Source organism: Sinohyriopsis cumingii, chromosome 9, assembly GCF_028554795.1.
Source record: "Sinohyriopsis cumingii isolate HCF-2022 chromosome 9, ASM2855479v2, whole genome shotgun sequence".
NCBI lineage: Eukaryota > Metazoa > Mollusca > Bivalvia > Unionida > Unionidae > Sinohyriopsis > Sinohyriopsis cumingii.
In genome coordinates, this window is record NC_142969.1 from 96,694,621 (window position 1) to 96,834,504 (window position 139,884).

Here is a 139,884-nt window from a genome sequence, read left to right on the forward strand (position 1 = left end):
GAAAGCATGATTTCTCTCCAGCATTAATCATTCTCTTTTATGATTTAGATTGGTCCTTTGAAGCCAATTGAAAGCATGATTTCTCTCCTGCATTAATCATTCTCTTTTATGATTCAGATTGGTCCTTTGGAACCAATATTTCATACATTACTGACAAACAGCAGACATTACTTAACAATTAGTCAAAGATAGCTTCAGAACATTATTTCCCATACACCGGCCTAGGGCAAGTCGTTTTTGAAACATCACTTGCCCCAAGTGAACATACACTTTTTATGTGCTATCTCAATGAATCAGTAACCCCTAAGGCAAGTAAATCTACGATGGGGAGTCTGTGTAGAATTCAGACATGAACCAGATCTGGACTATCCAGGTTTTGGAGCACTAAAGAATTATGTCATAAACAGCAAATTACAAAATAAATATACTAAAAATCTTTCATCTGGTATATTTGATGATGTATTTAGTACTATTTGCCAAACTCACATTATATTACAGTGGAACCCCGCTATAACGCGCCCCACCATAATGCGAATTCGGATATAACGCGGTCGTAGCATGGCTCCCGAAATTTCGTATATTCATTCACACATGGAGAAAAAAAATTTGGAGAAAAGTAAAAAAAACAAAACAAGAAATTAACTTCATTTTGGGCATGAGATTAGTTGTGACTTTTAAAATAATATGATCGTGGCATGGTTCCTGAAATTTGAAATTCATTTACGTGTATTTTTATCGGACCGTGAAAATATTTGTTTAACGTACGAGAAATAGTGTGTAAAACGTTTATTATAATTTGGTGGAAGAATTCGCGTATGACTTTTAATAATAAACGATCGGAACTTAACAATTTATCCAGGTTCTTTAAGTGATTTTGGAGAAGTGATCGTGTATGAATTCTAAAATAATACGATATATATAACGTACGAGAAATAGTGTGTACAACGCTTGGCTTCTGAAATTTATCAATTTGAACAGGTTGTGGTGAAGCTCCGTATTCTACTCTAGAAGAGAAAACTGGTTTCATTAGGTTTTTGAATTGTTAAGCCGAAGTAAACATTATCGGAAATGTTACTTATTACGGATCCATGAGTAAAGCCAGTAAATCGTCTTTGTGATTGTCTTCCATGAAATCTGTATACAGTCGTTGCTCAAACAATAGCCGACATGGGCTTCTTATTTAACTGCAATCACAGCCAAGCAGCAGACAAAGCTGTGGTTGATACAAGAGTCGCACAATTTAATAAACATCAAAGGACGAAAGCCGCCAACATGTATGCTGTGCTTGGCGGTGTGATCAAACAACAAACAGTTGAAAGTAAATAATATCCACTTTATTATCTGTAAATTAAAAGGGTATGAAATTGTACATCCGTTCAGCTTAATTTTGTTTTATATAAAAAGTGATTCGTAACCATTGCAGGCCTTCATTACTTAGTTATCGAGCTTTATCTGTGTACGTTGTTTGCTTATATAAAAAAATATTTTACTGTTATGGAAAAGCAACTTTAAAAACGCAAGTCGTTTTCTGCTAAAGAGAAACTGTATGCCCTAGATCAACTAAAGAAGGGCAAACAACAAACTCAGCTTGCCAGAGATCTAGGAATCAGCGAGTCCACTTTGCGAGGATGGAAAACTGATGAAGGAAAGCTCCGTAGTCTACCCAACATTCTTGAAGAGGAAACTGGTTTACAGCGTAAAAGGGTTAAGTTAGCTAATAACAATGTCCTAGATTCAGCTTTGTACCAATGGTTTGTACAAGCTCGCTCAGAAGGTGTTCCAATTTCTGGCCCAATTCTGAAAGCCCAAGCAGAGAAATTTGATCGCCATATCAATGGAGATGATTCCAAATTTAAGGCGAGTAATGGCTGGCTAGACAGATTCAAGAAAAGGCACGCTATCAGCCAAGTTCTTGTGTCTGGGGAAATCCGCTCCGCTGACAAAGAGGCTGCCAATTCCTACCCAATTGGGCTTAAAAAGTTGCTGGAGGACGGTTGCTACACAGCCGACCAAGTTTACAACTGCGATGAGACTGGTTTATGTTATAAAATGTTACCCGATCGCACCCTTGCAACCAAGACTGACAGTCACAAACGAGAAGGTTTCAAGAAGAGGAAGGACAGAGTGACTCTCTTATTTTGTGTTAACAAGTCTGGCAGCCACAAAGTCAGACTTCTGATGATTGGAAAATCGAAAGCTCCCAGATGTTTTCATCATGTAAATATGAAGGCACTTCCATTTCAGTACACTAACAGCAAGAATGCTTGGATGAATAGCTCCATATTTGACGACTGGTTTCACAAAACAGATGTTCGGGCTCATTTACGAAAACTCAAGCTGGAGGAAAAAGCTCTCCTCCTGCTGGATAATTGCCCTGCCCACCCCCCAGCGGAAAATCTTGTCAGCAGTGATGGCAAGATCAAAGTTTCGTACCTCCCGAAAAACACTACGTCAGAAATCCAGCCACTTGACCAAGGCATAATTTCCGTATTTAAACAAAATTATCGCCGTGAAATGATAAAGGTAATGGTAGCAGATAATAACGCATCCGTCGACACATCATTGGCATTACTCAACTTAAAAGAAGTATGTCACCTTGGAGGTAAAGCCTGGGATGCTATCACTGCACGCTGCATTGAACGATGCTGGATAAAGGGTCTTGGGCCAGCTTTTACGCCCTCGACACAAAATGATAGTGACGATGAGCTTGAATTTACAGGATTCACTGAAGACGACGTACGTTTAGCAGAAGAAGCACTCAAAAAATACGAGCACAGTCATCATGATATCCTTAACTGGTATTCAGTAGATGACATCTGCCCTATATACAAACACATATCAGATGACGAAATTGTTACAGATGTCAGCAGGAAGAATGAAGCTGCACAATCAGAACCTGAAACCAGTGACGATAATGATAACGATGACGATGGCACCCCAACTCCCCCACCAAAAGTGTCTGAAGCAGTAGTACATTTAGAAGCAAGTTTAAGGTGGCTGGAAACACAAGATGTTGACAGCGTCAAAGTCCTTCAATTAAGAAACATTCTTGACTTTGCTAGAACCCAACAGTTCGCGGCAAAGAAGCAAACAACATTGGATATATTTTTCAAGAAATGATGAAATTTAAATTTGGAACCACACTGACTTTGCACTTTGCGCAACGATTAATTTAGCAGTTTTCACATGTTTCTTTTGATGTTCACAAAATCTGAAATAAAAGTTTTTTGCACGCTGAAATCATGCGTTGATTGTTAATTATTCTTGCAGTTGTCGCATATGATAAAATTTTAGCGGTATGAAATTTGTACAGACACCGTATGTAGACCCGGGAATAGCTGCATGCAATGACCGTACGATATCAGACGGCAAGTAAATGGTTTCAATATTTTGTTCATCCTATATTTTACACGACGAATTCAGATTATTACAAAATTATTGAATATTTTAAATCTGTACGATTTTCAATGAAATTACATCCATTATGGATGAACTGCATGCCACGACGGCACGGTAGCATACGGTGTTGATACACTTTTCATGATATAGCGATAGTCTGGTATTATCGGTCAATCTGTATTATCATTCAAACAAATAAAAATTAGTAAATGTTTTTAATGCACAGTAATAACCTATAAATATATTAGCCATCGATTATTTTGAATATATCTTAATTAATGCATTCCAGTTAATATTCATCTGATGATAAACCGACTTTTGATCATTGTACATGTATACACGTATATGTTCTCGGAAAAAAAGTTAAATATTGTAAAACCCCGCATTAACGCGACCCCGCTTTTAATGCGATCCGATTTTATGGACCCCGATCATCGCGTTATAGCGGGGTTCCACTGTATTGATCTAAATAATTAATGATAAAAACCATTACTTTTATCATCAGAAGAATGTGATTTTATTTGGGATCTAGAACTAATTATTTGGTGTTTTTTTACAAAAAGTACATAGCTCGGCAATTTATAAAAAGTCAATGCCTCAGAACAGTCAATCACTGAAAAGCTAAGGGCAGTAGCCCACTGTCTCCCTATTTAACACACATTCAAATATATGTATGCACAATCAAAGAAATCAAATTACATTTCTTGTAAACAGGTTTCCTCCAAAACCAGTATCTCTACATCAATACTTCTCTTCAAACAATACATCGTGCTGATCTGCTCAACAATAGCACACATGCAAAATATGAAACTGTCATTTTTTACACCTTTAAAGATGGTAAGAATGTAGCATGCAGTGACTATAATGTACATAATTTCTACATAACACCAGGGGACAATAAAAAAAGCCATCAAACTTCAAAATGGATCACAACATCTGCTTTCCCTGACTTTGATATTTTCTCCATTTAACTCGACCTCTCTGGTGGTTCTACAGTTGATTATCACCAACTATATCAGAAAGTATGCTCCAGGTTTCCGTGACAACTACATTCAAGATGAAAGGTCGGGCTTTCTCATGACCAGAGCACCAATGATTTCTGCATAATAACTGCCAAACACTGCCCTGTTGTGAGAGATGAGGCGAAGAAATGAACCACAAATCTGGGAAAGTTCTTTCTCAACCACAGACAATCCTGGGGGCACCTTCAGGGGCTCTGTGTGACGGGAGAATAGGGCTAGTGCAATGAACGTCAAAACTCTTTTTGCTATAAAACAGAAAAACAGAATGTACATTCACAGAAATTTGTCCAGAATATAATAAAGACTTAATGTACATGTTCCTTAAATTCATGGTTACAATTAGTATTTGAAACAAACAAAAACATAATGATGATATTGTTTTAGAACACAGTCAACATCTAAGACCTATCTTAATAATGGATGTGCTATACATATTACTGTTATACTTTTAAAGAAAACAAAAACACAAACTATGATTACAGTTTTTCTCTTAAATACATAAGAATATCATGATTTGGGCATTAAAAATTAATTTGTGAATTTGATGGTATATAGTAAATAAATAATTGTCACTGTCAGAGACATATAATGTGGTAATAATATTCAAATGTTGCAAACCAAATTTTTGGGGGGAAGGAATCTGAATAAACTATGTATTGATTTCTTTTCTAAATGCAAGCTGCACGACATTATATTGAAATTAGGGCCATGGCATTTTTCAAAAATGCCAAATAAATTCTGGAAAGTGGGTCAAAAAGACCCCGTTTGAGTGTGAAACTCACATTCATTTCTGGATTCCTTCTATAACACCTCTTTTGGTCCCAATAGGTGTTTAGAACTAAGATTAGCAATCTTCTGGACAGACTAATGGGTATAGTGAATCCTATATAATGCCTGCTACTTAAACAGGTGTGAACAAAACATTTTTTTTCTGAAACAACATCCTAGAGACATTATTTGATGAATTAATATCAAATGGAGGAACTACAAAGAGAAAAATTACTCACACATGACAGATAAGACAGGATTATCAGGTGTGGTCAGACCTTTAACCTGACCCAATAGGGTTCCCTTCTGTCCCTCATCTCTCTGTGTAAACCCATGTTCCTTCAGGTACATATTAACCTCCTTGTGAAGCTGCTCTCCAACATTCTCCAATGCACTACTGAGATCTCTGTCAGCAAATAAAAATGTCATTGCAAACATTCATATAAAAGACACTTGTTGATTGATTCATAAAGTTAACAAGAAAGTCAGTCCCTGCATTTTGAGCCCACATACAAAACTATAATGAAGGACTTTAACCAAAACCTTACTAAAATGCTAACATATGATGGTGGCTCCTGAAAAATGTATTACTATGTCCGACTTCCCATTAACATCTACTCAACAGTAAGTCATATTATAGCCAGTCTATAAAAGGTCTGTGAGTTGCAGAGTAAAAGTACTAGATGTAATGCAGTAGTAATGGAATTAATGTATGTAGTAATGATATAAAGTTCAATGTAGAAATGTCATGAGGTCATGGATACAAGCAATGAAAGTTATAGTATACAGAGTGTATCGACTATCTTTCCTTTCTATTGGTGTAGATCTAACCTAACCAAACCCCACTTCACAGTGTAACATCTAAGTGTTGCAGATGAAGTCAACCTCTGCTCCACTGTGATGTGGGTATTAAGCCCTGATAGATTTATGATAAGCTGGGTTATCTGTGATAGATTTATGATAGGCTGGGTTATATGCAATAGATTTATGATGAGCTGGGTTATCTGTGATAGATTTATGATAGGCTGGGTTATCTGTGATAGATTTATGATAGGCTGGGTTATATGTGATAGATTTATGATAGGCTGGGTCATCTGTGATTGATTTATAAGACAGGGTTATCTTTTATATTTTTTTATGATAAGCTGGATTATCTGTGATAGATTTATGATAAACAGGGTTATCTGTGATAGATTAATGATAGGCTGGGTTATCTGTGATAAATTTATGATAGACTGGGTTATAAACTTCTGTAAGACCTGGAAAGGAGACATAAAATACAAAAGGTAATCCACTAACTGGCCAAGTAAAACCCCTAATTGTGTCTGCAATGTTGAGTGGAATCAGCACCTGTTGCATTAAGTACAAGAACTGCCTGGATTACATTAATATGTCTGTAATGAACTCTGTTTGTAGCAGAATTTTGAATTCATATATACCCAAGAACAAGATGTCCTACCCAGGCATTAAGCAATCTTGAGCCACCAAGACTGCTTCAAAGGAACATAATCCTTTGATTGGTTTTGATTACTGCCATGGGCAAAGTTGGCCTCGTTTGCATATCCACACTACCCCACCCCACCCCCATGTTAAGTCTGAAAAGGTTAGCACTGAGTTAAATTCAAACAATGGGACTGGACCAATCAAATATAGTCAGCTAGAGGGTTCAAACTGAATTGGGGCAGGGTTTAAAATTTAAATGGGAAACATGCACCATTTGAAAGGAAAAACTTCACAAAATTTTCAGACTGCTGAGAATTCTGGAAGAGAGAGATGCATGTGTAGGAGTTAAATTACAGTGTTCTAGGAAAAGGAAACTGTGTAGTTGAAGTGAATTCCAAAGGAAGGCCACTCTGAGATTCACACTGACTTATCTAGCAAGAGGGAATTGCAACTGAAATTTAAAAGCATTGAAAGGTGAGACAATACCTTGGCCGGATTTTGTACTTGATTTGACTTAATTACTTGTAATTATCTTTTGAATTTGTATTTATCAGAATGTTTGAGTTAGGATGGGAATATGCATTTTTTAGAATGTAACAAGCATAGAATGATGGTTATGCAAAGCTCGACCCTGAGCTGGATATACATGTATATTTCTTAATTCTTATGATGCAAGGGGTATGAATGATTACTTCATTAATTATGTTGTAATTTACTGTATACGAAAACATTTAGATGGTGTGTGTGTTTTACCATAATGTTGTAATGTTGTTTGTACATAGTAGCAGAAGGCATGTACAAGTTATGCAAGTGGAGATTTGTCGTACATAAGACCTTGTAAGGTTGGTCACCCATTAATCAGATGGAAGGTCTGTGTGAGTAATGGATTTCCAGAAATACAGTAGGGATGCAAAAAAGTATTCCCCTTGTATTCCTACAGGAAGCTTCCAGGGTGTATGTACAAGGTGGCACAAGAGGAGAAAAGAGGAGGAAGGCAGAAGGAAAGGAAGAAGATGTGGAAGAAAAAGAAAGGAGGAGGAGAAAGATTGGAGCAGAGTAAAAGGAACAATACAAAGAATTGTCACTCTCTCCCAAACAGATCATGAAATGATGTACTAACATGTTAAATGGGAATTTGATTAAAGGGTCAATTACTATGTCAACTGCATTGAGCAGAAATTGAAATCTTTACTTGAATATTTTTATTAATTGGATTAGTTTTTGAAACTTGTATCTATGGAATCTTGAGTTATTACACTTATTTAGGGTGTCAGCTTTGCTGACTGAGGGCTCAAAATTCCTTAATGCACACCTTGTGCAGTACTGTTTTAATGTACCATATATGATCGCATATAAGCTGAATAATTTAGGGAAAAAATAAAGGCCTGGAAGAAGAGGGGTCAGCTTATCCGTGGGCCAATGTCTAAACTTGACAGTTTTTAGGTCTTTTTGTTGACTATTGTAATGGCTGTAAATCTTGGGACACGAAACAGTAACTTTCTCTGTGTCCTAAGACATAGGCATGTAAGAAAAAGTAACTTCTGGTGACCCAACAATTATTAAACTGTTATAAAGTACCATGATTGATTTTGTTATTATTTTGCACATGCATATTTTCTGATTTCTCCAACACAAAGTTAAATAAAGATAAATACAGACAATATAATTTGCGTATCATTTGAGTTTACCAGGGAGACGATGCTGAACTATAATGTACAGTTCTCACAAAGCATGCGTAGCGTCACTAACAGCATTACTAAACTTCTGATACCCATTTATGAAATGAATCACACTGATGTAAATACATCAAACTAAAATAAAAATTACCTGTCTGGAACACCTTCCAAGATGGTACATATCTGTGTCTTCAGCCTCTCTTTAAGACTCTGAACCCCAGATATTGGAGATCCGACTGTACTGTATGTCACCAGCAAGGCTGATGAGATCAGTGTCAGGCGACGAGTCTTGTCCCCGAGATCCATGAATCTTGTCTGGTCAATCAGGAGGGTCTGAAGTTGATACATCCCAGGAAAACTTAAATGTTTTTTTCAGTAACAGTGCTATACAAGTGAATGGGAAAAGTAAGAGATTCTATGCCATGCTGCATGAATGCCAACCAAACTTATACTGGCATTATACATATCTATTCTGGTTACTGCAAGCATTTGATGTTTATTTGGGATATAAGCTATAGATGATATTGTGGAGTTAATGTAGGTGACCGGCATTAGCCAAATTTAACTTTCAAGACCTTTAAAATTAAGTTCAATATAAATTTATCTTGAAGGTTGTTCGTTTGCTTTTGCCATTTAATAGAATGGCTGATATCCAGTTTAAGAGAAGATGTAACCAACTTATACATGTGGCATGTGAATGTAAACAATTCACATATAGTAACACAAGTGTTTTTACTGGAACATTAAAATCATATTCTGTTGACAGTGGCTGCCATTTTATTCATTAGTATCAAGTCACCATCTATTTAGTAGTTTGTTTATGATTCAGGAACAACCTACTTGCCACACATATAACTTGAGGTGACATGGAAAACAAAGGAAACAAGTGATATAGAAAGCCAAGAAAACAGATAATTTATACTGCATGTTAAGACTGCACATACAAGTCTAGGAAATTCATGTGAACGGTATGGAATAGGGAATTGATGTCAACAGTAAGGAATAGGAAATTGTCGTGAACAGTATGGAATAGGGAATAGACGTGAACAACAGGGAACAACTGAGCACATGCAGAGCATGATATCACTGGGAAAACAGTATACTGACTCAGTATTATTCCAAATCACACAATTAAACTTAAAACTGTCTATTGACTCAGTATTATTCCAAATCACACCATTACACTTAAAACAGTCTACTGACTCAGTATTATTCCAAATCACACCATTACACTTAAAACAGTCTACTGACTCAGTATTATTCCAAATCGCACCATTACATTTAAAACAGTCTACTGACTCAGTATTATTCCAAATCACACCATTACACTTAGAACTGTCTATTGACTCAGTATTATTCCAAATCACACCATTACACTTATAACTGTCTACTGACTCAGTATCATTCCAAACCACACTTTTACACTTAAAACAGTCTATTAACTCAGTATTATTCCAAATCACACCATTAAACTTAAAATAGTCTATTGACTCAGTATTCCAAATCACACCATTAAACTTAAAACTGTCTATTGCCTCAGTATTATTCCAAATCACACCATTACACTTAACACAGTCTATTGACTCAGTATTATTCCAAATCACATCATTACACTTAAAACAGTCTACTGACTCAGTATTATTCCAAATCACACCATTACACTTAGAACTGTCTATTGACTCAGTATTATTCCAAATCACACCATTACACTTAAAACTGTCTATTGACTCAGTATCATTCCAAACCACACTTTTACACTTAAAACAGTCTATTAACTCAGTATTATTCCAAATCACACCATTAAACTTAAAATAGTCTATTGACTCAGTATTCCAAATCACACCATTAAACTTAAAACTGTCTATTGACTCAGTATTATTCCAAATCACACCATTACACTTAAAACAGTCTATTGACTCAGTATTATTCCAAATCACACCATTACACTTAAAACAGTCTACTGACTCAGTATTATTCCAAATCGCACCATTACACTTAAAACAGTCTATTGACTCAGTAGTATTCCAAATCACACCATTACACTTAAAACAGTCTATTGACAGTATTATTCCAAATCACACCATTACACTTAAAACTGTCTACTGGGGTAATTATTTCATTTCAGTGAGCAAAACATTCTCACAAAATTTGATTATGTTTTATGCTACTATAATCATGCAATCTGCGGTACTGATTTTAGGTTGGCCGCATGGCAAAATCTGGATCAAAATAATTAGAACTATAGTGTTTAATAACATATACTATCGACACCCTCTAAAAGTCACTGTTTAAAGAATATATTTAAAACTTCAAAGGAGAACCAAAACAAATTTTTGGATAAACATGGGAGCATCTTATTTTCTTCCCAAGCATGACTAAAAACTGCAGGACTGATCAGTTATAGATTCCAAAGAAAAGAACAAATCCATTTTTAAATTTACCTCTGGATAAACATTGCTCTCATCCCAATTCAACAGCTCCATGTATGCCCCATTCATCACAGCTGCTGGGGTAACTGGAGCATTCTGTGTGGCACCCTCTAATGGAGTCTGGGCAGCTTCCTGCTGCAGCCGATCAAAACTCCTCTTCAGCCATTCCTTGGTAAACTCAAGGCCATCCACACCTGCTTCTGTAGAAGAAAAACTTAATTAGGCATCCATGTATTTATTCAACTGTCACACTGTTGTCAATTCAGTAGTATGGTGATACACCTCTTTCCTGTTCCTTGATCTTAGGTGCAGTCTTTTTAGTAATGGTGGCCATATTTGACTGGCATCATTTGCGAAAATTTTAAATCCTTCATGCCAGAATGGTTTTGGTAAAGTCTGGTCAAATTCTGCGTAGCATATTTTCACAATAAGTCATTTGAAGGTTTTTCTACTTTTAGTAATGGCACCCAAATTTAATGGTGGATCAGCATAATTTGTATACACTTCAATGGTTAATCAGCATAATTTGTATACACTTCAATGGTGGATCAGCATAATTTGTATACACTTCAATGGTGGATCAGCATAATTTGTATACACTTTAATGGTGGATCAGCATAATTTGTATACACTTCAAACAGTTCTACAAACTAGAAAGATGTCTATGCCAAGACACTTTCTGTCCTTGGTTTATTTCTGCTATGCAGGCTTTAAGAATTTATATAAAGGTTCAGCTTTTTTTTTATAATGGTGGCCAGATTTGAAGGCAGCTTGGCAACAGTTTCATGGAGATAAATCCTTGCTAAGATATGTTCTGTCAAATGTTGTCAATTTTTGTTTCACATTTTAAAGGCCTTGCAGCTTTAGAAATGACAGCCATAATGATGACAGATTGGAATCATTTGTACAAACTTAAAACCTTTTATCTCAGGATGCTTTCAATCAAGTTTGGCTGAATTCTATTCAGAGGCTTTGGAGTCACTTAATTTTACTTTTTAATAATGGTTGCCATATTTGCTTGTATCATTTGCAAAATGTTAAATGGGCCTTCATGCCAGGATGCTTTCTATCAAGTTTAGTCCAATTAAATTCATCAGCTCTGAAGGAATAATTTCAAGGCATTATTATTTTTAGTAATGTTGGCAGCATATGATGGTATATCAGAATCTGTTGTGTGAAATTAAAACCTTCCATGATATGATGCTATCGATCAAATTTCTGAGTTTTTGTGATAAAAAGTCGTTTTCAAAAATCTTCCTTTTAGTAACAGTGATCATATCTGGTGGTGGATCAGAATCATTTGTATAAAACTAAAAAGGTCTCCATACCAGGGTGCTTTGTCAGGCTTAGTCAAATTCTATTCAACAGTATAGGAAAAGAAGTTATTTAAAGGTTTTTCTATTTTTAGTAACAGTGGCCATATATGCATAATTAGTGTACATTTTAAATATCTCCATGCCAAGATGCTCTCTGTCAAACATGATCAAATTTGGTAAGGTAGAAAAAGTACTTGACTATGTTTTCTGTTTATGTAACCATGGCCATATTGGGCACTGAATCAGTATACTTTGTACAAACTTGAAATTAGTCTAGTGGATTCTGAGAGAGAGAGAGTTGTTGTCGTTGTTGTTGTTGTTGTTGTGGGGTTTAATGCCATTTTTTCAGCACACGATAGGCTATGCATGGTGGCCAGTATTAATGGTGGAGGAAGAACCCGGAAAATCCCCGGAATGAACCACCGACCCTCGAGAAGCTACTGGCAGAGAGAGAGAGTTGAAAATTGCAACTATGAAAAGAGGACAAAAGTGACTTTCTATTTTCTATGTCGGTGCCCATATCTGAGACTGATAACATCATTTTTAGAAATTTAAAAGGAACTCCCGCCCAAATTATTTCAGTCAAATTAAATCATTTTGTACAAATCTTAAATCCCTACATGTTGGGATGCTCTCTTGCCAAATCTGATAAAAGTTGGTCAAGGAGTTTTTGAGAAGTTTAAAATAATAACTGGTCTTACAACCATACACAATATATTTTGATGGAGACTGGTAACCAGACTCTTTTTTTCACTATTTTATTTTAAAAATATCAGACTCGATCAACCTGCAGAATCTGCTCTGCATGCATGGTTACAATACACAATACCAGTTGAGATCAATATCACATGGAAACCTTCTAGCACCAAAACCAAGAACAGAGCAATTTAAAAAGAGCTTCCAATACTCTGGTACAGTTCTGTAGAACAAGCGTCCACGACATGTAAAATCTGCTGAAAACATTAGAATATTTAAGAAGAGATATCACGAGCATGTACGTGTTTCTAATAGATAATGGAATTTAGTATTGTAATACTAAACATATTAAAATAAACAGTAATTATTGCTATCTTCATATAATGTGCATTGTTATACTCTCCTTAAGAGGGCCTCAAGGGAGAATAGTCCTTGATTAATGAGTCACCCTCTATAAATAAAGCATTATTTTTATTATTACTATTATTATATTATTATTACAATGGATTAAATAAAGGTCCTTATTATTTATCCCTGGTTATGTGATACCGTCGTTCATGGTGGTGGTGAAACACATATTCTGCTGCAAAATGATGGCCACTGTTAGCATGTGGTCTCTCACATCAGCGTAGTTATAATTAAAATAACACATGCATAACAATTTTGGTCATAAATGAAATATGACTGCTCATAGTAGAGTTCACTCAAATCAGGTTTGACTGTAGTTTCTATGAGTTATCATATCAGTGACATTTCACTAGGGGATATATTTCATTAATTCAGCTGGTAAATACACATATTCTTTCTTGTTATTGATGTTGTTTTGGGTTTTACACCATTTTTAAGCATCATGCTTTCTTAAAATACAGGATTTTTTGCTGCTGGATTAATTGATCTAAAATGTGTACAATAAAGTCATTTTACATACTTTATTTATTGCTGGTCTGTGTGGGGAAAGCCTCATACAGGCAGAGTTATGTAACTAAAAGAAAAGAGCCACTATTTTCATGCAATGGACATTTTCATGGGAGGACCAGAGCAAAAGCAAGTCAATGAGCCACTCAATATGTCTCTATGCTGGTGCAGATTTAATGACAACACAGAATGAAACTGGATCAAAATGGGCAACAATTTCTTTGTATTTGCCAATGACTTTCATCATAATATTAAATTTACACTGGAGTAATCAAACAAGTCAAATGTCATTTTGGATGCTCAATCTACCCTCATGGAAGGGTACAAAAACTGATGTATACTGCAAACCATGTGACCCTCACCAGTATCTGCCACTGACCTGCTGTCACCCCAAGCAAGCAACAGTGGACTGTGCATTCAGATCAAATGCATATGCTTTAATCTGGCTAACTTCAAAATGAGACTCACACAGCTCAAGAGGTGCCTTCAGAGGAGAGGAAAGAAAAGGAAATATATTCATCAGGTTATAAACAAAACAAGTCTCCTTAACAGAAGAGCCCTTTTGAAGTATAAAACCATTTGTAAGTACTAGCAGTAGATCAAATCTTCTCAATGCATAGACAGCATATTTCATGAAGTTCCTATCATTGTGAACTATAAACATATATATATAGATATATATATATATTGTAAGAAAGGTTAGTAAATAATATTGATTACAGCTATCCTGGGTGCAAACTAGGCTGCCAGGAAAATGCCCATGACAATCATAATAAGTCTTCTACTCCTGCTTAGCTGCAGTAATTATCTCCTAATTTTAGGTCCATTATGTATTTTGTTGTCTACTGTGTGTTTCACTTTTGGATGTACTTCTTTCATAAAACATTCTGAAAAACAACTGTTTCACAACTGACGTGGGATGCTATAAATAATCTCAAATCTGAAATTCAAAAGGCAGTAGTGAATAACACGAGGATAGACACTGCAGCCTGGGTTGCTAATAACCTTTCAAATATTTCTTTGCATCATAACTAAACTAGTTTCAGCCAGGAAACTGACTGCTCAAAAACACAATTTTTCTCAATGAAATACAGTGTGGTAGAGATTCAGGCAGAAAATGCATTTTAGTAATGCAGGTTTTTCCTCTGACCCACACTCCCAAGATCTGATGCACGGATTTCATATTTGACCTGAAACCAATGCTTGTGCATTCTGTCCTACTGCATCAGTTTAACTCTTGAAAATTTGCTTCAAGCATCAAACACTATAATCAGTATCAATTAATAACCTTTGAGCTTCTTGCTGTTTTAAATACCAAGCCTAAGCACCTGCATGACCTGCTAATTAATTAGCATTGTTCATCCGAGAAAATGTAAATCCTGTGTGGAACTGTCCAATAACTGACATAGCTGTTAATTTAATCCATAGTTTTGAGAAGATAACTGGTATTTAACACCTCTTAAATCAGCTGACTAGAAATTAAAAATGGTGGTTAGAATTCAAAGAGATTTGATTGTGATAAGTAACGTGTTTCTTTTGATGATACTATAATACCCATGAAAAATTTGTTGTAATTATTTATTCTCTGTATAATCAGTCTGTTTTCTGGTATTTCAATTCATTATTTCATATTTTATAATTTCTAACATGACTGTTACACCATGTACATTGTTCTATTATTGACTGTGTGACATCAAGTTATGCCAAATTTGATTTTCAAATTTAAGTATAGCATATAAATACATTGGTTCTACAGAATATTTTGATTTCTCCATGAAACATCAGTGTGAAACTGACATGAACTGTGAAAATGAACATGGCAGTTAAGGAACAGAAAAAACTTTTTAATGTACACGAAACTTTGAAGATGCATGTAAGAAAAAGCTTAATTGGACTGAGACATCTGTGAATGATGATGGACAGTAAACAATCATGTTTTACATGTGGTGCAGAAGATATGCACAAATGAAAAATCTGTTTGACATTGTGGGGAGTACAAATCTACAAAACGCTGCATTTGATAGTCCTTTAAATTACAACTCCAAACATTTGTGCATTATGCAAGGTAGAACCATGATGTTGTTGTTAGAGGGTTAAATGCCATTTTACAGCACAAGATAGGCTACTAAACTAATATAGAATATTCATCAAAAATACAAATTCAGTAACAAAAATAATAAAAAATATAATAACCTTTAAAAAATATTTTTCATAATACTGAACAAATGTTGAATTTGAATGAAAGCTGTTTAATCATCTTAACTGGCTAAGAAGTGATTAATCTTTTTATGGTGTTGGTGTTGTGTGGTTTAATGCCATTTTTCAGCACATAAAAGGCTATACATGGCGGCCAGTATTAATGGTGGAGGAAGAACCCAGGAAAACCCCGGAAAGAACCACCGACCCACAAGAAGCTACTGGCAAGCTTTCCCACATACCCACATTGGCCGAATCTGAGACTCGAACCCACGCAGACAGACGTGAGATGGCAATGATTTGGTGTGTTTCATATCGAAGATTCATATCGAAAACATCCTATCATGCATTGGCTTATTAAAGTAGGGGATTTCATTAATGTGGCAAATTTTTGTACAACAAAGTTAAAAATGTGTTATTTTGTGGGACATTTTAAATCTTAAACTGTAGTTTACCAATAAAATTATTTTAACTGAAGATTGGCATGCAGATCTTTATTTTAATTTAGAAAAAGGAAAGAATTCTCTATATTTTCACACAACTCTGACTATTCAACTTCTTCAAACTCCTGGACATACATTTTTACTTATATATACAACAAACATTATATAAAAATTCAACATGATAATTTTAAATTAGTTTGTTAATATGGATGGGAACTATATGCATGAGGTGAGATTACTGCAGTATTTTGATTGAACTGATTTCTATTTAGAATCAAAATACATACTTATTGAATGTCCCCTATTTGATTGTATAATTTCCAGCACTGTGTATATGTGTGTGTCCCCATTCTGATGGTAAAGATTATGATACGATGTTTCTTGGAAATCAACCACAAATCAATTACAAATGACATGTATGTATTGAATGCATATTAAAATAGATCTTTATCGCTCATAATTTGTTAAAATAAAAATGTCCCAGTTTTGATGGTAAAAGTCACATGTCCCCGTTTTGTAGGTTTTACAAAAACGTGTGTGTGAGTGTGTGTGTGTGCACACGCAGCGCGTGCGTGCGTGCGTGTGTGTGCTTTTAATGTAGTTTAAAATTTTTTCAGTCATATCGCTATGATATCTGCAGTGTAGCAGTTTATAGTGATGTCTAGCACTGGGGCATCATGCCATAGATATGTAGCATGATGTCCCACCCAGTCACATTATCCTGATACCAAGCTGACCAGTCCTAACACTAACTTCTTAATACTTATCACCAAGTGAGACAGCTGCTAGTACCATTTTTGTAAGTCTTTGGTATGACTCACACAGGGTTCAAACCCATGACCTCCTGCATCCAAGGCAGACACTCTAACTACTTAGCCCATCTAAGATGAAGGTGTAAAACTTTATGAAAATCATTGAAGTAGGCTAATACAGATCCACTGTGTTGCACACTGCCAAGCAATGCGTACCATAATTCTGCAGTGAGATACAATGAACGCCAAGAGACAAGATGAAAACCATTATATTGGTGAAAATGGTGACACTAGACATGTGACTCTTAAGGAACAAGCTAGCTTCTGTTGGCTATCTGGACAATGCAGTGCATTCAATTTTCAAAAACTGCATCTGGCATTGGTGTCCACAGCAAATGGTAACTTGGACATCCAAAGGTTAATGCATAAAGTCCATCATTTATCTTAAGGACTGTCTTCTTCACTGATGTGCTACCTGTTGCAAACAAACTGTGCAAGGGGTTCCAGAAAGATGAACTTCACACTGACATTGTAAATGCAATGGTCTATAGAAAAGCTAAGACAACTGAAAACTTTAAATCAATAACACTGCAAAGAGTATACAATTCATTTGAGTGAAACCAGTACCTGGGTGTGAAACTGACCACCAGTGAACAAATGTGTACTGTACTTCAAAATGCTTAAAAGGATTACCTTGACAACCTGAAAGAAAACTTGAGATTCAAGAAAGCATCCATGAGAAAACTGGACTATGCCAACAATGCCAGTGTCTTCTAGTGCAATTGATTCTGGTGAACTGAGCTGAAGAACATTTGTGGCTGGTTGGGTCAAAGCAGTGGAGTATCAGGGATTATTAACCCTGAAACCAGGAAGAAAGACTACATGCAGTTTAAGATGATTCTGAAAAACATGAGGTAAACCAGTCTTAAGTTGGTGTGTCAGGAACATATTGAGATCTGTGAAGATATGTTCCCATAATTTGCATTCTAGCAAAATACATGCTCACTGCTAGTTACCAGTGATGCTTCTGAATGGGGCTTAGCTAACCAAAATTGCCTTAAAAAACCCCAAAGCTAGATCACAAACAGATTATGCCAAATTATGCAAATTGATCAGACTGATGAAAGTAGGTCTAGATATCTATATAAAAGAAATTTCAATTTGAAGAAAGTTTTAAAACAATCTTATTTTATAGTTTTAAAACAATTTTATTTGTGTTACAAAGCTATGGTCTTCAATAAAGTTTCAGAAAAAAGCAAAAACCAACAAGTTTTGTAAAATACAACAAATAATTTACTTCCCCAGAATACAAAGTGAAAATTTAAAAAAAGAACTTAAAGTATTGTGAATTAAATCCCAAATAGTCCTAAAACTTCTATCAGAAGTCCAAATGTATGAAGTTCCAATTGAATTCAGGTGGTATTTCAAATAAATTCCAACACTGAATGCATTGATATGCATGTAGTCTCGAATATGCAAACGTGCCAATGGCCTAGAGTGTGGCAATATGCTAACAGTCTTTTGATGTATCACAATAATATAATCCCAAATGTTCTTGTCTGAATTCTCTGTAATTCGAAATTAAGGGTTTAGTCCATGAATATTACTGAGCACTTTGTAATTCAAGTGATTAATAATTTGAATAAATATCAAAATCCAAACAAACAAAAAAATTAACACAACAATAAGACTGATCCTGCTTCAAATGTTAATACAAGAATGACTATTTTTCAAGTAAAATATACAAAACAGACATGAATTTGGTCTTCCATAAAAAAAGCTGAACAAAATTTTATGGGGGGTTTGGTGGTCCTCCTCTAACATGGTCTTGAGGGGCAGTGTCCCCGATCTGGAGTCTAAAGGCCCATGACCAAAAACACATTTTAAACTCATAAAAACTGCTCCTAGTGCAACTTATGATCATAAAATAAACCAAAATAATCATTTGAAAAACTAATAAACTTACCAAAAACTTGACTTCAATAATTTGACAATATTTATAGTCACATGAATTTGTTCTCCAATTCTACTGATGCTGAAGTTATTTGATGTACATGACTTTGTTCACATTGTAATTAACTCACAATAATTTGTCAATTTTTGCAGCAAACATGTTATACTTCTCTCTTTTCATAACAAATCTGTAAAAAAAACATGCAAGTACATCAACTATATACAAATAATCCCATACATTCACTTGTCTTTTTCTCCAATGGACACAACCTGTTGATATGCCAGTCAAGCTCTTTTTGTGGCTTTGGCAAAGATTTCTTTAGCCTTTCTTTTAGTTTCCACCGACTTTTTTTGGCTCAATGTGCAATCGTTTCGTTTCCTTCTCAATAACAGCCTTTTTCCTTTCATGCTGGTATTGGCGACATGCAGTGTGCATATTCTTACAGAGGGCTACATCGGTTCTCTCATGCAAGAAATCTTTCTTCTTATAGTAATTAACTATACTTTTTCCAGATGCCTTCTGATTTTCAATTTTTACATAATTATGCAGCTTCTTTTGTAGGTGCTGTTCCAGACTCTTCCAACCGCAATTACCGTAATTCAGATCTTTCTTGCAGAGGTCACAAAATGCCAGTCCTCTAACGTTCAGTTTTTCTTATAAACTGACCAACTAAATTTCTGTCAACTTTTAGCTCTAGCTATTCCCATTTCCATACATTTTTTAAACCTTTATCTAAACTTTTCGTGTCATGGTCTCTCTCAACAGCTTGGGACACCATGTTTTGCAAGCATGCTTCTTCTTTCCTTTGCCATCAGTTTCCAGTACACAAAGATTCATTGGATGGATTTAAACCTTTGACCAATCAAAATACTCTTTACAAGAGTCATGTGCTAACTAATATATGGAACGAATAATTAATAAGGGTCGTTGTGGAATGGGACCAGAAAGACTGTTTTTAAAAAAACGGATTGGAGATGATATAAAAAACAGACTATATCAAGAAGATCTGATTCAAGTCAGGAGAAAAGCAGAATTCCACTTTGAAATGGAAAAAAATCATGTCTGATAAAAAGCTAATCAGTGTTACCCTTTACGCACATTTGTGCATCAGGGACACACGCTGGAGAAAACTGAATCACATGTTTTGTTGCCGCGTGTTTTTTGACACAAAGGATTACTTCGAGCATAGGCATAGACTGGTTCCCTGCTTTGTATCCTCCCCGTGTTGTACTCCGCTATTCATATAGCAGAATGCAATGCAGCAAGCATACGAAATGTGAACCAGAGTAGCATAGGCAATGTTATGATGGAGTAGCTTCCCCTAATATCGCAAGCTCTAATGCGATTTCCATTGAGCTCAGGAAGATGTCATCCAGATGTTTAACCTGAAAGCTTGTTGCACTAGAAAGTGATCTCCAGATTTAAAATGGTGTCCACAAGGAATCATTAGCAAAGAAAGTGAATGAAACTGAACGCAAAAAGAGTAACTGTGGATCTAACTTTAATGAAAAATGTGAGAAAATAATTTCCTTGACTGGAGTATGGCACATCCATTAGAATTACCATTGTGACTTCTGATTGCATGATTGCAAAGACTGCAAAAGTGAATAATCCTTTCATGACAGGGTTTTCGAAATTTAAAAACTCTACCCTTGTTCGCCACAAGATATCTGGAGAACACATTATCACCCAAGACATTCTTTCACAACAAAAGAAATCAGTAAACTTGCAGAGTCAAAAGCATTACTTGGATTACAAAGTCAGGGGTCATTGCAGATTTTGTTGGTTTATAACTCTGCTGCAAAGTGCAATAAAAGAAAGATCTTAAAGTTTAAGTGTAACTTATCAGAAAGAAGATGAATCATTAGTCTCTTTGATTTTTTAATACATGTATTCTTGGACAAAGTCCGATGAAACCGATGATAGTACACATTTTATGACTGTCAGTAAATTAACTGCCATTTGGTTAAAAAGATTTATTTGGCTTTTTGTTGTTGTTGTTGTTCTAGGGTTTAACACCATTTTTCAGCACAAGATAGGCTAAACATAGCGGCCAGTATAACTGGTGGAGGAAGAACCCTGGAAAACCCAGGGAAGAACCACCGACCCACGAGAAGCTACTGGCAAGCTTTCCCACGTACTCACGCTAGCCGAGCCTTGGACTCAAACCCACGCAGGCAGAGGAGAGATGGCAGTGATCCAGAAGGGTGAGCATTTTAGACCACTCAGCCACTCGGGGCCCCTTGGCTTTTTGTATTGGCTTATATGTGACGTGTTGGTCTATAATATTGCTACAAAAAGATTATAATGAGACTGTTAAAAATGACTTTAAACTAAAAGAAAAACGAACTAATACAATTATTCTGTGAATGAACAATGCATTTGTTTGTTATTTGTGCAGGTTGGTTTATATGTATTTTTAGAGAGAGAGAGAGAGTATGTTGTGCAAGTTGCAATATCCTATTTCAAGCTGAAAAAGTACGGGTCAGATGAAAAAAATTGTAAGTTCATTTTTGATCCCCACATTTTTTATCTGACCCCCAGTTCTGACACCAAGGGGTTTTTTTAACCCTGAATTTTACTCCCCTGGGGGATACACTGAGCTAATACATAATAATAGAGCCAGGATGTGGTTAGATCTCCTCTAAAACATTCAAATTGTCAACAAGTTTAGGAATTTTCAAGTGGAAACAGATGTCCTAGATTCAGATTGAAATAAACATGTTTACCTCACTAATAATGAACTGAATATTTAATCTACTCTTGTTGAGAAATATTAGCTATATATTATGTTGTTTATAAAATAAATGTCACTGGTCAGGTACACCATTTAACTTGATTCTGGAGGTCAAGTACAAACTATAGATGTACAACATTAAGAACAACCAACAACTAATACAAATTATATACACATAACAACTGCAAAAACAGAAAAGGAAGTGATTTATTTTATAGCTGTAAATATTTTTCAGTAGTGATTTATATTATTCATATTATTCTGCATTTCAATGTAATATGTGATATTCAAATTTCCTTTTGGTCTCCTCTTAATATTTTATGTTATAACTGTGTTGTTTGTGTATTAAAGACTCTCAATATTTATATTATATTTGTGATGTTTTTGTATTAAAGAGGACTCCCCATATTTTATATTATCACTGTATTGTTTGTGTATGAAAGAGAATTCCCCATATTTTATATTATGATTGTATTGTTTGTGTATTAAAGAGGACTCATGATATTTATGTTAAAATTGTGCTGTTTGTGTATTCAAGAATCTTCAGTGTTAGGTTACAACTGCGTTGTCTGTGTATTTGACATAATTCTTTAATGTTTTCTGTGCCTGACAATAAATGTAAATGAGTCTCAGGTTTAAGTTTTTGACTTAATCTTCCAATTTTAACAATTCAACTGAAGAGTAAATGACCCTTCTGTTTCAAGTCTTATGGGAAACCCTGAATAGGGCCCCATTTTCCCAATGTCACTTTTCTTCCAAAAATATATTATGTACCACATAACATTTCACATAATCCCTAAACAGGGCTGACAAGGGGGGGGGGGCAACTGGGGATATATCCCCAGGGCCTGGGCCCATAAGGTGGCCGAGGACAAACAACAATTTTTAATTTTATTAAAGAAAAATTTTTTTTGAAAAAGAACTAGGAGAGGCCCTGGTATTTCTTACTCCAGGGTCCATGATTGCTCTCTATGGTCCTGTCCCTAAATCCAGTTACATAATGTATCGTGTAACATTTCCCACAATCCCTAAATGCACAGTTTGCTTTTTTAAAAACTAGGAAAATAAAACTTGAAGAAAAACCTGCTTTATATGCTATGTGGAACAATTAAAAAGATGACTGTTAAATTAGCTATTTTTTGTCCCTTCAATAATGTAAACCAACATGCAAAATGGAACAGATGAATTCAACTTTCTTCTTCACTAAATTAATATATTCTTTCTGGAACAGAAAATTAACACAGCTACATTTTTCTTAATACAAAGATGAAGGGGGACAGACCTTTCTGTTTTTCCAGAAATTCCTGAAACTTCTTCCTCTCATACTCCACCGACTGCTGCTGGATGTATGGCCTCATCTGCTGTATTGTGAAGTTTGCCATGTCCATTTTCATCAGATCCAACACTTCAAATATTTCCCTGGTAAATAAAAACAATTATACATTAGGTTGACACAATATACAAATATGAAAAATATTAGCCTAAATATGGGAAGAGGTAATTAGGGATGGAGTTTAGAAGGTTCAGTTAAACCCATCTTCAGCTGGTGACAACTGTAAACATTAATGTAAACTTGGAGAACCCCTTTTTAACCTCAAAACTATAATAATTGTAGATAAAAATCCTGTATAATCCCATGTGTACAAAATGTTTATTTGTTTTTGTTGGTCTGAACTGCACTTTTAACATATTGTCAGCTATGTCATGCTACTGAAGTGGAGGTAGGTGCCTTTCCCAAGGACACATTAAGCTATATGACCCTACTGGCAAACTTTGGATTGTAAGTCCAATGCTCTGCCAACTCAGCAACTACACATTCCATGTACATGATGTAATATTGAAATGATTATGACTGCATAACCATGGAGAAGATTCTTATCAACATGACCCTTTGGAGATATAAAATCCACAGTAGTATCTATGGAGTTTATAATATTCCTCAGCACCATCCTTCCATTATAATTGTTTCCACTGGGTTCTGAGAATACACTTTTGGGTAGCATTTATATCACTTACAATATAATAACCTAGAAACAAAAGATTCAATGTTCTACAGAATACATTTGAATAAACTCTTTTGTTCCTTCACATTTCTGATGATTTTATTACTAAATAAATATATCACTTTTGTCGTAATAAGAATACAAATTGTCAAGTATCATTAACAATGGTTTGACAGTGATCTGAACCTCCCAGACACTGACTGGAAGATTCTTGGAATAGATGGCAATCAGAACCTCAGAGACATATAAACTATCACTGACTGTGGCTTATAGCAAACAGTAACATTTCCAACAAGAAATGAGTGGATCTCTTCTTCATCAATCAACCATCATTAATTAATACAATGTACAAGTTTACCCAGAATTGGGGACCATGACATTGTCTACATAGACTCACATATCAACACTTGAGAAATAAACCGGCCAGAAGGAAGATTTATTTAGACCAAAAAAGTATGTGTGGTTCAGGTTTGGATAACCAAAAAAACTAGGGTAGGTCGGTAGGCTTTTTTTTCATCCCACAAATACGGGTACATTGTATGTGTATTATAATTAAGGTTCACCACAAGTAAATGTTTCACCTTAAGTGCATCTTTACGTATTAATGTACCCTCAGCAGCAAGTTTTGTTGATGGAAGAAGACCCCAGGTGTTCTTCAGTCCATTTTCAAGTGTAGAATCAAGAACCTCTTGCAAACAAATGGCAATTTTCTCACAAACAGGACTTGGATTTAGACCTCTGGAGTTTATGGTGACAACTCACAAACACCACCATTATCTGTTTTATATGTTTTAATTTGCTGGCTATTTGTTTTAATGTACAAATTTAACATGGAAAAACAAATCTATATTTGCCATGGAATAACAAGAGAGCCGCCTAATGGGGCAATACATTCTCATCTATACATGTTATAATTAATGTTATAATTAATACAGACAGTGCTGTTGACTTCTGAATAAGAACTAGATTGTAATATATACCACTTTTTGAAGCTGAACTTCATAAAATAGCTAGGTTTGAAGATATTGTTTTACAAAAGGAATCACAAAAGATAATATTTATAAAAAATAGGTGATACAGAACAATCATTGTGGTATACTAAGTTCTATCAAGATAGCATTAGCATCTAGGTGAATAAGACAATTTAAAATTATATCCATATAGTCTATATACAACAAAAATGACTAACTGACTAACTCTTACAAAATTAATCTGACTCAGATCTCCTTGCCAAATGTCTACCAAGTTTGATCAGTATAGCATATATTGTCGTCTAGAAGGAGTAGGAGACACTTAATGATACCTTTATATCCATATTTAGTACAAAACCATACCTCTTGCAAAATTAGTTGTGAGCTAATACCTTTGCCATATGCATGCCTCCACTTTGTGGTTAACATGCAAACCAAGTTTGGCGAAGAAAGCATTTGTTGTCTAGGAGGAGGTGACACAAAAATGTTTATGGACAGACAATGTCAGGGCATAGTGCATACAGTCCTACACGAATGTATAAAATTTACATTATTTGTCTGGTTTTCCAAATGGTCTCTGAGTGATGGGAGCTTTATCAAGGATTTTGCATTCCAAACAGATTGGTAAAACTGTGTTGTATTTATTTCTTAGAGCATAATCCGTTTATGCATTTTCACAACCACAGAATGAACAAAGATCTTTTCAGCCTAGGTCTGCACCATAATAAAGGATTTCAATGGGTGCTGCAAATTGTAAATTTGGCCTTAATATTATGGAATTTCTGACAGATATAGGGACTGACAGGGAAAACAAGGCAGATCCACAAAAGTATTCATATTCACTAAGAGTGGTTGCCAACATAACTTCTCTCCTTTGACCTAACATGGATTTAGCATACACAACCCTGGGCTTCCTGCATTCAACACAGACAGCTGTAGCCCTTGCCATCTGAGCTAACAATGGTACAACATGAAGCAGTTACTTCATTTCCATGAATGCTGCTATCTCTGTATTTTCAACATTTACAGAAGTAATGTTATTGATGTTGGTGCTTGTACTTGTGCTGGGCTCAGGCTCAATTTCAGCAACATGACTAGACTTGCACGCCTTGACTGGCAGGGTGGTTTTGTGCACCTTAGTCGAAGGTCTGTCTGTGGTATCCTTATTCCTAAGGGTTTCATATGTCTGGTAATGCATTCTGCTTTCATCCAGCATTGGTTCAGACAACCAATGTAATTTCTCAGGCTCCTCAATTTGGGGTTTCAAGCAAAGTTTTCATCACTGCACTCCCATATTTGGAAAGCATATTGGGTTTCTTTACAGTGTATCTCCTTCCAATCATTGTACATCTGGCATTTCTTTGTATGTCCCTTCTGGAGACTGTCAAGAGCCAGCTCTGGAGAAAGCTCCCTTGGATGCCTCAACAGCAATTCAGTTTCCTCCTTTGTTACAATATCCATAGTGTTGAAGGGGGTTTCCTTTAATTTTAGCCACTGGAATCTATTTCTTATCATCGACTACACAGGTTTAATTGATTCAGTCCACTTATTTTCCAACCCTGGTTTTTTCTTAAACTTTTCTCATACTGCATTCATACTATTGCACTTTTTCAGGATAGTCTCTGTTACTTCATCAAGCTTATGTCTTTCTGTCGATACATTCTGCAACCCACAGTTCATAATGGACATAATTCTTTCAGCATGATTTACAAAACTCTGTCCTGGGGCACATCACACTATTATTAACATATCCAAGTCAAACTTTTTGAACAGGCATATGTTTGCACACTTTACTGGTTCTAATTTATTACATTGGTCAGTACCACCAGCAGTGTATTTGAGGAGAAGAGTAGGGACTAGATTATGTTGCACATGAATTTTTTTGAAGCTGTACAGCATGTCGGAAGGGAGAAGAGGTCTGAAACACTGAATCAATGACAACTGTAGCAACTTGACTTCTCACAAAGGATGCTTCGACAGAGTCTGGTATTTTGCATTTCAAAACAACACTTGGTGTGAGGAAGCATGCATTCATATCATGGTCCAAAGCAGAGAATTCTGAAGTAACAGGTGTGATGCTAAGACAACCTCGAACTCATGTTGATATTGGTTTATCTGGCTCCCCGACTGGCACCTTGGCTTTGTCGTCACAGACAAAGAGTACAGCATTCTTTTTAAGCTCGATAGCTTTGTATTTAAAGTATTTAAATAAGGCATCACAGTAGTGGTTATCAGGGTGGTCTGCTCTCAACTGCCTTCTCTGAACCTTCTACTGTACAGGCACTCTGGAAGTGAATGACTGAGCAAAGCATCAATAAGGATCACATGGAGCAAATTGTAGTCTCACAAGCTTTTGGATGGTATTGGTGTGCCCTCTATACAAGCCTTTGCTGCTCGCTCAATTGTGTCTCCCACAGAAATCCACTGGGACAAGTGGGCTACTCCATGGCGGCCTTCATCTGCTGTGGATATATCATCTACAAGTTCACAGAGTTTCTGGAAAAAACATTAAATCTGTTATTTGGTCTGCCTGGGTTAAGGCGATGCTGGTCCACTAACAGTCCTTTTTCTCCAAGCAAAATCAGCCTTTAGTAGCTGCTGCATATCAGGATGAGACATAGTTATGCATCAATTCAATAGATAACTCGGTGTAAATTATATTGCCTTTAACACTTTCATTTATGCTCTTATGTGGTATTCCTTTCACTCTGGTCGCATTTTCTGTACTAATCTTGTTCCATATGTAAGCATTTCTACCTCAGATTTATTTTCTTGAATCTTAAGTCATCAAAGAACCTAAACCTTTGAGTGCCTAGCAAGGCAGCTGTTAGTACCATTTTTTTAATGTCTTTGGTATGACTCAGCTGGGATTCAAACCCACAACCTCCCGCATCCAGGACAGACGTTCTAACCACATGACCACTGGAGCGGTCAAAACAAAATACCTTACAATCAACATCCATAAATCCCTAAGCTGGAAAGCACATATCAATAACACTGTCAAGACGGCCGATTCCACCCTTGCTTTTATACAGAGAAACATCTACCAATGTCCAGCCAAGACTAAAGAGCTATACTATAAGACACAGATCTATTCCATTATGGAATACTAAGGAGTAATCTGGGACCCACATGACTACATAAACAAACTGGAGATGGTCCAGCACAGAGTGGAACAGTTCATCACTGGAGATCAAACACAGAACTAACAATGTCACATCTAAGCCACAACAGCGACAGTTGCTCACCCTCCATAACAGAAGAGCGCAAACTAGCATCGTAATGATGTTCCAGATTGTCCATGAAATTGCTGATGTACCATTAGGATGACTAATACCAACACAATCTATGCACGGCTACAGCCAGAAATACTTGGTCCCATTCACTAATAGATACAAGCATTCCTTCTTCCCAGATGATATTCAAGTCTGGAATGCTCAGCCATATACAGCAATTGACTGCGCCTCCCATGATATCTTCAAATCACAGGTGCAGGCCATCCACACTACACTAAGCACTCAAGTACAGTTTTTAACTGCACTGTACATAGGTTCTTTACAGTACAGTACACAATGCTCTTGTTCTGCCCACACAATTTTACTTAGTACATAATACAGCAGAGTGTGGTATTGTACCTTATTGGAAGAAGATGTGATGGATATATTTTAAAATAAGTTTTGAACCACATGTGAGTGGGTGTACACTTATTAAGGCATGAAAGTGTATTATATTAAATGAGATATCTTGACTGCCTCCACTGAACAGTAACTTGTCTCCATGATATTCTGTATAGCTCTGAGTAGGATCATATGCATCAAATGTAGAACTTGGACTATCATATGCATCAAAAATAAAACATGGACTACATCCATTGAACAATGACCTGTCCAGAGATATTTTGTAAAGCATCATGTAAGACCATACGCATCAAATACAAACTCATTTTTGGTCATTTCGAATTGCAAGTTAGAGTAAATACTAAAGTAAGAGTAGATACTAAAAAGGTATCTAACAGTGACTTACTTGAATAACGGAACAACCTCCTTGGTTTCCCTAACGTGAGAGATCCTTTCATCACGAGCTGGGGCACACAGCTTACCCATGATTGTAACAACATAGTCTGAGTAGTAGAAAATGTCAAACGCATCATTGTCCATCTTCTGCTGAATCAAGTCTATGTCCAAAACCTCATCTATTTGGGCACGCAGTCGAGCATGTTGGGGCAGGAGGAGGGAAAACAGGTTCTGAAAATGCAGCTAACTCATGTACTCTATAATCTGTTATAGCTGTATTATTGAGGTTAATAATACAATTTTATCATGTCTTGCATCTCATGACAAAATCAACAGCAGAATTACTGAAAACTTTACCACATTCTTTGCACCTTGTGACATCGTAAAAATCAGCATTATTGAGGGTAATATTTTGTATCTCGTAACATTATGAACAGAAGTGATATTGAGGTTAATAAAACTTTATCATAATTTTTACATAGCAGAGTAAATGTAGATAAGATAACTGTACCATATTGTTTTGTATCTAATAAAATTATAAATAGCAGTTCTGCATCTCATGGCATCATAAATCACAAATAGAAGTATTATTGAGGTTAATACAACTGTATCACATTCGTGGCATCTCATGACATCATGAATAGCAGGGCAATTGAGGTTAATAAAACACCATGAGCTATGGTGGCTCAGTGGTTAGTGTGCCAGACTCTCAACTAAAAGGGTGTGGGTTCAAAACTACCATCAGACCAGTCAGAGTCAGCTACTGTGGTGTGTCCTTGGGCAAGGCAGTTTACTCCAATTGGCTTGACACTAATAATCTGCTTGTGTTGCTGTGCCATAAAGCACCAAACCTGGCAAAGCTGACAACTTTAATAGGTTAATACAACTTTATCACATTCATTGCATTTCTTGACTTCATCAACAGCAGTTATTGAGGTCAATAAAGCATTATATTTGTTGTTTTTTTTGCTTCTCATGACATTGCCACATCATAAAGACAGTCTGAGAGATGTAATATCCATGACATCAAAATGTTCTTCAAAGTAATTTTACAAAGGGATGTTTAAATTTTATTGAATTAAAAATTAGTATTCCTTATCAATAAAATCTTACAATTCTGTTCAATTCAACTAACATCTACCAAACTTAAAAATTTGACCCACAGAATGTTAGCCCTTATTTGAGTTATCTCCCTTTGCAAATGACTGCATAAATTTCAATTTTTCTTCAAACCTGGACTATCCAGACTATAAGCCAACTCGATTTCTAAGTTATTATATGACATACTCCTTAATTATTTTTCCAGATTTATTTTTATGCTCTTGATAAAATTATTGTCCTTTTCTTCAAAAGTTCACTAACAAACAATAGTTCACTAAAAAACACTTTGGGGAGGATCTAACAGCAAAAGGACACTAGTCGCAACATGTGATTGACTGGTATCGAAGGTTAAATCATTGTGTTCTATACAAGATAACAGTACTGGCCCAAGTCATTACTCCAATTCATCCAAATAAAGCACATGGTTACAATTATTAGATAGGTAGTCCTTTTTATTGGCTGTTCTCTCTACAGTTGTACCAGATGAGTAAAATAATGATAGTGTTATGTATAAATATGTTACTTGTTGGCTTTTCTTAATGATTATATGTTATATACATTTGTATTTTGTACCTGACCTTGTCGAAAATAGATGTTAGTCTTTAATTACAACAACTGCCTTGGTACTAAGTAACCTAGTTGTGTTGCTGTACTGTAAAGCACCAAACTACCACCGCCACAAAGTAATAACATACCTACTACTAGATGAACCCAAACCAGGGAATTTAGATTTAATCCCTAAAATATGCTACAAAGGGAACTTGGGGTGGCAAATCATTTCTGAAAACAAACCATCCACCTTTAAAAAAAATGTCTAAATTCATTGATTACCACCTTTGATCTTTCACAAAATAAATGCCTTTATATATCCAAGATAACATAGACTCTCCCAACAAGACACCAAACACTAACCTCCAAATAACAATCTCCTTATAACCATGGATGATCATTCCTTATACACAACATCCCACAAGAGAAGGTATCACAGCCACAAGGAAGTATGGGATACTCAAGCTGACCCTTCCCTTCCAAGGTTCTATTCTGTCAAACTTTAAACTCATGTTCTCCAATATAATAATTTTTGTATTCAACAATCAACACTTCCTATAAAGTAATGGAACTGTAATGGGAACTAAAATTACTACTTCATTTGCCAATTTTTTCATGGCAAGACTCAAGAAAAGCTTCTCAACAGACACCATATAGACCTCTACACTGATGCTGATCCATAGATTAGATCGAATCAAAATGGATCAAAACTGGCCACAATTTTGAAAACATCTTGTGAATTTGTCAATAACTTCTGTTCTATTATAAAATTTACATCAAGTTCATAGAACAGGTACAGTATCATTGTTGGATACTCAATGTACCCCCTGGAAGAAAACACAAAAACTTACCTGTATTCTAAACCTACTGACCTCACCAATAACCTCCTGACCAGTGGCCATGCCCAGCACATAATAAAAAAAATCTTACATGGTATGTCCATTCATACCAAATGCAAATATTTTAATACTGTTACATTTGAAAAGAGACCCTGAGAGCTCAAGGAGAAACCCTAGAATGAGCGATACAAATCAGAAGGAGCTACATTAAGGAGTCTATTAACAAAACTAGACTCCTGAAATATGAAACCAAGAAAAACAACTAAGTGTGTCCCCTTTGAGCTAACTTTCCACCCCAATGCCCCAAACCTACAACAGATCTTATGGAAGCAATGGCACCATACTGAATCATCAAAATCTCTGATGGATACATTCCATAAAGTTACTATGGTTGCATACTAAAAACCTACCGTATATACTCACGTATAAGCCCGTTCGCGTAGAAGCCGACCCCCCTAACAACTGAACTGGTATAAACACTAAAAAATGCATGACCCTTAAACATAATAAATAGATGTGTCTAAAATATAACATAAAAATTTTAAAATTAAATACATGAGTACTAAAACCATATGACCCTGTACTTTTATTGCATGTCACATGGTTCTAACATTTTAATGGACTTTTATTGCCTGTCGAATGGTTAAAATATTTTAATGGATTATTATTGCCAGTCATGTGGTTCAAACATTTTTAATCAACTTTCTTGCCAGTCATATGGTTCAAACTTTTTAATGGAATATTATTGCCTGTCATATGGTTCTAAATTTCTGATGGACCTTTATTGCCAGTCATATGGTTCAAACTTTTAAGTGGACTTTTATTGCCTGCCATATGGTTCAAATTTTCTAATGGACTTTTATTGAAAGTCATATGGTTCGAACTTTTTAATGGACTTTCATTACCTGTCATATGGTTCACACGTCTGAATGCTTTCTCATAAGATACAGGATCTTTTAAAGATATTTTCTGTAAGTTATCTAAATTTGGAATAACAACATTCACATTAAAAAGTTCATTTAAATTTATAGGATTTGCTTTCTTGTATTTATACATATGTTCTAAATATTGCAAAGTTTCTTATAAAATTTCATCTAAGTAAAACGTCTGTGACCCATCATCCTTTTTTAACATAGGCATCATTTTACTAACATAAATTTTCAAGGTTACAAATTCAATTCACTGTAACATTGTCTCCTGTATCAGCACATTTTGCCCTTGAACAGATCATAACTCCTTTCATTCTATTCTCCCATATTCCATCTACTCTTCTTTTTTAAGGTTTAAGAAAAAGGTCCAACAATTTCCAAATCTTTTAACTTCCTTTAATAATTGTGCTTCTTGTAAACAAAAAAAGGTAAAATGGACTATTCCATTTTTTTGGACAGTATATTGTTGTCTCGTAGCTTTTGCGTACCTGATTATCCCTCAATAGAAAATTATCAATGTTTTAGTTTTATCTAAGTTTACATCATTACAGCTCATAATATCATTAATCCAATATTATTAATTCTGTGTTTAAACTGTCAGGGAACTAAAAACTTTTGATGTAGGTTTTATGCTTAGACATAATACCACAAGCCAATATGGGGACCCCGAGTGGCCAAGTGGTCTAAAGTGCTCTCCGTTACGGATCACTGCCATCTCACCTGTGTCTGCGTGGGTTCGAGTCTCGGATTTGGCCAATGTGGGTATGTGAGAAAGCTTGCCAGTAGCTTCTCGTGGGTCGGTGGTTCTTTCCGGGGATTTCCCAGGTTCTTCCTCCACCATTAATACTGGCCGCCATGTATAGCCTATCGTGTGCTAAAAAAATGGTGTTAAAAACTACAACAACAACCACAACAAGCCAACATAGTATGCAACAACAATTGTGATCGGTTTCATGGTTTAAACTTGTCACATTCCTTTAGCTAAAGTTAGCCAAAGAAAACAACTGTCACATGCTCTACAGCAAGTGCCCATTTCTTCAACAGTCCAATCATAAAGCATTAAGCTTGGTCATAGGCATTCAGTGTGTCAAGCAGGAGATGACTGAACCCACTATCATATGTTAGTGTGTAACAAAATAACAACTCCTGTTTCTGAGGTGCTTGTAGTTGTTTGGTTGGTTTGGTGGTTTTCATGTCACATTTTACATGTTACTAGCTATTATCAAAGGACTGACAGTATGGCTTTTCATGACCTAATCAGAAAACATGACTTCTTGATGACAAGAATCACTCAACACTCGGCTACGGAATCATATAGATATAGCACAATGATGTAGGTACCCAATGGAACAAAGTAATGAACTAATGTTTGTCGAAGTAAAAATCCCATTATAATTTTTAACATCATGATTAATTTTTTAATAGCTGGGTTTTCTCAATGGGGTAAATGGTTGTCCAGCATTAATAGTTTTGTTGTCCTGAGCTCCAGATTAATGGATTTTTCTAACCTGTACAAAAAGTTGCAATCACCTTTACTATCAGGAAATCAGATCAGTGTCCAATCTGGATACTCTTTAAATGACCTTTTAAGCACTTCATTTCTACAAATGCAGAGGAAATTCTTTATTACAATCCCTTTTCTAATACAACAACAAGATTCTGAGTGAATTAGCCAGCAATACAAATATCATACTCCTGTTTGACACATGTACACACCTCTTTAACCTCCTGCAAAAATATCACACTACCCATATACCACATGTATACACCTCTTTAACCTCCAATAAAAAATATCACACTCCCCATACACCACATGTACACACCTTGTTAACCTCGAATAAAAATATCACACTCCCCATATACACACCTCTATAACCTCCAATAAAAATATCACACCCCCTGTATACCACATGTACACACCTCTATAACCTCCAATAAATATATCACACTCCTGTATACCACATGTACACACCTCTTTCACCTCTTGTATGAGTACAAGAGCATGCGTGAAGTCTGGAGGATCCTCACAAAGCTTGGTCTCTAATGCATCCCAGAATGCCTTGTGCATGATCTCCTTCACCTGTCTTTGTACACTGCAAATGTATTCAAATTTGCTTTATTTGCCATAACCTGATGCAGTCTGATCAGCAGGCATGGGGCTGATTATGACTGTAATTCTGATCTATTGTAACTGATTATATTGTGACCTGTAATCACAATCATTGATTTCAGGAGCTCAATGAGTTTAATCATAATTGTCCTTCACTGGTAATGTTATTGCATAGTGTAATCATGATTTCAAATGATTACAAACAATTCATTATTCATAATAACTGTAATAATAATAAAAGTTTCTATAAATAAAAGACCATGATGTTGACTATTACAAGAAGGGATGGGTAATTTAACATGGCCAACCTACAAGCTAATTTTTCTAAAATATACTGTGTCTTATAATTTTAGGTGACCATTTGTTAATTCAAAAGTTCATGTTCAATTAGCAACTCTTTCTTCAGCTATAAGTTAGCAATCATAATGCAATCACCCCCCCTGAAAACGTAATCATGGTTTAAAAATAAAGTGTAATGAAAATCACCAGTGCCAGACAACCTGTAATTGTAATTCGAGCACCTGTAATCAACCCCATGCCTGCTGATCAGTAATTATAAAAACTGAAGAGAAAATAAAAGCAGCTTTAATATGTCAACTTTATATCAAAAACAAGTCTGCTGATTCTCATTCAGGGTTGTTCCATTTAAACATACATGGTACCTAGGGAAGGCAGTTTTTTTTGTTTAAAAAATATATGCCAGGGTACTTTGATTTCACAGAGTTCATATTAAAATGATAAGAAAATTTTGAATCGCATCTATGGGTCAGTACCCCACTTTAAAAATGCCTTCCCTGGGTCCCATGTACGTTTTAATGGAACAGCCCTCACAAGTTATCGAAAACATTTTTACAAAATTAATGCATGAGTTGTTTTAAATTTGAAGTGTACATGATTTAGATATCTATATAAACTCATTAGGAGAGAAAAAACACTAATTATGTCTACCAGTTGACATGGAAAAGTCTTGTGTCAATCAGGATTTATTCAAAATCTGACCATGAATGGAAAAAAATACAAAATTTACATGTTAAAATACCTATTTGATCTGAAAGTATTTCTTTACTGACATTAAACTCACTATTACAGGATGCAATTAACACAAATGTGAACAAATTTCTGTTGATATTTTAGAAAAGGCTAGTGAATATGCTTCTGCCCAAAATCAATACAGTCACCAATATCTGATGATGATTATGGTCAAACACCATGGATGATCTGAAGTTTGTGGAAACAATGATAAAAGATCATCACAACGTGACACAGAATTAAACGTAGTTCAACAAAATTAATTCAGTGCCATCTATTTTTTCTCCAATAATGTATTAGATGTTTTTGGTAGCTATACACATAAATCTAGTAGCAAACCTAATGACCTTCAAAGATTCTGTTAACAACTGCTGTAATAAATGTTTTGGTGTGCTCAAGTCACACTGATTTACAACTTAAATTGAGTCAATTCTCTCTCTGGGGAAGCCAGTCCTACCTGTTAGCTGGTATTTCAAGCTTTTCCAGCTTGAAGTTGTTATCAACAGCAATCTCATGTGCCAGAGTCATGTTCTTCAAGCCATTAGCTGCTGTCATTAGATCCTCAAAACTTACGAATTTGGGTGGCGAAGCTACAAATTATATATAACAAAAAGTTTTTTAAAAATTGAACAGCACCATCAGTTCTCCTATACTCTTTTGCACATTATATTTTAACTTTATATACAAGAAAAGATAAAAGGTTCTTATTTTCACACAAATTTGCCATAAATATTATCCCTAAAAACACTGCACCAAATTTATGATTTGTCCCAAACTTTATTATATTTTTCTGAGCAGTATTTCTCCTAAAACATAAATGTAGTACAATATTCCAAAGCACACTTTTATTAGAAGTATCATGTGCCAGGCAGAATTTATCAGAAATTATGCTTACAAGAAAATTGTCTTTTAGCTTTTATTTCATAAAGTCAATATAGTGATATTACCAGTAACCATGAAACTAGGAGGTACTGGGCGGGGACTTGGGGTCCTTGTCCTATGTTTCTTGTGCTGAAGCTCACCCTCACTCTCCGAGGAGGACCCCGAACCATTCTCAGCTCCCTCAGAATGAAGTTCTTCATCCATACACTTTTCTGGGCTGCTCTTATTGTGTTCATCTGACATCGTTTCAGCTGCCAATAAGTGAAATGTACAAGACTCAGGTTAAATAGGATTTTTTTACCACTGGTGCCTAAGCAGTCAGGTTGTAAGGGATCATTTTCAGTGTGTGTGTGACTCAAATTTTTTAACGTAGCTTTTAAAAAAAAATCAGTCATATCACTACGATGTCTGCAATGTGGCAGTTGATAGTCATGTCTAGCACTGGGGCATCATGCTGCAGACATGCAGCATGCTGTCACACCCAGTCACATTATCCTGACACCAGGCTGACCAGTCCTAACACTAACCTCTTAATGCTGAGCGCCAAGTACCATTTTTGTAAGTTTTTGGTATGACTCATTTTCAGTAATTCATAACAGAAATCAATTACAATTTATCAGTATCTTCTTTTCTCCAAGAGCTGCAGCATCTAATAGTAAAACATTCCAGACTTGTAACAGAAAGAGTGTGGGTTCCAATCCTTGGTCTCAGACAAAGAGGTATGCCTTCAGCAAGACACCATAGTGAAACTGCCTCTGAACTAAATAACCTACTTGTGTTAGTGTGCCATATAACACCAAAAGAATTGGCACTATAACTACAATGCAGTTACAGTTCTTGGACTTTTTTCTCTAAAATGCTGGTACACATATCTTTGTCAATGTGTTTATCACTTCTAATTAGTCAATTCTCCGCTTCTCCATCTCTAAATCAAAATCTTTCCTTTTTCCTTTTCTAAATAAACCAAGATAAAAACATTGCCCAAATAAAATTCACAATTAAATTGTCCAGACTATATAAGTTTCTCAAATGTCATCTTCTTTAAACACATTTCCATACAGAATTTTTTAATTCAAAGTTAGGTACATATGTTGTCAATGACTACACTAATATTGAAATATTTTATTGCTATATTGTAATTCTACAGCTATTTGCACAATTATACTTTAAATATCTCAAATTTGTTATACAAAGTAAGCCAAAATAGTATGAGTTTAACTGCAGGATATATTTTGAGGTAATCACGTCAACAACTGTTACTGAGCCATGACAAAGGGTCAACTGAGTATGACGATTAATTTCATGTGAAAACATGCTTTATGACCATCAGCTGAGGTATTTAAATTGGCATTTCTCCAGCATTGTTGTGAAGAATTAAACACACCCAGCCCTACACAAGGAAGTTTCTGAAATGACTGATATCAATATTTCTAATTTTTTTTAAATAATAAAATAAGAACAAAAATCACTTTTTTATATAATGTAAGCTGTGTTTAAGTTAATTCACGTGGCGTGTGTATTGTCGTGATGTTTACTGTCCGTACATAGTAAAGACTGCATTTGCCATAAGTTTTAAAATCAGCACAATGAAATGAGAAAGATATGAGTGAATGCAGTCTATTAAAGGTATGTGACGATGGTTTCACAAAGATGACAAGTCTATAATATTAATCAACAGAAAGAGGTTTAAATCAGCTGATTATTTGTAAACATATACTGACCTAATTCCCATCTTGGTTTTTAAGTTATGTGACCTTGTTTCATAACCTTGGAAACCTAAACAATACCTTATACACATAAAATATACCTGTTTCAAAACAAAGTGAGCAGATTTGTACTAAATTTCACTCTCTAAGTCCTGGAATATTTCTAGCATGGGTAGACGCAACTTATCTGTGCTGGGTACGCTGTCTTTGTTTACGGAAATGATATCACAGAGATTTATGGGTAATATTTATAAATATTCATGACTTGACCAAGTATGGTTATTGTCGTCTGCTGTTAGAATCATTGATTTGAGCAGTAGACACAAAACTAAACCTACCCATAAAAATGTATATTTCTACAATACGGTTCTTGTTTACTTACTCTGATAGCCGATACATTTTATGAGACAGACTATTTTGTCAACTTTTGAAAACAAATTATACTTTGTAAAATATCTTATCAAAGACATCGATATCTTTCATTTATGTCACTGTTCTTATAATTTTAATCTTGTATCATCTATGATGTATCATATTTATGAGATAAGTTATGCAAATTTTAAATATCTTAACTAACTATACATGTTTAAAAGATTTACAACACGCAGACCGGATTAAATCCTGTGGAGGCCCTTAGGCAGTCGAAATCTTACCCCCACCCCACCCCCACCCCCTCGCGCATATTATCTCTTAATACGTTTTATCAATATTATTTTGATCCGTTGTCGCGGGGCCCCTAGACCGGTACCTACTCTGCCTATTTGTTAATCCGGCACTGATATCATGGCCATTGTGTTATTTACGTTAAGATACCCATATAATAAATGTTATATGTATGTAAGACGTGTAATAACTTACGAATTATTGACGTGAAAAGAGACGTCATGCTTTCCTTTGATATTTTATAAAATAAATGAGATATAAAGGGTTTTATATAACTGATCATTTCAAATACAATTTATGAAGCGAGTCGAATAATTTCTGCCAGATTGAAATGATTCGATAGTGTTCATAAATTTCACTTGCAATGCGCACAATGTACGATTCTATTTACTGCAGAACGTGACATAAGAGCTTTATAGTAGGCTACGCCAAAAGAGTCCGTGGGAGACGAGCTCGTAAACACGCCATACCCTGTTTATAATAGTACTGTTAATTTCTTGCGAATATCTTTTACAAGCCTTCTACGCCTAACATTGTGTTTGGTTTGGTTGTTGTTTTTTAACATATTATTGCCTATATTATGCTTGGATATGGGAACTCGGCGCGTTTCCCGAAGACATACCAAGGCACTGGGCACGGGCTGGGCGAATATCGAACCCGCGACCCTTAAATTACTAGTCTTACGCTCTACCAAACAATGTACTGCGGCTAATTTTTAGAGGAAAAAAGTAAATTGTGCTCGGCTATGCTCAGCTTTTTTAATAATTTAATTTATGACGGTGCATGAAAATGTCAGGCGAGATATATGACGTTATAACGTCGCACATTGACGATGTATGTTGCTTGACGACAACGTGAAGGAGAAAATAATGTCAAATACCATCCAAATGTTAAGTCTATGAACGAGATTAAAATATATAATACGTATAAGATTTGTATGCAAAAAGAGATATTGTGTGGACGATTTCCATAAGCAGTCAGCAGTAGTTAAGATCTTGAGAGAATGAATGAATTATATATATATATATATATATATATATATATATATATATATATATATATAGAACACGCCCCGGTCCTCGCTGGTTCTTCTGATCTTTGTAACACATAGGTGGGAAGTCGCTCGATCTAACGCCTGTGCCGATTCAAGATGCCGAGTCGTCTCTCTGGTCACGGTAACCTTGAGTAAGATATCAACTCTAGCCTGCACACACACACACACACACATACACACACACACACATATGTGTGTGTGTGTGTGTGTGTGTGTGTGTGTGTGTGTGTGTGTGTGTGTGTCTGGTTCATCATAATATCTGCTCCAGAAACTTCAAAAGGTTCAAAATACAGCTGCTCTGATCTTACTTAGAGTTCCACGATCAGAGCACACCTCCCCGCTGGTCTTTACCCTACACTGGCTATCCATTCGATCCAGAATGAAAGACAAAATTTGTTCTCTGTGCTACGTTTCACTGTCGGACTCTAGTCCAACATACCTATCCGACATCACCCATGTGTACACACCAGCAAGATACTTACGCTCCTCTTCTGACAATCGTATACTCATTATTCCCACTATGAAAACAAAGTCATATGGACGGCGTTCTTTTGCATACCGGGGCCCAGCAACGTGGAATGAATTGCCCACTAAACTTAGACACAAAGACACAGTGATCCCATTCAAGAGTGCTCTCAAAACTCACTTATTTCGACTGCAAGAACAAACTTAAAGACCTAATAATGTTTCTTACCTTAAATATTCTCAGCATGCTTTTTTATGTTTTCTAATTTCATGGTTTTTGTTTTTTTAATCATATCATTATGCTTTTTTCAATATCTTATAGGTGTTGTCTAATGTTGTAAAGCGTTTAGAGCTTCTAAAGATTAGGCGTTATACAAAGTCTTCATTATTATTATTATTATTATTATTATATAACGTGTTTATTATAAACTCTAATTTGTCATTAGCACCATTTACCATATCTTATAACATTTTTTTTTTCTAAAAGAAATTACAAATATTTAACTAAATTAATGATGTTTGTATCCTTTACACAACTTCACGCCCCATATGAATATATCGGGTAAGTTGAATGATATTACGAGCCAAACGTTTTGGTATGTCATAATTTCTTGTATACTGCTTGGCGACGAAGTATATAAGGAAAGATATTGTTCTGTTATCTACTATTTAAAGCCTTGGGACAGAATCATACTATATAATAAAAATAGAGAAAATAAGATCTCCGTTTTTAATAATAAAGCAAACTTTGATAGTTGATCACAATCATTCGCTTAAGAAAGGTCGCTTGTGAAATGTTGAAATACGAACTTCATGACAAATTTATAAATTTACAGAGCAAAGGATCCAAGCAATTCCCTACCACCCACCCACCCCGACTGAATGTAGAGAATATGAAAAGCTTTTTTATGATAAAAATCTTGTTCTAATGCGTCCCTTTTTCACGTAAAAATAGTTTCATTACGAACTTTTGCTTGTTTGTTCAAACACATTTTTAATGAAGGTTACAAGATTTTCAAGAAAAATCAACTTTTCTTGAAACTTTTGTATCGACTGGCGCTTAGTTTGGTAATAATTATTTGTATTCTCAGTGAATATTATTACATCGTTTCCTAAGAAATTATATATATATATATATATATATATATATATATATATATATATATATATATATATATATATATATATATATATATATATATATATATATATAATAGTGTAATGTAACTTTATTTACTGGATTTGACATTTTCCAGAAATTCAGTTCAGTTCTATTTGACTTGACTGTTTTTCGTAAACAATTAATAATAGAAACTTTGTATCTAATGCTGACCTAGTTCTTGACCTTGGTTTAGAATCAGTAAGAGTTGAAATGAACAACATTTAAAAAAAAATATAAATTCTTTCTCAGAGTGAGATTCGTAAAGTGATATCGAGGCCATACTTGGAGTACATGATAATAACAAGTATCATTTAGGTTTTTCCAGAGGATTGACCCACGTCCGGGCATCTGTTTTGCGCCTCAGCTAGATTTATTATTGATGTTTTGAGAAAGAATAGTCATTATTTGCCTTAATACTGGAGAAGTCTAGGTGTTTCATGTTCTGACCGGGGGGGGGGGGGGGCTAATTATTTTGTTTTCTTCAAATTATTTAGTTTACGAGAGATTATTTTTCCCTGGAAATACTTGTGCTCTAAATTAACTCTTGGACGAGGACAGTTATCGAAATTTATGCAAATTTTAAACACTGGAATATTATTTTCTGTGATTCAACGAAGAACTGTTGACACATCAGTGCGACGCTGACCACATCATGTGTCATCGCTTTCCGTTTTGGATTTCATCAGGATTCGAACTCAGTTTCATTAGGACTTTTTATTACTAGGACTTCTATTTTTTAATTCTTGGATTATTTTTGGATTTGATTTGTAAAAAAACCGTAAGTTCTTTTTCTCATTTTTACCTTTTTTTTCTCGGGAAATAAATTATTTGTTAAATTTTACAAAGCTTGTTGTCATCACTCTTTTCTTGTTACCGTTTGGAAGAGAATAAACACGTAACAATATATATATATAGAGAGAGAGAGAGATGAAAAAGATACGTTTTGGGGAGTGAAAGTGTCCATTTGAGAGTACATGCACTTTTTTCCGTGACAACAGCAATAACAGTCACGATCATTTCAAAAAGTTATATTTCTCTTCAAAAGAATTAAATGCTCATGAAAATGTTTTCATGGATAAAGTGCATGTACACGTAGATGTAATTGTTACAATACAAAGTGTAACTATTCGTGAGACAGGAGGTGCAATCTTGATGAGGAATTACACGTTTTTCACGAATAACGGTCGTTACACGTTATTTCATGAAGTCTTCATAAAAATGTGCATTCTTTTATGAAAAGACAAGAATCGTTATGAACATTAGTTATTTTTTTTATGAAAGATAGCTCATCAAAACAAGTTTCTTTATAACAAATCTTAAATTGTTACAGGTTAGGCCATTGTACAGCCCTTTTAAACGAAAAGGCGATTACAGTATTAGCAAGACAACCTTGATGAAAAAAGATTGTTATATATATAAAATGTCTCATGTATGAAGTACAGAAAATAAATGTCACTTGCAAATGTAAATGAATATTTTCTGGGTCGTATTCGTCATCATTATCGAAATCAACGTCTAGTATAAACACATCCTCGCAACAGTCGCGTTCTACTAGCGGATTATGTAGAAAGGAGAATGAACCCAGTCGAAGGTATAGCAGGAGAATGGTTTCCAAATGTTTTGTACTGCCTGAATGCATTCTGGGAAAATGGTACCAAATTCAAAACAAAAAACATGGCGACGATAGCAGGGACAGACCTGTCGCTAGGAAGTCCCTTTCTTTTTAAACGCTCTGCTCCTCTCAGAGAATCAAAACATAATAACGGTATATTATACTTACATTAATGCATAAGCTTAAGAACTAATTATGCATTTATTCAGGAGATCTGAACCGTTAAAATGACTATTAATAAAGGGGGTAAGGTGTTTGTCTTGCTGCATGTAACGGTCACTCATCCATGTAATAAAAATATACAAAGAAAAATAAATTGTACTCATAAATGTTTGAATGTTAAGTAATTATAGTTCTTCTCCTAGGTATCGGTCCATACTTGGTGTTAAGTTTGTTAACTTGGGACATTTTATTCCATTCATTTCAAGTTTCTTTGGCCCTCTTAAACTTATTGAATTATGCTGAATTCAGATTATACATTGGGAATGTGTCCACAATTTTAAAACGGGGGTAGCCAATATTGATATAATTTTTGTTTTTTTTTAAAAAGGGATCGGGGTAAGATTGCAGAGTAGACTGCAAACAGGGTCAGCGCGTGGCAATATGGCGCCCAGTGCGAAACGGACATTTGCCCCCCACCCGATTTATATTTTTATATTAAAATTTGGGGACATAGAATATTTACTAATATTAAAAAAAAAATGATGCACGTTATGACCAGATAAAAAGATTTTCATATGAAGAAAACAAATGTTTTGTTCATTTAGCTCCCTGTGCAAGCGTACTGCTTACAAATTGCTTGCTCTTAGTTTAAACCATATTTATTTGATAAACTTTGTCAAATACAATTACAAACATATGATTTGGGGGGATTCAGTAGAAAGCATAAGCTTATTAGCACTGTCTCTCAAACTGTAACAAGAAAGAAAATATAATGTCAAGGATCTCAATGCCGGTATGAATACAGAAAATATGAGGGGCTGAGTGGTCTAAAGCGCTCTCCATTACGGATCACTGCAGTCTCACCTCTGTCAGTGTGGGTTTGAGTCTCGGATTCAGCCAACGTGGGTATGTGAGAAAGTTTGCCAGTAGCTTCTCGTGTGTCAGTGGTTCTTTCTGGGAGTTTTCCTGGGTTCTTCCTCCACCATTAATACTGGCCACCATGTATAGCCTATCGTGTGCTGAAAAATGGCGTTAAACCCTACAACAAACAACAGAAAATATGCAGACACTTACATGCAAGGCATAATATTGAAAACTAATTAATTGCGATTCACATGGTTGTGAGTTCAGTCAATTAAATAAATTTCTTAGTCATCATAATATAATGTTGGACAGATTTGTGTTGTTTTCTACAGTTAACAGGGTTTCCAAATAATGTTTCAATCGTACAAGCAAAATATATTGTATATAGGATTTGATCTCTAAGATTTGAATATTTGGAAAAAAGTGTTTTACATCAATTTCACCGCAGGAGCAATACGTATTATTATATACACGAGTTATATATGGCATAATTTAAATTACTACAGTTTGTTCTTACCCTAGCATGCATCATCTGAGACATTCTATCACCAGTGTAGTAGTAACATGGCGTGGTTTCTTTATCGCAATTCAAATAGGCTTTAAAATTATGTATTGAAGGGTTGTTTCTCATTTCAACAGGTAACAAGTTCCATATTTGACTCATAGAAGGTAATAATGAATTGTAGAAAAATAGTTTTCTCTTGCCCTAACTAATTATCTCCAGTGTTAAAAAAACCTACTATATAGTCACTAATGCAATATGTGGTGTTACAGCTGTACAAATGTATTTTTTTCTACCAGTAAAATAATTATTGCAGCACCGGTTACATAGATTTTCTCGTATATGTGCACTTTTAGTAAAATAAGAAAAAGGATAAATACAAAATATGATAGTGTTAAAGGTAAAAAAAAAATAAGTAACTATAACAAAAAAATATTTTCTCAGGGTGTAGAATGAAAAAGCATGAACATCTAATTTAACGGTAACTCATACAAATGGCTATTTTCATGATTCATATCTAGTCTACTGGTTGATATCAATGTAATAATTTTACAGTTGAATTATATTATTAGGTAGGAGTGACATTTTAGCTAATTATTTATTTTGTTTGTTTCATTTTGTAATTAAAATCTGGAATGTATTAGAATTTCTTTATTTTGCCCCTTTGCAAAGAAAAAAAACCCAGCTGATGAGTTGATCATTTTGGATAGACAGGTGTCTTCTTTCTTACTTACTGTTCAGGCGAATTAGTGGTAAGAAAGTAAGTGATCCAGTTCAAGAACATAAGTCAAATGGGCTCTCAGCAAGCAAAACCTGAACCTTGTTCTAAAGTCTATACATTGTTAGAAATGGAAGCAGTAAGCCCCATACTATTGGAAATTTTTTATTGTTTAATTCCTCAATTTCCTCACTGTTGTTCATTTTCTTTTGATATGTTGTAAATTTGTTTGAAAAGGTCTTAAATGACAATTAACTCAGTTTTCTCTTGGTTCACTGATTACAGCAGTGTATACCTCAGGGATGTTAATTAACACCTGTGGTAATTGTCTTCACAGTTGAATGGGCATGCCTGATTGACTTAACAGTTCTCAAAGCTGCCAGTAAGCTTGTTATTGAGTAAGTGTTCCAGACCTAGATTATAATCAAAGTCATCACCATACAAGAGCTCTTACTCTGTCTGCCAAGTTCAAAGGACTGATTGGTTTATTCTTATCAACAGTCAGGAGAGTATTTAAAGTCTGCCTTCATTTCTATGTCACCTGTAGTGCATATGACTTTGGTGATATATGTTTATAGATTCTACTCTGCAAACAGGATTTTCTTAGACCTCACTACTCCTGCTACAATGTTGGGACACAGAAATAACAGTATGCCATTTTTCTATCTTTCTTTCTGACAAAATTTTCTAATTTCTTTTTCCTTCTAAATTTCAAGCTAAATCCATGATCGATTGCCATCCTAATTTTCATTGTCATTTTTCATAAAGATGATGATTACATGTTTGTATTATACTGGTATGTCCCATGCTAGATATAGTGTTATGCAGTGTTAGTCTTTGGTAGGGGCTAATACTGGTATTCATCCACTTGTCCATCCATCCTATTATCTATATATTCATGCTGTTTAATGTTCATGTAGGTTTTCAGACCAGCAAGATATGCTTGTTTCATTTGGAAGTTAAGTTATTTATTACTGATTTTCAATAAGAAGTGTCCAGTGTTTTTTAAAATTAATATGCAAAGACCCCCCCCCCCCCAAGTTGTATAGCACTAAATATTTATGGATACCAGGTTGTTTGGTCTAGGTTACTTTGTGCCTGCTTTGTTTCAAAAACATATGCAGTCCATTCACTGGATGGGTATTCATATTGTAGTTTGTTTGTTAATACTTTATTTTATGGATTAGGGAAAGAATCTTATCGTTTCCGTGAAAGAATTATTTTTATTTATTGGGTCTTTTAGTTCATGGTTTGTAATTATACATGACAATACCTTTTCAAAATGAATATGCTATGAAAATTGTGAATCAACAGTTACACAAATTTCGGAATCAAGTAGACTAATTATGAATGATTTATAAGAAGAAAAAATGGAAGTCTTACAGGAAATAGTTGCATTTTTTTTATGCCTTTATCTGGCTCCCAAAATTGAAAGCAGGGCTATCAAGTTCTTTTGCCAGATGACAAAATTTTGAGTTTGTAATTTGTCAAATCTTACATATTGCTGACAGTTTTTTCATGGTAGACTGCAACAAGTAAGTAAGCTTTTACCTGTTTACTTGAAGGTCCATTTCGTGCTACACAAATCTGGAATGAAGTCATCCAGCACCTGAAGTCCAATGTGGAGATCAAACGAAGACGCCAAAAGATGCGATTGCACAAGAACTGCTTCACAGGGGCTGATGCAGTGGACGTTGTGCTTCATTATTTACTGAAGGACTCGGATATGTTATGTGCTGACCCATCCAGGGACAAGGCAATCAGGGTACCCATCATTTTCAATAAGATGAAAGAATAATCCATTTTATTTTTCAAACTACACCATTCCTCCAATAACTTGTGAATCTGCTTATAATGCTGGGTTAAGTGTAGATCCCATGAAAATACAAAAAAAAATTACATTTACCTTATTTTGTTGAATGTGAAGAAAATTACAATCAAACTTGGTAACTGAAACCTTGAATCCCAATATATCACTTGTTTCATCATCAGAAATAGTAGATAGTACATGGAAATTTGAATCAACATTTTTAAATTTGTAACTTTTAATAAGACAAGTGTTATATTTTGTTAAATTTTTGTTCCAAACAGTATTATTAGTTCACAATAAATAACAATATTCAACAAAAAAAATTATCAATACAAATGTCATTTACACCTACTGGAGGCAGCACTTTGATAAACAGATACCAATTAAATAAGTTTCTTCAGGTCTTTTAGTTCAGCTTAAGTGTAATCATTATTAGTGCAATGTGCCCTGATTCAACATGAAGTATATCAGTCTACCATAACTGTGAGAAACTAATTATGTGCCAACTGTGTTTTGATATCTGACCTGCAGAAGTATTTGTTGTATTTTTGCACTGACTTAAAAGAATATGTCCTTTGTATTATCAGATTAATTCCATTTTTGTATCCAAGGAAATAAAGGGGATTACATAAATGTTCAAATGCATGCAAATCCTACCAGCATAATAGCTAATTGCGCCGATCATGTGTCGGGTCAACTCATTTAAATTGATCGATCGAACACGTAAATATTTTTTTTGTAATATAATCAGACCAACTTAAACTTGCCTGCTTATTCGCAAATGTGATAAAAGATAGCAACGCAAACAAGCGAAATGAGTACTTGGTGGAAAAAAGGCTTTGGTTCAGAAATGCTGTTCATTGTAGAGAAGTGACTTCAGAGTTTGTAGTTAACTTAAAATTCCAGAATTGGCACTCAGAGATTTGCTCAAGGATGAGAAAAAGTTTAACTATTACTTGCATTGAAATCACTGCATCAGTACTAACGGAACAATTAAAAAAATATTCAGTTTTGATTTTGACAATTTTTCTTGGATTAAATGTTCTCAGTTTTTGAAAGAAAGAATCTTTTAACATAATATTCAGTCTTTTCACTTGCACATGACGGTTGCTGAAACCAGTTGTAATAATGTTAACAATCTTTTACAGCAGTGCTTTGATTGTGGGCTTGACCTTTTTCTAATTTTTATGCTTTACCGCTGAAATTTGCAGGATGTTTGCCATCATTGATCTGTTTGGGCAGATGTCAGTTTCAGTTGCATATCTTTAGTTTTAGTAAACAAAACTCAAGGCAACTTGGTACACATGTACCCTTTAGCCCAAGAAAGAACCTTATTGATGTTTGGATCAGTAGCTCCAATGTCAAGGTCACTGGTGCTAACAAAATATAGATTTTGCTAATGTATTTTATTTCCTGGTGTCAAATTAAGTTCTGGTGAACAGATTTCAGTGTAACATGGTTCATACGTTTCCTTCAGATTTTAGATAAAGCCATTCTTGAGCCAATATTTCTAAAAAAATTAGGTAATTGTTGCTAAAGATAGATTTTGCCTTTGGATTTCATCTTCCAGTGATAACTTAATTTTTTAAGAAACAGATGCTTTTAACTTTTAGTATCGATGACTTTGATCATAACTACGTGGTTTATCAGGTTACAGTAACCTTAATCTTCTATCCATCTCACCATTACAAGGAGTTTACAACTACACTTTTAAACATGTTAACTCAGACATTTATTATGCTGGAGTTTCTCAAAATATCATTGACGAGTTTCATTAGTTAGTAGTTTTAAAACATAAAAGCAAACAGACTTTTAGTGAATTCCTGCAAATTGTTATTTTGGCCAGCAGAGTGCCAGTTCCTTTGATGGATTGCTGTTTTGTGGTTAAGTAAGTGTTAGTGGGAAAAGTGAGACATCAAAGTAACTTCCTGATTGTTTCTCGTTGTCCTAATTTTGAATTAATAAGATGCTAGGACAGTTCATTCAGTGACGTACTTGTTAGACCTTTGAGTTAGCGGCCATGCTCGCATTGAGAAACTTTCTGTTAAAGTTGTAGTTGAGATTTTTTCAGTTGCGTATATTTCCTAAATTTCATGCTGAATTTTTTTCATACTTGGGATGAATCGCTTTGAAGCTGGGACAAAACCATTCTGAGATATGCTTATTCTTCCCATAGACCTTGCAGTTGAGGTTAGTCATTTAAAATATGTAGAGGCTTTATTTTTAATTTTGCTGATCTTTCCTTTGATCAATTTTGTTCATATTTAGGGAGACTCATTAAGACAATTTATTCCCTGACATGCTCACTCAACCTTTTGACCTTGAGGTTGGTGTCAGACATTTTACAGCAAAACCTATGGACTTGTCATAGATGTTGTTTTTTCTTTAAATTACAAAATTACAAATGTGGAGAAATAGCTTATTTCTGTTTATTTTTATCCTTTGAATTTTTCAGCTTTGCCAAACCTTGATGGATAAGAACGTGTTTGAGTCTGTTATTGCTAAAGTTGGTGACGGAAAGAAGGTGTTTGACGATAGTCACAGTAAGTTGTACAGATTCATTCAGACTCAACAGGATAACTCTGAGAATGTCACACCAAAGACCTCGGATGAGGAGAATGATACAAGCGGAGGATCGGAGGAAATTTCTGAGGATGAAGAATTGCAGGTCACAAATTCAGAGGAGGTTGATGTTACTAAACAACGCATTGAGGATATGAGGTAAAGCTATCAAAATTGTTGGAAACTTATTCCTGGTACCTGTCAATCCTAATGATTCATTACACAAGTTTTGATCAAAGGGAGATTATATTAATGTGAACAAGAACTGCTTTGTTTTATTTTTATACTTGCCAACCCCCAGAGAGGTATACGTATAATTATTACTAGTATAAGTGGCAAAAAAATGTAATCTGAGCATGAAATAAGTAATATATATTACATGCCATAATTACAGAAAACCACAGGAAAAATTTGCATTTAGTTTTGCTGCTTACCTGGATCTATAGTTAGTTAGAATTCTTGTCACAAATTGGCAAAATCAATGTGGATTAGTACAAGAATACAGTTACAAAACAAAATAATAAATTATTTTCCACAGCATTCACTTTAACCAGTTTAAATGTCTAATGTTTACTGAATGGTCATATAGTCCACCAATTCTAAATGTTGTATCACATCACTGTCGAATACCTCTGTCAAAATTTGTAAAGCGTTATTGAAGTGTCCTTTTCCTGATGCAACATGTTCTTCAGTTCACAGAATCCCTCTCCTCCAACATTTTTCAGTCATATAACATCCAGAAGTCACATAGATTCAGCCTGTTTTTCTTAATACTTGGCACCATGTTTTTTTTCTCTTCAATATTGACTGGTCTGCTTGTCAAAATATAATGAATCTGTGAAACATGGTTTCAGATTCAAGAAACCCATCTGTTTCCTTGGAAACATCATGTACAGTTACTGTAAATATCAAATAAGGAAAATATTCAACTTACTTGGCCATATGGTTGCACTTCAAAATTATAAGATCATTAGACAGATGTACGATGGATAAATGCACAGCAGCCGATAGTCACATGACACAAACCTCAAACTGTACTCATTATTCTGTGTCGCCCCATTAGACTGTCAAATATAATCTTTGATGTGAATTTGGAAACATGGATTTCTTTTTTTTACATGCATTAATGGGTACCTAATGGCTTGTTTTTTTACCTGGGTAAATATGAGTAGGCAAGTACCCTGGTACCCATTGACATCTTTAATATGAAGTTATACCGACATGATTTAGTACATCTTCAAACATCATTTGAATGCGCTGTTCATTGACATTGATTTTGCTTGGTGGAATGTCAGACTTGTAATTTTTTTAATCTATAACTCATTGGATTTAAGTTAAAGACATGTTTTAAGGTTTACTTAACACCCAGTGTTTTATCTACCCACTCGTCATGCGTCAAATATGCAGACTTTTCCAATTTGATGCACAATTGTAAAGGATTACTTGTCTGCTAGAACAAACAATTCAGTAATAAAATTGCACAGCTTTAGATTATTAATGAAAGATGATACATTGAAATCGATAATGATTGGGAAAAAAACAAGGTGTGGATAATGCTGTTCTAAACAGCCTGTATCTGAGAGTGTATTTAACAGGGTGCCTGTTCAGAAGGTGCAAGAATGCAATACATGTTAAATAATTAAGTAAGTTACTGTCCTACTCTACTGATGATTGTAGATGTAAATAATAAGATGCTTTAAAGTTTTACAAATGAGTATATACTGAAAATCAGTATATTTGTCATAAGCAGTCAATATTTTCGTAATAAGGGTTGGCAGTTGTGGTTTAAAATGAAAGCCAAATTCTTAAATGTTCTTCTCCTTTCCGTTTGTGTTGAACAGGATGTGTATGGTGATCATGATCTATCTACTGAAAGTCAATTGATGCCTAAACTTTATTTTGTGATAATTGTTTTATTCAGATACCACAGGTATCTTACTACTTTGACTTTTTATATGACTTTGTGGGTTTTTTAGATGCTATTGTTTTTATAAATAAATATTATAAACAAAATGTTTAAATCAATGGCCATAAGAGGTGATGAGGAAATAAATGAAAATATCCGAGATTTATATTTCAGTCAATTAATTACTTATTCGTCTTTTGGGGGGATTTATGTGCATATGTCAGAATTTGTCTTCTGTATTTACCCGTTGAACAATAAAACATGCTAATGATAAGACTGCTTAATTTTCCATTTTTTGTTTTCAGAATTGACCCTTCTGTAGAACCAGACCTAATTGGAGAGGGAATTATTTGTAACCCTGTTGCCAGCAGGAAATCTTTGTTCCTACAGGAGATAACACAGCTACACAAGTCAATAAAGCGGAAAAACAGCAACATTTCAGAAAGGAATTTCTCCTCCAAGCGACAAAAACTTTCAGATTCCTGGCAAGAGGGGAACAAGGATTTATCTTTTGAAGGTGTGTTTGTAGTGGTCTTAGGATTAGGAATAAAGATTGCATACAAGTTAGTCATATGTGTCATCATACGACACTAAATTCTACGGGTTTACTGTCACGGGTTATACAATTTTGTCTAGATTGCAAGGCACTTCTGGGTTGATAATGTCTGTCCATCTATTTAGATTTCATGTGAAGTAGGTCACTGTGACTAATTTTTCACATTCTCTGGCATTATTTGATGTGAAGTCACGTAACTTGATATATAATTGTATCACGAGTATTATTACAACCATCAGTGGGGCCCCAAGTAGCTGAGCGGTCTAAAGCACTCACCATTACGGATCATTGCCATCTCATCTCTGTCAGAGTGGGTTCGAGTCTCGGGGTTTGGCCAATGTGGGTATGTGAGAAAGCTTGCCAGTAACTTCTTGTGGATTGGTGGTTCTCTCTCGGGTTTTCCAGGGTTCTTCCTCCATCATTTATACTGGCCGCCATGTATAGCCTCTCTTGTGCTGAAATATGGCGTTAAACACTACAACAACAACCATCAGTAAAAGAAATTGGTTGCTGTGTCCTTATTTAATGGTTCATTGATTTTAGCTTTGCATTGCGCTCATTTTATGTAGATTAAGGTTTGTGTTTAGGTCATTTTTCTGATTTTGTTGCTCATAAGTCACATAAGTTGGTATGAAGAAGTTTTATTCCATTGTTCAAAGGAAGAACAAAATCTTCAAAGTTTGACATCCTTTGAATAAAAACGAATCTGGGGGTTGAAATCCAGCCACACAAATATGGCAGTTTTCTTGTATTGATAATGCTTATCTGAAGTCTTAAAATTTCATTTCTTACACTTGTACAGAAGTAAACGAGAATGCTGATATATTTATCCAGCACTCTTGCTCTTGTCTCTGAACTTTTATATAAATAAATCAGTAATAATTGACAATATTGTGCAGCACTTAGGAATGAACAAGCCAATAAATGCACATCATAATTAGTGTGAAATAGTCATTGTAATATCATCTTGAGTTAGTCTTAGATTGAGTGTTTTTTTTGTTCCATCACGATGTGCATGTCATTGTTTGGAATGTATATAAATATATTTGGAGATAGTGTGAATTCCATATTTTTGGGTAATTGTTTTGTTTTAATTCATTGAGATGACTCTTACCAAATCTTTCAGAGATCGAAGACATTTGGAGAGAAGTGGCCTTGCGACAACTCTTGACAATTGTGGATCTTCCATTTCTGGACAGCATTCTAAATGAGGATAAACAAAAGAGACATTCCCGTCAGTTTTCATCTAATGTTATTTCAAATGATTTTGCTAAACACTGTTCATTGCCCTGCATTGGTGCTAAAGATATCTCAGACCCCTATATGAGGACTGCAGTGGACTGTATGGGACATTTTTCCAGATCTTCCGGATTACAGGAGGAGGTTCAAGATTTTTCAAGGTACTCAGATTGTAGATCAAAGCTTGAAGCTTTTTCTGTGATATGTGAATATTACAGCCAGCAGTCAGAACCATTGTTACAAGAACGCTATTTGGACTTGATGATTGCAATATTAAATCTGGTGCTACAGGAGAAGAATGAAGCTGCTGTGAAGGCTTTACAGCTGTCAGTTGTGCTATTGTCCCATAACACTAAAGTGGAACTTCATTGTCTTCTAAAATATATGGCCACAGCAGCTGAGGATAATGAACTACAGCTGGATACTGAGGTAAGGAGGAGAGTGTGAAGGACATAAAATGTATGCATCATTCAGTATTGTTTTTATGTGGGTTTTAATAGCACTTTTAACACATTATTGCTTTCTCTTGTTAAGGAAATGGAGATAAGTGCCTTTTCCAAGGACACATTGAGGCAGCTGACCCTTGGAATATGAGTCGGACACTGGGCCACCATGGCCCCTTGCATAACTCAGAAACTCCTAACAGCTGTATAATTAGTATCTTTAAGATAATCTGATCTGTAATTGACATAATCCATATGATTCATTAATATGCAAGAAACTTTCATACATTGATATCCTGTGTGTGAGAAATGTTCATACATTGATATCCTGTTTGTGATCATACATTGGTAACCTGTGTGTGAGAAACGTTCATACATTGATATCCTGTGTGTGAGAAACGTTCATACATTGATATCCTGTGTGTGAGAAACGTTCATACATTGATATCCTGTGTGTAATCATACATTGATATCCTGTGTGCGATCATACATTGATATCCTGTGTATGAGAAACGTTCATATATTGATATCCTATTTGTGATCATACATTGATATCTCGTGTATGCAAATCTTTTGTCCATTTTAACCTGTGAAATCGTTTTTTTAAAATATTTTTATTGGATTCATGACTGCTTCAAAAATTGTATGAAGAGTGATTCATCTGAAACATCACAGCAAGTGCTCATGAATATTTTAATATCCATAGGGCAGTCTGCTTGGTATCCGTAGGGCATTCTGCTTAAAAACTACAGTATCCATGGGGCAGTCTGCTTGAAAACTTTAATATCCATAGGGCAGTCTGTTTGAAAACTTGTTTGGTCATTAAATTTTGGGGTTCTCAAGCCATTTTAATTGGAGAAATAATTGCAAAAGGTGAAAATTTGAATTAATGCAATTAATGAGTAACTCAAATTTTTCATATTTCTAGATCTTTCTGCTATGACTTTTAACATGTGTCAGTTGCTTTAACCTCAGGACAGCAGTTGAATTTCATGATATGGAGTCCTCTAAACCATATCTCTACTGCCTGGCCTTATACTGTCGTTTTCTTCCAGTAATAGAGCTAAAAGATCAAACTTATTTGGCCCCTCTAATTTCAGATTGGGTCTCTTTTAAGTGAAGTGCCCATTGGGCTTGTTGAGGAAAAATAAATAAATTTGCTTGAGAAAAGTACCGAACACACTGATGAAATTCCGAAATGTTATTTTCGGGATGTTGAAAGACTTGTAAATTATTAATATTTATTACCATATATGTCTCTTATCCTTATAAAGATCGTCTACTTATACTTCTATCGAAAAGTGTACACTTTGCATACAAAATGAAGCATGTGAGCTGGGAACAGATTGCCTGGGTTACTTTAACTAGTTCTCACATAGCTTTAACCTAGATTTGATTCTAGAATACCATTCTGGATACATATGTGCAGTACAGAAACCAGCCAGAAGCAGTCTAGTGGGTATCAGAACTGTTCTACCAATGGTTGCAACTGGTGCAATAATGCATGGGATTATGGCTATTGTGCGTACGTTGTTGTAGTCTGTAGAGTTTAGGCCAAATGCAGAAATGTGTTTTTGGGGTATAGTAAGTAATACAGAAATCAAATGTGGTCATATTGGCTTTTGAGTCTTTGATTAAAAATTGAACATCCATTGGTAAAGTTGAGAGAAAAAGGAAAAATAATTATTTAAAATGATTTCGGCAATTTTTTAAAAGTATTTTGATTTTTTTATTGTCTTGTTTAATTGTTATTGCATTGTTCAAGGTGTTTCAAGTTAAAGTTTAATGGATAGTAATTCAGCTGTCCCTTGCTCATGCTTACACTAATGTAATTAAACACTGGTTAAACATATTCAGCATCACCTATGAACATCAAAAGTGTAAACAGCAACTTATAAATCAAGACACACTTCAGATGCTAATGAGCATAAACACTCTTTATGACAAGAATGTTGTTAGAGCGGTTAAACAATGGATGATCTCGGGGCCTGGAGGAAAACATTGCTTTACCTGACATTGTATGTGCTCTAAATAAACATACAAATCAGTTTAATATGATTCTGCTTTTATCTTTTCATATTTTATGTGTAGCAATTGCAACATTGTGTGATAAATAATGTTAAAATGGGGCAAATTTGGGCATATGAAAATTGAAGTTACAGCTTCTGGGATTTTGTTTTTTTCAAGCCTTGCTGGTTTATGTTAATAATGCCTTAGCTGTATCTGTATTATGGAGAGTAATTTTACTGCTGGCTAATTTTACATTTGTTTCCATGTCTACATTTTACTACATCCATGCAGTCAGCTGCACTTGATTGCTTACATCATATATTAGACTGGTTGCTTGTAGGCTGTGAACTAAGCTTGTAACATATGGCTGTTTAATATGGCAACCAGCAGTCTCGTGCTAAGTTTATGTGGTATGTATTTGTAATTATCAAGTGCAGATGTCATTTTCTCAATGCTGCAGTATGATTGATTCTTGAGGTCAGCAGAAGATTAATATTTCAATAATTTTCACTTGCTAATATTAATTTCCACCAAACAAATCCTCCAAAGTTAAATAAAGTTTTACTCATCCAAATATTTACCTGACAAACAGAAACAGTACAACGTTTTAAAGGACTCGGAATATTAAAAATGCATTTTTGTTTTGCACATGCCAGTCATTTGAATACAGCTTGACTTCTCCTAACCCAATCCATTTTAGACTAGGTTAGTGCCAGTTTTATTTCCTGTGAATAGAGAAAAAAGATGTATAGTGATGGCTATATTTTAATGCAAAATAGATCAGACCAACACTTTTCCTTTCATAACCATATATTGTAAGTGGCATGAACATAAACACCTATATTTACCTGTTAAGTGAGTGATGATCACCTACTTTGTAGTCAGTTATTTCTTTCTAACAAATGTAGTATATGTTTATTCAGTTCAAATGTCTTTCACCTTTTTTAGTGAACACCATAAGTTTATATTTTTTTGGTCTCATTCCACTGTACACTAATTTTGAAGTCTTGCCTATCATACAACACAATACTCAAGTACAATCTGTACTTTCATGTTATCTCAGGTGGGTTACTTTAATAGTTGTATAAGGCAGTTGGTTTATATACACGCATATTTATATATGTTACAGGGGACTCAGTGTGATGGTCACTCAAAGTTATCTTTATTTCCAGAGCTAGCATTTGCATGATAGGGTTTGGCCATTATAATTGAATTTCTTTCAAGTCAATGACCACATTTCATGGAATCCTGACTTAACCATTAAAATTTTTTTTGCAGAGTTTGATTATTGTATGCAGTTGGGTGAACTAGATTCACTAGAATTCATATTAATCATGAGAAAGGAGAACATTTCATCTTTGAGACCTCATCCTCTGCAGACATTAGAGCCTTTTGTTTATGTAGTTGTATATGCATGATTTTTTTATATAAAGATTATTCAATATTTTTTGCCACAGGAAGACAATGAGACAGTTTTGCTCCTGACCTTCACAGACAAGATCCTGAAGCACAAAATAATTGCTCATAGCTTGGCTTCTGTACTAATTGCCTTCCTAATGCATCATGTGGACGAGGTATTCACTGTTCCCCATCAGCTAAGAGAGGCAGTCAATATACATATTCAGCAAGACAAGGAAGGAGATATTTCTCTGGTTCAGGGTTGGTATTTTTCTCCTAACACAATATTGTTTGTTTTAGTGGTCATTATTTCTCGATGTTGTTGTTAAATCATGAACGGGCTTCATTGAGGGTCAGCTTATTTGCTTTGCACCTCTTGGACTCAGTCTTGATTTCCACTATTGTCACAGAAATATTACATTTTGATCCATGATAACTCTTTTCTCATGGCATCCTGATTTATCATGCTTACAGCACCTCTTTATAATAGGAACTGTGCTTACATGGCCTTTGTAAATGGTTAGAAATCAAAAGAAATCAGATATATTTTTTTAAAATTGAAAATAAATTTGTCTTGCAATCCGTAGAATGGATGTGACATGATTGTTATTCATTTCAGGAGCATTGTTGGCATTAACTTTAGTTTAAGTTTTCTTGCGTGGTCAAAGGTCCCAAACCCTGGAAGTGATAGCTAGCAAACATGAACTGTTGAGTCAGTAAGCACTTTCCTTTTGACATTCATGCATCCCAACTCTCCCTTTGGTCAAGGACTGGCATCTTAAAATATTGGTTAAGTTTTCAGCTCCATGGTCACAAGTGCCAAGCTCAAAGATTAATAACTATCATAATGGACTGTAGAGTCATTAAGCATTTTCTTACACAAACACCCCAACTATCTCTCAGTCCATCATGCTGTTTCAGTGCAGGCGTTGGCAGAGATTAAAAAACATTGGTATTTCTGTTATGGTGGTAAGAAATGTATACTAATAACTTGATATGTAATAATTGCACCAACACTAGTTACCAGATGTGTGCACCTTGGGTATTTTTTACACTGTGAATCTCTTTCAATTTGTAGGTGTGAAATTTTGGAGTTTTCATGAAGAAAAGACACATTAAGCACCGTGACACACCTGTTTAAGCAAACTGGCTGTATTTTGGTGCTGCAGTTAAGACAACAAATAAATTTATTATTGTCTTTAAGGATTACTGTCATTGCACAAAGCTCAGTGCTCTAATCATTCTGAATTATCTCACCAGCAGCGTGGTTAAATATTTTTCAATCCTACTAGGCAGACTTATTTCTTATTCACATTACCCCAATCATAAAACCTAATAACAGTGGTTCTTAACCTTTTGGGATGGTGACACAGGTTCCAGATTAATAGTGTTGGCCTCACTACACATCAAATGTTAAAAAACCATTTGGGTAGGAAATTTCAAATTATTTTGGTTCATCTTGGCAACCTGTTAAAAATAACATGGTGACCCAATGTTTGGATGAAGATATGCAGTCAAATACAACGGCTGTTTTCCATCTTTCTTGACCATGAGCATCCTGTAGTCATTAATTCATCATTGTTAAAATTCTACCAGGCATGCATCAGATTACTGATAGAAACTGAAGCCATCACAAATAAATTGCCATCACTCTGTTTATCTCCATTCCTTGGTCTAGAGAGTTACATCAAGGATGTGAAACCAATTGCTGTCCTTTACTCACCCTAATCAAACATCATACCAAACTTAATCATCATCACTCTGTCAATATAGATGAATTAGGCCAAACTTTAAAAAAAAATGTGTCTGGTCAGCCGCCCATCCCTGTTTCCCATTGCCAACCCAAGCACTTTTCCCTCATGATACAAAAAATAAAATAATCACAGAAAAATTCAACCTGCCCTAATTTTAAAACCAGTCAAATAGGAAACATTATATTGACCTTATATCTGGAAAAGTGGGGATATAACAACCTACTCAAAACCAACCAAACTGTTTTGACCAAAAATTTGACAGATTATTTTGGCATAAAGATTTATAAACTTTGTTAAGTAAACTTTGAAATAGTTTTAAATTTAATGGTACAATGTCATATCACCTTGACCATTTACTCCCACCAAATTTATTGATGAGGTTAGTGTTTCCGTTTGTCAGTTGCAATTTACTCTATGCCTCTGGTGTTTTTGTTTTCAAACTCCTTAGACTTACTGAAGATATTTAATTTCAGAAACAACATTCTGCAGTCAGATCTCGCAAACAGAGTATCAGCGTCAGAGCCAGGAGTGTACTCAGAAAGGTCTTGTCTTGATGATGAATTACATACTGGATGCCACAAATATCAGTCTGAAAGAGAAGAAACAAAGGCTGCGACATTTTCAGAAATACCATCCCCACCTCTACTCTAAACACTTCTCAGGAATGGTATGACAGGATGGTGTCAAATCGAATACAACCGATAGTGCAATATGAGGATTTATATATAAATTGTTTGCATGCAAGAAAAGCAAAATCACTGGGAAAATGGTTGCTTTACTATTTATAAAGAAAACTCTAATCTGAAGGAAGGATTTCAGACCAATGTATTAGGATAAAATTACACATCATGAGTCACCATTACCAGTGTCTTGATTCCTTGATATTGTTAGGGTATGCTAATTATTTGCATTGGTAAAGAAACTTGTCTAAAGTGAATAACCCTGCTAAACCTCATAAATTTATTTCCCTTGGTCTTGCAAATTGTCTATCAATGTATTCATAAAGTGTCTTTCAATTTATTCATAAATACAAAATATTCTACAATCCGTTGATTTTTTTGAAGCATATTTGAGAAGTCTATTCCTGTATAGGACCTTCGTTATTGCTATAAATTGATTCATTTTTAAAAAGAGGTTTTATAGAAAGAATAGAAACTAAATCATTGATCCAAGTACAGGTTTTCTACTGAATTTATTGCTATTTTGAAATATTTCATTGTGTTCAATGAAAACCATTATACGTGGATTTGAATACCATATCTGCTTAATTTTCCTATTGATTCAGATGTGATAGTAGAATAATGTTGCGTTTGTTGGTGCTATTAACTAGACAGTAGAAGGAAAGGCAAGAAACTAGCTGGAGTTTCTCTGGGTTGGTTTTTATTACCATGAAATACATGATCTCATGCATTTTGTTACATGTTTAATTACTTGTTATGTCAGTTGCAATAGTATTATATCCATTTTTTGTATTGCTTAATTAGTTTTATGTATTTTCTCAAATATCAACGTCCAATTTGTAAAATGTTTATATCAAACTTAAATGATAATTCTCTCAAAATGACTATTTTCATGAGTCTGTTTAACACTTAACATCTTAAACCTGTATTTTTCTTTTAAAAATCTGTCTCAAACTCAATAATGATCTCATTTACATTGTGAATGCTAGAAGAAAGCATTTTTGCAACATTCTTTAAAGACAAATCTTACATTTTTTTTATTATGTGTTTAAATTTTTTCAGCCAAAATGTTTAGTAGCTACATTAAGTATTTTCATAGAAATATCTGCTTATTTTAAAAATCCTATACAGACATTGATAAATTTATTTTATAATTTAAATTCTGTTTTCGCTGCTAAGTTATCAGTAACAATGTCTGTTCTAATTCCCTGGGAATAGACTCAGCATTTTCATGTGACAGTTGTTAGAAAAAAGAGAAAAGATTTTTGTAACTTGGCAGTTAAGGTGATAATTTGAAAATTTATTTCTATAATAGGGTACAGAAATATTTTCTTACTAAACTCAGAAATTTTGATAAATTGTGATGTATTTTAAGTATGAAAAAAAGTTACATTGGTATGAGTTTGGTGTTGCAATAAAGCGTAAAATTAAATGAACAAATTTGAGTCAGCTTTCATTTTACTAAGCAGACATTAAATCCAATACTCTACAAAGTAATTTTTCTGGATATCATTCATAATTTTATGCATCTTTTCTGTTTGCTTTCTCAGCAAGTTTTTTTTTATTCAAAGTTGGTTTTTCACGTCTCGCACCTTTCCAGCAAGTGTGCAGAAATAATCAAATTATTTAACATTGTTTATTGTGAAGAGTGTAATCTTCCTTCTTGATATTATATAATCCATGTGTTTAACAGTTCCACAAAACATGTAAATAGAGGATGTGTACTTTTCCTATCAGCATTGATGAGAAGCATTTAAATATAAAGAAGACCTGATTACATTACAAATAATATGTAGAGAAATTGGCTTCCTGCATCTTGTAGTTGAATATTGGTATTGGTGGCCATCAAAGTTTTGTTTATAACTAAAGCATATATTTTAGTTTAAAACTTTTACATTGATGCTTAACACTTATAAGAGGCCAGTTTCTACAACTCTTATGAAAAATGCTGCATGCTCAGTCACTACATGTACAGTTCTGTGTAAAATAAATTATTATATACTTAAATAACCTTGATCTCACTCTCTGTCCATCTTTCTTTTCCTTTTCTGTTCTAGCTTTCATTTTTTCCTGAAGAAAAAATTGTATATAGCAGTATACATATTGTACATTGAATGCTGATATCTTTATTAAATACCTTACAAGATATATTGAATTATGATTTTATTGAAAAACAGACTTTTTGACAAATAATAGCAAAAATTCCTCTTGAATTGAATGGAAAATGTTTTAAAAAAAGTAAATATAAGTTAATCTTCAAGTATCAACAGCAAAGAGGATTTAGATCTATTTATAGATGTGTGTGAACAATTTTTATTATTGTTGATCATGTTTAACACAGACTACTAGCCAGCACAACAAAGTTTTTTAAAATCTTTTTTTCTGTATGCAATGCAGCACTGTTTCTAGCTGCATTTGCATGAATTACCTCATCATTTGATCTTACTGGCTGCATTAATAGTTCTTTTAGAAATTTGGGTTAGCAAATCCTTTATGAACACTGCACCATTTCCCACAAAGTTAGTTGTTTCAAATATTGTCATACTTATTAAATTTTAAATTTGTCAAAGAACTTAGTGTTGTCATGATTAAATCTGTACTAGTTATGAAACTTGGTGAAGTAATGCATTAAAAAAAACAAGAAGTCACTCACAATATTATTCTTTCCGATAATGATTAAATTTAATAATTTTCATTTAATTTTAGCTGCTGCTGTATTTATGAACTAAAACACCAGAACTAACTTGTCTATGGCACTGTTTTCTGTGGAAATTTAATCCTTGATGAAGTATGAATACTTCAGAAAGGTAATAATAAAAGCAACACACCGTAAAATACATCGCTTATAAAATCTACAGTTTATGTTTGTAAGGGAGGAAGACAACTCTTATACTGGTAAAATTTTGAATCATGGTAACAATACGTGACTAATTAAAAATATGACTTATTAAAAGTAGGTTAATATGAACTATTAGGTTCGAGAACATTTGTAAACTTTTAATGTTAGAATTTTAAAACTCAAAGTAAGGACTGGAATATTTGTTTTTAAAAAAAAAACAATATTAATCCCGTAGCAAGTCGTTGCAGTATGACCTGAGTTTCATATGGAATTTAATTGAAAGCTCAAATATCTTGAAGATGTGAAACTAAATGCTTTGTAGCAAAAACAGTATACATGTTCAATCTGCTCATGTCATGTAACTTAAATACTTAGTCCTGACATTATTATTCACACATCAGATGACATGCATTTGGATTGGTTAGCATGTCACCAGAATTGGTTGATGGTTGACATGCACAATGAGGATGTTATTTGTCACAAGAATGAACATTTGCATACCATTTTTGTGCGGTATTGGGAATACATCTGAGTCTTTCATCAGATGGAAGGTATGATCCTCAGCCTGAATGGTATAAACCCTTGCATTCTCTGTTACCTTAAAGTTGTTTTTTTTTCTTCTTTATAGTCGATTTCATTGTTAAATTTACTGCTTTGGCCTTGTATTAAAAGTTATTAAAAGAAAAGAAGAAAAAATGAAAACAAAAGCAAAAATTGTTGAGTTTTAAACACATCTGTTGTCGAAAATGAAGGTAAGATTATGTACCCTGGTATCCTCTCCGTCATCACTGGAATTCGCTGCAGCATTTTTAACACATTATACATGTTCATCCTTTTAAAATCAGGAAACTCATGTACATGTAATGCAGTTTTGGGATCCTTGCATCAAAGGTCATAGTGATCTATTTGAAAGCTGAGTGACTTGATTGATTGGCAAGAAGTTTTGCACTCTTCAGCAAAAGGACACGTCTTGTTGGCCTGTGTGGTCATTAGCCTGTAGACAATTTTGATTTGACTTGGTGATTGTCTTCATGCTTTTTACATTACCATGTTTGAGAATACCTCATACTAAACATTTGATTAGTAGCAGAGATAGTGAGGTTTAAAAATTAGAAATACCATATACGCTTACTTGTAAGTCCAACTGCAATGTGTATAGACCCAGATCTGCCATCACATAATGTACCAGCAGATCTAAGTCTATGCAGCTTGTTAGGATTAGTCAGTATAACAAATAACATAGACCCTGATCTTCAGGCATATTATGTGAGACAGATCAGGGTCTGTGTTGTTTTAAGTGGCCCTTAACCTATACGCACATATATTCAGCACTTATTCTTCTCATTCTGGTATGTCACGTCTTGTGTTATAAATTGTGCCATATCTTCATGATTAATTTTGTTTACACGTTTTTTGAGTCTGCACTAATTGTTGCACTGAATCAGTTACTGCACAAATGTGATAACTGATTTATTTGGGATTCAGTAGAGGTTTCTTGTTACTTATAAAAGAGAAAAATCTGTTTTCATTAAAGTGTTATTTTCTTTCTTAGTTCAGAAATACCGCACAGTGAAGAATACATAACAATCATGAGATAACTGGTTCTGTGGAAACCCCTACATGTATTTGATAGCTACTGTATCATTTTGTGTTATAATTTGTATATTATGTATATATTATATCTCACATATTTATTATCAGTGGTGACATTAACAGTGAGCCAGTTATTTTCCCCATTTTATATATATTTTTATATACATGTACATATTTATATTTAATGCACCATATTTTATAGAATTTTTTTTAAATATTTGTCGAAAGATAGTGTATGATGCATCAGAGATGTTGGTAATAAAGATAGAAGTTATTTCATTTTGTTTATATTTATTTTTGCCCATATTAGTGTTTTTGAAATATCTTTGAATGCCCAGTATCAAATGTTGAAGTTGAGCCTTAGGTTGCTGAGTGGTCTAAAGCTCCCACCTTTACCAATCACTGCAATTTCACCTGTCTACATGGGTTTGAGCCTCTGGCTCAGTGTGGGTGTGTGAGAAATTTTGTAATTAACTTCCTGTGGGTCGGTGGTTCTTACTGGGTTTTTTCCTGCACCAGACAGAATGGCCACCATGCAAAGCCTATCTTGCACTGAAAAATGTGTTAAATCCCAAAACAACACAAAAATAGCGTGTTGAAGCAGCATGTATATTGTTACACTATTTTGTCTGTTCTTTCTTCCTTACATCACCATATTAAGTTCTGCATTTGCATCACTTTCTTGTGCAGTGTTGGTTACAGGTTTATAATCTTTGTGAATACCTGTTGGTAAGTACAGCGACTTTTAAGTGATTTTTTTTTGTAGTTTCTTGTGCACAATTTGCAGGATTATACAGTTTTATGCATAGATACTGTGTCACTAGGTACCCACCAGATATAGATCAGTCTAACCCACAATTCATGCTCAAGTAACTTTGCTTAAATCAAGGAAAAAAGAAGCAAATTGGATGCCTGTTCTATAAATGTGTTTCTGACTTTTCATGTCCATATTAATTTGGTCCTGTCTGTCCACTCATCCAAATAACAGTTCATCGATTCTGGGGAAGGTGTATGGACTAAGTGGATAGCATGCCAGGATGGCTACCATGGTGTGTCCTTGAGCAAGACACTTTACTGCCGATACAATTAAGTATGTTCACAGTTATACTGATTTCAATCATACTGTATTAATTGGCATGTTCTATACACTTGGCCAAATATGTGGAAGGAAAGCTCCACAAGCAAACAGAGCATCAAACCCAACATTGGAGAGTTGTTGTTTTAGGGTTTAACGCCATTTTTCAGCACAAGATAGGCTATACATGGCAGCCAGTATTAATGGTGGAGGAAGAACCCAGGGAAGAACCACCGACCCACAAGAAGCTACTGGGAAGATTTCTCACGTACCCACGTTGGCCGAGCCTGAGACTCGAACCCATGCAGACAGAGGTGAGATGGCAGTGATCCTGGAACAGTGAGATCTTTAGACCACTCGGCCACTCGGGGCCCCACACTGGAGAGTGACATCCCTCATAAGGTAAAGAAAAACACCGAGATGAACTGGTTGTGTATAGGACTTGTGCATGCCTCCCAATGAGTAGACTGTGACCAGAGTGAATACCCTGCCATTGTCCACTGACAGTGAAACATTTTTATTGTGTGCATTGCCTTCCACTTGGTGACACACAAAAAATTTAAATGTCAACTTAGATATAATGATGTACTGCCTGCGAAAAGCTGGAACTTTTTGAGGAAATGTGATTTACATTTTTAAAAATTGACCTATATTTGAAGAATTTTATATTTTGTTACCTTTATTTTATGTACATTGTACAGAATTTTAACATCTTTAATCTTTTATCTTTATTTTGGAAGGTTTTATATTAACCTTTTTTGCAATTATGTATATTTATTGTACCTTTTATATTGTAGTACTTTATATTTACATTTATTTGGAAGGATTTTTTTTATAGGGTTTGTGTGCAATTCTTTACCTTTACATTTCTAGAACATTATCTTTAGTCTGCATGATATAACCATTATTGTGATTATGTGCCATTAAACCCTAATATGTTTATGAAAACATGCAGGACCATTCTGGTGGCCTAGTGGTTAGAATGTCTGCCTCAGATGCTTATGATGTGGTCCTTTATTCATCATATCTTGTCCTTCTGGAATCTGAGCATTTCTACTTTTGACTTTCCAAAAGCCACTAAACCATTTTCAACCAAACTTTGCAGAGTGCATTGTGGCATAAAGGCCATTCACTTTGTACAAATCATCATGGCACAAAGGCTATTCACTGTATACAAATCAATGTGACACAAAGACTATTAACTTTGTGCAAATCATCGTGGCACAAAGGCTATTCACTTTGTACAAATCATCATGGCACAAAGGCTATTCACTTTGTACAAACCATTATGGCTCAAAAGGCTATTCACATTGTACAAATCATCGTGGCACAAAGGCCATTCACTTTGTACAAATCATATTTATCTGATAACATGTGTGGCTGTCTAGAAAAACCTCTGAATAGTTTTTCAAAACTGCTGAACAGAACTTATTAAATTTTTAAAAGCACCTTGGTATGAAGACTTTAAATTTGTAGAAATTATTGTCATCCACCATTATATATGACTACAGATGCAAAAATGGAAACCTTTCAATGACTTGTCCAGAACTACTAAATTGTAAAATTGACAAAATTTAATAGAAAGTATACTGGCATGGAGACCTTTCAAGTTTATACAAATCATGGCAGGTGTTGTTAAAAATATAAAATCTATCCATTGTCTATCAACACTTCCTGTGTTTTGCTCATGTCAGTATCCACATTGATAAAAGCATATACATGTACGTACATTATCATTGAATCTCAGCCATTTTTTCCCTAGGTCCTAAGCAAAAGTTTGGAGTGGTTTTCATAGTCTCTGTTGTTACCAGGATCTGTCAGAAGGGACCTGTAGGGAAAAAAAGGGAAAGTCAGAACTGCTAACTTGTGGAGCAGTCACCTTGAGTATGTATTGTCCAAAGTCAACACAGTGCACATGAACATAGGAACACGTTAGCATGAAGTGATATTTAGATGCGTTAGCTGGCAGCACAAAACATGAATAATTAACCATGCTTTCCAATCTGACTCATTATACAAAGACCTTAATCATGGATGTACTTGAAACCTTGGCTTGTTACATGTACACACAAATAAACTGATACAGGCTTTTAAGTCGTAACTAAATTGAATTGCAGCATGATATGGACTAATACATTAGATAAGTGATCAATTCCTGAAAGACCTAAACATGCAATCGAACCACTTGTCTCTAGAGTACATAATAAATTCATACAAAATTTGCAAATGTGCACATTCAGTTTACAAATGAAATGTTCAATAACACCCAAAATCTTAAGAGTCATTATCAGTACATCTGATTCAAAAGAAAAAACACTTAAATCTCACCAGCAAAACATTTCACATATCAATCATCTAGTTCTATCAATAACCTTCTCAACTAAATGGCAAACCAAGTGTAGTATTCTGCTACTAATATATTCTGGTGTGAAACCTTGACACCACTGTGGGTGTTACAATATACCTATCACACATGACCATGATTCCTACTATATTATGAAATTACAATAATACCTACATCTCATTCATCAGGTAATGTGACAAGGAGATCTACACACATTTAAAATCATGACTGATTATAAGTTATATTCTAGAAGACCATACACAGATGGTAGCACACTTGTACATCATGATGATTGCCACTGAAATATTGAGTTCACGCTCAAATTTCATACAAAAGCACTCGACAGAAATATGTTAAAAATATGAATCTTACCAATGCATCAATTTATATTTACACTGAAGAATATGTGTACAGAAACACAGCATTATCCTTACCTACAGCGAAAAAGAGGAAAGTCAGAACTGCCAACTCGTGTAGTGTTATCTTAACCACTATATTGTTCTAAGTACTCATCTAATGATCTCTCTGTCGGACTTTGACTTGAGTGCATCACTGTGACATGAATTTACCTCGGCTAAATAATATAAAGGAAATGCATGATGGATAGAAAGAAAAAAATGAGGGGTCTCACAAAACATGGACAACTCATCACACTATCGCCTAGAGAGGTGGTTGAGTGGGCTAACTTTGTACATTCATGTCGTAAGTTTTATATTATTGGTCAAGCTTTAGCATTAACTCGGTTTTCTTGTAAACCATATAAAATACTGTTATACCTGAAATCAAGAAACTTGATGATAGGGTGTAAACTGGTCAGTGTTATCTTCATTTCACACTTCCCTGACATACATACATACATGCATACATACATACATACATACATACATACATACATACATATATACATACATACATACATACATACATAGTACGTAATACGAACCTTTGCTATGTCATTTTACTTTTAAAAGCTGAGATGAGTGATAAGAACATTTTTTATGTGGCCACCATGTCAGAAATCTAAATGGCACCATTCTACTGAATGTGTGTACCCGAGTACCAATTTTACATACATACATACATGCATGCATGCATACATACATACATACATACATACATACATACATATATAGTCTTGTATGATGAAAGTATTTTATTAATCCATATACATGTAATAGCAAAGATAGTTTTATCTTTACTGTCTCTTGGCACTTGGTTCAATTTAATATTTTTATTGTTCATGCATTAATCGGATAAATGCATGAATCTCTTGGTACTACAACCATACCAAAGTAGGTCATTGTGACCTATTTTAAAATTTTACTTCCTTTCATTCAAGTTTTGCATTTAGCTCATGACTACACAGGTTTGGGGCATGCTATTAATAATACGTAATATCCTATCCCAAAACTGGGGGACGTATCTTGAAGAGTAGTCAGTAATTATGGCTTATATCTATGTTTTGTTGATTACATGTTATGACTGTTATTTACAGTCATTGTTCATGCTAGAATCATTAAATTAATGATGATATACAGCAAAAGTGGCTCATGTTTATATTTCGTATTTTATTGACATTGGTTACATTTTTGTATTTAGTTTAAGGTCAAATGAATTTGTGGTGTGCTTATATGAATATTAGTATTTGTGAGGGTGTGATTTGGATTTGTAACTTAGCTTGAACAATTTTTCAGTCATATCGCTAAGATGTCTGCAGTTTGACAGTTTATAGTGATGTCTAGCACTGGGGAATCATGCTGCAGACATGTAGCATGATGTCCCACCTAGTCACATTATCCTGACAACAGGCCGACCAGTCCTAACACTAACCTCTTAATGCTGAGTGCCAAGCGAGGCAGCTGTTAGTACCATTTTTGTAAGTCTTTGGTATGACTCGGTCGGGGATTGAATATGAATATTATTCTGCTTAAAATCATGAAAGTTTGCTACAGTCATGAAACTTTATAATTGGATATATCTCTGTTACTTCTACATCGTTAAAACTAAAGAAAGTCACTGTGATCTACATTTTATCCATTACTAACATGGATTAAGTATTTGTCTTATGATCAGATAGATATATTCCTGCTAGACCTATCAACATTATACTGACCTAGATTTCATGTCCAACTGCTCTCACATGGGACTGTTAAGCAGATATCAGACAGGTAAGATAGGGAGATTTACAAATCCACTTTCCTGTCCTAGGGGAACTGAAATTCGGTTTGGCAAGCTCATTATTGTAATACATCAGCCCGCGGGCAAGTCCAAACCCTTTAGAGAATTGTACAAGATACAAAAAAAAATTATTTCATGTCCGTGCTTTACTTAACATTACATAATACACCAGCTCCGTGTGAGCTGCTTTATCGACAGTTTCTTTCATCTAATGTACGTGTCATTTCCATCTTGAGACAATGTCAGTGTCGGTCTCACATTTTCTCGTTAAAATGTGAATATTTACTATTTAAAGCGTGTTTTGACAAATAATAAATCTTGATATTTTAATTAATCGGTTGCATTTTAATCGTAATATTTGTACTTATCCGGGATTCGCCGACTTTTTAGGTCCTTTGTTAGCCTCTGCCAGTTTGTCAAATTGCCGACCATTGGTTTTTCAAATACAGTTTAATGTATATCGAGGTCTTCATGGCGAGTATGTGTTTATAATACAACTCATGAGATTTCTCCGGCAGGTGTGTTTGGAAATAAAAGACTCTCCTGACCCTGCTGAGAGGATTTCGTTCAAAGAGTAATCGATGTTACGAAAATGTAGCACCCGTAAGCGGTATTTATGGTCTTTTTACGTGATAATTACAAGACACTGATACATCCTTACTGCTTGACAAACAACAAAATGGACAAAACTAAGTGTTCTCCAACCATTAACAACAGTAGGATTGTCAAATATTTGGATACATGTCGCTGATTTAAAGGCGACTAGATGATAATTATTAAGCAAACGGATAAAATAAGTGTTCACAAGTCATTTAGTTGCGGGTATATATGAATCATTACAAACACATGCTCTCTCTCTCTCTCTCTCTCTCTCTCTCAATTCTATTTCCAAACCTTTTCTAACTATTTATTTACCTATGTATATGTTTATTGTTGCTCTTGAAACCATATAAAACGCATGTAACACACACACATACACGTGTATATATAACGTATAAGAAAACAAACGTTGAAATAATTATAACTCGATTTCCTTAAAAAGCATCACACTTTATTTTGTCATATCCTGTTATATTTCTTTAAAAGCTTCATACAGACTCCGATTTTATGGCTAACTGTTCTTGCGTTTGGCTATTAGGCAGATGTTACCAAGGCCCGAGTTTCATTTTCATCCTTAAATATAGATTTTCCAGTATTTTATTGCTTTGGATGGGAACCATTATTATTGGACAGAACATTCAGTATGTTTACTCTTTAATCGCTTGATTGATTCTGTTAATAATATGAAGCAAAGACTATTCATTAGGGAACATTGGTATACTGTTATGTACATTAAACAATAACAAAGTCTGGGACTCTCATTTTAATCGGGACAAGTTTATCCAATGTAGAAAGAAATTATTTCACCAGTCCATCAATCCATCTATCTATTAGAAAAAGGTCATCATTTGTCACATATTTCATCGAAATGTAAAAAATATACTGCAAAAAAATCATGAATGAGTATTCATACAAAAATTTCGGCAACTGGTTTCAGCGACAATCTCTCTATGTATTTATCGATCTAGCCATCAACTCAAAGGAAGGATAACGAGTAGATACTTTATCTGTATTATGTTCGACATTGATAGTTCAATTATTTTTTTTTTTTAAATTGTGTGGCGGTAAATATTTGGGGCAATATACCTTTTCATGTGCTATTCCATGCATTGTGTTCCATTCTATTTTCATATCAACTGAATTTGATAAAGCTAAAATTCTGGGGCGAACTCTTGCACACACACCCCACCCACAAACAAAAACAACCTTGTTTGTCATGTGTTATACATTTGTCTTGTCATCGGTGTGTATGTATTTTACTGTTTTTAAAAAAATCAAATCACATACAGTGTGTATTGCTGAAGCAAATAGAATGATGTCAACACTCCAAAATAGTAGGAATACTACACATTTATGTTTAACTCCCATAAAGACAAAGTGAAAAACATATTTTACTGTCAGTCATTAAATATTGTACATTTATTCAATAGTATTAATGTATATAACAGAATTGCTAGTCACTAGTACTATTGTAAACAGTTGTTAATCACTAGTACCAGAGGCGTAGCTGGGGGGGGGGGGGGGCAGGGGGGTACATATGTCCCCGGGCGCCAAGGTACAGGGGCGCCAAAATGAGGCTTACAACGTTACATTATAATAAGTAAACAAGGGTAATGTTAAAAAATGTGATTAAACGGGGAAGGGGCTGGGGCGCCAATTTTATAGTTCGTCCCCGGGCGCAAAATATCATAGCTACGCCTCTGACTAGTACTGCTGTATATAACGGAATTGATAATCACTAGTACTTTTGTCAACGGAATTGTTACCAACTAGTACTACTGCATATAACGGAATTATTCACTACTACTACTGTTTATAACAATTATTCACAGTGACAAGTACATGCATAGACGTAAACATGTAGAACACATATAATGTAGCATACAGGGATAAGCCCTTGCCTCTGCTAAATATATTAGTGTAAATTTATAAATATATATATTTTTTTAATAACTTGCATATCTAATTATATATCCACTGAGTTTAAAATATGTGATTGGGATCCAGGGATAAGCGCTTCCCTTTTTTGACATTTTTCAATGTACAATTATATTTTAATATTTATAAAACCTTGTATTCTGACTGTAAATCCAGTAGGTTTGGGCAAATTCCGATTGCCAAGCGAGTTTTCGTGTACATTAAGTCTTTACTTTTGACCATGTTAATCGTTTGGTTTGGGACGATCATGTTGATTACGTAAGAACTAGAAGATAGTTATATAATTTAAATAGCCCCCCCCCCCCCCTCCTCCGCAAAATGATTAGCTTGAAACAACAAGCTTTCTTGACAGATGACTCCAATTATACCTTGGGAACGCAGGCTTCCATTTGACGTTATGTCATGCAAGCCCTTGCCTGCATGTTAACGTCACTCTCCCACACCTCCCCTGGGATATTTTTGGACCCGTCACTGTTGAGGCATGGAATTAATTCCTACTTAGAACGAATGATAACTCTTTAACCTGTTTGATTATATTGGTGTCGTAGATGCTGTATGCAAATGACACAACTGTAGCCAGTCAATCCAGGAAGCAAAGCAAAAGGCTTTCTTTTTATCCAGATTCAATTAACAATTTCAAATAAAATATTTTTTTAACTGGATTTAATTAACACAGTCACACGAGGCAGACCATCAAAATACAGTAGGAGACTATACATGCCCATAATTCCAACAGACTATTATTTAAACTGACAATTTAAATAAATAATACTAAATAAATAAATAAACAAATAAACAAGTGAGTGGAAAATAGAATGAATACGTTCCATTTAGTTCTCCAGCTAAAATGGACATATCTCTTTATATACTCATCAAATTCGAAAAATCCAAGAAAGTTTATTACTTTTTTTTTTTTTTGCCCTGTGGAAAAAAAGAGAGGATAAAAGTGAAGACACTGTGCACATATTTTCATATGACATTGATATATCACGCAACCATAAAAAAGTGTTACGATATAAATAGCGGTGGTACAGAATATCTGCCATCAGGGCCGGCGCTACCATATAGGCAAACTAGGCAGCCGCCTAGGGCGCTGATTTCAGGGGTCTTATTTTAATTATTTTTTATTGTTTATAAATTTTGAAATTGATATTTTCCGGGGGGGGGGGGAGAGGGGGGAAGGCGCCAGAATCTAACCTTGCCTAGGGCGCCAGATAGTCTGTCCAGGTCTGGCGCCGGCCCTGCCTGCCATTGTTCCATTTGGATGTCAACGAGACTTTTTGGGCACTATAACTATTCAAGTAGCGTTTTATATGTTAGAAAAGTTTCTCTATTTGGTATTCGATTAAAGACCGTAAGCTCGAGATACGTGTGTAAAATTGGTACTCAGGTTAGACCAATAAGTTGTTCTTTTTTTTTTTTTTTTGACTTGCCGCCAGGTATGCTCATTCAGTGGAATGGTGCCAGTTAGATTTCTGACGTGGGTCCACATTAAAAATGTTCTTATCACTTATCTCAGCCTTCAAAAGTAAAATGACGTAGTGACAATTCAGGAGCCCCTCCACACACATGGGCACACACGGCTGTTGGGGTTGCTTGGGCGGTTGCTACGCCACAGAAAATTATCAAGGAGGAACTCATGGTCTCGCATTTATAATGAAATTCGAAAACTAAGAAACAAATAGTTAACAAAGAGTGTAGGAAAATCCCATAGAAGTGAAATGTTAGGATCGAACAACAGGACTTGTTCGCTACATTTACAAACTGGGTTATGATTGATCAGTTACAATTTTTACAAGGTGATATTATTATATAGTTTTACAAAACAGCTTGATTTTGAAGGCAACATTAAAACTTTTAAACTCAACAACGTATGATATACAAATTACTACTTTTGAACTGCCTTTTTATAGCTTGTATGTTTAACATGCTGCATTTTTTTTCCCATCCTTTTATTTCATATTTCAACGAAATAAATGTTATTGATGTATCAAGGGCTTATACGCATCATCTCTTGTAAATTTTCGTTATCACTTTAAATAATAAGTAGAATTATGCCTAACATAAAGTATAATTCATAGGTGATGTATTGGCTAGAATACATTATCATAGATTAATATATTCTGCACCACATCTCACCAAGCTTGATGTATGATAATACATTTCCACTACCACGATCACCGCCATTACGATGATATTTTTGTTGCTCTTGGCCTTGCGTTATTATTATTATTATTATTAATATTAATATTACTGACTGTTCGTAATCCGCAAATCAGCCTTTACTGGTATTAGTAAAATTAAGTTTTTAATTCTTGTAATCCAAAGTTTGCATACAATCACATGCGAGTTGTTGTATGCATAAATTGAAATGACCACACGCGTGTTGTTGTAAGCATAATTGAATTGATATTAGGTTTCGAGTAAGTTCCCTTGTAACTAAGGGTTACAATGGCAACGCATGCAACGAACCTCGCCATTGCTATTGGTCAAAACTGTTCACATGATCACACGTCGTGACGTCTCCGTGTTTGTCTGGCAACCTATTTCTTCAGCCACCTTGATAAGAGAGTGCTGGGTTTTAACTTTTCTGCCGACTAGTGAAACCATCTCAGTATATATTATTAGGTAAGTATCTCTTTTACTTAGTACGTCTGTCATTTTCTAAAATATTTAATTTATAAATGTTGAATTTCATCACTTAAAATCTTGAGTTAATAAAAGGAGCTGTCGTCCACGATACTTTTTATTGTACAGCAATGTCACCGATATGGACTTGCCCAAATGCGCTACATTTAGCTAAACAAATATTATTGTTAATTTTCTTTTTGTCGAGTATGGTCATTTAAATTGTTGTCAGTATATTTATCTTATACTTGCTGGACGCTGTTTACAGTTGCCACATTAAGTGCTGTGATCATTTCTACTCCTGGTTGGGAGTAGCAGTTTGCAATATTTATAGCCTGCTAAAAGTCACTTGAGCACTGGAGAAGTGAGACCATAAATCAAGAGGAATAACAAATAGGAGTGTTGGCCGATTCGGACCAGTGTTGTGATTTTAGCCAAATTACGGATATATTTGATAAATATGAACTATTATATAATTAACACCCCCCCCCCAAAAAAAAAAAAACCAACAAAAAAACAACGAAACACACAATACATACCACTTTTTTTATTGTAGTGGATAGTCTTGTTTTTGCAAACATAGTAAGAGAGTTTTAAAAGTTGCTTTTTCTGCTCTTAAATTTACAGGACTTATTTAAGATTTATGTCAATTCGTTCTAATTCACCCACCCCTCCAAGTCCCACATTATGCATACCTTGTCCAAATGAATTTGGATTTGTGAGCATGGTTTGTAAAATGTGTCTGCACTTCTGGGAGTTGTAAGATGGTTTCAGGCAGGCTTTCTCTCAGTGCCAGGGATGGATCCAATGAGGGTGGAGTTGGTGCATACCATTGCTCTTCTATAATGAATGTGAAACAGCTGCAGCAGTTCTTAGAATTAGTGTTCTCTATGGTTAAATATTTAAAATTATGCCCAGAAAATACTTGCAGTGCAGCTTTCAGGGGCTTTGCCCCCTGGCCTCTCACTAGGGATTCCACAAAAAATATCCCATGCCTACTCATTTATGCCCCTCCCTAAACAATATTCCTGGATCTGACCCTGAATGCATACCTGCCAGGACATGAAATGTCATGCAAAATCAATGTATTTGACTCCCAACCCAACCCCTGACAGGATCGTGTTTTAAAAAAACATAATTTTCAGTAAATCTAGGAAATGACACTTACCATATTAAACAGTAACCAGTCATATTTAATACTCATGGAAAACTATGTATTCTTAGCAGTTTATACAGTTGATTATTTGAGAGGTGATTAAGCAGTAAGGCAGTCAGATTTTAAGAACCACCATTGCATAAAATACTTAATTGACCCGATGTTGTGTCAAGCATCCTTTAAACACTTTTATGGGAGAGTCCATTTAAGTAATTTTCTAAGGTAAAGACTGAACAGATAGTTATCAGGAAGGGGTTAGAATTTTCTGAAAAATATTTTGATCCCTGCATAACTTGAACATTTCTTTTGCTCTGATGTGTAGGAAAAAGGACTAATTATATTCGTTGTATTACTTAAATAAATTTTGATGAGACAAAAGGGAAAAAAAGATCTTGGTTTGAAAGAAAATCCAATATCCACCTACCCCATAAAAGGAAATGAGTGGGCCCTAAGTGCATAAAGTAGAACAACCCAATTCATTTGAAGTTATGTAAATAAAAAGAGATGCTGAAGAAACAAAAGCTACACTCTTCATTGCTTTGAATGATAATGCTTAAACCATCTCTATTATATATTAATGAATGATTAATGATCAGCAAATGGGTGTTCCTGCCAGATTTTATTCCATATATAACATGCAAAACATGAAATAGTTTTGAAGTGTGATTCATTTTTTAAGAAAAAATGTCAAAATAGCTGTGATTTAGAGAATTCTGAGCCATCAGTGAAGTGAGCAAAGTCTAGCAAAACTAAATTTTTGAATTTGTGGTTGACAAAATATGACTTTGTAATGTGAACTTGTAAAATGGAGCATTTCTTTCTTCACACAGTGCAAAAATCATATTAACATTTGTTAGAGTGTACAAGGGTACATGGCCACAAAATAGCTTGAAAATGTAAATGTATTCTTGTTATGAATAAAAAGAACCAATTATATTCATTTTATTAGTTGAGACAAATAAATAATCTTGTGCTAAGGAAAAAATATGCCCTAGTTACTAAGAAATCCCAGCCTCGTCCCACCTCCAGTGCCCAGGAGAAATCAAATTGTTGGTCCCTAACAAGCTTATACTTTCTACTGTGGCCATTGCTTGTTTGACACTACCTCACATCAATGCAACCATCTTTTTATATAATAATAATAATAATAATAATAATGAGGACTTTGTATAGTGCCTAATCTTTAGAAGCTCTAAGCGCTTTACAACATTACACAACACATACAAGATAAAAAACATATAATGATATGATTACAAAAACAAACACCATGAAATTAGAAAACACAAAAAACATGCTGAGAATATTTAAGGTAGGAAACATTATTACGTCTTTAAGTTTGTTCTTGTAGTCGAAATAAGCAAGTTTTGAGAGCGCTCTTGAATGGGATCATTGATGCTGAGAAGAATATTACAAGATGTTCAGTGATGTTTGCAGAACAGTACTATCCAGTCCCTGATGATTACAAAAGTGAACCCTAATGACACTTTTATCACCTTTAAATGCCCACCAAACTACTGAGAGTGGCAAACATTCTAACTAGTCTTGACAGCATTCCACTTTTTTTTGTTTATTTTTATTTAATGTTTGTGTAGTTGTGATTATATGAGTGTATGTGTGAGTGTGGTGATGATATTTGAGAATTTTTAGTCAACCGACATTTTTTAGTTAGAAAGTGAATTGCCCCAGTAAATGCTTCAAATGAAATATATTTTATTTATTTTATTTAAATTGGAATTTTCAGTCACATTTTACATTGCCTGATATGAGTTGATAACTTATTTTCAATTGGGTTGTATGCAGTACACCACCCCTCACCCTCCCTACCTTGGGACCTCAAAACACTTTTTGAGTCTCAACACCATAATGTTCTATAACTACTACACCATCATTTTCTATAAATTAATTACAGGATAATATTCCATTATAAGACAGTGTATGAACAAAATAATATATAATACAAAAAGATTAACTGTTTCGCATCACCAATTCATATTTTAGTAACTAGAAGTCTCCCAACTGTATTAAGATTTATTTTGGACTGGGTGTTGTTTATTAATATTATGTATACAAACAGATAATCTCATGAAGTACAAATTTTGGGGGGTCAGTCTGAACAATGAAGCCATAAATCTGCCAGTTTGCACCCAGTCATTGTTTCTAGTGTTTTAGAAATACTGGCAAAAATAAAGGTTATTTGGAGAATCTTTTCCACGATGAAGGTCTTTCTGACATTTACTAATAGGGCTTCAATATCAGCCTAATTTGTGCAAAAATGGCATTTTTGTCATTGCTTAACTTTTGATACATGTATCTACAAAATTCCAGCATAAGAGTTATGAGAGAGTGTATTTATATATAGGCAGGTTGGAGCTCCTTTGTATTTTTTATTTTTAATTTTGTAAAGATTTGAGGCAGTACATAGGTCTTGTTTAATATATCCAACAATGTATTAGATTTATAGGATTTCAAGGCTAGCTTTCCCTGGTAAACAAAACCCGACACATCCCATCATTGATTTTACATGAATTCCACTATGTCCTGAAGAGCAAGATAGACTGTGATATGTTAGAACGATTTCAGGATTTTAAGGCTGGCTTTCTCTGGCAAAAAAACCCCACCAAACAAAAATAACATCCCATCATTGATTTTACATGAATTCCTGAAGAGTGAGATAGAACTTTGTGATATATTGGGTGATTTGTTGATAGGATAACAAATGCATTCAGCGGTAAAGTCTGGGTGCTAAAGCAGTTCAAGTCTTCCTTAACAATTATCATAAAGCAGTCTTGTATTATCCATCCCAGAAAACCTTTGATGGATTGTTAGTATGGATATAACGACTTCTTGAGAAACAGGGTGCAGAACCAATTCTATTCTAATGCACCTGCCTATTACTGCGGTTCTTTAAATTAGTCATGGTGGTATATTTTGATTTAGGTCTGGTTACATGAAATCTTGATCAAGTGATTGAAAAGGTTAATATTTTTTAAGTTGAAAAAATTAGTCCCCCATACTTAAAAAAATTAAAACAAAAACAACAACAATTATATAGGGAGATCTGTTTAGTGACACTGTAACATATTCTGTAATATGGAAGTAGATGAACATATGAAGTACGTAGATACTATTTGATTTTGAACTAGAATGTGAGTACCTTATTATTCAGGCTTGAAAAAGGACCTCAGGGTGCCTTATTGTTCAGGCTTGAATAAGGACCTGAGTGCCACCTTATTCAGGCTTGAAATAGGACATTGAGTGCCTTATTATTCAGGCTTGAAAAAGGCCCTGAGTGCATTATTATTCAGGCTTGAATAAGGACCTGAGTGCCACCTTATTCAGGCTTGAAATAGGACATTGAGTGCCTTATTATTCAGGCTTGAAAAAGGCCCTGAGTGCATTATTATTCAGGCTTGAAAAAGGCCCTGAGTGCATTATTATTCAGGCTTGAATAAGGACTTGAGTGCTTTATTATTCAGCTTGAAATAGGACATTGAGTGCATTATTATTCAGGCTTGAAAAACTACCTGAGTGCCTTATTATTCAGGCTTGAATAAGGACTTGAGTGCCCTGTTATTCAGGCTTGAAAAAGGACCTGAGTGCCTTATTACTCAGGCTTGAATAAGGACCTGAGTGCCTTTTTATTCAGGCTTGAAAAAGGACCAGAGTGCTATATCATTCAGGCTTGAATAAGGACTTGATTGCCTTATTATTCAGGCTTGAAAAAGGACCTGAGTGCCTTATTACTCAGGCTTGAATAAGGACCTGAGTGCCTTATTATTCAGGCTTGAAAAAGGACACTGAGTGCCTTATTACTCAGGCTTGAAAAAGGACCTGAGTGCCTTATTACTCAGGCTTGAATAAGGACCTGAGTGCCTTATTACTCAGGCTTGAATAAGGACCTGAGTGCCCTGTTATTCAGGCTTGAAAAAGGACCTGAGTGCCTTATTATTCAGGCTTGAATAAGGACTTGAGTGCCCTGTTATTCAGGCTTGAAAAAGGACCTGAGTGCCTTATTACTCAGGCTTGAATAAGGACCTGAGTGCCTTTTTATTCAGGCTTGAAAAAGGACATTGAGTGCCTTATTACTCAGGCTTGAAAAAGGACCTGAGTGCCTTATTATTCAGGCTTGAATAAGGACTTGAGTGCCCTGTTATTCAGGCTTGAAAAAGGACCTGAGTGCCTTATTATTCAGGCTTGAATAAAGACCTGAGTGCCTTATTATTCAGGCTTGAATAAGGACATTGAGTGCCTTATTACTCAGGCTTGAAAAAGGACCTGAGTGCCTTATTACTTAGGCTTGAAAAAGGACCTGAGTGCCTTATTTATATGTTTCTATGGTGATGGAAAGTTCTGCCTATGTACATCTGTGAGCATGAGTCAACAATTTCACCTATCTGAGTATTATAGGAGAACACAAAACTGTTTGATTTTCATGGGGGACAAAGAAAACTGACCTTCCCGGAGGGGGGGGGGACAAAGAAAACCGACCTTTTTGGGGCAGTGTGGGGTTGGTTGGGTTAAAGGATTAATATTATGTTTAATGTACATATAAATCTAGTTTCCATTCAATACAAGGTCCATGCAGATTGTTAATGTTCTTCTTAATACTCTCTTTATAACTGGAGAAAAAAAAATTCTACCGTAAATCTTCTGCATATAAGAGATGGGTTATGAGGGTAACATCGAAGATAGGAGAGCAATGCTACTTCATTTGGCGATAGCATCAGACTCATAGTCCTTGTGGTCTCGAGTTTGATACCTGCACTGGTCAGTCCAGGTCAGCTGCTTCATTGTGTCCTTAGAAAAGGCACTTATCTCCCATTTCCTTGATATGACATAGCAATAAATTTTGAAGTGCCATTAAAACCAACAAAAATAAATTATCTCTCTTAGATAGGAGGTACGGTATTTTACATTAATTAGATAAGTCATTTAAGAAATGATTGACAAAACTCTTTAACTAAATGAATGCAGATCAATTGGTATTTATTTTAAACAAAGTGTACTTTCATTGCCTGCACTGAGTCAGTTTTCGATATTTAAAAAATCATTAAAAAGACCTAACAAATGTTTGAAAATCATCAAAAAAATCTAACAAATTTGTCAGATACATACCAAAATATGTAACAAATTTGTGAAAATCATGTTGAAAAATCAAACAAATGTATAAAAATTGTGCTGAAAAATCAAACAAATGTGTGAAAATCAGGCAACAAAATCGAACAAATGTGTGAAAATCATGCAAAAATTCTAACAAAAGTGTGAAAATCATGCTATATAATTGTAAACCCTACTATTATTTCATTTTTTTTTAAATTTTAAGTTTTAGAATTTATCCTGATTATGAGTAGAGCAAAGCTCTAGACACTGAATACCCTAAAATCATTTTACGAAATTTAAATGGTGACACTTTTGTTATATCTGTTTAGTTCTGTTCTACTACTATCAAGTTGTCTATGTATATGTGTATACTTACCAGTAGTGTACTAAAGGGGGGTGGGTGGGTATGGACAGTCATTTATCATCACCCTGGGCACCATTTGCCCTTAGTATGTTACTGATACTTACAGGTATAACAAGTCCGAGGATTGCATAGTCAGGGACGTAACTGATGCAAACATCAAATGTTTAAGTAGCATGATTTCTGATTGATACTTAATTTATTCAAGCTTTTGAAAAGGTAACTTTAATGCCCAAACTCCTTTAAGCTTCATAATTGCTGAGAAAGAAAAGTTGGTGTTCAAACACATTCAAACAAATCTATGTGTTTGAGAGAAAAAAAATTGAGACAGGAAAAATATTTTTTAATAAAATTTTATCAGTTAATCAAGGAATATTTTTATTATAAGCATAAGCATTTAAAAAATATATCAGCATATTTCTTCTTTGCATTAACTAAATTAACATGTATCAAAATTCTTTTACTGGAGGTAAAATCTGACTAAAATTTCAATTAAGTACACTATGAACCCTATAAGTGGGGTGCCTGCCTTTCAGAGGCGGCGTTAGGAGTACGCGGGGCCTAGGGCTGACCATGACTGCGTGGGGCCAGAGTATCAATATCTTGATTGATATGCTACTGCAAACTCATAAGGATGACCTTAGGCCTGAAGTGTGGGGCCCCCTCAAGAGCGGGGCCTGTGGCAGTCGTCCTACTTGCCACCCCCAAGTCACCAGCATAATTATCGGTACACTTGGATTAAGTAAATGATCCCATTTCAAATGGCATGCTTCAATGTAATAGAGATATTCAGTCATTTTATGACAATAGTGCTAATAGTGACAAAGTGATCATCGATGCACAATATACAGATTCTACATAATACATTCCAACTGTACAGAATATTTGCCTTGATACGTCCAGGGAGCCTGTGTGATAAATTTGTCTAAAATTAGGTGTCGCTTTAATACCACACAAACGTATCTCTATGCTAATAATAAATATTGAGCAAAATTTGGGTTTTATCAGCAGTTCAGTAGTTATTTTGTTTTTCGGTGAATTTTTTATATTTTTCTGAGTATCAGTATTGCGTGGTTTTTGTGGGTACATCATTTGTAGATTGTGAAATGGGTCTCAGACTGAACTTCGCAGAAGCCTCATTGTTTACTAATATTCATGGTTTGTACAAAACTTGGAATCCACAATAGTGGTGCCATATGATACTTAGTATGATATGAAAATTGGTACTCACCAAAAAGTAGTGAATTCATGATATAAACAAGAACAAACAAACAGCAATACTCTGAAAGGGCACAGTATGTGTAGGGATGTTTTAAAGTATTTACTATGCTAATGTCTTTGTAACTAACTTATCTAGGTTTTTGTAAGGATTAATACTAATTTGGTTTTAACAGATGTAGTAGGAAACTGGAATCTACAGTGTTTCAACATTATTTTGGAATGTAGAATAATATTGATTAAAATTGTAACAGTTTTATAAAAGTATACATACATACATGTAACTTCAAGAGACAAGACATTCTTTAGCTTCATATTGCTTGAAATGTTTGTATGTCAAGGTTACAAGGTTTGTATGCCAAGGTTACACCCCTCAATTCATTACTTCTTATTTTTAAAATGGTTCTGTCTTTGCCTCCATTTTCTTCAAAACATCATATCAAATATAACATCCCAAGCATTACTGTAAAATCTAAACTGTCTTTTAAATTTGCAAAGTTATTTTTGGAACTTCAGAAAATGTCATACAGACCATTTATTAATTGCACCATAACGGTTATTAGCTGTTTGATAAGATTTCAAATGACAACACACTGAGTTTTAAGACATTAAATTTATAAGCTCAATACATACTGTACATGCCAATGTGGCCTGTAAAGAATTATTTTTATATCCATCCTTGAGGAATGTTCTTTTGCTTTATTCCAATGTATATCAGAAGAGCATTTGATCATGGATTTAAAAAAATCTTTACAAAAAAAAAAAGTTAGGGTTGGGGTATGATGGCATTTTGTGAACTCATCTATGATTAATTAATTGCTGGCAGTAGATACATAATCGTTCCTTATTCATTAGCATAGCACATCATATAAATTCTAAGTGCCTGCTCACAATTTCATGAAAAATGATTGAACAAATTTAAAAGTATGACAGTTTGAATTTGTATGTAATGCAGTTGGATTGATAATGGATATTAGAATTAAAAGTCCAACAAGCTGCCTTAGTGTCTGTGCATCATGTAATGCTAGTAATGATATTGGTTGGTATTCCATAGGTATTGGCACATGACAAGGTTTGACTGACATATTAATTTCAAAAAAATCCTCTTTATGCTGATGATTCTACTCTATGGGTGGATAGAATGTGTTATAGGGGTATTTTATATCTCTATTAACAAGTACAATTCCCTCCCCTCACAGTGAACCTGATGCTTTTTCTAATTCATTTGTGATTTATAATACCCTAGTGTTCAATGTTAAAATCAGTTTTACAGTCAACAGTTAGTACTTGTGGGTGTGCTGTGTCACATTTCAGTTTGGTAGGAGTTAATACACAGTTGTGTTTTGACCTGTTCAGTAGCACAACAGTTCAACATATTATCATGTATAACAACAGTCCAATTTGGTATCATGTTTAAACATTGGACCAATTCAAACACTGAATAGGGCAAACCAGTTTCACATGACCTTCATGAGGCTACACTTTAATATTGTATAGACCCATTTGTGAGACATTCCCTGTTTTGAATGAGGGGGACATAATCCTTTTTGGGGGAGTTATAGTACTGAAAGGCTTTCTTAGATACAAGAGTAAATTAAAATCTCATAATACCATGGTACCTTTGGTTTATTTTTGTAAAACTTTCAGTGGTTAATTTACACTTAGAATTATGCAAAAAGGTTTCTCTATGTTGGTTTAAAAATCATATTTTTCTAAAATGATAAATCAATATTTTATCCTTTTTCTTAAAACCCCTATTCAATCTAGCTTCCTTTTAGATATGTATGTAATCTTACACAGTGAGCATATCTTCCTTACAAAAGCTGCACTTCAGCACTATACATACAGGTCTATATTGGACCCTACAATCTGTTGACTGTAGATCTAGATTAACTCATACCCGAATGCTATGTCAGGCTTTATATATATATATATATATATATATATATATATATATATATATATATATATATATATATATATATATATATATATATATATATATATATATATATATATAGTTAGTTAGTTAGTTATTTATTTATTTATACAAGGTCTACAGAGTATTGATTGTAGACCCAGACTTACTGGTACACTACATGTATGTTCATTCATTGTCAGTACTAGGTGCATTGTACAATCTAGATAAATGGTCAATAGATTATTCCTTATTTACAACACCTTATCACTTAGGCAGCAATTTCATTTATACAGACATGGTGGTGAATAGTTTTATGTATGGTCGATTGTCAATGGCCGTTGCTTAGAACCAGCACCAAACAAAACCCTGCACAACAGCTTTGTACAGCTAGGTTGCCAACTCAGATCCATATTCAACACACAAGAGCCGGGAATAAGTAAACCTCCTTTACTAGGTGGATCAATTTTTGATAAAGTAAGTTATTTAAAAAAACATTTGTATGTACCTTAATCATCTGTCATTTGTGTTAGTAATATAATAATTTATATTAGAGGCAATGATACTGATGATAAATGGCTGATATAGAGGGAGTTGTTGGTTGTAAAACCTAATGAGCTGTACTGACGTGTTTTTTCTTCATAGTCTTTTATTTCAAATACAGTATTTTAATGGCAGATCCTACGAATCACTGATGAAAACATTTGTTTGATTTATAGCATCTTGACTTGATATATCATTAAGTATGTGTAATTTTGTTTGAATTTTAAATGATAAAATAGTTTTAAGTAACAGAAATTAAATGTTTAAAGTTTGATTGATTTTACTACATAGGTCCATATTTTAAATATTTTTTTTCAGTCCCTTTAGGTCAAGCCTCTTTAATTTCCTATGACAGCCTTTTCTCTTTTATTGTTGATAACAGCAGAAATTGCTATTAGTTGTAAAATAAAAGTATAATCTAGAAAAATGGTGTCAAAGTTTGAAAGCAGTTGTTTTTTTACTACATGATTCTATCATTCATTTTGCTTATTTGATCAGGGTATTTTATCTTTATTAATAATAACACTGATTTCATACAATCTGTAGATTGCTTCATGTATAACAAAATTCAGATTTGTTTGTTCAAATAGATTCTTCAAAAGCCAGACTATGTTAGTCTTTTATGTCTTTTTAAATAATATTTAGCAACTGGGATCATTTTATCTTATGCACATGAAGTAAACACCATGTCAGCATTAAGTACCAACTGTTTAATTCTCTGGCGATTCTTGGAATTTAAAAAAAAAAGTTCTGACTAGCAAGTAGCTTGAATAAAATATTCTTGTTCTGATTTTTAGAATAAAAACTCAACTACACCCTATACTTTAGGCAAAAGAACAAAATATCCTTGTTCTGAAAAAAAAAATTCCATCCCCTTACCCCAACCCCTAAATGGTTGGTTTGCTTAGTCATTATGGTGTGTACATTGTACATCAAAGCAGTAACACCAACCAGCATTGGGATAGTGCACAACTGCATGTAGAACTCAAGCCTTAAAGTAATTAACAAACTTGGTGTATTGGTTTTATTTACTGTATGTGTGGTTGTGATGTCTGAGTGTGTGCACATGTGTGTGTGTCAATGATATTTGACGATTCTAAGTACCAACTATTTTCTGTTTGAAAGTCTATTTCAAAGAAAACATTGTATTTTCTTTTATTCAGTTTTAATTTTAAGTGGTTTTCAACAGTTTTATCTGAGGAGATAATATTAATTATTCTTAGTTATACAATATCATTTTTGGGGTCATGTTCACTGACCACCCTTGGGACCTAAAACCCCACTTTTTGAGTGGCCTAAAAGTCCAAACACTTTCTGGAGGTTGGCAATTATGAAATAGATGCATTTTTGGAAGCACTGTAAAATTCAGTCAAAGTTGACTCATAGTAGATCTAATTATAGCATGACATCACATCATTAAATACCATTTTTGTGTATTCTGTCACGACATATACTTGCTTGTTGGAACATCCTTCTGATTCAAACTCCCTTACTTATAATGCAAATCCCATGACTCCCATGAAAAGTGTTGTACGGAGGGAGACTATGCATAATGGCACTCTTCTGGTGTGGATAGACAGACTGTACGTGTGTAACAGCACACTTCTGGTCTGGTTGGACAGAATGTATATTCATAATGGCACTATTCTGGTCTGGTTGGACAGAATGTATATGCATAATGGCATTCTACTAGTGTGGTTGGCTAGAAATTTATATGCATTATGGCACTCTCCTGGTCTGGTTGAATATAATGTATATGTGTTATGGCACTCTAATGGTCTGGTTGGACAGACATGTTTATAATACCGTCAACAGGCATTTATAAATAACTATAGAATGGTTTATAGTTATTTTCTTTTGAGACCTGAGAACTGTTATCATCGAGATGGTAGCTATAAGGTCATCATATTAGGACAATATTGCCAGTAAAATATTGTGTGATAATGGGTCTTATAGATATGAGCAGTAACTTATTACTACTTGTTGGATGGCGATATGGGGGCTAATTCCTTGGGATTGAAATTTTATTGATTTTCTGTCACCCAAGTATGTCATGTTTACAATTTATGATGTGCATTATCTTTTAAATATCAGTATCATAACTTTACCTCAGTGACAGCTTTATTAGAATTTACTGCATCCATATCAACTGTGGGATAGTTCATCAAGAATTAACTATCTTTTTATTTTTAATTCTGATTTTAAAAAGACAAGAATTTTTTTGTCTCCAGTAAACTCTTCAGGTTTATGATATGTGTGGATCTGTTAACATTATATGTGAGATTTGTAATGGAATTCTTGTATACAATATATGAATAAATAATGTAAAGCGCCAATTTTTATTTTAATAGAAACGGTTAAAGTGACAATTTTGTTTGTATTCCTTTATCCACTGGTAACTTTCTTTTCAAATTACATCTAGTATTTAAGAATAATTGAAGGCAGGATGGTGAATGACTGAAAATGTGAGAAAAAAACAATGGACACATTTATATGTTATTCTGATCTTCCCATTTCTTAACTGATTTCTTTCCACTGTGCAATTATTCCTTTACTATGATCAAAAGTACAAATATTTTCGCAAAATCATTGTGGTCATGTTGTTTTATCATCTGAAATCAAGCATGGAGGGATCATTTATTGGTTACAAGATGATACTGTACCAGGGTGTATTTGAATGAGAAAAAAACTTAAATAATGTAATAAAATGTATTAGAAGTGATTGATTTGTTTTAAAATCTATTTCATACTATTGGCAAATTGTGAAACTCCTGCATGAACTGTAATTTTGTTTTATTTACTGCAATTATATTGTGTAATCAGATGATATTGATAATATGTGATAAGTTATTTGTTATCTTAATTTTGTTAACCTTATTTAATTTCATTATGTTATTTAGTTATACTGCTCAGTTTGAACTAGTAACATTTTGATATGAAACCTTGGAGCAGTTGATATTGATCAAAAAGATGCCTTTCCAGAGAAATTCATTAATTCTCCATAATTTTGGGGCTGCCATTTCTCTTCAGAAGGTGGTTTGGGTAGCGTGACCTTGTTAGAGTTGGTCATGTGGTTTTAGTATTCCCATCAGAAAGTGTTTGGAGAAGCATGACCTTGTTGGAGTTATTCATGTGGTCTTGGTCTTAGATAATTGCAATTTTCAAAATACGACTTGTATATTTTTCAGGGTCCTCCAGGGACATTAAAGATTCAAAATGGTTTACAATTACACTAAACCTCGTGGCCCCATTGCGGCAATGTACAGTAGCCCTGGCCCATGCTATGCCCTTCCTGGTTTAGTGGGTCAGAAAACACACGACCCTCGCAGTGTACATACAAAGCAACCAGCATTTCCATTTGGTATTCGTCATGGAAAATTTGCAGATGACTGCAGCCCAGGGCCCCAATATTTACCTGACTCTAAAATTTATAGGGATGGTAAAGATGGTACCCCCCATTACTCCTTATATTCCCGACCCAAGGATGGTACTCAGTTCAAGACGCCTGGTCCAGGTTCCTACAGCCCTGAGCATTCTGGACCCACTGCACAGTTTAGACATCCACAATACAGCTTTGGCATCCGGCACCGAAACAGGAGAACTGACAACACACCAGGTGGGTTTGTACAGCTATGGTGATGGAAAAAAATTTCATTTCTAAATGCACTCTATTTTTGTGTGTATAACATGCCTACTGTAAAAAGCATAGCTGCTGTCCCATAAGGTATACTGGAGAACATTTTATGCTTTTGGTTCTGCTATAGATTTCAGACAAACAACATGGACCCATATCTATTGGTACAGCATGCAGTGGTAGATATTGGTCAATGCTTTTTACAGTTGGTGTGCCATACATGAGCAATGTATATATATGCAATGTATATATAAAGTTTTTTATTAAGATATTAATCAATGTAGTGCAGTTTGTAAACTCAGATTATCTTATTTTAAAGTAGTTGAAATGTGTATGATCAAAAAAAAAATCCAGATAACCAATGCAGAGTCTGTTACTGTTAAGTAGATTAACAAAAACTCAATTGTTCTTTATGAATTGAATGTACACATTCATCATTAATGATTAAGGAGTGAAATTTGCAACAGAAAACTTGGTTGAACAGTGACAAAATTCACATTGTAAATTATGCACGTGTCTAGTCATGTTTAAGTATTTGGCCATATTTTTTTGGCAGTTATCCAACTAGTGTTCTAAGCATTGAAGGAGTGGCAATAGTTGATGTATGGGTTAATTACAACTGCCAGCAAATGTAAATGTTAAAATTACTATGGAGTTGACAAGATCTTCAAGTCAGTCACTTTAGAATTTGACCTCATGAAACACTTAATTATAATTTTATTATTTTTTTTTTATAGGAAAATGACAAAAGATAGTATATGTTGGCATTGTAGTACAGCACTCCCTCATTATAATACTGTCCTTGATTATACCAGAGTGAGGCTACCTTGAAATAATGTACATGTTATATTTTTGTGGCTTAATGAAGTGGGATCCATAAGCACACCTTATAACTGGAACTGTGTTTTAATGAAGTGTAATTGATAACCATACCTTATAACAGGAACTGTGTTATAATGAAAAGCATCATAGTGAGGGAATGCTGTATCCATTGCCTTATTTCAATGTTATACTTTCAAAATTGTTACAATTCATATTTTGTTATATTTCGCCATTGTTAATGAATATTGAGTGAGAAAATTAGTATTAATACAACTATTACTGCATCATTATTTCAGTTGTATTTTCAGTGTTACTCTATTCTATCATGTTTTGCATTGTACATCACTTCATTTCTCACATATTTCTTGCTAATAAATGTAGCATTAGGGACTGACCATTTCGTATTTGGGGTTGGGTGTGTGGGCAGTTTTTTCTTATAAAAATATTACTGACTTACAGATGGATTGAAAAAACATGGAGCCGATTTACAGAAAAAAATAACCTACTTTATCAACTATATTAGTTGGAAAAAAATTATCCTGAGATTATAAAAAAATATTCTGGCTTGAAAGAAAATATCATCTCCCCGCCCCCTTGAAAAGTAAGTGGTTGGTACCTAATAAAATATTTTAGTATTGGCCTTAGAGAGTATGCATATGTTTGGTTATTTTATCACATTGGTTGCACTCATTTTTCTTGAAATACCTGAAAATTAAAAATAGATATTGAAAAATACCCAAGAAAATGCATGCTTTTTGTAATGACTGTTCATAATTGATGGGTAACAAAGCTTTTGCTGGCTGAATATTTTTGAAAGCTGAGTTTATACTGCACAAATGCCTTTACAGTTTTAAGGATGAGAATATCTTATCCAAAGTGTACATAACACAATGCTTATAAGTTGAGTCCAATTTCAAACAACATCGACCCTGATCTGCTGTTGTATAATACTGTGGCAGATCAGGGTCTGTATTGTTTCTTCTATTGATTACCTGTAACAAATGGCATAAACTCAGATCTGCTGGTGCATTATGTAATAGCAAATCCGGGTCTGTGCAGTTTGAATTAGAACTCAACTTATAAGTAAGTACATATGGTCTGTATTGCATCTGAGACAAATTAACCCATTACATAGAAAACTCCAGCGTTGTTTTAGAAGGAAGACAAGTTTTTAAAAAAAATCTTGCTGTATTGTATTTTGGGCCGGGTTCAAAATATTGCAGACCATTCAGGCCTAATATGTTAATATACAATAGTCATGTCATTAGTTATTAATGCAGAATAAATATGCTGGAATATGTAACTGCTAGTGCTTTCTATTACTAATTCTTCGTTTTCTCTTTAGTTGAATCTGAAACTTCACCTTTAATGCGTGATAAAAGTTATATTCAATGTATCAGATTGAATTTATCCAACTCTGTTAGAACATGAAACAGTTTGTATCCGGATTCAATTCTTTGCATGCATGCATACATGTGGTTTTCTTTATAAAAGCATCAGGCAAGCACTTACGATCAAAGAAAAGTGTATCTTAAGCCAAGTTAAAAAATAACTTTTATTTTAAATTTGCAAACAAGAGAATAAAACATGTCTTAACTTGTAAGAAAAGATATAATCTTGCTGTGGTGAACTTCTAGAAATGAGTTTGCATTTTTCTGAAATGCTGATAATCGTGTGGCTGATAGAGATGGTACCAGTACTCAAGAATGGAATATAAATCATTGATTATAAAATAATGTATGCACAATATTTGCATAATAAATAATGCTCACACAATATTAACATAACAAATTATGTATACACTATATTTTGCATAACAAATTATGTATACAGCATATTTATATGACAAATTATGTATGCACTATATTTGCAAAACAACTTATGTATACCCTATATTTGCATAACAAATTATGTATACTGAAAATAGATAAAGATAATAGGCTGGATTATAAAGCAGTAAAATATGTTTTCAGAATTCAACTGGTGACCTTGCCATCAGATCATATTTGCATTGAATTTTGTCTTGTTATTTTTTTATTCATAGTTTGTGGTTAGTGCTGAAAATGACATGGCTGTATAAGGTGACAAATATTAGAGTCATTGAAAGGTTTGGGATTTTGCCTGAAGTTTTACAGGCCCAATTTGTGCCTTTTATAATATGTCATGGCCTCACCAAAAATGTCATGACATCTAAGAATATGAAACTTGAATGTGTTGGTACATTGGAATCAATACATGATCATCTTGGCCAGCCACTGATTGAGCTACATTTTTAAGACAGTTTCTCAAGTAATCTTACTGGTAGGTTATGTAAAATTTTGTGGATACCTCATGGTATAGATAACACCATCATTCCAGAAATAGGTCACTATGAGCTATATTTTTGGAGATCATTGTTTTTTATACATCATTTTCTTGATCACGGTGAGTAGTAATCAGGTAAATCTCCAGTTAGAGATTGTTTTTTTTAAACGACTTCATTTTCTTGATTCTGCTATTTGACAAAATTTCAATCCAAAATGCTTAGTTAATTGTACCCCCAAAAAGTTAAAAACTAATTGACTTTTAGGCTAGGATTTCCTTGGTCATCATGAAATGCTACTGGCTGGTTTTGTGTACATACAAGTTATGCTGTCTTCTCACAGTTGTCCCCAGCCTGTTTGGAAGAAAGGTGGAAATGAAATATCCATATTTCTTTCCATCAACACACTGGTCAAACTTTTGTTTCCACTCTGAAACTTGAAAACCATCTGAGATTACAGAAGAAACTAATACAGTATGCTTGTGTATCATCATTAGAATATGTGTCACATACCACATTGATGGTCATATCTTTAAGGTCAAGGTCATGACTCAGTATTTTCAGTTTTCTATCATCTTTTCTTTTTCTACTCTATAACTTTAAAGCTGGTCGAAATTAAGTGACAAAACTTGGTATACATATATGTCATCACTAGAAGGTTCGCTGCTTACCACAATAGGTGTGCTTTCTTTAAAGTTAATTGGATGCTTAATATTTTAATTTTCCGTCACAATTTTTCTTCTGCTCAATAACTTTGAAGCCATTTAGATTACAGCATGCAGTGAAATTTGATATACTTGTACACCATCAACAGAAGGTGTGAAGGTCATAACTCAGTATCTTCCATTTTCTATCATGCTTTCCCTTCTGCTAGATAACTTTAAAGTCGTTTGAGTTTTAGGGATGAAACATGGTATGCTTATACATCGACACTAAAAGATATGCTGTTTATCAATTGGGTATCCTATTTTTAAGGGCAAGGTCATTGTGGAGTATTTTATATCTTCCATCTTTGTTTTTCTTATGTTATAAAACTTTAAAACCGTATGAGGCTAATGGATAAAGTTAGGTTTACTTGTACACCATCATGATTAGGTACACCACATACCACATTGGGGTAGCTATCTTGAATGTGAGGGTCATGGTTGAGTATTTTATGTCTTTCACCACAATTTTCCTTTTGGTCTGTTCATTATGTTTAAAGACTTTTGAGAGTAAGGTACAAAATTAAGTTTTCTTGTGCATTATCATAAGTAGGTATGTCACATGCAGCATTGGAGTAACTATCATATAGGTCAAGGTCATGGTCCACTATTTTAAATACTGTCTTAATTCCCTCCCTTTCATTAAGTAAATAGTGATTTGACATCAGGGGATGATGACCTCACCATGGTTGGCAGCAACCAAAAATTTACTGAATTTGCTTGTTAGTTCTGCAATGATTTAAATATTTGATACAACTTAAATCACATTTTTTAAGAACAAAATTGCTAAACTTTACATCTGTGAAAAATACTCAATTTCAAAGAGCCATTGTATGGGGATGTAGCACTACTGAGATAAAAATAACATGCATGTAAAGAAAGATGGATTACATAATTCAACATGATTAGTTTCATGAAAGTGGAATGGGGATAATCAATGGTGTCCAAACATACATTACAAAGTTTTTGTTCATGTTTCAAATAACATTTGTTAATCATTTCTTGGCATCAAATTTCTACTGCTATTGAGAAAAAATATGTGAATTCACTAATGTTTTTGAAATGACTCATGACATCGTGCTTTTTTGTTTTGTTGATTAAGTTTCTCGTTATTTGTAATATTTCAGTACTTTGGAATCTGACATTGTGTGAACAAGAGAAAATGTGATATTCATTTGTACAGCAACATTTTGAACTCGTATCACATGTCAACATTGTCACTGTAATAATGTCATTAATTTAAACAGAATATTTAGACCTCTTTGAATTGGTAAGATAGGCCATGATCATAGAAATTACAAAATAATTCTTAAATTGGTTTCGGTATTTGGTACAAATCATGTTTGGTTTTGAATGCACAGTGTTAAAACTTGTATTACCAAAACTGAATGTTTAAATTGTTTTGTTGTCCAGTCAGAAATTATGAGAGATATAACATTTCCAAATTAAATTTATGTGGGATCACTAGAAAAAGTGAAAAATATAAGATATAAAAATAAAAATATGCTTTTCTTATCTTACATGACAATGTGGACATTATGTGGCACAGTTATAAATATATATTATCCTAGTCACTTGGACACCTTTGGTTTCTATGGTTGTCTATCTTCAGCTGCCAATTCCTACAGTTTGCCATTCATGATCGGCAAAACTGTGCAAAGCAGTAAGTGGCAGGCCCCATGCTACTCACTGATTGGACGATCTAAAGTGGGTAGCTTCCATGAAGATATGGCCAAGGTAAGATTCTTCACTCTACTGGAAACCATCATAAGTGAGTCACCTGGCCTAATCAGACAGTATGGACTTAGATTTTCAAGCTGACTGGTACACCTGAATCTATACTGTTTATAATGCAGTATGGGTCCAGTCTGTTGGAATGATTGATGTTGGTAGATTAAGGTCAGCATTGCGCTTTTCGTCTACAATATCCATCATTAAGTGTGATCATTTGCATACATAATTGATATTATGTAAACAAATGAAACATTTGACTTATTCCACCATCATTCAGAATGTCACAGGTTTGCAAATTTGTTTTGCACCAATCTGTAAATTTGCAAAGAAACTGGATGTAGGGTTCCAAGTGTCAACTTTTCTAGAATGAGTTGCTGATATTTGTGTCACCTGCTTACTGTAGCATACATCAACAAACTGCTTTGTCAGCTGTCTTTTTCTCATGTCCAACTTTTCTTTTCATCACTTTTGACTTCAGTACAAGTCAAAGCTATGATTTGTGTAACTTTATACTTCAAACACTAGCATTCGGATCTTCAAAATACTACACAGTACTCCCTCACTATAAAGTTTTTAGTGGAAACATACAGGTGGGGAGCCTCATAAGTGAGGTTACCTTATACCGAGGTATTGTACACATAGTATTATTATGAAAAAATGAAGTAGCATCCATGACCATAACCACCTTAAATGAATTCCTTTACACTGAAGTGCATTACAGTGACCATGTACCAAATAATAAAACATACTAACATCATAGAATCAGATTTTCTGTTGACTAAGTAACCGTCCGCATTGTTTTGATGAAATACTTTTACATTGTAATAAACACAATACTGTGACCTATTGGTATTCAATACAATGGCAGATCTGGGTAAACACTATACTCAAACCTTTTGGAATTCGATATATTGGCAGATCTGGGTAAACACTATACTCAAAACCTATTGGTATTCAGTACAATGGCAGATCTGGGTAAACACTGTACTTAAACCTATTGGTATTCAATACAATGGCAGGTCTGGATAAACACTATACTCAGACCTTTTGGAATTTGATACAATGGCAGATCTGGGTAAACACTATACTCAAAACCTATTGGTATTCAATACAATGGCAGATCTGGATAAACACTATACTCAGACCTTTTGGAATTCGATACAATGGCAGATCTGGGTAAACACTATGCTCAAAACCTATTGGTATTCAGTACAATGGCAGATCTGGGTAAACACTATACTTAAACCTATTGGTATTCAATACAATGGCAGATCTGGATAAACACTATACTCAGACCTTTTGGAATTCGATACAATGGCAGATCTGGGTAAACACTATGCTCAAAACCTATTGGTATTCAGTACAATGGCAGATCTGGGTAAACACTATACTCAAACCTATTGGTGTTCAATACAATGGCAGATCTGGATAAACACTATACTCAAGCCTATTGGTATTCAGTACAATGGCAGATCTGGGTAAACACTATACGTAAACCTGTTGGTATTCAGTACAATGGCAGATCTGGATAAACACTATACTCAAACCTATTGGTATTCAATACAATGGCAGATCTGGGTAAACACTATACTCAAAACCTATTGGTATTCAGTACAATGGCAGATCTGGGTAAACACTATACTCAGACATATTGGTATTCAATACAATGGCAGGTCTGGGTAAACATTATACTCAAACCTATTGGTATTCAATACAATGGCAGATCTGGGTAAACACTATACTCAAACCTATTGGTATTCAATACAATGGCAGATCTGGGTAAACACTACTTGACATTGTACATATGTTGTACATTTTACCTCTTTTAAACACACATACCTTTACTGCATCGCACTTAGGAGTCCACCTCACTCCATGAGAGGACAAAAAGCTGCAGGTATTCAGGTGACAAGAGATGTTCAAGGAAAATCAATTTTTAAAGATATGGGGTTAAGTTAGCTTCTGTAAGCAATACCCAGTTGGAGACTTACAATTTGCCTTGTTGAAATTGATTGCCTTCTCTTATTTTTGAGATTAGCAAATATATTTCTTTGCAAATTTACAAACGCAAACAGGGTTAATCTCAATTTTAACTCTGCATAAGATTTGCTCATAAAGCATAAAAGTAACAAACCTCTTAATCTCTTCTTTTTGAATTTCTTTCTTCATAGCCCCTAATAGCTATTCACTCCCAAATATGGTCGGCAAAACAACTCAAAGTAATAAGAGACAAGCACCATGCTATTCTCTGACAGGGAGATCAAAAGTTGGTAGTTTCCATGAGGACTTGTCCAAGGTAATTTTAACTTGAAAATGAATTGCTTTTTATGCATTCATATATAAAATATATATCACTTTGTTCACTTAGGCTTCCTGGGAGACTTGAAAAATTAATGATAAATGATTATACGGTTATACAACAGGATATATTCTAGAACTAAAAATAATATAGGACAGATTGAATGATACAAACAAAGGTAGGACTGCATCCAAAATTACTTCAATATATTGCACAATCCATTAAGTATCCAATGTGCTATATATTTAATGTTTCCTTACAAACTTTAGTGTGTACTGATCATTGGAAATTAGCAAATGTAGCTCCTTTGCATAAGAAATTTGCAAAACCCACTGACGGTCAACTTGTTATCCTTTATCTCAGCGTTGCACATTATCAAAATTTTTAAGAAGTGTGAATATAAGTATTTACCTGAATATATTGTGTATATTTGTCATAATTAGTCAGGTTTGTCTCTTGTTGTTTTAACAACACATCAGTTGACAGACAATATAAATATAATTTATTTACACTAGACCAAGTCAGAAGGTTTGGATCATCTTTGATATTTTTTAGTCTTAATTGTTGTGACATATGTAATAAATATTTCTTCCAATTTTAGACCACCTTTTTCCATTTACATTTATGCAAGGTATATTTGTTACAAAAAGTGCAAAACATATGCAAAAAATTCTGAGCAAATAGATTAGCTGTAATTTTAAAAAATGTAAATCTAAATGAAAAAGTTTAGTATATGGTACTATTGGATCTTAGATAATCTTTGTTGTAATCAGTTCATATAATTTTTTTCCTGTGATATTATTATTTTTATTATTCTTATTATTATTCTTATCATTATTCTAATTATTATTATTATTATGCATGTTTTTTTATAGGTCTGCCAAAGATAAAAATCAGTCTCTCTTATGAAAGTTGCAAACTTGGAAGGAAGTTTAAAATGTGTATTAGGTACTCAGACCAGTGGATGTCATGTGACCATTTATGTAGCTTCAACAAGGCATATACATCAACTCAACAAAGTGTTCAGTCCATGAAATATCAGGGTCCGGAGATACGTCATAGTCACGTTTAGAAATTGGTGTAATTATGTTGAGTGCATACAATCCTGGCCATTCTTTTAAAAAAGTAAATTTTGAATTCTTGCCATTCTTTATTTGATGACATTTTGACATCTTTTCCAACTATTTCATTGGCTGTATCTTTCTTTTCTGTACAGACACCAGGTCCTGGAACCTACAACACCACAGATCCTGGTGTATTCAAGGACAAGGCACCACACTACAGTATGACAAGCAGGAATGTCATGCCAGGTGACAACACCAAGAAACCTGGACCTGGCGCTCACTCCCCAGAAAATGTACGATTATATGCCAAGTTTTCAAACCATAATCATCACATACACAAACACACATGGATCTCTTTTGAGTATTGTACTTCAGACAGGTTTTATTTTGACTACTAATTTTTATAGATTCTATAGTTACTGTGACCATTGACTTTAAAGATCCTGACAGAAGTCTGTGCCATATTAATGGCATTCAAAGTAAACAGGCAAAAGTAAATTATAACCAATGTTGGAATTGAGGTATTGACTTCTTTTGAATTGAAAAATATTCAAACTTCAGACATTAGCTTTATTCATGTTTGTTAGTTTTAATGTACTTTTAACATGTTATTGGCTCTATCATGCTGAGTAAATGGCAGCTAAGTGCCTTTGCCAAGAACACGCCAAGGCAGCCGATCAATGCTGGCCTGGCAGACATTGAACTTGCGACCCTTACTGTAATAGCACGATGCTTGACCAGCTGAGTTAGCGTGGCTCCCCACATATGATTTAAACAGATTTTGGAATAATTTAATTTATAATTTTACTTTAAACTCATTCAACTGAAGTCAGCCATCTTTATGGTATAATTAAGTGCTCATCTGTCATCCATTATGTTAATAAATGTAGTATGTATAGTGTGGTATGCATCAGTGTCTGTTAGCAATTGCTTCCCAACCTTAGAAGTTTAGTTCTATATTAATTTGATAATAAGCTTATACATATATTTGGTGATAAGTCACCCCTTCCCCTATTTTTACAGAAGTTTAATTATGAATATATCCTCTACTTTTTGACAAATCATTTCAGCTGGCTTCCTGGTTGTATCATACAGAAATACTGTATTCACTTGGTGTCATTAATTTTTGCCAACATAAGCCTTAAATTTAAGTCTAGACTCAAATTTTTGAATAGTAAGTTTTAAATCAGCCTCAAATTTCAGCCAATCAGATTTCAGAAATAAAGGCTTGCATTTAATCCTTAAGTTCCGCTGGTGAAATTCAGGTCTGACCTGATTTTTGTGGAAGGCAGTATTGAAAAAATTTGTGCAAATCACTCAACATCTAAGATTCATATGGCAACTGTCTAAGCATTTTATCACCTTGATATCATTACTTCTAAAAATATTTTGATGAAACTTGATATGTTAGCTTGCTTTAGCTAAATATCATATTGGATAGTGGACCTTGTATATTAACAAATATGACATGAAATCTGTGACTTGACTGAAATGATCAGAGCTCTATATACCCTCTGATCTCTGATCTTATCAAATGTGTGATTCGATTGAAATTATCAGAGCTCTGTATACGCTCTGATCTTTCCTCTTTATGGTAGATAGATATAAATTATTCTTAGTTTCATACCTGTGAAACTAGAAGATATCCTGGTCACTTCAAAACAATTAGTTAAACTAGCAGAGATCCAGCCACTTCAAAACAATTAGTTAATCTTGATATTGTAAATCAATCATTTGCTTTGTAAAAGCAAACAATAATATTGAGATAATTTATATACTGTATGCACTTATAACTTGAGTGCAACTGCACAGTATGCCAGCAAATCAGGGTATGTGTTGTTTCTTCAACTGATAATTCCTGGCACACTGCATAGACCCAGATCTTTCAGTGCATTATGTGAAGGCAGATCTGGGTCTGTGAAGTATGTAGTTGGGCTCGACTTACAAGTGAGTATGTATGGTATACTTTTGGTTAATTACATTTTCAACTCTGTACGCAAAGATTCTTCAGGTAAGTGATATAAGAGCCATTTGAATCCTGCATTTCAATCTTGTTATAAATTTTATAAATATTATTTTCATTTCCACAGTTATTTTCTTCTGTTAAAGGTATCGTGATGAAGCATTTAATGGATGCAATCGCATTTTTAAATGCTGAATCGTTAATATAATGGATGAAATGGATTTTTAAATTGGTAACAAGTTTTTATAGTCAGGCCCCACACAAGGTTCAGATTATTCTAATGTTTCAAGGCATTTTCAGAAATGTTTTACAGAAAATGTTTGCATTATATTGACCTACCAGTATTTACTTACAGGTTCGGATTAACAAGAGAGCACCTCCGCAATTTAGTTTTGGAATCCGCCATTCTCAGTACACTGCCCCTCTAATTATTGATGTTCAGGATTGATTGCAACAAATTCCCAGTACCATGAGATGTATGTCGACACATATTCTGGTTGTGTCACTAATTTTCCCCTTGCTTCGAGTTACCTGTCAAAAGCACCGCTTGCTGTTTGTTCTGTCCTTCAGTGACTGCATCACCACAAGCCTTGTATACTACTTATGTACACACAGCTTGATTATTTCCACTTTTACACTATTTACAGGTGACGTTTAACAAGCGAAAGGCTCCAGCACATAGTTTTGGAATCCGTCACTCTCAATATACTGCTCCATTAATTATTGATGTAAAGGATTAACAATATAGTGCTACAACTAAAGAATTCAATTGCCACGATATGTATGTTGACACATTGTTTGTGTGTGTGTCACCTGTCTTTTTGGGGTGCTGTTTTCTGGTTTTCCATTGAAAGCTAGTTGTTGGGTTTGCCTCTGAAATAACTTATGTCCTTGGCAAGTAAGCCAAGGGTTTAACACAAAACTGTTTGATTTTCTGTATTTCATTATGTTAAGATTTAAATATTTATGTTAATTTTGTAGTTAGATTCTTTGTATGAAGAAAATGAAACCGTTTTTAGGCTTCTCCTGCAAAGTTTAGAAAAAGTAATTTACATCAGTCTTGTGTTGAACCCTTGATATGGTTATACCTAATTTACCAATGTATAACATGTAGCTGTCTGTGACAGTTTAGACTCATATCTACCATTGTATAATGTGTGGGTAAATCATCTATATTGTTTCCTTTTGCAATTTCACAATGGAACACATTGGATCTTTCTGCCAGTGATCAGAAAAACACTCCAGAAATACTACAGTCATATTCACTACATATGTGCATACTTTCTTTGCCAAATGATAACATGAATGTGTCACATGCCATCATTATGGTAACTTGTCACATGTGGTGACTTATTTTTGTCCAAAATAATTAAATGTTTCTTTTTTAAGACAGGAAAATCCTAGAGAATTTTCTTTCACTGAACTTGTGAAAATAATCCTAATAATTACATAAAAATTACCATATTTTGTTTTGATTTGGTTCTATTTTGCCTAACATATTTTCCATATGTGATTGAGTTATGAGTCATTTTCCACTTTTATGATGTAGGACTCCATCAGTGTATTTCTGATGTGGATTTTGGTAGAAACATCACGTGGTGTTCTAGCTGATGGTTTAAAATTAAATAGCCTTGACCTTGATTTGCCAGCAGATTATAATATTACAGAACTAAATGATCAGGTGTTTTGCATTTGGGTAAGAGTTATACATGGTAAATAGGATATTTATAAATGACTTTCATGTTTAGCACTTGAACATACTGCAAATCACATTTTACAACTGATTATTTTTGTGGAATTTTTTCTCTCAAGTATTTGATATTTGAAATAATGTTGAAATTATATTATTAAAGTTCACGGTTTCTGAATGTTTTTTATTTCATTCCAAAACATAATTGTAAGGGTTGCAGATTTGTGTAAGGTATCCCTTACAGTATTAATCAAAAATAAAAATATTGTGAAATATAAATGATTTGCAGTAGAGACTACTTTTCTTCCAGGTGGTGTTTAACAAGCATGCAGCTCCTTCGATTAGTTTTGGAATCCGCCATTCTCAATATACTGCTCCTCTAATTATTGACGTACAGGATTAATTGCTACAAATTCCAATCAAACATGAGACGTATGTCAGCACATAATTTGCATTTGTCATCAACCAAGTGTGCCTGTTGTGTTTCTAATCATCTGTCGAAAGCAAAGCTAGTTTTTGGTCTCATTTTTAAATTGTTATTATTGATGCAGTGCAAGCGTTTTAATATGCAAAAATAGTATAATTGTTCAAATTTAAGCAGACATTGAACTGTAACTGATGTTTTTAATTTGCCATACTTGATCTAAGGGTTTCAAAATGTCACTTTATTTCAGTAATAAATATTCATTAAATATACCTGAAATAGTATTAATAATCATTTTACAAACTAATATTATTTATATGAAACTTGAAGATCAAGTCCACATTTTCTTAGTGACACATATTTTCTAAAACTCTACGTATATTTAAATAGACGAACAGCAAGTTTTAAATTGACAGATTTAGCTGTAGTAGAATAATGCTTGCATAATAACTCGTGTAGAAACCTCGAAAGTTTTCAAAACCCTAACCCAAAATATGTCATTTTCATTTCAGTCTCTATACATGTAAATTGTCCACTTCTTCCTTCATTGCACATGTAGTGTTGTAGCTTTTTTTCTAATTTATTGTACAATGCTTCCTTACTATGCCACTATTGAGAAGGGTGATGGGCAATACAAGTGTATGTTATTAGCAATGTATATTTAATGTCGTGGCTACATTGATGTCAGAATAGGGATGTAGGACTATTTGTATGTTATTTGAGGTACATGTACTGCCTTATACAGAGATGATTTATACAGTTCTTAATGTCAGTCTACTTCAGGATATATATTTTTATCTTCATCTTCATAGACCTCAGTGGGCATTTATCTGGTTGTATTGTTTAGGATATCTCCATCTTTATATACCTCAAGAGGCACTTACCTAGCACTATATATTTTGGATCTTCATCTATATTGTCATCGTTACAGATTTGAATGGGCACTTACCTGTTAATATACATTCAGGATATACACTTTACATACTTGAATGGGTACTTACTTACTAGTATACATTCAGGATGACATCATCTTTAAAGACTTCATTGGGCACATGCCTGTTATTATACATTCAGGATGTCATCATCTTTATGGACTTCACTGGGTACATGCCTGTTAGTATACATTAAGCATATACACTTCTTTACAGACATGAATGGGACTTACCTGCTAGTATACATTAAGGATGTCATCATCTTTATGGATTTCATTGGGTACATGCCTGTTATTATACATTCAGGATGTCATCATCTTTATGGACTTCATTGGGTACATGCCTGTTAGTATACATTAAGCATATACACTTCTTTACAGACATGAATGGGACTTACCTGCTAGTATACATTAAGGATATCCTCATCTTTTCAGACCTAAATGGGCATTTATCTGGTAGTATATATTCTGGACATACATATCTTTACAGACCATAAGGAACACTTACCTGGTAACATACATTAAAGTTATTCCTCTATGTCCCCATCTTTACAGACCTTAACTGGCACTTACTTGGTAGTATACATTCAGGATATCCTCATCTTTACAGACCTCAATGGGCACATTTCTGGTAGTATACATTCAGGATATCCTCATCTTTACACACCTGAATGGGCACTTATCTGGCAGTATACATTAAGGATATCATCATCTTTAGATGTCAGTGGTCACTTTCCTGCAAGTATACATTCAGGATATCCTCATCTGTACAGACCTCAATGGGCACGTTTCTGGTAGTATACATTCAGGATATCCCCATCTTTACACACCTCAATGGGCAATTATATGGAAGTATACATTTAGGATATCCTCATCTTTACACACGTCAATGGACACTTATCTGGTAGTATACATTCAGGATATCCTCATCTTTAGATGTCGGTGGTCACTTTCCTGCAAGTATACATTCAGGATATCCTCATCTTTTCAGACCTAAATGGGCATTTATCTGGTAGTATATATTCTGGACATACATATCTTTACAGACCATAAGGAACACTTACCTGGTAACATACATTAAAGTTATTCATCTATGTCCCCATCTTTACAGATCTTAACTGGCACTTACTTGGTAGTATACATTCAGGATATCCTCATCTTTACAGACCTCAATGGGCACTTATCTGGTAGCATACATTCAGGATATCCTCATCTTTACAGACCTAAATGAGCATGTTTCTGGTAGTATATATTCAGGATATCCCCATCTTTACATACTTCAGTGGGCACTTATCTGGTAGTATACATTCAGGATATTCTCATCTTTACAGACCTCAATGGGCTCTTATCTGGTAGTATACATTCAGGATATCCTCATCTTTACAGACCTCAATGGGCACATTTCTGGTAGTATACATTCAGGATATCCCCATCTTTACAGACCTCAATGGGCACTTATCTGGTAGTATATATTCAGGATATCCTCATCTTTAGAGACCTCAGTGGGCATGTTTCTGTTAGTATACATTCAGGATATCCTCATCTTTACAGACCTCAATGGGCATGTTTCTTTAGTATACATTCAGGATATCCCCATCTTTACAGACCTCAATGGGTACTTATCTGGTAGTATACATTTAGGATATCCTCATCTTCACACACCTTGATGGGCACTTATCTGGTAGTATACTTTAAGGATATCATCATCTTTAGATGTCAGTGGTCACTTTCCTGCAAGTATACATTCAGGATATCCTCATCTTTTCAGACCTAAATGGGCATTTATCTGGTACATGTAGTATATATTCTGGACAGACACATCTTTACAGACCATAAAGGACACTTACCTGGTAGCATACATTCAAGTTATTCCTCTATATCCCCATCTTTACAGACCTCAATTGGCACTTATCTGGTATTATACATTCAGAATATCATCATCTTTACAGACCTCAATAGGCACTTATCTGGTAGTATACAGTCAGGTTATCCCATCTTTACACACCTCAGTGTGCTATTTTCTGGTAGTATACATTCAGGATATCCTCTATATCCCCATCTTTACAGACCTCAATGGGGACTCATCTGGTAGTATACAGTCAGGTTATCATCATCTTTACAGACCTCAATGGGCACTTGCCTGGTAGCATACAGTCAGGTTATCCTCATGTTTACAGACTTCAATGGGCACTTGCCTGGTAGTATACATTAAGGATATCATCATCTTTACAGATGTCAGTGGGAACTTACCTGCTACTATACATTTAGGATATATACATCTTGACAGACCTCAATGGGCACTTACCTACTTACCTAGTAGTATACATTCATCACACATATCAATTATCATAGATTGACTGGTAAATAAAATAAGATATATGTAATTTAGGAAAGATGTTTTCTTGTGAATTTCAGTCAAAAGATTACATGGAAAGCATTAACAGAGAATAATTGCAAAATAAAATGGTTAAATGCTAATACTGAAATTTTGTACTTTACTGTGTGCAGTAACTGATTTTAAAAAAATATATTTTAAACTCATTTCTTTCATTTTAATGATTATTTAAAGCTAAGGTCAGCATATTTCAATAGTTGACAATAAAAAGTTCTGTTATGAAAAATAACTGAAAGTAATTGAATGCAACAACCTATATTTTTTAGATCTTGGCATAGAAGTTTTACGAGCTTAGTAAATGTATTTTAAAGAATACGTCATTTATAAAAAACTTAAAAGCTTTGTTACGTGAGAGGTTGTCTATTTCCTTTTCTTCATCATAAATAGGTCAATATCATCAAGCTGCCATATCATTGCATGTTACCAAAACTCATGAAAATCTCATTAAATGTAAGAAAAGAATTTTCATTTGATTTCAGCTTGTAGTTCAGGTGTGATTTTGCGAAGCTTTAAGATGTGCAAATCAATTATGGTTTAATGTTTTTAGGACTCTTCTTCTAAGTAAAGATTACTCAAGATATAAAAGGATTTAAAGTCATGTTTGTGAGCCATTTTCATTTCCACATTGCTGTTGCTGTTTTTTTTAAATTATTTTGGATCAGTAAATGTCTTTAAAATTGTCTATAACATACTCCAATCACTTTGCTTTCTTTTTTAGTTTTAGCAATTGGACCACTCACAGTCGGGTTATCAAATTTAAAGAGCTTTTCTTAAATGTTTATTATATATAGTTAATTTTTTCACAAAATGTATTATATAGTCCATTTTTAGGTACAAAAATTAATTTATGGCCCTTTGTCAGGTACAAATTTGAATTTATGGCCCATTTTAGGCATATAACAATTTATGGCCCTTTTTCAGGTATAAAATTGAATTTATGGCCCTTTTTTATGTACAAAATTGAATTTATTGCCCTATTCTAGGCACAGAACTGAATTTATTGTCTTTTTCCAGTTACAAAATTGAATTTATGGGCCTTTTCCAGTTACAAAATTGAATTTATGGCCCTTTTTTATGGTGCAAAATTGAATTTGTGGCCCTTTTTATGTACAAAATTGAATTTATGGCCCTTTTTATGTACAAAATTGAATTTATGGCCCTATTTTATTCACAGAACTGAATTTATTGTCTTTTTCCAGTTACAAAATTGAATTTATGGGCCTTTTTCAATTACAAAATAGAATTATGGCCCTTTTTTATGTACAAAATTGAATTTATGGCCCTATTTTAGGCACAGAACAGAATTTATTGTCTTTTTCCAGTTACAAAATTGAATTTATGGCCCTTTTTTATGGTGCAAAATTGAATTATGGCCCTTTTTTATGGTGCAAAATTGAATTATGGCCCTTTTTCAGGTATACTTAGTGCATGTTAAATATCTAACATTAAGTAGAAACTTATTCACTGACAATTTTGCTTCTAATCCTTTTGCACATCTGGGAACTTTCTGCTTGATATAATATTTGTAGACAAATAGTGCTGGTACATTATAATTGTACAGTGTGCTTCTTCAAATATATAATGCTGCTTACAAACTGAGCTATTTTATATTTGATTTGTACATTTATATCACATTCACTATCATAAATTAGATTATTGAGATTAACAATTATTAATAGACATATTCAATTCAATACACCTGTACTGAATGGCTTTATGCCAGAATCAATCCATGTTGTGTACATTTTTTTAATATATTTGATTTTCTATATGATACAGAATTCTGCATAACAATTAAATGTTCAAATTTCTGATCAAACTAAACATGTCTATGTTTATGTATGACACAGCAATCAAAATGCAGTCTTTTTAACTAAACTTAAGACTTTTTATGTTATTAAAAGAAAGAAAAAGGGATGGTGGAAGTAAATTATTAAGTAAATTTAGTCAATCAACACTGAAACTGGAATCAAGCAGTCACTTATCAGTGATGAAAATATTTTGTTTTTAAAGTGTCTGTGTTTGTCTTTGAATGTACTTGTGATAATTATGTTTTTCTTTGGCAGGTTTATCTTCACAAGTTGAGGGCCCCCTCTTACAGCTTTGGAATTCGGCACAGTGCATACCTGGCTCCCCTCATTGTAGAGGCTCCCGACTGAAATCAAACTTTTCTGATAAAGGCACTAATTTCCCAAAGATCATAAATCATTTACATTTGCTACCTGTACTGTACACTTATTTCTTGAATGCCTGAAAAGGTGTAGAACTAATAAATGGTTGATACTATTTTTGTTATTTGTATAGGTGATTAAAAGTTTGCATTCACAAATCCGTCCATGTCTACTCAGTATTATAAGAGAAATTTCTCTACAGATATGTGTGATATTTTATGCAGTGATTTTTATGGCAATGAGAATGAAGGATTTTCTACATTTAAGTAGATGTTTTGAAGATTTAAGAAAAGCAACACTTTAAGAGTAATGTTTATTTTACAGAGGATTTTTAATTATAGGTCCTTTTTCACAAATGCAATTTTACAGAATTATTTTGTAAAGCAAATTGTAATGTAATTTATAAGGTTTGTATATATATACCTTTTTTGTAGCAAGCATGTAACATTTGTTAAGTTTTGTCCTATACCTTTCACCAGTATTTGGAGTCACAGCATTATGATACAATGAACAGGGTTTAGTTCTCTGTCGTTATAGTAGATTTTTATTGTATTTTACACAGTACTATCTGTCACGATTTAAGCTTTCTTGACCATACCAGCAAAATAAGAACTGTAACACTAACAGGTCAGTAGTTCCCTATAAGGATTGTTATTCATTTTAATTCAATTGAGATTACATATGTTCAGTAACACACCATGAAGTTAGTATGTTACAGTTATTGGGAACTAACTTCGTCCGAACTATAATATTGATGGTGAAGGTTCAAAACTGTGACTGAACAAAATTGTCAAGTCAGAAATAATGATATAAAATCTAAATTGTTACAGTGTGTATTAATAGATAAGTAATTATCATCAATCCACAGGGTGTTCATGGTTTGAAACGTTTTTTCTTTTGGTACGGTTTAAAATGACTTGATGTTACTTGATAGATACTACTGTGCTGATGTGACAGCGTGTTGCTCAGTCTTTGATACCAGACCTCACAAGTATTATGCCTAAAATGTGTTGGCTGTATTATAACTAGAGGAAAATTTCATAATGCTTTGGAAATTCACACTTTTTCATGATTTGTTTCATGCCATTGTTGATCATGACATTATGTGTTACTAGAGTATTGAATATGTTCCCATAGATTTCATATATTGCTGGTACTTAGGTTTTCTTGACAATCTGCTTGTATTTGTCATAATTGCTCAAGCTGTAAATTGCTCTGCTATAATGTAACTGAAAATTGCTTGCTTTTGACCTAAGTTCCATTTTATGTTGATGTGGCCATGTTTCTACCCAGAGTAGAGCACATACCAAATGCATGTAAATGATGACATTCTTGTAATAAAATTGATGATTCCACTCCAGTACACATGTCTGTTATTAACTCTATTTTCAGATCAAGGCAAAATATAATATAAAGTTAAAATGAATTTTCCCTTTGTAGAAATCTTACATTTGGCTGATGGAAATTTAAAAAAAAATTGTGGTGGGATAGATTGACTAGCCATTTGTCATCATTGCAAAATACAAGTTATTTGACCATGCTATATTTTTGCTTATACTGATTGATTTAAACAGACAGATTTTCAGGCCTTCAGACTAAAATTGTGAAATTTTGGTTAGCTTTTAAAATATTATTTAATTCTTTTAGAGCATAATAAGACCCCTAGTGTCAATATTTTGTATTTACCTGTAGACTAACCATACATGATGTAATAAACACTGTGTTGAAATGTACCTTGTTTTCTTTTATATTACTGTCCCTTGCTTTCTGAACAACCAGAATTAAATTTCAGTCTTTATTGCAAAATATAGATATACAGTGGCACTTTTCATGTGATGCTGGTATTGTTGTTATTTTTGGCATTAGTTTCAACTGTTGGAATTTTATGCATCCAGCTCCATTGTTCTATTACTATTTATAAAGTCATGGAACTTTATGGATACATACATTTAGATGAGTACTGTTCATGTACAGTCATGGAAATTTATGGATGCATACATTTGGACGAGTACTATTTATGTACATGAAACTTTATGAATTTATACATTTATATGGGTACTACTCATGTACAGTCATGGAACTTTATGGATGCATACATTAGATGAATACTATTCATGTACAGTCATGGAACTTTATGGATGCATACAGTTAGATGAGTACTATTCATGTACAGTTATGGAACTTTATGGATGCATACAGTCAGATGAGTACTATTCATGTACAGTCATGGAACTTTATGGATGCATACATTTAGACGAGTACTATTCGTATACATGAAACTATGGATTTATACATTTAGATGAGTAATATTCATGTACATGAAACTTTATGGATGCATACATTTAGATGAGTATTATTCATGTACAGTCATGGAACTTTATGGATGCATACATTAGATGAGTACTATTCATGTACAGTCATGGAACTTTATGGATGCATATATAGAGATGAGTACTGTTCACATACAGTCATGGACCTTTATGGATGCATACATTTAGATGAGTACTATTCACGTACAGTCATGGAACTTTATGGATGCATACATTTATATGAGTACTGTTCACGTACAGTCATGGGACTTTATGGATGCATACATTTAGATGAGTACTATTCAGCTCCATTAAAAAAGAAGGCCACAGTGACCTAATTACAAGTCAGTGATTAACTTCTCTGGCACTATTATATGTCCAGTCATAACACTTGATGGTTGTTTTTATCTTATAAATCACTGATCACTTCAAGTAAAAGTAGCCATAGTGACCATTTACATGTTTTTGATTTTCTTAAGTTTTTTATCTGCCCAATGTTTTTTGGAGTGTGTATCTACTGCTGTGTCCATCTGTCTGTCTGTTTGTAAATATTTTCCTTTCCAGAGTATAACTTTGAATCCATTCAAAGGATTTCAACCAAAATTGGTATATATATATATATATATATATATATATATATATATATATATATATATATATATATATATAGTTGTATATAGTTGTGCATAGTTGTATGCACAATAAAGAAATTTTATTACCTTTAGTACCTTATACAAGGAGAGAATATCCCTTCTTTTCTTGGTGTTGTGACTGTGTTAGGATTTTAGAGCTGTCGTGCATTCTGTGCTGTTCTTGCTAATAATAAATATGAAGTCCTTGTAATTTGTATCACTTCAGTATATTTTGAATTCTTGTTAATAACATATGTAAAGTTCTTGTCATTTTTATCACATGACTATATTTGTTCTGTGAAGGAGGTATTGTAGTGATGTCCACCAGTTACCCCTAAATGGAGGGAAGTCTTCAGTTGCTCCTCATGGAGGTGGGGCATGTCATGTTACCTATGTAATTTCTGTCAGTTCACCATGGCGATGGCCTTGTAGTGTTACCTATGTAATTTCTGTCAGTTCACCATGGAGATGACCTTGTAGTGTTAGCCATGTAATTTCTGTCAGTTCACCATGGCGATGGCCTTGTAGTGTTAGCCATGTAATGTCTGTCAGTTCACCATGGAGATGACCTTGTAGTGTTAGCCATGTAATTTCTATCAGTTCACCATGGCGATAGCCTTGTAGTGTTAGCCATGTAATGTCTGTCACTCTCTGGTGAGGGGGTCTTGTATTAACTATGTAATGTCTGTCAGTTGATTTCCAGAGAGAGGGCCATGTAGTGTTATCCATGTAATGTCAGTCAGTCACTTCCTGGTGAGGGGGCTTTTTAATGTTATTCATCTAATGTCAATTGCTTCCTGTCATGTCATGTCACATCTTATCAGACTCATTAGTCATAAATGTCATTTCTATTCAGTAGCTTATGAAGGTCGTTCAGATAATAAAAGCAAATTTGGTACTGAGCTACACTTGTTTGACTTAAACGTTTGACCCTGTGATTGCAAATTCAGTTTCTGTTCAGTAACTTATGAAGGTCATTCAGATAATAAAAGCAAATTTGGTACAGAGCTACACTTGTTTGACTTAAAAGTTTGACCCTGTGATCACAAATTCAGTTCCTGTTCAGCAATGTTTGAAGGACTTCATGGATTGAAAGCAAATTTAGTAAAATATTTTGTCGTCCCCAAGTGGTTTTGTAATGGTGCATTGAAATAGTCAGTGCTCAATGCCCATTCATTGATCAGTTTGTTTGATAATCTGTCAGTGTGCAAGCTTGTGAACACTTTAGTATAAACATTTTTTTTTTTTTAACCCAATATGCTATGAAGCTTCATGTCAAGAAGTGTTTGGGGGAACGTAATGATAAGCACATTTGAAAATAGACATACCAATGGCTTGTGAATACTGTATCATTCTGCGTGGGTTCAAGTCTCAGATTCGGCTGATGTGGGTATGTGAGAAAGCTTGCCGGTAGCTTCTCATGGGTTGGTGGTTCTTTTCAGGGTTTTCCCAGGTTCTTCCTCCACTATTAATACTGGCCGCCATGTATAGTATATCATGTGCTGAAAAATGGCGTTAAACCCTACAACAACAACAACTGTATCATTCACATTTTTGTTTGATTTTAATACAATTTACAATGAAACTTCTGAGGAAGAAGAGCTATGATGAACCAGCTGATGACCTGATTGTAAACGTTTTCCCCACAGACAGAGTTATGACCCTTTATTTTCCCCCAGAGACAGAGTTATAACCCTTTATTTAAAGTGGAATAGATATCCTACTGCATTCTCAGCACTCTAGCATTTACATTTTGCACTTGATTTTGACCAGATTTGCTCAGAAACTATCTGAATAATGTCTCAGATGACTTGTAAGATGAGCAGTTACCTACATGTATTTCTTACAGAGTTATGGCCATTGATTGACTTATAAACTTCTGTTTGGCTTGTGAACACTGTAGCATTCATTCATGCTTTTGTTTGATTTCAATCAATTCACTGTAAAACTTACAGCTTAAGTTATGGCTGAAAATCAGTTTAGAATAGGCCTCCATTTGGTTTCTGAGCACCAGCATTCCCATAAGACAGAGGGTATTATGTTGTGATGTCTATCAATGTATATATCTGTCTGTTCCCTTTTTAATTTCCACACATTGTTCATGCTTGCACTTGGGGTTTGAAATAAAAAATAATTTCCAGGTGAAAAGGTTAAAGGTCAAGATAACTGAAATAAGAAAAATGGTTTATACACAAGAACATCAGCTCTACATCACAGATGTGGAGCAAATTATGTGGGTAATTTGCACTTGGTGAAAGAAAGGATCATATCAATTTTGGGGTTAAAAGATCAAGATCAAAATCACTGACTAAAAGAAAAATGGTCAGTTCTGAAATATGTACCATTACTCAGGTTTTTGAATGACATGTTGGGTAAGAAAAAAGTCCATTCATTTGTGGATCAAAATGTCAAAGGTCAAGGTCATTGAAGCCCATAGAAAATGGGTTCTGCAAAATAATGTTTCTTCTCGAGTACATTCCTTGGCCAAAATTTATGAATGACTTGCACTTAGGGCAAGAAAGGTTAATGGTCATGTTAATAGTAAGAATAATGGAAAAAATAATGATTTCTGCAGAGAAAGTTGACTTTAAGAATGCATATCTTGAGTAAACTTTCAGGCCATTGTGACCCATTAGTCAATATGCTTCAGAGTCAACCTTGCCATACTAGCACCTACGTAAAAGACTATTAAACGTGACGGAAGCTTAGAATGTGCCATTAACATTTATTAAAACTCTATGGTCTTAAAGTAAAGAATAAGAAAGAGTGAGAAGCAAAAAGCTTTGTAAAATTCAACAAATAATTTATTTCCATAGAATACAAAGCGAAAAATATACAGTATTGCGAACTAAATCTCAAATAACCATAGAATAACTGACACAAATCTTAATGATTTAAGTTCTGAAAAAATCCAATCCTGCAATCCTGGAAGTGTTGATTTGCCTGTGATGGCCCGTGTTCTGGTGATGTGCGAACAACCTTTTGTTGAATCACAACAATAAAATCCAAGAATATATCATTATTTCAAAGTTCTCTGCAAATCTAAGACTGTTTCCAAGAATTCTATTTTGGATGAGCACTTTGTACTTCCAGTGAATAAATAATTGGAATAAATAAATTCCAGCCCAAATGAAATACTGAATAGAACATTGATTCTGCCTCAAGATATAATAGCACGAATGAATAATTTCTAGATAAACAAGATTATATTGTCCTCTACCTGACCTCGGGTCACAGTTAAGAATTTCTAAAACAAACTATTACGTAATGGAAAATACCCTTCTGCTAGATTTCTAATGTTTACATGAAAAACTCTTAGTTATAATTAGACTATTAAATTTGGTAAACGCAATGTCCTTGACTCAGGCCAAGATAAAAATCCTAATAGTTAACCCATACTCACAGAGAAAATATTATGCATGTATCAGTTGTTGACAGAATTAGAAAATCAATGATTCAGGTCAGGTAGAAAATGATCTTGATTTTGGACAAAGTCAAGTCCAAAGTACAATCATCCATAGCATATAATGAAATAGAACAAAGATTTCTTTTACAAATTAATAAAAAATAGCTAACAAGGCAAATTAAATATAAATAACACAGTACTCTTGTTGTTTGATGTTTACCAAATTTGCCTTGAATCTTTATATCAAAGAGGTCTCAGACGAGTTCATTGATGGGTAGATTTCAACTTAAACATCTTGTTCAAGAGTTATAACCCTCAATTAAGAATAAGCACCTATATGGCTTGTGAGCCAACTAGCAGTCACATTTTTGTTTGCATTCCAGCCTAATCTGCATAGAGGCTTAGCTCAACAATGTCGTTGATGAATTTGGTGATGGTCAGATTTTTTTAGATTTGACAGAGTTAAAGTCCTTGATTGTCTTAAAAGTGGCATCCGCCTAACGTGTGAACGTTTAAGCATTCCAAGTTAGGATTTTATTTCAACCAACTTTCTGTGAAGCTTCGTCTTAATAAGGTCTCAAATGACATTGATGCCGATCAGACTTCGACTCTTTTTACATAAGTATGTCCCTTGAGCAACTTAGAATAACCATCCCAAATATTTCATTTGAATTCTGCCAAAAGTGTTGAAAAATCAGCATTTTCTCAACAAGGTCTGAAACAAGCCTGACGATCAACATACACACATACACACACGCACGCGCGCACACACACGTTGCAACGTGGGTCTTTGAAAGATAGTCTCTGTGTAATTTAGAAATGTTGCGCTTTGATCATGAATTCAATTGTTGCACACAAAGCTTTGATCTTGAATTCCATTGCTGCTCACAGACACACAGCGCTTTGATCTCAAATTTTATCGATGCACACCGACACACAAAGCTTTGATCTTGAATTCCATTGCTGCACACAGACACACAGCGCGTTGATCTCAAATTGTATTGATGCACACCGACACACAAAACTTTGATCTCGAATTCCATTGCTGCACACAGACTCACAGAGCTTTGATATTGAATTACATTGCTGCACACAAAGCTTTGATCTCGAATTCCATTGCTGCACACAAAGCTTTGATCTCGAATTCCATTGCTGCACACAGACTCACAGAGCTTTGATATCGAATTACATTGCTGCACACAGACTCACAGAGCTTTGATATCGAATTACATTGCAGCAGACAAAGTTTTGATCTCGAATTCCATTGCTGCACACAGACTCACAGAGCTTTGATCTCGGATTCCATTGCTGCACACAAAGCTTTTAATAGTTTGATCGATGAAACTAAATTTAATATGAGGCTTTAACGATGGAGGGCGCAGCCGAGTATAATTTCACATCTTTTGTGGAAATTTCAGTTAAGATCCTTGATCTATTCAGAAAATATCCTTGTATCCAAAATTGTATTTCCATTCAGTGAATGGCTGATTAAATTGACTGAGGCCATATTTGCTTTGGGATTTTCTATTACGAAGATATAGGTCAAGGTTGATGTCATTAAGCCCATTTCAAAATTAGTTTATCGCCTTGTTTAACATCGTACGTAGTTACTGCGTCTTCAGTTCTGTTACTGCTGACAAACTTTTGAAGGACTTTGTGGATTGGAACAGACAGAGTATTTAACTTCTTGTTGAAAATAAACAGATGTTCAATTTTCACAATTTCCATCAAAATTCAATTTAGTTTCGACTCTATTATAATTTGGAATTTTGTCATCCATAATACCTTTATTTTATGATCAATAAATTTCAATGCTCTGATTCATTCTTGAGTTGAGACCAACTTTCGTATTTGGCTTTAAATTTAAAATTAACACAAAAAATCAAGTTTGACTTTCATTTATTTCGGACAAACTTTGACAGAGTAATTGCCCTTTTCTGCTTAGAAAGTTGGTACTGCATACCGAGTTTCGGTTTCTTCAGTTACTTCATACTAACCGGAGGATACTTGATATCTGGACACCCTTATAATCATTCCAAGGGAATGTTGGGGATGCTAGAGGCTGGAGAAGGTTTTCTTTGCCATACAATTTTGTTTATCTAATCTGACAGTCAAGATGGACAAGTTGCTCTTCGGACACAACTAGATAAACAATGAGAAGACAAATGTCATCGAAGGATGAAGCAGGAGAATGACATCTTTGGATACAGAGATAAATTTGCTGGAGCTAATATGTATGGTATTCTTATCTTTCTAGCACGAATTGCAAAATCCTCTATTTCTTTGTAAGAAAAGCGGGGTTCTAAATTTGAATGATGCAAGTAATAAACACAGATGATAAATCGTATAGTGTGAAAAGTGAATGACACAGAGCTACGTTTGAATGTGTGTGTATGTGGCAGTTTATAGTGATGTCTAGTACTGGGGCATCATGCCGCCGACATGTAGCATCATGTCCCACCCAGTCACATTATCCTTATACAAGGCCGACCAGTCTTAACACTAGGCTCTTAATGCTGAGTGCCAAGTCAGGCAGCTGTTAGTATCATTTTTGTGTCTTTTTTATGACTCGACCCGGAACCTCCAGGAGCGGTCACCATTTAATGTACATGTAATAGCTTTCTTGAATAATATGTCGACTCTTTGTGACCTACTTTTAAGAAAGAGGACAGCACTCTTGGCAATCAATGCAGATAATAATTCATTATTACTCATGTAATAGTGTTTGAAAAAAATAATACATCAAATAGTCGTAGTAAAGAATGAATAGTTCACATTGACCTTTTTGATATAAAAATAGTCGTGACAATTTATACCCGATCAAGCAGAACCTCTGAATGAATTGTTATTTCGAACTTAACGTGTTTCTACGTCGATGAATAGAATTTAGAAACTTATATTATTTACCGTCAAACAGTCAGATGTGTACGATATGTGCCTGTTGTCGTGGAGAGAATAGTAAAATCCGTGCAGAACCAGTGACCCTTTAGGCGAGTATTGAGCCTGAACCAGCCTAAGTGCAAAGCGAGTCATTTAACAATTTGCCATCGAACCCCAACTCTTAAAGTTAAATATTTTGTGTAATATTTGGTGATTCAAAAAATGCGGGGAATGAAATAATAATAATAATAATAATAATAATAATTATTATTATTATTATTATTATTATTATTAGAGGGGAGCATTCCTCTGTTTAAGCTGGCAAAGTTTTTGTTATAGAATTGATAATGTTATGGAGTATGATGACGTAAGTCACTTTACTGACTTAACATGGTGTGTAAGATTCAGTGATAGGATGTGTTGTGCACAAACTAATAAAGAAGCAAACATCTCGGGTAAAGTTCATACCTCTGCAGTCTAATACGTAGTAGCTGTGCCAGTCCATGGAAGGTTTTAGTTCCATGACAGTGTTTTGCGGAAATATCTATTGCATGTATCATTATCCTGCTATTGTTGAATAATCCTTACAACATGAAGTAGTTATATAAACACTTCAATAGAAAATAAAACATAAAGTTATAGCAAAAGATGCCTTTGATGATTTCCAGAAAAGCGACTAAAGTAAAAGCATCATCTCTCTTTCTCTCTCTCTCTCTCTCGTGTCAGAAATAAAAACTGGTGTGTAGACTACTTTTTAAGTAATAAACCTCACTGTGAAACATGTGTGTACTTGTTATTAAGTATTGTCCTATGAGGAAAATTTACAAATCATTGATTATTGATTTTATAACTATCTGGGATGAGGCAGAATATTCGCGAGATTCCACGCCATTTGTTATGTCATCCTTCGATTTTGAGGAAGAAAAAGAAAGGATTTAAATTCGAATAATTATTTAATCTGCATCAATGGTTATGCTTAATTGTTACAAATTTAAGTGATGTTCTACGAAAGATGATGTCTGACGTGCAAACTTTGTTGCAATAAATCTTCTTTAAGTTAACTTTTCAAATCATTTCCATTTTCCTCATACAAAATCTTAAAGTTTCGCGAGTTGCTAACACCACAAGTGAGACAACGAAATAGACCCTGATGTTTGGGTGGAGCATATACTGTCGGATCTAGTCAGGACTGGGTTATGGTTATTTGGGATCTAATGTTAAAAGCACTTCTGTCGCTCAGCTATAATCTGGACATGGAATGGAAGGCATAACAGGGAAATGGTAAGGGGTGGGGCCGGGGGCGGGGGCGGGGGCGGGTTTTCAAAATAGGAGGGTCTAAGGCTATAACGTTATTAGCTTATGGGTTAATCCTGTCCCAGGGATAGTTTTAACTAGTACAATGTGTTCAGTGCCAGGGTCAAAAGTTAATCGAGTTAATAGGAGAGTCAGTCTGATTAAAATTAGTTATTCTCTGTTCTTCATGTTTAACAGTGGAGATCTGATTTTAATCAGATTGTAGGAGTGCGCGACAGCTCCAGGAGGTTCTATGCAGCGGTTCAGGTTCAAAATTTGGGGTCTTTTGGAACGGGCAACACAAAACAAACCCATACAGATACAATCGTCTTATGGTAATGCACATAACTATACAGATACAATCGTCTGATGGTAGTGCACCTCCACACCACACTGCAAAAATAGGGATTACACATATGAAGATAATGAGGACTACAAAACAGGAAACTCTCTCAAAGCTGGGCGACCACACAAAGTCTCGCGGGGACCCCGGTTGGCCGAGTCGAAAGCGCTCGCTTTTACCGATCACTGTCATCTCACCTCTGTCAGCGTGGGTTCGAGTCTCAGGCTCCGCCAATGTGCGTATGTGAGAAAGCTTGCCAGTAGCTTCACGTGGGTCGGTAGTTCTTCCCGGGGTTTTCCCGGAATCTTCCTCCGATAGTTAACCTGGCCACAATGTATAGCTTATCGTGTACAGAAAAATGGTGTCAAGTCTACAACAACAACCAATTATCTCGCGTGCCAGAGTCGGTGGCTTAAATCCATGGCAGCAGACATGCAGAGCGAGTTCCTACATAAGATAATCCTAGTAGTTCTTTTGGCAGCAGGAATGTAGGAGTGGTCCTGAATGCAAGTTAATCACAATTAGGCTGATAGGGGCTTGATGTACACCGACACACAAAACTTTGATCTCGAATTCCACTGCTACACACAAAGCTTTGATATCGAATTAAATTGCTGCACACAGACTCACAGAGCTTTGATATCGAATTACATTGCTGCAGACAAATCTTTGATATCGAATTCAATTGCTGCACACACAGCTTTGAATAGTTTAATCAACGAAACTAAATTTAATATGATGCTTTAAAGATAGAGGGCGCAGGCCAAGTATAATTTTACATCCTTCGTCAGACCGCTTCGGTGGCCTAGTTTTAGAGCGTCCGCCTCGGAAGCGGAAGGTCTTGGGTTCGATCTCCGGCCGAGTCATACCAAAGACTTACAAAAATAGTACTAATAGCTGCCTCGCTTGGCGCTCAGCATTAAGAGGTTAGTGTTAGGACGGGTCGGTCTGGTGTCAGGATAATGTGACTGGGTGGGACATGATGCTGCATGTCTGCGGCATGATGCCCCAGTGCTAGACATCACTATAAACTGTCACACTGCAGACATGGTAGCAATATGACTGAAAAAATGTTAAAGCTACGTTAAAAATCCTAATCAGACACACACACACACACACACACATCTTTTGTGGAAATTTCAGTTAAGATCCTTGATCTATTCGGAAGATATCCTTGTATGCTAAGTTTTATTTCCATTCAGTGAGTGGCTGATTTAATTGACTGACGCCATATTTGGTTTGGGATTTTCTATCACGAATATATAGGTCATGGGTGGTGTCATGTTTACCCCGACCTAGAGTAGCCCAGTTTGAAACATGTATAATCCAGGCAATTCTGACGGGTGATTGTTTGATGTCAAACATTGCCGAAGGCTAGCACTAATCCGTTACGTAAGATTGTTGTGGCTAGAATCGAAGGACCGGACATTGGAGTTGCACACAGCCAATTATCACCTAGGTGTCGAAATGTTTCCAAGATCAAAAGAAATTGCCTGAAGAAGTGGGAGTGTCCTAACTTCTTTCCCCTGCAAACAGACAGACAGGTTGAACTGGCCGCTAAGACGATTGGACAGGGGCACAGCGCCACCCAATCAGAATCGAGATAGGGGGGAGACCTTGATTTGGGTAGAATGATATCCCTGCGTTTTCCGGCAAAAGTTAGTTCGCTGAGAGAAATTACCCAGAGAAGAGGTTAGCGTAACTCCGAATAGCCATTCGTTATTCGCGGGAAAATCTTAGAGCGGGAAGGTCTAAGTACAGAAAGCTTCAAAAGGAAGCTTTGAGGGACAGACCAGTTAAAGTTTGGTCCCGTTGTCTCGGATAGAGAGACGGAGGAAAGGAGGGAAGAAGAGGGAGAAGTTGAAGTCTGGGAACGGAGTTGGAGGAGGAGATAATATAGAGGGAAAGGAGAAGTTGAAGTCTGGAGCGAAGCTGGAGGAGATAGTAGAGAGGAAACAGAGACAAAGAAGGAGTTAGAGGAACGGAAAGAAGGAAGGAATCAGTGGGAAGAAATAGATGAGTAGATGCAAGGACAGGGGAAAATCGAACTCACACTGTAAATCACGGGATGAATTAGGCTGTCACTTGGTCGAGGGAAAGACGAGTGATTGGAAGTTATCGTTTTTTTTTTTTAAATTATCACATTTATTAAATTGTTATTGATTGAATTTCATCTTCGTGTTCTCTATAATTTAACCGTCGGCATCGCTGACTGGGGGCTCAGAGCTGTAAATCTACATCATCACTAATTTAACTTTCTAACCTAACGAGCCAGGGTGGAACTTTCAATTTAATTTAATTAAATTATATTGGGAGAACCCCACCCCAATACGATAGAACGTCACAGGTGATGTCACTAAGCCCATTTCAAAATTAGTTTATGACCTTGTTTAACATCGTACGTAGCTACTGCGTCTTCAGTTCTGTTACCGCTGACAAACTTTTGAAGGACTTTATGGATTGGAACAGAAAGAGTATTCAACGTCTTGTTGAAAATAAACATGTTCAAAAATTTTCACAATTTCCATCAAAATTTATTTTAGTTTTGACTCTTTTATGATTTAGAATTTTGTCATCCATAATAAATGTATTTTATGATCAATAAATTTCAATGCTCTGATTCATTCTTGAGTTGAAACCAAAGTTTGTAAATACAAATTTAAAATTAACACCAAAAAATCAAGTTTGTTTGACTTTCAATTATTTCGGACAAACTTTGACAGAGTAATGGCCCTTTTCTGCTTAGAGAGTTGGTACTGCACATCGAGTTTTGATTTCTTCAGTTACATCATACTAAGGGTGGATACTTGATATCCGAACACTTGTATTGTCATTTCTAGGGAATGTTGGGGATCCTAGAGGGAGGAGAACGTTTTCCTTTCCAACGATTTTGTTTATCTAATCTGTCAGTCAAGATGGACAAGTTGAATTTCTGACACAACTAGATAAACAAAGAGAAGAAAAATGTCATCAATGGATGAAGCAGGAGAATGTCATTTTTGGATACAGAGATAAATTTGCTGGGATTAATATGTATAGTATTCTTATCTTTCTAGCACGAATTGTACAATTCTCTGTTTCTTTGTAAGAAAAGAGGGGTTCTAAATTTGAATGATGCAAGTAATAAACACAGATGATAAATCGTAAAGTGTGAAACGTGGATGACACAGAGCTACATTTGAAGTGTGTGTGTGTGTGTATGTGGCAGTTTATAGTGATGTCTAGTACTGGGGCATCATGCCGCCGACATGTAGCATCATGTCCCACCCAGTCACACTATCCTGACACCAGGCCGACCAGTCCTAACATTAACTTCTTAATGCTGAGTGCCAAGTCAGGCAGCTGCTAGTTCCATTTTTATGTCTTTCTATGACTCGATCCGGAACCTCCCGGAGCGGTCACCATTTAATGTAATATCTTTCTTGAATAATATGTCGACTCTTTGTGACCTACTTTTAAGAAAGAGGACTGCACTCTTGGCAATCATTGCAGATAATAATTCATTATTACTCATGTAATAGTGTTTGAAAAAAATAATACATCAAATAGTCGCAGTAAAGAATGAATAGTTCACACTGACCTTTTTGATATAAAAAATAGTCGTGACAATTTATACCAGATCAACAGAACATCTGAATGAATTAAGTGTTTACTTCGAACTTAGTGCGATTCTACGTCGATGAATAGAAATTAGAAAATTATGTCACGTACCGTCAAACATTCAGATGTGAACGTGAGGTGCTTGTTGTCGTGGATGGAATAGGAAAATCCGTGCAGAACGAATGTCCCTTTAGGCGGGTATTGAACCTAAATCAGCAAAAGTGCAATGCGAGCCAGTTAACAATCTGCTATCGAACCTCAACTCTTAAAGTTAATTATTTTGTGTGATATTTTGTGATTTAAAAAAATTCGAGGAATGAAATAATAATAATAAAAATACTAATAATGATAATAATTAGAGGGAAGCATTCCTCAGTTTATGCTGGTAAATTTTTTATTTAAAAAAAATAGAATTTATAATATTATGGAGTATGATGACGTAAGTCACTTTACTGACTTAACATGGTGTGTAAGATTCAGTGATAGGATGTGTTGTGCACAAACTAATAAAGAAGCAAACATCTCAGGTAAAGTTCAAACCTCTGGAGTCTAATACGTAGTAGCTGTGCCAGTCCATGGAAGGTTTTAGTTCCATGACAGTGTTTTGGGGAAATATGTATTGCATATATCATTATCCTGCTATTGTTGAATAATCCTTACAACATGAAGTAGTTATATAAACACTTTAATAGAAAATAAAACAAAGTTATAGCAAAATATGCCTTTGATGATTTCCAGAAAAGTGACTAAAATAAAGCATCATCAATCTCTCTCTTTCTCTCCCTCTCTCTCTCTCTCTCTCTCTCTCTCTCTCTCTTGTCAAAAATAAAAACTGGTGTGTAGACTACATGCTAATTTGTAAGTAATAAACCGCACTGTAAAACATGTGTGCATTTGTTATTAAGGATCGTCCTATGCAGACGATGTACAAATCATTGATCATTGATTTTAAAACTGATATCTGGGATGAGTCAGAATATTAGCGAGATTCCACGCCATGCTGATATGTCATCCTTCCATTTTGAGGAAGAAAAAAGGCTTTAAATTCGAATAATTATTTAATCTGCATCAATGGTTATGCTTAATTGTTACTAATTAAAGTGATGTTCTAGGGAAGACGATGTCTGACGTGCAAATTCTATAGTAATAAATCTTTAATTTATCTTTTCAAATCATTTCCATTTTCATCATACAAAATCTTAATGTTTCGCGATGCGCTAATACCACCGGCGAGACAGCGAAATAGACCCTGATGTTTGGGTGGAGTATATACTGTCGGATCTAGTCAGGATTGGATTAGGGCTATTAGAGATCTAATGTTAATAGCATTGCTGACGCTCACCTATAATTTGGACATGGAATGGAAGGCATAAACAGGGAAATGGTGAGAGGGCGGGGCCGGGGGCGGGGGGCGGGCGCGGGTTTTTACAATAGGTGGGCCTAAGGCTATAGCCTTATTAACTTATGGGTTAATCCTGTCTTAGGGATAGTTTTAACCAGTACAATGTGTTCGGTGCCAGGGTCAAAAGTTGATCGAGTTAATAAGAGAGTCAGTCTGAAAAAATCAGATCTCTGCTGTTTTTCATGTATTACAGTGGAGATCTGATTTTAATCAGATTGTAGGAGAGTGCGTGACGGCTCCAGAAAGATCTATAGAGCGGTTCAGGTTGAAAATTTGGGGTCTTTTGGAACGGGCAACACAAAACAAACCCATACAGATATAGTCGTCGTACGGTAGAGCACACTCTCATACAGATAAAGTCGTCTTATGTACTGAACATAACCATACAGATACAGTCGTATGATGGTAGTGCACCTCCACACCACCCGGCTTCGTAGTCTTGGATGTAGTTGCATTAAGTGATCACTTTAGAGGCTTGTGACAAATTATTATTATTATGTGTCCATAAACATACAACAACAACAAAAAATAGGAAGAGTGTCGCGTGAGTAGAGGATCTTTCAATTATATATATTTATACATCTGCAAGAATATGGATTACACATGTGGAGATAATAAAGAATGAAAAACTGGAAACTCTCTCAAAGCTGGGAGACCACAAAGTCTCGGGGGGATCCCAGCTGGCCGTGTCGAAAGCGCTCGCTTTTACCAATCACTGGCATCTCGCCTCTGTCAGCGCGGGTTCGAGTCTCGGGCTCGGCCAATTTGCGTATGTGAGAAAACTTGCCAGTAGCTTCACGTGGGTCGGTAGTTCTTCCCGGGGTTTTCCCGGATTCTTCCTCCGATAGTTGAACTGGCCACCATGTATAGCTTATCGTGTACTGAAAAATGGCGTCAAGCCTACAACAACAAGAGGGGCCCCGAGTGGCTGAGTGGTCTAAAGCGTTCGCCGTTACGGATCACTGCCATCTCACCTCTGTCTGCGCCGGTTCGAGTCTCAGATTCAGCCAATGTAGATATGTGAGAAAGCATGCCAGTAGCTTCTCGTGGGTCGGTGGTTCTTTCCGGGGTTTTCCCGGTTTCTTCCTCCACCATTAATACTGGCCGCCATATATGGCCTATCGTGTGCTGAAAAATGGCGTTAAATCCCACAACAACAACAACAACAAGAAATTCTTTCGCGTGCCGGTGGCTTAAATACAGGGCAGCAGACGTGCAAAGCGAGTTGCTGCATAGGGTAATCCAGATAGTTGTTTTGGCAGCAGGAGTGTGTGATTGGTCCTGACTAAGATATGATTACAATCCGGCTGATGCTGTTAACAATTCAAACTTGAAAATAAGGGTATAAGTGATAATCAAGTTACCCTGTTGTTGTTTTTTTTTTAAAGACGAAAACAAAACCGTTTAAAGGATCAATTTCGGAAGTAAGAAAACTATGACAATGTCACCCCTAATACTGTTCTGAACCTCACGATACATTAAGTACAACAAATCGATAATGTAACGCTTTCTATTATTATTATTATTATTATTATTGTTGTTGTTGTTGTTGTTGTTGTTGTTATTGTTGTATTTGATAGGACACCTGGTGAGAATTCAAGTTGAAGTTTGTCATATCAGAATGCTTACCTAACCTAGGCATCATTAAGTACTACTATAGGTAAACCTGTAAGCATGCAATACACAGAATGGAAGTTTATACCTGTACATGTATTCAAATCATTTCGTTCGGCATACATGCAGATTTTCAAAGTCCGTTTTGTTCAAATTATTGATCTCAGCGGGTCGATAGTGCGAGCAAGTGGAGAGAAACACTACATACCAATATACTAATTGAATTTCAAACTAAGAATTGGAATAACCCGCTCTTTGTTCTGGAGGGTACATACAAAATATATTCTTTACATTAGCGATAAATTTAAGATATTTGACGCTTATACGAATGGGGTTAATGGTTTTAGATACCTGAGCCACACAATTTTGAAACTTAAAACGGGAACAAAGACTTTAGATCCAACCCGAATTGTATTCATTTAAACGTATATAAAAGACACTGACTGTAGCAATCATACAGTAATCTGTGGATGCCAGAGACACTGATGGTTAGCAATCATACAGTAATCTGCGGATGTCAGAGACACTGATGGTTAGCAATTATACAGTAATCTGTGGATGCCAGAGACACTGATGGTTAGCAGTCATACAGTAATCTGTGGATGCCAGAGACACTGATGGTTAGTAATCGTACAGTAATCATCAATCCACAATCAGGTTAAATGTCCAGCCGTTGTGTACACCGCAACATTTCAGGACCCGGAATTTTGGGGCTGCAATGCAGGGTCCCGGGAAAGAGCTGCGGCTGAAGGGTGGAAATGGCGAAGTGGGTTGTTGGACGCCGATAATGGATTAGCAATTAAAGAGACAAAGCCAATAGTTACAACAGCACCCATTAAATTCATCATTAAATACACAAACATACAAGAGGATACAACAAAATGCATTAAATAATACCCACAAAATTCATTTGATATATAGGTATATTGCCATACTCCCTCCCCACAAAAAGTTTAAAAATATATAAATTTTGGTCTTGGTTTTTGTTTTCTTGCCGAACCAAGGTTTATATTGAGATAAATCCTATTCTGAAAGCTGACCACGAGGTAAGTACTGTATACAAAAATTCTGAAGATTAGTATGCTGTACAACAAAAGTTCATACGAAGTGAAAGTACACCAGTTCATCCCCTCAAAGTACTTCACATGCACTTCTAAATACTGTTTAAGTCTGATTATCCAATTATTAAATCCCAATTTTGCATTCACTTTTGGGTATGTTGTTCAAACAATGGAAAATTAAATTACTTACTGTTACCACTTGATGGTCTGAAACAAAGCAACGGAAAGAAGCAAAGCCAACATATTTAAGTACAATCAACAAGTAACTGAAACATTTAAGCTTTACAGTGAAACCTTAAGTGGGACTGACAGCATTTTGATTTAAATTCCAAAATAATTGTAAATGTTCTATAACAAGCCAAAAAGTAAAGAATAATCCGAATGAATTCCTAGTCTTAAATATCCTCATGTACCAATATTGCTGATGTATCACAATGATACAATCCAGAATGCCTTTAAATGAATTCACTATAGCCCCAAAGTAGTGTTTTAGTCCAAAATGTCAATGAACAATTTGCAATACCAATGAATGATTTAAATAAATATTTCCAATCAAATTAGATCCGTACACAGCAAAAAACTCTGATCATAGATTCACAAAGACTGTTATTAAGATAGGAATGAAGACTTTGTTGACAAAACCCTCTTTTCTGTATGTCCCCACTTAACCTATGTCGAAATATCATTTTCTGAAAAACAAAAAATCCCAGAACTTAATCGTCTTAATGGAAAATTACACCAGACAGTAAACAAGTTCGCTTCCAGAACTTTCTAAGATCATAATCAAGGCCATTTTTTGAACTCCGTTTCAAGTAAATGTCCTTTAAAGGTCAATACAAATTAAATATTCATAACACCGCCGCATGACGGCTTTCAAATCGTCTGCCCCTCAGCAAATATTTGATGACAGGTATCAGTCAAAATTCAATTGGAATTAAATAAAAGCTGTATGGAGGACGAGGTAAACTTTGAATATTTTGCTCTTTCAGGAAGACGGTCAAGAAAACATAATTGTGCGCTGGTGCGTTGTCTTGGAGTTGGTGGATACCCCAGCACCAATGCGTAAACGGGCGGCTAAGTAGTGTTTCACTTTTGGCATCACTTTGGAGCCATACAAATGTCTGCGCTCTCTCTCTCTCTCTCTCTCTCTCTCTCTCTCTCTCTCTCTCTCTCTCTGTGTTCCTGTACAACTAAATTGTCAATCATGTCCTTATACGGATTCGGTAAATTGGTTGATGGTCTAACGCTACTGCAGTGGAGGAACTGCGAGTTCTTTTTCTTTGACATCCTCCCAGGCCAGCCCAGGTCGTCTGCATCGGTTTGTCCTTGGACAACGCACTTAGTTCCCTTTTCATTGGCATGATATAGCCAATAATGTGTTGAAATCCCTTTAAACAACCCAAACATTGTTCTAAGAAGAATAAGAATCAGGGATTCAAATAATCCCCGGCATAGTACAAGTTGAATATAAGATAATCTTAACAGACAACTATTGCATGTTGGCATGAACCGAACAACAATACCTCTAGGTCTGGTAGGTTCGACAACTCTCATCGATACTGCATTTTAAAAACAAAATCTTAAATATATGCCTCCCTCTCCACCAACGAGTTGCTATTTATGGAATTGGTGATATTGCGAACCTCCCAAACCAATCCCACTCTCCGCACATGAAACAAGTTAAACAAATTGGGTTTTAGCCGACTTTTCGATTTACAGAGAATCTTGATTTTGTCTACTGAACTAAATGTAGTGAGTTGGACCCCAAAAAGCAGTATGTGTGTTTCTGCTAACGGTGGAAAGAAATAGGGTATAATGGCCGGCACTCACTTTTTCTTGTAATTTTTTATTTTTAATCCAGCGCGTGTTAGTTGGTGTCACAGTTTCTAATCAAAAGTTATCTGTTTGGATATTAAACATTGAGCACATCGGTACCAATGTTTGTTTTCGTATGTAATAAAACGTTATCGGATCTGAGTCATTAAAAAGTACACTAACTAATAATGACTGTATTCATTTCTATTTCACAAAATATATTTATATTAACATGCATACTGTGCATACAGTCTGGTGTTTTACAACACTGAAACACTCATAGATTAGTGATTTGACTTCTTTTGGAAATCAAACGAGTGCTTCATTTTCTGGGAATGTAACTTTTCTTCGTCTTTGATGTAATTTAACTGAGCAAGACAATAACTGAGTAACACAACAATAACTTTTTCAGACTTTGTTGACGAAAATCTAAAAGCCATAGCTATTTCCGAACAATTTTATGTCCGCATACATTGATTACTTTATAGTTGGTAGGTAGATTGTCTCGGCACTTGATGTTTATTACTGGCTTTGTAACGCTGATGAAATGTGAGCAAAGTGTTTTTTCAATAACCCTCCGTATCGAACACGGGAACCTTGGATTACGAGTCCAATGTTGTACCAACTAAGCTACCAATTTTTGTTTTTGTAATTGGTTTAAAGGTGGCCCTATTATATTAATCAACTCAATAAAGTATGACCTTTTGTGAGTGGCAATGGTGATCAAAGCATTTCGTGTACCAAAATTTATTCAATTAAAGACTTAGTAAGCATTTCACTTTCACTGCTTCCAGACAAAGCCAGACAGACCACCCCGGTTTGGATTCTAGTTAAGACACTTTACTCCAAATACCTCAGCATGAACTAACCTGTCATGTTTTGCTGATCATTAAAACCTTTCAAACCAAATTCTCTAAGTAATCCATGTCACAGCCTAAATAAGGTAAAGTACTTAATACTTGGGAAAACTGTTGCATATTTAGTCTCGACTTACCTATGGACTAATTCTCCGATGTATTTAGTTCATGGTTGTTATTCTCGGACTAATTTTCCTTTGCATTTACTCTGGACTTTTAACTCTGAACCATTCCTGCGTATTTAGTCTAACCTCTCGAACCACTCCTGCCTATATAGTCCAACCTCTGAACCACTCTGCATATTTAGTCTAACGTCTCGAACCACTCATGCGTATTTAGTCTAACGTCTCGAACCACTCTTATTTAGTGCACCCTCTGAAGAACTCCTGCGTATTTAGTTTAACCTCTGAACCACTCTCCGTATTTAGTCTAACCTTTTGCAACACTCATGTTTATTTAGTCTAAATTTTTAACTTTTGGCTTAATTCATTTTATCATCAAGTGACCATTCTTGATGGCTTTTATTTTGAACGAGAGATTACGCAGTGAGTTAGTTCCTTATGTTGCCTTTTTAATTTGAATGAAGTAGTTGGGGAAAGGGGGTCATCGTGCATATAAATTATGCCCTTCCTTCAACCCTGTAACACATAATATCGTGCATTTTCCTCCAAGAACTGCACCCTACATTTTTCGGTTTGCGAAAATTACACTCCTACTCATAGGACAAGCCCCAAAAATTTGGATAGTTTCTATCCAAGGTAATATGACATCCCAGCTGAATGGCCCTCTGTTATTAACATCCCAAGCCCATGCCTGTGTGAGCCTGATGAGTTCTTCCAGGCTGGTGTAAACTACTGTATGAACCCGGTTATTAGTTCACAGAACCTCCAAATATTGCAAGTGAAGCAAGTGTTTGGATAATATAATGAGTGTCGTTTTATATGCATTTCATTACTGTACTATAAAGGCTTATTACTTCATGCTTTTTTTCTTCCAGCCACATAGAAACATTCTATATGGTGTTATGAATAGTCCATATAAATGTTGTTACATCCCACATTGTAATTTGTCGGTTTCAAAGAATGATGCAACTGCTTTTTTAATTTCAATGAATGTGCATTTTAAAAACAAAAAGAATCACATAATACTTTTAGAAATTCTAAGATGGTAAACACATGAATTTATGAAAAAAATCATTTGCTACGCCCCATTTTTGCATATGATTCTTCTACTGGAACACTTTTGTACAAAATATGTTCAACATCTATTGCAGAATGAACTGTAAATTTATAAAAACCAATGAACGAACTTGATATTTATTTTCCAAATGATGATATGTAAAGTAAAAGTATTGTCGAAGTTTACATAAACATTTCGTACATCCGAACCAGAACCCATCAGAGGTAACATCTATGGTAAAATATCAACTATGCGTCTATCCATGCTTATTACAAGATCCTAGAATTATTTGAGCATAGTATTTACAACTGTTCCAAATGCTGCCCTATGGGGTACACTGTCCACATTGTGTGTTATTTCCATTTCAAATGAATTCCTTATTAAGGTATGAGTCGTTATCCTATCTGAATTGCATTGGACTTTAATGGCCATTCAATATTTTCATCATTCTGTTCTAAGTCCTGTAGTATATTATTGGTTGTGTTTTACAACGTCTGGTTGCTGATCACTAGGAAAACTTTATCTTTCTGGAAAAGAACACAAATTCATCCAAGTACACTGCTGTATGGTAAACAATGAAACTTAGATTCAAAAATAGATCTTGATGGAATGCGATTTATGGGTTCCTCAAAAATGTATATACAGATGCACCACGGTAAGGTATGTAAATCAGTTTAATACGGATTATCAACACAAAGATGCATGCAAGAAGAATGTATCTTATCAAGGAAATCACCAGTACCGAACTACTGAGGAAAATAAGTACTGATGTTGACAAAATGTAAATTGATCTACAATTAGCCATTCGATATGTGACGTTTGACCAAAACAGTCCAGTACAAATTTTCCCCATATTTAGCTGCTAAGTTAACAGTTTTTCTTTCAAAGATGTTGCCAGGAAAAATGAGAAGCAGAAATCTATGAGAAGTAGCTATACATTTAAAATGGTCTAAAAATAATTTTGTTTATTTTATGAATAGCTATCTGATAAACCTTACTGAAGCATTTTTTGATCAAATAGAATTCTATTTGATCAAAAAATGCTTCAGTAAGGTTTATGAGATGTATCTGGTGGTGGTGGGGTACACACTATACTTGTATTATTATTGCAAATTAGTCAAGCATTTCAGTCAAACCTATACAGTCAGACTGCATTTCAGTCAAACCAGATTTTGTTCAAGTGACTTACAGTTAGATTTACTGGTAAGAACAATCAGACAATTCACTGAGAGGAGTTTACATCTTTAAAAATAAGTTTGACATGGTTAAGTGTGTGTGTGTGTGTGTGTGTGCGTGCGTGCGTGCGTGTGTGTGTGTGTGTGTGTGTGTGTGACTTGGAATTTTAACGTAGCTTGAACAAATTTTCAGTCATATCGCTATGATGTCTGCAGTGTGACAGTATCTAGTGATGTCTAGCAGTGAGGCATCATGCCGCAGACATGTAGCATGATGTCTCACCCAGTCACATTATCCTGACACTAACCTAACACTAACCTCTTAGTGCTGTGCGCCTAGCGAGGCAGCTGTTAGTACCATTTTTATGTCTTTTGTATGAATCGGCCGAGTTTTGAACCCACGAACTCCTGAATCCGAGGCGGACGCTCTAACCACTTGGCCTCAGGATTCGTCAAGAGTATTTTTTTAAAAGTACATTTGCAAGCATCGGCACGAATCGTGTGTATGAGAGAGAGAGAGAGAGAGAGAGAAAAAAAAAGCACGATGTCTTACAAATGCACTTTTATTAGTTCTTCCATGCATACAATTTCCACCCATTACCACAAGCGTCCATGAAATAAACTTGTAATTACTAAAGTGCCAAAATTCACAAGATACCCAATATCAAAACTAACCCGTGTCGACGTAGAACATTCACAAGAAGACCGACATAAAACCCATCCTGCGTCAACGTGGACTGCAACCCATGAACGGCGTTTGGGGGTGGCAAGTGAGGCGACCGCCCCAGGCCCCGCTCTTGAGGAGACCCCGCGCTTCAGGCTTAAGGGCGTCCTTATAAGATTGTCAAGCTATATTCTGCGCCAAATCACGAAAGTTTATCTAGTCTAGACACAATCAGTGTTTGCAGTAGTATACCAATCGAGATACCGATACTCTGGCCCCGCGCGGTCATGGCTGGGGCCCCGACGACTCCGTTTCGGAAGTCCGTGGGCCAACTGGTAGTCAGTGCTCCTGATCTTATTTCGGCACACCCTGCTCCTGGTTTGTCTTTTTTTCCGTTAATTTTGTTTGACTTGTTTGTCGTTTACTTTAGATTATAACTAACACAATAAGAATGATGTTGTTGTTATAGGGTTTAACGCCATTTTCAGCACAAGATAGGCATAGTCCTGCACGTAAGACCTCGACGCTGATATTTATATTTGGAGCGTCTAGGTCTTAATGTATAAGTAACGGCGCTTTGAAGCGTGTTTTGATGTCGACTAACATCGTAACGAAAGTTAAATTTTCAGGAATATCTCACACAACTGGCTGCCAATAACAAAGCTTTTCTACAAAGTTTTTGTTGTTGTTGTTATTGTAGGGTTTAACGCCATTTTTCAGCACACATTGGCCGAATCTGAGACTCGAACCCACGCAGACAGATGTGGTTCTACAAAGTAAAGTAATAATGTTTTAGTCAGACTTTACTTATTCTGATTCTGTCTGCGTGGGTTCGAGTCTCAGATTCGGCTAATGTGGGCACGCGAGAAAGCTTGCCAGGGGCAACTCGTGGGTCGGTGGTTCTTTCCGGGGTTTTCCTGGGTTCTTCCTCCACCATTAATACTGGCCGCCATGTATAGCCTATCGTGTGCTGAAAACAAATGGCGTTAAACCCTACATTTTTATGTCTCTTTTCTAATGAATTCAAATTCTTGCAAAAGAAATAGCCCTGTTTTTAGGTTTAGTTGGCCTACATTTCAGTCGGCTGGAATGTGCTGGAAGCCGGGAAAGCCGAAATCGGGTTATGTTGAAGTATACTCCTTTAAGGAAACGAACAAAAATATATTAATATTAATACTGAAGAAAGTGTTTAGATAGCTTCGTTTCCTCAAGATTATTATCCTTTTAACCGATTTCGGCATTCCCGGCTACCATCGTATTCCAGCTAAGTGACATGTATAACTTTACTTTGTAGAAAAGTGCCGATATGGGCTGCCAAGTATGTGAGATATTCCTGAAAATTCGACTTGGAACACGCTATACGGCTCCGTTATTTGGACAGTAAGACCTAGACGCCTAAAACAATAAATATCAGCGTCGAGGTCTTACACGTAGGACGAAAGAAAGCCTATACATGGTGGCCAGTATAAATGGTGGAGGAAGAACTAGGGAAAAGCCCGGAAAGAACCACTGAACCACGAGAAGCTACTTTCTCACGTACCCACACAGCCGAACCCGAGACTCGAACCCGCGCAGACAGAGGTGAGATGGCAGTGATCCGTAGAAAGTCTTAACAGATCAGATATAAGATAACTGTGGGGAACATGTTCCGATGCTGTCTACTTTGATCACTAGTTTTAACATCATACTGTGTAGGTAGTGTTAAATAAAGAAGTGAGAGAACGCAATAAAGAAGCGAGGGAACTCATGTTACTCAGATGCCGGGGTGGGAGTGGGGGGGGGGGGCGGGTGAGTGGCGAACGCTAACATGGAAGGTAATGCGCAAAAATATATATATAAAAAAAACGTAAGGAGACTCCGTTCCCACTGCATTACACCCTTGTAAACAACCTGTCAAATATCAAACGATGTGCCTCAGCTTCTTCTTCTTTTATGTAAAAAACATTTTTATTCCTGTATTTGGATATCAATTTAAAATGAACACGTTGCACAATATCTGTCAGAAAATTGCAAAATATATTTACTATCTGTTTGTAATTGCACGAGATCGCCGTGGAAGAAGGTGGTGGGGTGCGGGGTGTCGACCCTACTTCGACTCCAAGTAGCAAGAATCATACGCACCCGTTTATAAATTTCACTAATTGAATTTATTCGAAAGAAAATCTTGCTTTTTTATCATACACCCTTAATTGTTCTCATAGGTAAATCGATCCAGATACATTTTAGACAATTACGACTATCGCGATTTCGTGGGGAAATAAATTGCATGAATACTGAAATAATATAAGGGAAGTAACTTTCTTACGATGTCACAGAATAATCAGACTTGTTTTCCTTGACTGTCCACAGCATGACAAAATCAATCACACGCAAAAGGTACATTTAATTACCAAATGTGATACTGTTTTTTTACAAAACGTTGGTAAACTTTACAAGAAGAGTAGTGTGTATACAATACTATCAGATCTTAAATCAATGTTTGGTACTTGCGTTTCCAGTGCAAATTGGCATAAGAACGGATAGTGGGGTTAGTCTATACTTTATTTTTGTTGTTGTTGCTGTTGTTGTGGGGTTTAACGCCATTTTTCAGCACATGATAGGCTATACATGGCGGCCAGTATTAATGGTGGAGGAAGAACCAGGGAAAACGCCGGAAAGAACCACTACTGGCAAGCTTTCTCACATACCCACATTGGCCGAATTCGAGACTAGAACCCACACAGGCAGAGGTGAGATGGCAGTGATCCGTAACGGAGAGCGCTTTAGACCCCTCGGCCACTCGGGGCTCCCATACTTTAATTTAAAAGCACCCCTACCTCCACGACAAATATGCGAGACATTAACAAAAATACATATGTGTTTTATTCTGAGTGGATGGAACGAACGAATTTGATGCTGCGATGGAATTTGTCGAGGCCGTCAGAAGACGAGTTCTTTACCCCGAACAAAATTCTGATGTAGTTTTGTATTTATTACATATCCCCTTTTTATTCACATATTATTTTCAATCTTCTAATGTATAATTTAAAAAAAAATGAATTAGGCATTTCGCGTTTTATGAAAAGTATTGTACAAACCTGTGAGAAATCACCATGTGACGTATGTAACCGGGGCTTGATCTATATACATGCTCGGCCCGTCTGAATTGATGATAAAGTGATTTACTCTTTTGCTTTGAATTGCTTTAAAAAACGTATCGGAGATTTGAATGGGTTTAAACTGCATTCAAATGCTGGTGGATAGTTTCATTACTTCTCAAATGGAACAAAGGTTTTGAACAAGTAAGTGACCATTTTTCTTACACAATACTTACTGAATATACACAGAATAACAGTAATTAAATACATTCAGTTTCAAACTCTCTAAATTGATGTTTTCTTTTAATAAATAAATTATTGATGCATTTAACTTATAAGGGATAATTTTACCATATACTTTTAAGAAAACGAAGATTCTGTCTCTTTCTAACACTAGACTAGATTGTTAATATTCATTTGGATATATTTTCGCAAGAAAACTCTAAACAGTATTGTTCTGTTTTCTTCTCTTTACGTACTACTCTAACAGTCGCAAGAAATACAAATGTAAAGAAAGATACATGTGCTCCATTGATGAATAAGTCTCAGCAACATTATAACAAGAAGCAATTCATTTAAATTGCGTCTTAGCTGCTGCTCTCTGTGACATATTGCAAATGTTTGTCCGTTTTATCCTCATATAAACTATTCAAATTCGACTCCTTAGTAATATTTATAGACAAATTTAAAGTTCCTCCACTTAAATTTGCTCCGTAAAAAATAGATAAAAAAATAACTAAATCCTCAGACCATACTTTTGAAACGATGAAGCTGAAATGAGTGATTTCGGTATTTCACACGATTTACGTTGTGGAATGTCTTTTCTCTTTGTCTTCATTGCTGTTGCTGGGAACGAGATCAAAGGGTGCACGGTGCACAAGTTTTAGTTCTTCGTTTTTTTTTCTTCTTCTCATTTTTGTTGTTGTTGGGTGTGTGTGTGTCTTTCTTAACCATAATTCATGACCTTGTGACACTTTGTAAACTCATTTGAAGATCAAATGATGTAACAGAAGTTACTGCCCCTTAATTATCTGTCTCTAGCTATGTTGTAATTACGAACACTATTTGGTTCATGGTACAAACCTTCCGGTTCCATTAAAGTAATCAGGTAGGCACCATTTTTTAAGTATCTGATTAAACAAGGGTAAATGTTTCTTCGAATGTGTGGGCATTAGTAACCATGACTCCCTTAGTATTTCTTACTTTGTCTGGATCTTGTAAACGTTCAATGCAAGATTTCAGCGGCAAAGTACTTGGTGTCTTTTTCTCCCTCATGCTTGGTGTCTCTCTCCCCCTCATGCTTGTTTTCTCTTCGCACACCAGCATCGTCTGAGAACTCATTATCAAACATTCTGTCCAAAATATTGTTGTCAACTTCATCTAACTCTAATTTCTTGACAGTAGACCGTTAAATGCCCATAAACTGCTCGTTGGTACCCACGGTACACTACTCTATACGCCCAGCCTCAAAAGCAGCCATTTTCACCCAATATTACTGCATTTCTTAAAATCAGAGTGTGTGTTCTTTTTGTAATAGTTTAAATGTCTAGCAATAAATAATTCCCGATATTTTATAAGTGGATTATCCGCCTCGGATGCGGGAGGTCGCGGGTTCGAACCCCGGCCGAGTCATATCAAAGACTTGTAAAAATGGTCCTAACAATTGCCTCGCTTGGCGCTCGGCATTAAGTGGTTAGTGTTAGGACTGGTCGGCCTGGTGTCAGGATAATGTGACTGGATGAGATATGATGACACATGTCTGCGGCATGATACCCTAAAGATAAACATCAGTATAAACTGCGGCACCGCAGACATCGTAACGATTTGACTGAAAAAAATTGTTAAAGCTACTTTAAAAGTCCAAATCACCCCCACCCCATCCCCACACGCGCTTTATAATATTTTTGTAAAATTCATAATTAAGTATCATTTGAAATGTCAGTGCTTTAAATGCATTTACAAGAGCAAATAAAATTATTATTATTATTATTATTATTATTATTATTATTATTATTGACTGAAATAACCATATATGTATGCATGCAAAAGAAAAACTAAAATAGTCATTGAATAAAAATAATATTGAAAATAATGATGGATATTTTTAATCATAATTTAGAAAATATTATATTTAATCAGATTTTGAAATAAATGATTTTAATAATAATGAAATATCACACATTTACATTGATATTTAGGAATTCTATTTGAACTGCAAAAGCAGCAACAAATACAGATACTAATTTCCAAAAAGAAAGCACAAGATTTTCAAACAAAGAACAAACAAAAAATGGCATCATCATCAGGGATATTTTGATACCCTCGGTATGTCCATTACTATATCTCCTCCTAAGACCATTGAGTAGAAATTCCTCAGATTTTGTAGTTGAGTTAGCCTATGTTGACCATCTTGAGTAGGAGTGTCCTTAATGTCTCCAGCATCATCGCGATTTAGGGAGGGGTCGAAGGTCACCTTTACAGAAGCTTATATATATATATATATATATATATATATATATATATATATATATATATATATATATATATATATATATATATATATATATATATGTGTGTGTGTGTGTGTGTGTGTGCGCCATAACTAGATGATGGCTCAATTTAATTATGAACGATATCATATCTTCTTTGTATGCGTCGAAAGATGATAATGCAATCATAAAGAAAACAGCGAATTTAAGTTAACTTAAAATTTAATATACCTTTTTAAAAGTGGATGCGTTTTTATCACCAATCTTGTTCAACTGCCATAATGGCCAAACTGATATTGCCTACTGTTAGATTTCTTATTATTCATCCAAATTAACAAAGGATATGACATGGAGTTTAGAATGCTGGAAAATAATTTAGTTTTTAAAATTTGTATTTTAATTCTAGCATCTTCTATCCTTTGAAAATTTGTTAAAATTCAGTTAGACCATTTATACGTATTTTTGTAATTTGACCGCTGATGAATAATTGTTATAGTTAAGCAGGAATAACCTTGGCCGCTGCAGTTTATAATAAACAACAATGTAAAATTGCTATAACATAAATTACGTGAGCTTTATGAGGGTAAGAGATACAATTATGCAAAACGTGTTCATTAAGGAAAGGTACACGTAGGTGAAATCAGGATAATAAGCATCATTCTTGTCCCAATTTAGGTAGCCAGACTTGTCAATGATAGTTCCAGGTCATCAAATTTGGTTGCCAGGTGTAATTGACCACCCACCGACCCATGCTTTGCATGTCCAGTTCTTGTATGTGAAACTGCAGGATTAGTGTTGTTCTATAAAAATATTGCACAGAAAAATAAAAAAAATCATGCAACATATTTTGAAGCCCTATCTCAATTTCTGCAATAAATCCTTTGCATTCTTTCAAGTGCTGGATAGAATTTCTCCTCCAAATTTTTACAACTATAAAAGACACTTTCCCAGTAATCTGAAAAAAATTATTATTCTCTTTTTGTATTTAGTGATAATGCTACTAATGATATTCATTGCAAAAATATGACATTAATGAGTGATTTTTAATTAATTTTTTTGCAGTATATACATTTTCTCCCCCCCCCCAACCTCCCCCTCCCCCAACATGATATTTCAATCTGTATTGGCCTTGATATATTGGGAAGTGACTCTTAATTGTTCTAAAGATGGACAATTGTTCATTGAGTCATTGAATTCATGGTTTCTATCACAAAGTCCTTGAAATTTGGTATCTCATAAAGATAGTGAGTTCTTTTTGTACATTACTGACATAAATATAATTTCGAAAGGAAATAAAACGTAAAAATATTGATAATTTTGCTCCCCCTAATCTTATAAAAATAGTAGAGTCTAAACTGAGTGTATATGTTCTCCAATTAGGTCATGAGTGTTCATTATGTATTAATGAATTTGTAATGTTGTTTTCCGTTGATAATAGATCTGATACACAATTGGAGTAGTTGATGACAAGATGCTGAATCATTATGTAATAAAACAGTGTAATACTGTACTTCTGAATCTTAAGTCGTATCTTTCACAAGAGACATACATAACTTTCGATCTGTGTATGAATACATAAATCACATTATATCAATTACTGTTTATTCTGCATCAGACTGCTATGTTAATAAGGAATAAGTGTCAGGGCTGGATTAGGTCAAGTGTTGGGGGAGGGCAGAGGTTTCCACAATTTCAAAAGGACCCTGACTTTCCTTGAAAGGGCACTAAAGCAAAAATCAATGTGTCTATTTAAGTTTGCATAATACCCATTACACATGCGCAAATATAAAATGATGGTCAAATTTAAAGTTACAAGAGACTGTACTTTGTGTGAATATACTGTTGGTTTTTTTTAGCCGGGGTGGGGGGCCATCTGGCTCTGAGTGTGTTAAATCAGACACTTATATATGGCTTATTCTATGCTGCTGTATTGATAAGGAAAAATTGTGTCAGAACCAATTTTACACTTGACGGCTATGTTGGTAATGAATAATTGTGTTAGACTGAATTCTACACCAGACTGATATGTTGGTAAAGAATAAGTGTGTGAATTTGGATTCTATAAAAGACTGCTATATTGACAAGGAATACGTGTGCTAGATTGAATTATACACGAAACTGCTATGTTGCTAAGGAATAAATGTGTTAGATTGGACTCTACACCAGACTGATATATTATAAGGAATAGTCTGTTGGATTGGATTCTACACCAGACTACTCTTTTGGTAAGGGATAAATGTGTTAAATTGGATTCTACATCAAACTGGTGTATTGATAAGGAATAAGTGTGTCAAATTGGATTATACACCAGCCTGCCATATAGACAAGGAATAAGTGTGTCAGATTGGATTCTATGCCAGGCTGCTATATTGATAAGGAATAAGTGTGTCAGATTGGATTCTACACCAGACTGCTATATTGATAAGGAATAAGTGTGTCAGATTGGATTCTACACCAGACTGCTATAATGATATGGAATAAGTGTGTTAGATTGGATAATATCCTTAATATAGAGGAATCATGATGTACTGTAGCATTTTCCAGCTCAGCTGATGTATTGCCATTGATGGGTTACAATAAAACTACAACAACAACCATAAATACAAGACAAATATCTCTGAAATGCTAGATAATATTGTTCACCTCTTCTAACACATAACCTTTTTCATTTATATACTCCATCCACGCAATTTGGATGTGCAGACAAGCTTATTCATAGCCAGCCTGCAACTTAAACATTAACGTAATGGCATGACTGCACGCTGAACAAAGGCTGCATTAAAGAAAAAGATATATTGTGTGTTTATAGATTAGGATAGGGTTGTAATAACATCATGGGTTTTGGGGTGTAGTCTGGAGGAGGAATTTAACAACATGTATGCTTTTTTTAAGAATATTTCAAATTCGCAGTCACTATTAATACAGATTTTATTGACGGAATTCCTATCCAGAAGCAAAACAAAAATTTGCTACCCTTTTCTGACATCCATATTATTTTCCTAACTACAGTAATAGAATTTCAAAGG

General features: G+C 34.8%; 3 protein-coding genes and 1 pseudogene across 6 annotated transcripts; 2 read left to right on the forward strand and 2 right to left on the reverse strand.

Annotated features, from left to right (window-relative positions):
- Window positions 1-3,771: 3,771 nt before the first annotated feature.
- On the reverse strand, window positions 3,772-38,107 carry LOC149792289 (T-complex protein 11-like protein 1). Its single transcript, XM_089970850.1, has 10 exons — window positions 37,980-38,107; window positions 36,238-36,423; window positions 35,748-35,880; window positions 34,124-34,244; window positions 28,744-28,964; window positions 23,029-23,165; window positions 10,750-10,937; window positions 8,460-8,641; window positions 5,429-5,595; window positions 3,772-4,666 (listed from the first exon to the last, which is right to left on the reverse strand). The coding sequence occupies exons 2-10, from the start codon at window positions 36,413-36,415 to the stop codon at window positions 4,452-4,454; spliced, it is 1,542 nt and encodes a 513-aa protein (XP_089826976.1). The 5' UTR covers window positions 36,416-36,423; window positions 37,980-38,107; the 3' UTR covers window positions 3,772-4,451.
- LOC149792290 (uncharacterized) lies at window positions 25,984-27,339 on the reverse strand (annotated as a pseudogene).
- A 4,775-nt stretch (window positions 38,108-42,882) lies between the features above and the next one.
- Window positions 42,883-64,145, forward strand: LOC149792291 (DEP domain-containing protein 7-like). The gene is made up of 7 exons (XM_089970852.1): window positions 42,883-42,987; window positions 46,646-46,845; window positions 49,346-49,611; window positions 51,664-51,875; window positions 53,041-53,582; window positions 57,064-57,265; window positions 59,232-64,145. The coding sequence occupies exons 1-7, from the start codon at window positions 42,897-42,899 to the stop codon at window positions 59,429-59,431; spliced, it is 1,713 nt and encodes a 570-aa protein (XP_089826978.1). The 5' UTR covers window positions 42,883-42,896; the 3' UTR covers window positions 59,432-64,145.
- A 10,351-nt stretch (window positions 64,146-74,496) lies between these two features.
- Window positions 74,497-108,795, forward strand: LOC149792292 (ciliary microtubule associated protein 1A-like). Of its 4 annotated transcripts, none has more exons than XM_089970855.1 (6): window positions 74,497-74,633; window positions 88,118-88,545; window positions 94,004-94,128; window positions 97,641-97,781; window positions 99,807-99,927; window positions 106,958-108,795. In XM_089970855.1, exons 2-5 carry the CDS (start codon window positions 88,146-88,148, stop codon window positions 99,897-99,899), a joined length of 759 nt encoding a protein of 252 aa, XP_089826981.1. In that variant the 5' UTR covers window positions 74,497-74,633; window positions 88,118-88,145; the 3' UTR covers window positions 99,900-99,927; window positions 106,958-108,795. The 4 variants fall into 4 exon arrangements, with proteins under 4 accessions (XP_089826981.1, XP_089826979.1, XP_089826982.1 ...); XM_089970853.1 differs by lacking the exon at window positions 99,807-99,927 and adding an exon at window positions 101,452-101,573; XM_089970854.1 differs by lacking the exons at window positions 74,497-74,633; window positions 99,807-99,927 and adding exons at window positions 84,700-84,863; window positions 101,452-101,573.
- The last annotated feature ends 31,089 nt before the right edge of the window (window positions 108,796-139,884 follow it).

What these genes read in the sequence shown, in the direction of transcription:
- LOC149792291 (XM_089970852.1), top strand. Translation starts at nt 42,897, where the DNA reads ATGGCGACGATAGCAGGGACAGACCTGTCGCTAGGAAGTCCCTTTCTT. An exon ending in CCAGGGACAAGGCAATCAGG is followed by an intron (nt 46,846 to 49,345) that starts GTACCCATCATT and finishes TGAATTTTTCAG; the next exon opens with CTTTGCCAAACCTTGATGGA. An exon ending in AGATATTTCTCTGGTTCAGG is followed by an intron (nt 57,266 to 59,231) that starts GTTGGTATTTTT and finishes ATTTAATTTCAG; the next exon opens with AAACAACATTCTGCAGTCAG.
- LOC149792289 (XM_089970850.1), bottom strand. Translation starts at nt 36,415, where the DNA reads ATGTCAGATGAACACAATAAGAGCAGCCCAGAAAAGTGTATGGATGAA. An exon ending in CTTGAAATACCAGCTAACAG is followed by an intron (nt 34,245 to 35,747) that starts GTAGGACTGGCT and finishes ATACATTTGCAG; the next exon opens with TGTACAAAGACAGGTGAAGG. An exon ending in AGAGCAATGTTTATCCAGAG is followed by an intron (nt 8,642 to 10,749) that starts GTAAATTTAAAA and finishes TATCAACTTCAG; the next exon opens with ACCCTCCTGATTGACCAGAC.
- LOC149792292 (XM_089970855.1), top strand. Translation starts at nt 88,146, where the DNA reads ATGGTTTACAATTACACTAAACCTCGTGGCCCCATTGCGGCAATGTAC. An exon ending in GAGAACTGACAACACACCAG is followed by an intron (nt 88,546 to 94,003) that starts GTGGGTTTGTAC and finishes GTCTATCTTCAG; the next exon opens with CTGCCAATTCCTACAGTTTG. An exon ending in TCCATGAAGATATGGCCAAG is followed by an intron (nt 94,129 to 97,640) that starts GTAAGATTCTTC and finishes TTTTCTGTACAG; the next exon opens with ACACCAGGTCCTGGAACCTA.